The following is a 130,343-nucleotide window of genomic DNA, read 5'->3' as shown; positions in this document are numbered from 1 at the left end:
GGGGGCTGGTCACCGTCACAGCTTGGTATTAGCGGCACACTCCCCATCAACGGATCTTGATTTCTACCGGCAGGGAAGATGCAACCACTGTCGTGGAGTGATCCTGGAGGGAACCGGCATTGGGGACCAAGTAAGTGTGTGCAGAGTCGCAGGACTGGACATCCTAAAGGGGGTTATTCAAGCTTAGATAACCCCTTTTAAGCTTGATGATGATAACACTGTTGGTCATTTAATTTCCTGCTGCCTGCGCTATTAAGCCAGGGGTGGGCTGCAGAGAGCTGCGCAGACGGCGTGGGCAGTGGAGTGTGATACTATCTGCTTCCTTGTCATCCAGAAGTTGTATGGTTTGGGAGAAGTGGCCAGTGTTGTGGAGCAGTGGGAGACATTAGTGGAGACACTGGGATGAACCACAAGAGTAAAAAGCTGATCAAGAAGGTGTGGTGCAGCGCCTGGCTGCCGCTCAAAGACTCTCACGACTGGAGCCGGCGTAACTGCCAAGATTTAATGGCGGAGCCCCTGCGGGTGTGCGCTCTTCTGCCTCTGTCGGTGTGTACATGGCACCCATGTATTTACTATGAACCCAGAGCAAGAAGGTGCAACAGCTAGTGGACTGGAGGGACCTGTAGTAGTAACAGCTAGTGTACTTACCTGCCATAGGCCTCCTGCGCCCTGTGGCCTGCAAATTGCCCATTCACTTTAACGGATCCGCAAACAGATAGAACATGTCCTATCTTTGTGTGGAACAGAAGTACGAGACAAAACCCCACGGAAGCACTCCGTAGTGTTCCGTGCCGCATCTCCATATTTGTGGACCCACTGAAGTGAATGGGTCCGCATCCGTAATGGGGAATGCCCACAGAACGGCGCCCGTGTATTGCGGATCCGCAAATGCGGTCTGCAATACAGCAAGAGCAGCACAGTTCGTGTACAGGAGGCCATACTAATACCCAGTCTGTTTACCTGTATGGAGGACTGGAGGTGGTTTATATAGTATATCCTCTTCCAGTTCTCCCTCCCTCAAGATTAGTTTTTTGACATAATTGACCAGCCCTAAAAGAAATGAAAAAAAAAAAAAATGCTAAGACTACTTTCACACCAGCAGGGCTCAGCAAAAACGCTTCCGTTACTGATAATACAACCATCTGCATCTGTTAGGAACGGATCCGGTTGTATTATCTTTACCATAGCCGAGACGGATCCGTCATGAACACCATTGAAAGTCAATGGGGGGCGGATCCATTTTCTATTGTCAGAGAAAACTGATCTGTCCCCATTGACTTGCATTGGAGGTCATGACAGATCCGTCTGGCTCCGAATCCAAGCGGAACAGAATGCGTTTTTGTAGTGCTCTGTTCTGTTCAGTAACAGTTTGTCCCCATTGACAATGGAAGCGTTTTTTTTTTGTTTTTTTTTTTTGTTTTTTTTTTCTTCTTTCTTTCTTTTTTCCGATATTGAGACGCTATGATGGATCTGAATACCACAAAATAGAAATGCCAGTGTGAAAGTAGCCTATGGAGGACATGGGGTACCAGAAAACACTGGTATAAATAGTGGTTTCTCTGCACAGTCCCAAAGAAAATGACAGTACCATCATAAACACTAAAAAACAAAAGGGGAAACGCACAAAAGAAAAAGGATGAGTAAGTATTATAGTATCTCACAAAGGCACAAGAGCGGGTTCCAGCACTACCCAGCAGCATCTACCAGAGGACAATCCTAATCTAACTTCCCTGCAATGTCTGATAAGTATCCCACAGTGACCAGATGCTATCTAACACTTCATCTCCCTTTGATTTAAGAGCTCTGAGGCACTCCATGCCTCCTACATCTTCTACTGTGGCAATAGGACATCTGGCCCCTAGGAGGATATGTAAAAATCAGTCTGGAAACTTATTTATCCATCATATTGGGGAAAACATTCAATAAGGCCTCCTGCACACAACAGAATTTTTTTTAACGTCCCGCAAAACGTTCCGTGATCCGTTCCCTTTTTTTTTTTTATGCGGTCCGTCAGAAAAAATTGCCTGGTGAAAAAAAATAGAATTTTACTAACTCCACCCAGGATACTGGTATAAATGAAGAGCACCTGAGTATGCATTTGTGGCCATTTTCTGTAGTCTTTCCAGAGTACAGAGGTTATTTTGGCTGCTTCTCTTGCTGTATCACCATGTCAGATTCTGAGGAAGAGGTCTTACAGCATTGGCTCGTTTCTCGGCATTGGGGACAGCGCACTCCTTTGTTGACTGAGGAACCGAGTAGAAGGCGACGATTTTGGGTCCATCCTGTTGTTTCACAACGGTACCGGAAAGGACACTTTCATTCCCTCTATGAAGATCTGCGCCTGCATCCTGAGAAGTTCTATTCCTTCTGTCGGATGTCAGTGCCTACATTTGATCGCTTGCTGTCGTCTCTACGTACTGTCCTTACCTTTATGGACACCAATATGAGGCGCAGCATTACTCCTGAGGAAAGGCTCATCGTCACGTTGAGGTAAGCAGTATAGTACTTGTAATGTTTCACAAGTAATGTGCCGTGCTTGTGTCAGGAGTAACATGTGCTAGAAAATGGCTGCTGTGAGACATGTGCTACTGTTTGCTGAAGTAACCTTTCTTTCCCCCTTTTTTTTGTGGGTTGTTTGTGGATGTTTTTTTATCCTGTTAATCCCTGGCACATAACATCCCAATAATTTGTTTGGTATTTTCTTTTGTGCAAGTTTAAAACTTGTGTTCAGCTAACGGCCTCCAGACACTCCATGAATCCTCTGCACTCACCCGTAGTTTGTTTAAAATGTGGTTTAGTCAGTCAGTCAGCCATGTTACAGCAGGCTGTATCCTGCCTGTTTGAGTGGATAATTTAATATTTTTCGTGAATTACTGCCGAGTGCAGGTGATTTTTGGAGCGTCTGAACGAATTTGGTCCCTCTGTCAGGATCTCTATCTGCGTGCACCACCCTGTTAGAAGTCTATGTACCGGTCTGTACCCTATTTCGTAGGATTGTGCTGCTGCCAACTCCTGAGATTTCCAGCTAACGTCCTCATCATGCATAATGTTCACATAATTTTGAACCTGCACAACACTCTCAGCATTTAAAAGGGGCAAAACACAGTTTATGTAACTTAGTTGTGGTACTGCCCACACCCCAATAGCTGTTAGTGTTTTTCTCATATACTATTTTTTTTAAGTTTCCGGTTTAATCAACCAAGGACATAGGCCCGTGATGGCGAGTCGTTTTCAGACTGAGTTGCGAATGCTCTATCCAGATCAGTCTTTTTTTTGGGCAAAATTTCAACACAACAATTTCGCATGAATACTGTACTCCTATGTAGTGTAACGTCAGTGCATTTTTCAGGATTTTCTAGCTTTAAATTCAGTGCTGCCTGTCGTTTTAAGGGTGTGCCCTGTCTACACCATTTGAGAAAATGTGTAAGCTGACAGTTACCACACGGGGTCTCATTTCAGATATTTATCTTATTCTATCATCCTCCTCTGTTACTCACTCCTATATGACTAAATGGGAGACAATTCTTGGCTACCCTATAACACATACAGAGTGGAAACAGATATGGGAAAGGGCAGCGAAGTTGTCTTCATGTACTACGCATAGGGAAAACACTTCTAAAACACTTCAACCCGGATATCTCTGATAGATGTATGACAGGCGAGGGATCTCATATACATATCTTTTGGGAATGTCCTGTGATTGAGTCATTTTGGAGAATGGTGGGGTCGCTCCTCTTTCAACTCCTCGCAATCCAATTCCCTTTACACCTTTTTTCTACTTATTAAATATGCCAAAAATGTCATTAAAGAAACAATTCCTGCTTCTAGTCCTCCAGGTGTTGACGGCGGCTAGGCGCCTAATTGCGGGGTTTTGGTTGAGGACAGATGCGCCTACCCGACTGGACCTCATCCACAGTGTGATGGAGGTTAGGAAAAAGGAATACCTAACTGCATGCGTCACTAACTCAGTTGATAGATTTACAAAGGTTTGGCAGACATGGGATGATACTTTTGACCATTTACAATAAGGGTCCTCTGAACATCATTTTTTTTTCTTTTTATCTATCCTCCTCCTTCTCTTTTTCCCTCATGTGTCGTGTCTGTCATTATCCTATGTCTTTCAGGTACCAATTCTCACTGTGGCCATTGGCATTTGATGCAAAATGCATGTTTTTATTTCCCAATGTACACTTTCGATATTGATATGCAATATGACATTGTACCTGTATTATTTTCTATTGATGAAAACTAATAAAACAAACAATTATACAAAAAAAAAAAGTGTGCCCTGTGCTGATGATTGCTTTGTAAAGTCAAGGGTGTGTATTTTTAAACCTTAGAATTTTCAAAGGGTGTGGGTGCCGACAGCGAGGGCCTTGAGTGCCGCCTCTGGCACCCGTCCCATATGTTGCCCACCACTAGACATTGGGTGTTTACAATCATGTAGTGTATCCCACTTTATACTTCAATCTTGAATCTGTTGTTCCCTTTAATGTCCCGTTTAAATTTTTTTGTTTGTTTTTTATCCACAGATTCCTGGCAACTGGAAACTCTTTTGCATCCCTGCATTTTGAGTTTCTATTAGGAACCTCGACGATCTCGAGTATTGTACGACACACTTGCCATCTTATGTGGCAGCAACTTCGAGAGACGGGGATTCCGCAGCCCAAGGTGGACGATTGGCTTCGGATCGCTGAGGGCTTCCAAAATTCTGCGCAGTTTCCAAACTGCATCGGGGCAATGGATGGCAAGCACATCCGTGTGAAGAAGCCGCCACACTCAGGGAGCCGTTTCTTCAATTATAAACAATATTTTTCGGTAGTGCTGATGGCTGTTGCTGACAATAACTACCGGTTTATAATGGTTGATATCGGGGCCTATGGAAGCACTGCGGATGCTCGCATCTTTAGTGCTTCTAGAATGGGTGAGCGGCTTCGTGCCAACCAGCTTGCCTTGCCCGAGTCCAGAAGACTGCCCGGATATGCAGGTCCGCCGACTCAATTTGTCATAGTGGCGGATGAAGGGTTTGCATTGACTCCACAGGCCCTTTCCAAAGTGTGGTTTGGATGTCAGGAGGCGTATATTCAACTACCGGTTGACTCGTGCCCGTCGGTATGTTGAGCGCGCTTTCGGAATACTCTCTAGCAATTGGAGGGTGTTTTTGTCATCCATACAGATGGCTCCGGAGAATGCTAATATAACAAAACCATAGCAAAGACAGGTGCACTCTGTGGTCTTACTAAACCCTTAAACTGATTTTAAAATTGAGAGATTAGTCAACATGTCCTACGGTGTAGGACATGTCTAAGCCCGGGCACCACGCCAAGGTTTCTCAAGTAGTCTGGGACCTAACACTCTCCTACCTGAGCCGTATGGGCAATACCAGGAGCCAGTGGGCAAATTACAGGAGCATGAGGCCGACTCGCAAACAACTCACCAGTTACCTCCAGCATGTGGCCATGCTTGCAATGGGAGGAGGGAGGAGTCTGCGAGTAGATGGAAAACAGGCACATTTAAATAAAGTTTATACACCTCCAAGAAGTGGTGCAGGATTTGCTCCCCTATATTTATGCACGACTGCATGTGGGTTTGAGCACCTCCTGCTAATACCACGGCATTCTTTTCAGTTTGTATATATAGAGATTCTTGGAGGTGTATAAACTCCAATTTAAATGTGCCTGTTTTCCATCTACAGGCCACATTTAGGTGCACCTGTGAGGCCTGGGCCTTATCAGCCAGCCTTGAGTGGGACTCGCAGACTCCTCCCGTTGCAAGCATGGCCACATGCTGGAGGTAACTGGTGAGTTGTTTGTGAGTCGGCCTCATGCTCCTGTAATTTGCCCACTGGCTCCTGGTATTGCCCATACGGCTCAGGTAGGAGAGTGTTAGGTCCCGGGCTACTTGAGAAACCTTGGCGTGGTGCCCGGGCTTAGACATGTTCTACACCGTAGGACATGTTGACTAATCTCTCAATTTTAAAATCAGTTTGAGGGTTTAGTAAGACCGCAGAGTGCACCTGTCTTTGCTATTGTTTTGTTATATTGTTATATTGATTATCACATCCACATAATTGCTACCTTGTGTAGGATGTCTATTGTGGTACTTGTGGTTCGCTGCGGGCATCCTCCACCGTATGCATTTTTGCTGGAGATTGCCATTAGCTACGGGCCACAAGTGCTGGATTTGCTCCCCTATATATATGCACGCTTGCATGTTGGTTTGAGCACCTCCTGCTAATACCACGCCATTCTTTTCAGTTTGTATACTCCGGAGAATGCTACCCTGGTGATTTAAAGCATGTGTTGTTCTACACAACTTCACCAGGATTCACGAGGCTTCCTTTTCCGTTGACATGGAAGATCTTCCTACGTCTTCAGATTTGGGTTTGGAAAGGACCCTGCATAGACAACCTGGGACTGCAGGCATTGTAGTTCGGGAACTCTATGCAGACTACTTTTCCAGCCCAGAGGGGTCCTTGCTGTGGCAGAGGGACGCTATTCGTGGCAGTTTTTGAAATCTTCTGGGCTCTTTAGTTTTTTTTTTTTTTTCTAGAAAGATTACTGAAAAATATTGTTGTAGTTGAGTGTAGGGACTCGCAAGATTATGAGGACCCTTGATGTGGGCTTGCGGGCTGAGATTTTTTAGACATGACATATTTTAATCTGCATATAACTAAATTTTGACCAAATCATCATTTATATTTAAATTGACTTTAACATCTTTATATTTGTATTTTCTAGTCCCAAATTTTTTCTAATACCTCTTCATGAAAGTATCCCAAAATAAAGATGTGCTTTTTCAAAATAAAGTGTTGCTTTGTGAGTAAAAGTGAGTTAAAGTGGTTTCTTGAGTGTGCTTTAAAAACAGACCACTAGTTTTCTCCCGAATCACATTTATGTCAAATAATGGGAGCAACATTCTAATATGGAAGACAAAACGTACAACATTTCGGTACCAACCCATAAAGTGCACCATAAATAAACAATCAAAAAAACTATAAATTAAGTAGGTCCTGTGTGAATGAACCCGGGCCAAACGAGGACCGTGGCCTTACATGGGCCTGTTGTTGGGGCACAGTTGGCAAACTGCCCGGGTAAAGGGGCTGACCCGCCTGCTGCATTGGGACCTGGGGTAGGCCGTACTGGGGTTGTGGTGGGTAAGAAGGCCCTTGTGTAGTTGGGGGGGGGGGGACCTGAAAGGAGTCAGGCCTTTGCTGCTGTGCCACATTCTCCAATTCAACTTTCATTGTATTTAAACGCCCCAGAATGTCGCCATGGTTGGGGATGGCAAACATTTGAATAACGACCGCTAATGAAGCAATGCACTCGTGATTCTCCAAAGGAGTGACGTGCTTCATTAGCGTTCCTAATCCCCGGAGCATCTTCTCTTCCATGCCATCACTCCTCCTCCTCTGGGCAAGAAAATCAATGACACGGGCGTCAATAACTTCCCGACTCTCTTGCCCAGAGGTAGAGGGAGGGACGTGGCGGCGACGTCTGGGCTGGGGTTGGACAATCCGCGGTGGACTGGCTAGTGGTAGGGGGGGCCTGGCTCAGGGTGGATTCCTCTGGGTCCTCAGCCGGCGTGGGAGCAGGACTTGTTGCGGGGGAGAAAACCGCAGGGGCTTCAATCCCAGACGTTTCAGAATCTTGCGAGGGATCCAGACTGTCCACAGTACTGAAATGGAATAAAAAGAAATAAATAAAAAAAAATCATTTTATTTCTTTAGTAAAAAAGTACATAGACTATATTATTTTAAAACTGCCGTGTGTATCCAATTTAGATACAGAGTGGTAGCATACATCAGACATTTGTTTTAAATTACTGACTAATAGCCTTGAGGTGAATAGTGCCAATTCAAATTTAATAGCATTTCACATCTAACGGTAGGTCAAGTCTTGTAAAGGCCTAATGCAGTGCTTTTCTGCCCCCCTAGGAAGAAGAAAACATTTTGTGCCCCCCGCGCGACTGTAAATAGTATCATTTGTCTATAAAATTGTTATAGTACACCTTATTATTGGTATCCTCCTGTGGTGTGCTTTGTACCCCTTCCACTCCTGCATTCCTGCTATTATGCCCTTTTTTTTTTATCTAGGTTACCTTCAGGGCTTAGTTTACCTGCAGAGCGTCTTTTTGCACCTTCCCCCTCCTCCTTTTGATCCAGGGTACTGCCTTCTAGTTCGTATACTTTTTCCTCCTCCATCCCCTGGTTACTATTTCTTTTCCCCTTTTCAGTTATATTATCAGATTTTGTGTTTGTCCTACCTCCTCTCCTTGACCTCTGCTCTTTATGTTCTTTCTGTGCTTCAGCTCTTGTTTTCCCACCTGGTGATGCTGCGGATGTATCTTTGCGACTCTGCCTTGATGACATGCCGGCGTCCTGCTCTTTCTCCTCTGTGAGTGGCACTAGGAACCGGCGTATTGATTCCTGTATGTCTCCATGGGTCCTCTGCATGTGTAACGTGCGTCGGGCTGCGCTGGGACAATCTCCAGTGATCGCGCTGCGCTGCTCCCTCTCTCCAGCCATAGAGTTGCTAGGCAACCGACGCCATGTGGGATGCCGCTTGCGAGTGAGTCGGATAATCCGATCTGGACATCCAATATGACAGTGTTTGCCGAGGTCAAACGAGCCCCCCTTTACGGAGCCTTGCCCGTGCTGAAATTCACGCCATCTTGTCTGTATGTGACCCGCTACCACCATCCAAAGTTACAAGATGAAATTTGATCCGAGTAGAACATCATTTACTGAGAAAGAACATGTACCAGGCCACACTTGACCATGGTGAGAGTAGTACTTTTAATCCTGCTTGTCAACCGTAGTTGGAACATCATTATAATCCATTTTCTTTGGTTATGATTTTTGTCATTTTCTATGTGCAAGGTAAGGAATCAATGTTGTGTTTGGTTCAAATACATACCAAAGTAAGGTAATAGGTCTCTATGGTAAAAAAGTCACATTGTCCAAATTCAAAAATATGAAATAAATATTCAGGCCTCCTATTAAAACGGGAGGCTTTATGGAAGCTATGGTAAATAGTAAACCAATCCTTTGAATAGGTTCAAACAAATCGATTGGTGTGGGACTTATAGCCGGCAAACACGATGATCTACAATATGAGGAAATAATGCGTGCAGTGGGCACGTGTCAGCTCCCTTCTCCTATCTTGTTCAGATTGCAAACATCTATGTTCCAGCACGCACAATAAATTGATTGTACACGAACGAAACAGAGGGGAAGCGCAATCTGCACACTACATGTGTCATCTCATCATACAGCTCATAAGCGGTGGGCCCTGGTTTGACTACACCACAAAAAAGATGTAGACAACAAGGCATGTACAAACTGTTGCCCACCAGCTGATGCACAACTACAACTCCAAGCAGGACTGGTTAGCTTACAGCTATTCTGGCATGCTGGGAGTTTCAGTTGGTAAAGAGCTGAATGTAGTCAGTTATGACATGGCTGCCCTACAGAAAGTATAGGTCTTCAATACAAGAACACAACTGGATCCTTTAGTTTCTTGTTCAGTTTTACTCGTCTAGATACTAACGAAAGTGTGCACCGAAAATAAATTTTTATCAAAACATGAAAAATACTTACGGCCTCAATTCCATTACTGGCCTTAAAAACTGCAACTGGGCAGTATAAATGTAGGCCCGTTTCTTAGAGGTTCCCTCCCCACTCCAGCCTTTGCTGTTCACCTCCCGCCGGAATTGGTCTCGGCAACTAGCCCAGCGGGTTTTGGTTTGTTTAACTGTTTAAAAATAAAATAAAAGACAATTGTGAGGTTCTATATTTTTATCGGTTTATTAAAACTGGAAAAAATTAAATTAACACCAAAAAAAAGGCAAAAGGTGAAAGCGCAAAATATGCTAACATGGACATATTAAACAGCACATGGTACAGTCCAGCAGGTGTGCGGATACTAATGAAGAAGTACAAGATGGAGGAGACTAGTCGTACAAGCCATTAGGACTAAAATACTTTACAATATGTGAAGGTGACAACTGTAAGATGCGCAATTACAAGGACACATGTGTCACCCATAAAAAAGTACTCAGACATGTGATTAGACATGAGTACTGTATGCTGTAGCAAAGGGAGGGACAGCCATTTAAAGTTAGAAATGGTGGGGTATGGAATTTAATAGACGTCTCTTTAATAAACCAGGTACAGGGCTTTATGCAAAATGAGGCAGGACCACAAAGAAAACACTATTGTGACCTCAGGGAATTAAAAACTACATCTTTTAGCCACACAGAGGGCAAGGACAGCACAACTACATTGCTATCACTCACCTAATTCAGCCCGGCCTCGGCTATCAGCTTTGGCCCATTCATGTTTTCTCAGGCTCCGGGCCACTTGCTCCCACAAAGCATCCTTTTTTACCCTGTCACTGTAGGAATTGGCTCGGATGTCCCAAAGTTCGGGCCTCTCCTGGACCAGGGTAATTAGCTTTTCCACATTCCAACGTGGCATGGTTGCTGGCAAAATATGCTAAAATGGCTGCCTCACCACACACCAGCTTTTCGGCACAGATGGCTAGAAATTAGCATATCCTGTGACCTTAAACTTCCTGTATATATATAAATTTTTTAATTTTATTGCCACAAGTTTTGCCAGACAATTTGGCCATGTCTGAAGTATGAAATAAAATGGCCGCGGATGTCAATCGGGTGTGCAACCGTGTTTTTCACGGCCCTATCGACTTGAATGGGGCCGCAAACCGTTAGCCGTGATATAAATAGGACAGGTTATATTTTTTCACGGGCACGGGTGAAAAAACGGTGCAGTAGCAGAGTTTTCAACGGACCCATTAAAAGTCAATGGGACCGCAGAAAAACACGTTAAACGGAACAACGGCCACGGGTGCACACAACGGTCGTGTGCAGGAGGCCTGAGTAAGGGGTCATGCACCTCTTATAACATTTGTTAGGGTTATTCCTCATGCTCTATTTTGTGATACATTTTGTTCTCGCTGTAGTGAGATCTGCATACATTTGTGGCGTCCCACGTGGTGGTTAGGTTGGTAAGCTTACCTCGGTTGGTGTGGTGTAGAGAGCTGAGAAGAGAGGTTAGTAATTTCTTACATAGGTTAGTTGCTAAGAGAGTTCCGTAACTCGTGTCTCCAGTGAAGTAATATGCCGTCCATATATCTGCTGACAGGGCTGGCTGAGGATTGCTGAGTATGATCTGCGTGCGCTCGGCGTCTCGCGTGTCCCGGATCTTACAAACCCTCGTAGTAAGAATCAGCTGACTAGTGGGCTCTTATTATGCCGTTCCGGCATAATAAGAGCCACTGATGGAGTAAGCAGAGACTCTGAAACGTGTTTGTCATGCGTTATACACTTACAAACCTGTCATAGAAGCCCTGAACATTATGGAGAACACCTATTGATACGGTCCATTACCCGATTATGAAAAATTAGTGAAGCTCTTCACTGGAAAATACAGAGAAGATAGCGGTACCTTAGCCGGAACAGCATAATAAGAGCCGACTAATCAGCTGATTCTTACTAGGAGTGTTTGTAAGATCTGGGACACGTGGGACGCCGAGCGCAGACCATACTCGGCAATCCACAGTCAGCGGAGATATCGGGGCTGCCGCACACAATCAGCGCGGCATATTACTTCACTGGAGACACGAGTTGCAGAACTCTCTTAGCAACTAACCTATGTAAGAAATTACTAACACCTCTCCTCAGCACTCTACACTACACCAACCAAGGTAATCCTACCAACCTAACCACCACGTGGGATGCCACGAATGGATGCAGATCTCACAACAGTGAGAACAAAATAGAGCATGAGGAATATCCCTAACATGTTATAGAGGTTCATGGAGAACATTTTTAGAGTGATATATTTTTGGAGGATACTATTATATAAATCTCCATCTCTTTGGAATATATTATAACATCCTTATGGATAATAAGTAATTGTCACATTGCTCCATACTTCTCACTGTTTGATGGACATGAAATTACTATTCCAGAATAATTGACAATCCCAGGTACTCGGATACCATAGCGGTTGGCTCCTACAGAACACAGCGACATTGCTCTGTATTTTCGAGGTTTACTTTAACATATTGTTGATCCAGAGTTGTCTTATATATTGTACTGATCTTGCACACTGCCCAAATAGCTTATCGTTACCAGCCTGATACACCATCTTGGGTTGCCCAACACGAGGGTATACCGGCCAACTCAAGGGCAGCGCACTAAATCACTGTAAATCTATTGTTACAAATACGACTAGAGAATATTATATGAACATTTTATGATTATTTTTTATATATTTTTTTTTACATTTTTTGTATATTTTATCTAGTATTATTTATTGTATTCAGCACCAAATATATTGTCTTATTAATCCTATGTGATTCCTAATATATGAGTGCCCATTCACACATATACTACTCCAATTATCTATTTAATGTGACTAGGGTGCATCATTAGTTTGGAGCACCATTACATCACCAGGAAAAGGAGAGCCGTCCTTAACATTTATATACTTGATGAATAGGACATGTTCTATTTTTTTGCAGAACGGACTTGCGGATATACAGAATGCACACTGAGTCATTGCCATTTTTGGTGGCCCATTAAGATGAATGGTTCCACATACAGCCACAAAAAAACATAACAGACACAGAGAAACAATAAGTTTGTGTGCATGAGCCCTAAGACTGGGAATCTAAAGGATTGTTAATGTTCTTCACAGAAGTTCGGGCTTGATGTTCTGAAGATTGTATTATTTTCCCTTATAACATGGTTATAAGGGAAAATAATAGCATTCTGAATACAGAATGCATAGTACAATAGCGCTGGAGGGGTTAAAAATTTTTTTACAAAAAATTAACTCACCTTAGTCCACTTGATCGCGAAACCGGCATCTCCTTCTGTCTTCATCTTAGCTGTGTGGAGGAACAGGAGGACCTGTGGTGACGTCACTCCAGTCATTACATGATCCATCACCATGGTAAAAGATCATGTGATGACCGGAGTGACGTCACCACAGGTCCTGTTCCTCCACACAGCACAGAAGACAGACAGAAGAGATGCCGGGATGCGCGATCAAGTGGATTAAGGTGAGTTAAATAATTTATTTATTTATTTAACCCCTCCAGCACTATTGTACTATGCATTCTGTATTCAGAATGGTATTATTTTCCCTTATAACCAAGTTATAAGGGAAAATAATAATGATCGGGACTCCATCCCGATAGTCTCCTAGCAACCGTGCGTGAAAATCGCACCGCATCCACACTTGCTTGCGATTTTTACGCAACCCCATTCACTTCTATGGGGCCTGCGTTACGTGAAAAACGCACAAAATAGAGCATGCTGCGATTTTCACGCAACGCATAAGTGATGCGTGAAAATCACCGCTCATGTGAACAGCCCCATAGAAATGAATGGGTCGGGATTCACAGCGGGTGCAATGCGTTCAACTCACGCATTGTGCCCGTGTGAAAGGGGCTTTAGGGTAGCAGTAGAAAAAAATAGTCCAGCACTTCAGAGAAGGATATCAACGCTCAGTCTTTATTGGGTAAATTCAAATAACATGTAATGGACCCCACAACACACTTGCTCCTCCAAGTTGACGCGGTTCAAAACGCGTCAACTTGGAGGAGCAAGTGTGTTGTGGGGTCCACTACATGTTATTTGGATTTAACCAATAAAGACGGAGCGTTGATATCCTTCTCTGAAGTGCTGGACTATTTTTTCTACTGCTGCTGATTGGAGACTGCCTGCTGGATCAGTCAAAACGTATGCAAACTGATGGCATTTGTCAGACAGATCAGGATCCTGATCCGTATGACAAATGCATTGATATGCCGGATCCGTCTCTCCGGTGTAATCCGGTTAAAACGGATCCAGCGTTTATTTTTTTGCGGTCTGAGCATGCGCAGACCGCAATGCCGGATCCATTTTGCCGAAACACTCGGGCCCGGATCCGGCATTAATGCATTTCAATGGGATAAAATGCAGAATCCGGCATGTGTTCCAGAACTTTGGACGGAGATAAAAGCGGTATTATCTCTGTCCTGAAAAGTCAAAAAGACTGAACTGAAACCATCCTGAACGGGTTGCTCTACATTTAGAATGCATTAGGATAAAACTGATCAGTTCCTTTCCGGTATTGAGCACCTAGGCTACTTTCACATTAGCAGGGTCCAGCAGGGGAATAGCCTGCCGGATCCGCACTAACGCTAGCCCATGTTTGCCGCCGGAAGTATGTTTGCCGTGCTGCGGCCAGACTTCTGTCCCGTCGCCATTATAGTGAATGGGGCAAGAGCGGACCTCCGGCGGCAGACATGGGCTATCATTAGTACGGATCCGGCAGGCTGTTCCCCTGTCGGACGCTAATGTAAAAGTAGCCTTAGGCTTTTCGTGCACTACCGTTTCTGTATTTCGGTGTCAACTGCAGATAACATAAAAGGAAAACCCAAGGAATCACTTACCTTTTTGGCATCTAAACCCCATAGAAAAGCACTTTTACCTACTGAATACATCTAAGAGATCAGTCACCCTCCTAATATTATCTACGTGTCTGTAATTAGCATAGTTCAAGGAATCCTTCCTTTGTCTTGGGATAAAAGTAATATAAGAAAGCAAAAATAAGGTCCTTAATTTGGGTCGAGAATTGTCCAGTGTCTTGACGGACAGCCAATTGGATCTTCCGGCTCAGTGCTGATGAAATGTTTTTGGGTCTTCCACTTGACTTTTTTGTTCCATAACCCTCAGTATCATTTAGGAAATTCCAAATGACTGTCTTACTGAGTCCCACCTCAGCAGCGATGGCGCGCTGTGAGAGACCCTGCTTATGCAGTTCAACAACCCGACCACGTTCAAAAAGGGAGAGTTTTTTTTGCCTTTGCCATCACAACGTGTGACTACCTGACAGAAAATGACAATGAATCCACATCTTTGCACAGATTTGGCCTTTTAAAGGCATGTGGTCCTAAAATTTGGATCAGCTGAAAAAGAGCCTGTTTAAAGGGAGTCTGTCACCAACCTGACCGGTTTTAAACCGATCACATCGTTCAGTGGGACACAAATGTTACCTTTGTTTCGTTTTTCAGATCATCCAAATCGCGCAAAAAGTAGTTTTTATGATATGCAAGTGCCCAGGGGCGGAGAGTTTGCTGTAAGTGCCCAAGTTCCCCTGCCTCATTTGCGCCCTCAGTAAACTCCGGCCAGCCCTGTGACATCATATATCCCTATAGGCCGTTCACGCATCGCTGCCGGGCCCGCGAAGTGTTCTGCCCACAGTGGGAAGAGGCACAGAGATATGCAGTGCGCATGACGTAAAATCTGCACATGCGCACTGCATATCTCTGTGCCTCTGCGATGCACAAACGGCCTATAGGGAAATATGATGTCACAGAGCCACAGGGCTAGCCTGAGCTTACTGAGGGGCGGAGTTAGGCACGAGTGAGGCGGGGGAACTTAGGCACTTTCAGAAAACTCTCCGCCACTGGGCACAGCTCATTAGCATATCATAAAAACTACTTTTGGGGCGATTTGGAGGATCTGAAAAACGAAACAAAGGTACCATCTGTGTCATGTCTTTGTGTCCCACTAAACTATGTGATTGGTTTAAAACCGGTCTGGTTGGTGACAGACTCCCTTTAATCGTTATTTTCAATTAATTGAATGCTCAAAAAATGTTTTGTCTCACTCTCATTTCTTCTTGTTGCATGTTGAAGCTCTACTTGGAACCTTGTTAAGATCCAACAATGTAAAATGTTATTTTTTTTGCCATTTTTCAAGTGGTCTTAAACTTTTGATCAGGACTGTATATGTACATTCTAGGACACAACTCTGCCCTCAGCATGCTAATATCTAGCCCTGTCAATCAAGGGGAGAGGGAAGTGTGCAGAGCACAAGGGTGTTAGAAAAGCAGTGCTCTAAGGATTCAGCCCCTCTCTCCTGGTGCTCCAACTGCTCAATTGCAAATAAATAACAACTTGGATATCTCTGTAGCCGTTTTAACAGCAGACAAAAAAGGTATAATTTTAATCAGCATGATCAACCCTACCAGTATGCCTGGTTTAATAGGGTAGATCATGCTGACAGAGGCTCTTTAAAGTACTCATTACTAGGAATATGCCTTAAATAGATATTAATTTAAAGGGAACCTGTCACCTGGATTTTGGGTATAGAACTAAGGACATGGGCTGCTAGCACATCTGCAATATTCAGTCCCCATAGCTCTGCGTGCTTTTATTGTGTCAAAAAACGATTTTATATATATGTAAATTAACCTTAGATGAGTCCTGTCTCTTCCATGCTTGAGAGACAGCGTTCTGACTCTGAGCCCAGCGACGCCCACTGTGAAGGAGCCCAGTACCGCCCCACATTCTCCGAATCTCCTCGTTCCCCGACGTCACAAAGCTAGAGCGCCGTAATCTCACGATGCGCGAGCTAGCGCATGCGCAGTTCGTTCCCTGAGGCTGATGCCAGCACAGGGAAGGAACACTGTGCAGACACTGGGCATGCGCTAGCTTGCGCATCGCGAGATTACGGCACTCTAGCTTTGTGACGTCAGGGAACGAGGAGATTCGGAGGATGCGGGGCGGTGCTGGACTCCGGAAACGTTAGTAACCTCATTTACATATATATAAAATCTTTTTTTTTTTTATACAATAAAAGCACACAGAGCTATGGGGGAATGGATATTGCGGATGTGCTAGCAGCGATCTAGCAACCCATGTCCTCAGCTCCATATCCAAAATCCAGGTGACAGGTAGCCTTTAAAGAGCAAGAGGTGGTGCACCTGTAGTTTCAGCCTGAGAGGGAGACTAATGGGATGAAAAAAGAGAAAGATGATCCTAATGAGGCACCAGGAGGGTCATTCCAATTCAGCCGCTGTGGAAGAAGAGCAGAAGGGGGGAGTCTTTATATTTTTCAGTATTTTTTTTACCTGGCATATTGTCAGCATAAAGTGCACTGACCTGGGAACAAATTGCGTACTTCTGTCTTGCTACTGAACGCCTCTGGAATTAATTCTGCCGTAGTCAGGGGAAAAACTGCGGAAACAGCAAGGCAGGCTCAGTGCAGAGGGAGTAAGACGGGAGAGATCACCCACCCTCCCAGGAGGGCTGAAGCTGTGATCGCGGGAAGCCATGGAGGCCAAGTGTCACCTGGGACAGTGTGTGGATCAGGTTTCAGTCTGGGGTGTAGGTGTAGTGGGCAGATTGGTGGCTCTGGCAGGCTGTTCCCCCACCCTCCGGATCGCATATAATGTCTGACCCCTTATTGAAGTTGTAGACTGGAGCTGTGCCCAAGCTAAGTGGAACTAGGGGTGGGTGATATAGACGATATGCGATATAAATTTGGCTAACGATAGAGATTTCTATTATATCGCGGTAGAACATGGCATGCACCGCTCTCGGCACGCACCATGTTCTCCTGAGCCAACACAGTGGAGAAGGAGGGAGTCCCCCCCCCACCCACTGTGCACGGCTGCCGCTGACCACCAATGGGATCAGAGTAGGAGGAGGAGGGAAGGGACTGTGGTCACTCCACCACCAATAAGAACAGAGAGTAGGAGAAGGGACTGTGGCCACTGCGCCACCAATGAGAACAGAGAGGTCCTGAGGGGTTGATTGCAGATCACGGCACGCAGTAATAGAAGCCAGGTATGGGATATGGCCGCCACATGCAGGCTACGTTTGTATTCAGGCATATTAACTATATTCTACTCTCCCTCTTCTAAGTATTATATTAATTGCCCATGCATATCCCCATGCAGTCTGAATGGAGAGAATTCCGTTCAGGATGCATCAGTTCAGTCTTTTTGACTTTTCAGGACGAAGATAATACTGCAGCATGCCACGGTTTTATCTCAGTCCAAAATTCCAGAACACTCGCTGGAATGCCGGATCCGTAATTTTTTCCTATTGAAATGCGTTAAAGGGATTCTGTCATGAGATTTTACCCCTATAACCTAAACACATGCCCATGTCTGTACTAATAACATGAATCCTAAAACTGGCCTTATTAAACCTGCCTGTGGCTCTATTAGCCCAAAAAACAGGTTTTTATAACCTGTCGATCACCTACCTAAGGTGCCCAAGGGGACGTCCGTTAATACAGGTTGCCCGGCCGCACCCATCGCCGTCTGGTGCCTAGCGCCGCCTTCCCAGTCTTAATCGCCGCCCTCCCTGTCTACAGTGCCACCTCCGCAATCCTCCCGTCGCTCTGCCAGATCCCGTGCGTGCGCACTAGTCTCAACCTGATGCGCCCATGCTCATCAGCCCGGCGCATGCGATTAGTAAACCTAATGCATCAGAGGCCGACCTTGCAGATAGTGTGTACCTGCTGTCCCTCGCTTTACATGGATACAAGAATGCAATTCATCACTGCTAAGCTTGGCCAGGATACATGTGGAAACAATAGGTTACCATAGAATTTACAACTGCTTTGTATCAGAGTCTGACAGGCGGGATGCAGTACAAGATCTAGTGACAGGTGACATCAATGAGGCAGAAGTCCTGTATCAGTTTATGACAGGGATGTCCAACCTGTGGCCCTCCAGCTGTTGCAAAACTACAACTCCCAGCATGCCTGGACAGCCTACGGCTATCAGCCTACAGCAGGGCACAGTGGGAGTTGTAGTTTTACAACAGCAGGAGGGCCACAGGTTTGGCATCCCTGCCATAAACGGATACTGAGAGCCTAGCAGGTAGAGCTCAAGCTCAGTCAAACGTTCTGGACATAACATTCAGTCCATTAAACTGAGCAAACCCAGATAATACCATTTTTTTTAATTACAATTGCAGATTTATATATTCAACTTATTTTGGATAAAAACTTCCAATGAACCAGACATCCCTAATTACTGGGATTCCACGGTACAAATATCCAGGAAAAATGATGGAGCCGACACAAGACAAGGCATGAAATTCATTTTCTATATTGCAGTAAAATCTACTTGAATACACTTTGAAACAAGAGTACAACAAAATAGAATATACTTCAAATGTTGAATATACAAACTATTGTAGTTCATTCTGAACACTGGTACTTTATCCCCAACCCTCCCCCCTAGACCGCCCAGCCAGAACTTTAACTAAAAAAATAGCAGGCTTCAAAATGCTTGCACTCCAGAAAAAGGGCTCATGCGTGCAGTGACCTTTCAAATGGATAGCAGGAATTGAAATGTATGCATGGATGCCGTGTGACAAAAGCAAGTGGCAGTAGTTGGCCTATTTGCCCGCCGTGCCCCCAGTTTAACCCTTCTCTGAACGATAAGCTGGCAGCTCGGTATGCTTTTTAGACATTTCCAGCCATTTAAAGGTATTAAAAAAAACTCAAGACTTTAATCTACCATATAAAATATGTTACAAGTAATTCTATGCCAATACTGTGCTAGGTACAAGGTTTTTTTTTTCTCCGCCATATTTTCTATAATATATTTATATATAAAAAGATTGCTTTATACAAACAAGCTGTTAGCTTATTCCAAGGAAAAAAATACAATTGAAATCGGTCTAAGGCTTCCGTATGAAATCTGCTTCCTAACAACCCAAATCTCATCTGCACGTCGCGCTTCAAAAAAACAAAAACTTAAAGGGAGTCTCCTACGCGCCCCACGTACTCGTTCAGCAGAGTTGTCACATAGCACCGGTTAAATAAGGGCTATTTGTACACAGTGGTATAAACTGCTGGTATTAAAAAACAAACAAAAAAACTCATATATACTGTATATATAAAGAAATAAAAAAAAACATGATCATTTACAATTCCACTTTGACCTAATCTTTTCTTTTGGACTTCGGAGAACAAACAGCCACTCTGAAAAGTTATTTTAGTGTTCCACCTAATTTAGTGTAACCTAAAAACAGATCTGTGTGTGTATGTATGAATGAACACTTTGGTCCCTTTCAGTTTTAATTTTCTTTCCCCCCAATTGCAGTCACTTTTATTGGTGATCACAGAGGCATATTTTCCCATCAGCATGTGAACTATTTTCCAGGAAAATGTCTTTTTTGCCTTTGCGCTCCACATATACACATGGTCTCTGCTTTAAAGTCTCGTTGGACTGGAATCGCCTCCCTTTCTTCCGCAGAATAAGTTTATGGTCTGGACTCCACTCACTGTCAGTTTGACCTAAACCTCACGGCACGCTGGTGGAATGTTTCTCACTTTTCACAGACCACCGTCCCTTCTTGTTTGACAGTCACTGGCAAGGTAATTCCAGCGGGGGCACTGACAACCACAACATGAGTTACTGTTTTGCCCCCGTCTGCTGGGTTGTCCTCTTTCACCAGCTGAAATGTTTTCATTTCTCCATCCTGCCTGCTCACCATTATGTCCGATTTCATGTCAGGTCCTTTAATGAGGGTGCTTATGACCCGGGGTGGCGTCTGGCACCGAGCCTGTTGTGCAGGCATAGCTAGTCTCATAACAGGGGTTCCATGGGCGATTGATACAGGAGTAAGTGCTCTCACAGTCAGTGGAGTGCCCAACAGATTCAAGCCCCCAGCACCAGTTAAGTTGGACTTTGTCTGCAGCTGACACTGGGTGAGCTGAGAGGTTGGGATGGTTATTATTTTGGCAGGTTGCATTGTGTATTTGTCACTTTCTGAGGAAGCTGGCATCATAGTTGGTATTGTCTGGATTACAACCTTTGGAGCGGATCCAGTCGTGGGGCTGGTATTGGCTGCTAACAATTGGGACCCTGGGTTCATAGACTGGACGGCTAAAGTGGAAATCTTCTGGCCCAGGGAAGTCATCACAACAGGCACTTGCATTGCAACACGAACAGTCCTGTGAAGAAATAAAGGTCAAAATATTACTTTCAGCAAAAGGATCACAAAAAATAAATAAAAAAAGTTTTCGTTTTTCTAAGCTGGTGATGGACTCCTACTGTACAGGCTGGATTGAATACATGCGTAGTTAAAGCTTGATGGCATGGTTGGGATCTCAGTATGTGTGGCCTAAACGTTGGACTGTAGTAATATCGTAACACAGCCACTGAAATAGATTTCCAGCAGGGGGAGCACCTCGCGACTTAAGATCTGCAAGGCCTAAGGCTACATTCACACGAGACCAATAAAAAAAAAATAAAAAAAGTCAGTTTTCCATAGCCATTTTGCATTAGTGTGTGCATCCATTAAAAAGGTTGAAATATTTATATCTTTTTTAAACCCTGCAGCGCCCCCACTATCTACAGGGTGGCCCATGAAAAGTCGCCCGTCTCCAGCGATAGTATGACAAGATGAACAAGCAAGTGGATTTTATTTTTATTACCCATAAGTCACAAAAGATGCTGAAAGTGGTCCCTGTTCACATCTACGCATCTTTGGGCACGTCTGATTATGTTGGCTGATGCTGCAGATAGTGTCAGTTATGTTTTTCTTGAGTTTATCCAGGGTATGTGGATTGTTAGTGGACACTTTCTATGTTTTACATTTCCCCACAGATAAAAATCACATATGGACAAGTCTAGGGAACGTGGTGGCATAACATCTTGCTCACAGTTCGCTCTTCCGTAAACAGTTCATGAACCCGTGCCAGTGAGTTCCATGAGGTGCGGCATGTTGTCCCATCTTGTTGGAATTTTTTTCTTCTGCAACATCACTGGTGAAGAACTGCAGGCAGTATTAGCCGACATAGGCTACATGCACACGACCGTATGTGTTTTGCGGTTCGCAAAAAACAAAAACAAAAAAAAAACGGATGACATCCGTATGCCATCAGTTTTTTTTTTGAGGATCCGTTGTAACAATGCCTAAAACGGACAAGAATAGGACATGTATTTTTTTTGTGGAGATACGAAATGGACATACATTTTTTTGCGGACCCATTGAAATGAATGGGTCCGCATCCTATCCACAAAAAAAACGGAACGGAAACAAACAACGTTCGTGTGCATGTAGCCATAATCCAAGGCGCTCAAAGATGCAGACGTGAATGGGGACCACTTTCAGCATCTTTTGTGACTTGTGGGTATGGGTAATAAAAAAAAAAAAGAATCCACTTGCTCTTTCATCTTGTCATACTATCACTGGAGGTAGGCTACCCTAAATAATAGCCCCCATAGTGCCCCCCCCCCCCCCAGTATCTATAATAGCCTCCATGGTGTCCCCTGTATATACGTCCTCATGATAATGTCCGCCATTAATGTCCAATAATGCCCCCACCGCCCATTATTGCCAAGAAAAAAATAAAAACCGTTAGTAGTTGTTTTTTTAACAGCAAGCGAACAGTGGCTGCCAAAAAATAGGTAGTCTTAGGCTACTTTCACACTAGCAATCGGGTGTCCGCTTGTGAGCTCCGTTTGAAGGGGCTCACAAGTGGCCCCGAACGCATCCATCCAGCCCTAATGCATTCTGAGTAGACGCGGATCCGCTCAGAATGCATCAGTCTGGCAGCGTTCAGCCTCCGCTCCGCTCAGCAGGCGGAGGCAAGCAGATCCGTCCAGACTTACAATGTAAGTCAATGGGGACGGATCCGTTTAAAGATGACACAATATGGCTCAATCTTCAAACGGATCCGTCCCCCATTGACTTTCAATGTAAAGTCTGGACGGATCCGTTCAGGCTACTTTCATACTTACAATTTTTTTTAAACTATAATGCAGACGGATCCGCTCTGAACGCTAGTGTGAAAGTAGCCTTATTCTGTTTTTACGGCCAGATGGACCCCATTGAAATTAAACGGCCGTTTAGACGAGAGTGCACCGATCTAATAGACATCACAAAACGGGTGTTGCCTCTAGAAAGGAGCGAGTGTCCCTGAATGTGTAAATTAAAGTTTTTGTTAGTTTTTTTTACCCATTTTAATGTCCATTAGACGGATGCACACTCGTCTAAACAGCCGTTAAAAACAGGCCCACTGGTTTCAATGGGGTTCGTCTGGCCATGAAAATGGACAAAAATAACTGTTTCTGAGGTTGTCAATATCTTTCTACTAGACATCAGTTGTGTCATGAACATTATGTGAACAACCGCGGGCTGGGACACTTTTCAAGTTATTGTACTGTGCCTATACTGACAGTTTATGCAGTAGTATCAGACATGAATAGAAAAAAAAAAATAGGTTATTTGCATATTTGCTGGTGTGCACAGGTAGTCCGAAATACCTTGTTTGCTTTGGTGATCAGGGCAATTGACCAATGTGCAGTCTATCTGATAATACCCTAACAAAGCTTCTGCTTGGTGACCATTACCATATTTTTCGCTTTATAAGACACCCCCCCCCCCCCCCCCCAAAAAAAAAAAAAAAAAAAAAAGTGGGGGGGAAATGGTCGTGTGTCTTATAAAGCGAATACTAGCGAGTGCTAACTAGTATCCATTAGGTGCTGGGAGCGAAGCGCCACAAGCGCTTGTAATTCTCACCCTCCCGGTCTTCATTCCTGGGGCGGCGCTTCACTGTCCTGACCGCATACAGCATCAGGATGTAGTGCGCGTACTATAATCTGACGCTGCACACAGACAGAGCAGCGCAGGCCGTGAAGACGGAGAGCACGACTTCTGCCGGAGGTGGAGAGGAGCCGAGGCACAGGATTGGTAAGAAGAGATTTTTATTTTAACCTGAATTGAAGTCTGATGGGAGTCTGACAAGGTGGGCTAATCTGAGGTCTGACAAGGTGGGCTGATGTGATGTCCTGATGAGGATGTCAAATGTGATGTCCTGATATGGGGGCCTGATCTGATGTCCTGATATTTATGGGGGTCTGATGAAAAATATTTTTTTCTTATTTTCCTCCTCTTAAACCTGGGGTGCGTCTTATCATCGGGTGCACCTTAACAAAATACGGTACTTAACAAAAAAAAAAGAAAGAAAGAAAGCAAATTTGATACTGACCTCTGTGCTGGGTTTGGTGTGGTGCTGGTGGGCGAGTGAGGAGGTGCCTCACAGACAGGAGATGCCAAGCTTACTAGTCTAGGCCTTCTGGGTGAGGTTTGCTGCGTAGGACTTTTCTCTAGCCGAGCTGGCATGGCCATTTTAAGTATACCCTCTGTAGGAATAGAAACTCGCTCCAGAGACTTGTCATCAATTGGAGATACCATCTCTTCTGTGCAGGGCTCTGCTTTGTCATCTTCTATGACCACAATGTTCTTGGGCATCTCTTTGAACTGGTACACCAGCCTCTGACCCTCCACTTTTGCTAGAATTCCTCTTTGATAGTAATATCTGAAGAAAAAAAATAAATGTCATGTACAGCAAAGTATACAATGAAAAAAAATAATGAAAAAACCACTTGGGCATGTCTACAGATGTTACTAGTTACAGGGCCTTTTCTGGAAAAAGTCTAGATTCTGGGAAAACCCCTTCAAATAAGTTTTCCAACTTATTTAAAAAAAATTATAATAATTAAAAACTCTCACAAGCCTGCAATGCTTTTTATTAAATAAAAGAACGCAACTCACCCATTTTATCCCCTGCCACTCTTGGGTGTATGCAGTCACCTGGTGTGTACAGGCACAACACTGCAGCAGCCAAGCAAAGCTTGGCGGGGGGGATATCGGCATGGCATTGATGGACGTGGCGGGAAATGAAATTGGTAAGCATAAATTCCTTTATGAGAACGGCTGGCTTGGGGGAAACGCTTAATAAGTTGGACAACCCTTTTAAGCAATCTTCTGACTACTGGTTAAGCACAGAGCTACAGCTTGGAAACCACTAAAGAAATCAAAAGGCCTGTGCATGGTGTCTGACAACACGCAGCTAGGTAGAACAGATATCCTGCATCCATTTCTAACTAGAACATCTCAAGATATTCACACACCATTTTCTTGCTGGCACAAAACAAGTTATACTGAAATGAGAGCGGTCTGTAATACTTCTGGCTACCTTAAAGCTCTTCCCATAGTCTCATAGTTCATGTCTGGCTTGTTCTTGTGTTTCCCCCAAAGTTTGGAAACTGCTTTAGAATCCACCAGCTTGAAGATGCCCTTCTCCCTTTGTGTCCACTTGATGTATCTGGGGCATGTATTCTTATCCTGAAGCAAGTCTAAGAGGAACTCCCATAGGTAAGTTGTATTTCCTGGAGAGAAGCAAACACAAATAACTCCTGCAGCAGTCACATTTTTTTTTTCATCCTCGCCTTCCAAAAGTCATAACTTTACTTTCCCATCGACATGAGGGCTTGTATTCCGTGGAGCCATTTGTATTTTTTGGGGGAACACTTAATGTGCCATATAATGTACTGAAAAACTGTGCTGCCAAGTGTTTACGTCACAATTTATGGTGCACACTAAATCTGTGCAATTATTTGCGACTTTTCACTTGTCTCGTCACTTTTTAAAAGCGGCGGGAAAGTGGGTGTGGCTTAGCGGCCCACCGGATTTACTGTCTTTTACGCCAGAAACTGATGTAACCTACGCCAGCTATGATATTTGAAAGTCTGGAGCACAGACTGCCTATAAATGCGTCAAATTTTTTAAGAGGCCTGTACCTCTTAAAGGGAGTCTTTCACCTAATCTGAGCGTTTTAGACCGCTCAGATCAGGTTATAGACTCTTTGACCCTCATTACAATCGTACCTTTCTCTTCTGTGTCCCTCGTCCAGATAATGAAAATAACACTTTTTAAACTTATGCAAATGATCTTCTGAAAGTGCCCAGGGGCAGCGTTACTGGGCGATGTGCCCAGAAAAACACACCTCCAGCCGGCGGACGTCACGAGCGTCACCAGAGGACGGCGGGCTGGGAACTGGCCCGCACCTGCGCACTGCTCTGCCCATTATGGGCAGAGGAACAGCTTTTCATATTGCGCCGGCCAACTAAAGACAGCCGGCCGGCGCATGCGCAATATGAAAGGATGTTCCTCTGCCCATAATGGGCAGAGCAGTGCGCAGGTGCGGGCCAGTTCCCAGCCCGCCGTCCTCTGGTGCCGCTCGTGACGTCCATCAGCTGGAGGTGTGTTTTTCTGGGCACATCGCCCAGGAACGCCGCCCCTGGGCACCTTCAGAAGATCATTTGCATAAGTTTAAAAAGTGTTATTTTCATTATCTGGACGAGGGACACAGAAGAGAAAGGTACGATTGTAATGAGGGTCAAAGAGTCTATAACCTGATCTGAGCGGTCTAAAACGCTCAGATTAGGTGAAAGACTCCCTTTAATAAATTTGGTGCATTCTGTGCCGATATACTTTAGGGTCCATTCACACGTCCGCAATGTGTTTTGCGGATCCACGGATTTGGAAAACACGGACAGCGGCAATGTACACTCCGCATTTTGCGGACCGCACATTGCCGGCACTAATAGAATATGTCTGTTCTTGTCTGCAATTCCATGTTCGGGCAGCACATCTATAGGAATGAATGTGTCCGCAATTCCATTCACCAAAATGCGTAACGAAATTGCGGACGTGTGAATGGACCCTTATGGACAACTGGCGTTGGTATATCTCCTCCTATAACAATTTGATTTTTCAATGCAGCAAACTGAGGGCCAGCTTTAGTTTTTACTGGCACCATTTTGGGGTTCATAATGATAATTTCTTCCCACTGTTTACAGGGCAGGAGACATTACATGATACTTTAATGGTTTGAACATTTCTGGATGCAGCAATACCAAGTATAGTTCATATTTTTTTAGATCAATGGAAAAGTTTTTTTTAAGCTTTTAATACTGTTGCAGTGTCACAATCACTTGATGCCATAAATAAATTATTGGAAACCCTATCCATCTTAAAGGGGTTGTCCCATATGGCATATAATTTAGATCATAAATGTCAACAAGATGTGGATCCCAACTCTAGGACCAGCTCATATATGCAAAATGTGACTCCAAAGAGAAGGGAGAGCAGGCCGCACATTTCTGGCCAACCTCAATTCACCGCAATGGGCATTTCAAATATAGGCAAGCATGGCCACCACATAATGGGAAATGTAGGGGTTGCCATGCTTGCACGGCGTGCTCTCCATTCACTGCTATGGGGCTTTTGAAAATAACAGACTGTGGTGTGCTCTCTGTTTACTTTGGTGGCCCCATTCTGACGAGAAGAGCGGGTCCCCTCTTCTGCCATCAGGTGTGATATTCATAGCATATTCTAGCGATATACCATAAATGTCCCAGATGGGGCAACCACCTTTAATCTGCTAATTTTATTTTATTACCTTTTCCTTCCCGAGGTTTTTTCTTTATTCCCAAATCCGGTGAACCGTTGGCAAATGTGGGCTGCTGCATCTTTGGTTTACGACCAGCTGCAGGTTTGGATACAGGAAAGGCCATTAGACACCATGTACGTATAAACAAAGGAATATTACTTCTCCCCCTGTAGTACAGAACTGGATAAAAGTAGGCACAGCAGTAGTTATTACCTTTTTTCTTTTTCATAGGCTCTCCCAGCTCGAGAGAAATTGGGATGGGAGAGGAGTCCATGGGCTCAGAGTCCTCGGTAGACACTTCAACCACAGTCTCTGTGATCACGTCGGGCCTCATGGCAGCGTGGATAAACTCTGGGGTGGACACACATGATGGTACATACACTTCCACTGCAATAAAAGGCAGAGAATGTAACACAGGTGCTGTATGCTTCATACGGTATATTAAGTAACCATAACTACGGGGGCTATCCACAGAGCTCCGGGTCAGGTAGTAAGGAGAAGTTGTCATCTACACAGTATATTTATTGGCTGATAATACCACTAATGTGTTTGCTAAAGAAAAACAAATCAAGCTGGTGTTTTAGCGCTCTACTAGAGACCTACGTAGCTATATGAAAAGATGGTGACAGCTGCCCTGCCATCGTATACCATGTTGAGTACATGCATTTCATTGAGGCACAAGGAGTCCAAAAAAAACATCTAATCCTGCCTTTAATGATATCACCTCTGTGTAGAGATAAGACAGGATCCACCATTCACAATAGGCGAGTGTCAGAGCTCATCTATTCTTTCCTTGTACAATGACCTCACAGAGCATGCCTAGAAAACTCTCCCATAGAAGTCAATGAGGTCCCCTCCCATGGTCAATGGGGCTGCCGTAAAGCAATTATCTTAATGCTTTCTAAAGAGTTTCTGTCATCTGGCTGACCTTAGCGATGTGCTAATGTCAGCTGAACATAACTATATTAGTGCCATCTCACTGCCTGCCGCCGTTATTGGGAAAAACTAATTTTTATAATATGCTAATTAGCCTCTAGGAGCAGGGGAGGTGGCGTTTCTGCTTGTAGAGGCTCCGTTCTCCCGCCTCTGGCCACGCCCTGCTACACTAGATTGACCGGGCCAGGGCAGTGCTGCTCTCCTACCTCCGGCCCTGTCTGCGGCGTAAATCTCGCACCGTTCAGTATTCAGCGCAGGCGTAGTGAGGAAGCTGGCAGCCGGCGAGCGCCCTTCACTCACTGCGCCGAATACTGAACGGCACGAAATTTACACTGCGCAGCACTGCCCTGGCCCGGTCAATCTAGTGTAGCAGGGCGTGACCAGAGGTGGCAGAACGGAGCCTCTACGAGCAGGGGAAACGCTGCCCCCCCCCCCCCCCCCCCTGCTCCTAGAGGCTAATTAGCACATTATAAAAGTTAGTTTTTCTCAATAACGGTGGCAGGCAGTGAGATGGCACTAATATAGTTATGTTCAAATGACATTAGCACATCGCTAAGGTCAGCCAGCTTAATACCCATTTTTCAGGTGACAGAAACCCTTTAAGATCAGCTCAGGCAAGATGGCAGCCCACATAATCTTGTTCAGGAAATAAATAAAAAAAATCTAGAATCAGAAAATGAAAACAGATTAGAAAAAAGGAAATGTGTTGCCATCTGATTTTAACAGGTAAAATTTTTTTGGGGTGACATAGTTCTTTTTACAAAAAAATGGAAAGCTCCTTTCAGTCATGTTTTTGGTATTTTGGCAGAAATAAAAGTATAACAGACAGGACTTTTTCTCCTGTCAAAAAATATCTGAAGCCTGACAAAACTGACACAAGCTGATGATCAAAATAACTCAAACAAATGGGGATTAAAACGGCTCAATTTTTCCTGAAGGAACAGAATAACAGTAAAGTCTGTGCACATGTAAACTCAGACCTATGTACGTCAACACAGAAGGTGCAGTGTCTACCTGGACTCCTGGAATCCCGAAGGATGGTGGGAGACTCCATGTGTAGCAGCGCCTCTGCTGCCTCAATGGTCTTGTCCGTGCAGTGAACATTGCTGCCGTGTACAGACGCTTCAACTGCGAATAGAAATAAATCGCACCATTAGAAATTTTAAGAGTTTTTATTTTAATCATGGTTTTATTTTTCAAAGATAATTCTTTACGTATTTATTCAGCCAGAAGTGAGTTTATGTTCCTGAAATGCAGCATCTCCGCTCCCAAAATGATCCATTCACAATTCAGATGCAGTAAATATGAAGTTTAGCATTGGCTGCAGAGAACGTCCTACTGTAGCAGAGTCATAATATGGACGGTGACCCTACCAACACCCAGCTACTAAATGAGAGTAACCAGCTTTACTAATCACTGAGAAACTGCTCCTGATGAATAATGCAGCTCATCTCTACACAAGCCGGCAGTGCAAGTACATGGCCAGCCCAGTTATACATCACAATAGCCCGCAGCAACAAAGTTTCTTCTGTGTGAGGGTAGAGAGGACCTGTCAGCTCTGCTCCAGGAACTACGTACAATCCCGTCTGGAGCATCTATGTTGTGCAGTTACCATATTATTGCTACTAGAAATGTATAAATGAACTGCCAGCAGTCTGCAATAAAGGTACAACAGGACGTAACCGGTTGGGGGTGTGCCCCTGCTCAGTCTTAGGATCCATTCACACGTCCATAAGTGTTTTGCGGATCCGCAAAACACGGACACTGGCAATGTGCATTCCGTAATTTGCAGACCGCACATCGCTGGCACTAGAAAAGAAAATGCCTAATCTTGTCCGGACAAGAATAGGATATTTTTTTGCGGAAACGGAAGCACGGATGCGGAAGTGCGGATCCGCAAATGCGGACAGCACATTCCGGCCCCATTGAAAATGAATGGGTCTGCACCTGTTCCGCAAAATTGGAGGCATATCTGCAGCTTACTGAACTAATTGCATTTTGGAGCATTCCATTCAGTTACATTTTGTCCCAATGACAATGAATGGGGACAAAATGGAAGCGTTTTCCTCCGGTATTGCGATCCTCTGCCAGATCTCAATACCAGAAAAGCTAAACGCAAGTGTGAAAGTAGCCTAAGGACCTTTTACAGGACTGATATTAGCCCAATTATTGGGAAGGAGTGTTTGTAGAAATGCTCATTCCTGATAATTTCTCTGTATAAAAGGTACCACCAATCAATGAAGAAAAAAAAAAAATGCATCTTTGAGGTGGACACCAAAATGGCTGTTATGGGCAGCACCTTGTCCTGTGTAAATAGAGATCTGCAGTCCAGAAACAAGGAATCTTCATGGAGATGAGTGAATACTGGAGTGAGCTCTCGTCCCCATACAGTGGAGGTGACTGCTGCATGTAAATACAGCGCTCACCTCCTCTGACGAGCAGGCAATTATCAGGAACAAATGGTTTGTTCCCAATTGGTATAAGTAAAAGGACCATAAGGTTGAACTAACAGCTTATTTCTGACAAGTCATATACTAGGGGGATAAAAATCTAAAGAAATCAGAGGATAGCACAGTGTGTCATGGGGAGAAATGCTAAAGCAATACGGGGCAACAGGCTGTACAGAACTGGGGAGGATGTTCATTTTGTCAGAAAGGAACTAAAAAGTGTTTAAAGCGAGCATGCCAGCTAGCACCTGCTGCCCCCATCCACTCCCGATGCAAGGTGCCATCTCCAATTCCTCTGGCCATGTATGGACATGTGCACACAGCTGATCGCTTCCAAGCCAGCAGTGCCTGCGCCTATCTTTAGGTGACCCTTTCTTATGCCTCCTGCACAACAACCTCAAAAGCAGGCAACGTGGCGACCCACACCAACTGACAGAGATGGTGGAAGACCAGGCTGGATTCTGACAACATTTATACTGTGTGACAAGTGAAGTAGAGTATGACGAGAATACTGGCATGTCCCCAAACCTGCCAGCCTGTTCCTAAATAATAACCCCGACACACAGGATGAAAGATCAACTGCTGTGTGGTCACAAGCGGTAACAATCTAATATTTCCTTGTATTCAAGCCACTACACAAATGAGAGCAGCTGCCAAAAAATATGGTCAACGAGTATTTCTGACCCAGGTCTGAGGTTTCAGTTACTTTAAAAGGAACCTGTCACCATGAAAATATAGTGGAACTGACAGACACTGATATAGACAGGAGGAGCTAATCAGATTGATATATAGTTTCCAAGAGAAGGTTTAGTATATACTGTATTTCATTCATTTAAATATCTGCTCTTTTTATGTTTCAGACAACCCACTGGACTCCTGTCCGTGACTGGCAGCCTTCCCTAGATGCATACAGAGACGGCTGTCAGTCATTAATATGAAAGAGCAATGAACTCAAATCACAGGTCATACTGAATGGGGAATATAAAATGTATATATATATATATATATATATATATATATATATATATATATAGGCTCCTACTGTGTAAGCAGCTGGCAGCAGATCAGACTGCATGTTCAACATAGCAGGTTCCCTTTTAAAAGAGGACCTGTCACCACCCCTGACATGTCCAATTTAATAAATAATTGTATACCCCATAATATACCAATTCTGGGGCATCCTTTCTAAGAATTCTATGATTTATGCAGACATTACTAACTGGGTGTCCCCAATTGGGAGTGTGTCCCTGAAGACTGCACCGAGAACACATCACACCGCCGACAGTAAAGACTGGAGGACGCCTGCTGGAGACTGCACCGAGAACACATCACACCACCGACAGTAAAGACTGGAGGACTCCTGCTGGAGACTGCACCGAGAACACATCACAGCGCCGACAGTAATGACTGGAGGACGCCTGCTGGAGACTGCACCGAGAACACTAGAAGGAAGAAAGACCGGCACTCGCGATGATGATGAATTCATCATCATCGCGAGTGCCGGTCTTTCTTCCTTCTATTGCAAGTATTGGGATGTCTACCCACTGACTCGAGCACCGCGTCCATTCCAGCAGTGCCGACCCTTCTCTACAGAAGATGCACCGAGAACACATCACATCGCCGACAGTAAAGACTGGAGGACTCCTGCTGGAGACTGCACCGAGAACACATCACAGCGCCGACAGTAATGACTGGAGGACTCCTGCTGGAGACTGCACCGAGAACACATCACAGCGCCGACAGTAATGACTGGAGGACTCCTGCTGGAGACTGCACTGAGAACACATCACAGCGCCGACAGTAAAGACTAGAGGACGCCTGCTGGAGACTGCACCGAGAACACATCACACCACCGACAGTAAAGACTGGAGGACTCCTGCTGGAGACTGCACTGAGAACACATCACAGCGCCGACAGTAATGACTGGAGGACTCCTGCTGGAGACTGCACCGAGAACACTAGAAGGAAGAAAGACCGGCACTCGCGATGATGATGAATTCATCATCATCGCGAGTGCCGGTCTTTCTTCCTTCTATTGCAAGTATTGGGATGTCTACCCACTGACTCGAGCACCGCGTCCATTCCAGCAGTGCCGACCCTTCTCTACAGAAGATGCACCGAGAACACATCACATCGCCGACAGTAAAGACTGGAGGACTCCTGCTGGAGACTGCACCGAGAACACATCACACCACCGACAGTAATGACTGGAGGACGCCTGCTGGAGACTGCACCAAGAACACATCACACCGCCGACAGTAATGACTGGAGGACGCCTGCTGGAGACTGCACCAAGAACACATCACACCGCCGACAGTAATGACTGGAGGACTCCTGCTGGAGACTGCACCGAGAACACATCACAGCGCCGACAGTAATGACTGGAGGACTCCTGCGGGAGACTGCACTGAGAACACATCACACTGCCGACAGGATAACAAGCAGTTAAAGCCTTCACAAAAAAGCCGCCACATCTGGCAAGCAGCCAAGAATATTCAAGTCTGCTCCTAGTCACCAGTGGGCGTTTCTATGGATATCACAATGCCAAACGCAGGCTGAGGGAGGAGCCAGGAATGTGCCACTCCAGACACTGGCACAGCCCTCACCCATGGAGTAAACGTGACTTGTAATTCTAAACTGCATCTACAGCCAGAGAAGTAACACGAGGGCACAATGCTGCAGTATACAACTGTCCTGCACACATACCAGATAGCCTGGCAGCAGAACCATAGAGAAAAGTCAATGCCGGGCACACAAGCACCTGTAATAATGCCAGCCACCATTTATCAGCTAGTCAGTAAAATGTGACAGATCTCACCGAATCAGAGAGACGCTGAGGAACAGAACTTTGTCTTTTGTGAACCCTACTATAAGCCTTCAGGATAACCACAATCTCTAGCTCAGGGCACATGCAGGAACTGCGGGTTTATTTCTGGAAACACACAATATGAAGTGATAATCCTCCAACACGATTAGTGACAATGCCACTAACGGTTCTGGAGAGAGCGGCTAGACTGTCACATGCTAAGCAAAGCATTATGTCCAGCATCATTTCTGTGGTGAAATAAAAGAAAACGTATTCGCCTAATTTTGGAATTTACGACGCTCTGCACCGTAGAATTCTGGTTTAAAAAAGTCACAATACAGGTTTTTGCGACTTTTCGGGGTTACTTTTTTGCAACACTTACTCAAGATTTGAAAAGTCAGTGCGGTTGGCGGTGTTAATTAGTTTCATTCCAGATTTATCACAGAGTCAAAAAAATAAATAAATCACAAGCCGAGAAACCTGCCGGCAGCAGTGTCCTTTCTGCCTCCCATACATCTCAGTGGGAGGCAGCACTGAGGATTGTGGAGAAGCTGCGGCAAGAAGGGACATGGATTCCACTTCTGGGCACCACCGTGGCCACCGCTCCGCAATCCTCTGCTTCGCCTCCCGAAACAGAGTCCAAAAGGTGCAAATATTTCCAGTATAGTTTTATCTTTCTCTGTAGGTTCCTCTCCTGGATTCCGATTCCAGATATTGATCGTGTGAAAGCAGTCTGTACTTCCTGGACCGCCACCAAGCCCCATACAATGGCTACAGTAACCACGCTTTATAAGGGGTCGTTCACACTAAGTTTTGCAGTGTCTGTCCGTTGCATGTCAGATGGATTTCCCAACTAATCCCCCAAACGTATTCCACTGTAGAGGTACACATTCACCAATAGGGGCCAGTTACAAACGATACTTCTGCGTGCTAGATGGTTTTTCTTCACTGGATAGTAGCGCAGAAGACTACTATTCCATGCAAAGGACACTTGGCTTCCATCAAGTTACTCTGCAGTGTGAATACGCCCTTAGGAGCAGCATTCAGGACGGAAGTACCTCTGACACATGGAGCACATTTCTCATACTAAATATGCTCGGCCTAAGACATTACCCTCGGCATTATAATGATTTATAATGCTGTGTGTTCCTGCCTGACCTTTGCTCTAATGAACTGTACTCGCATAATGCCGTCAGCACAGGTCACCGGGGTCACGCAGTAAATCATTATAATGCCATGGGGGTCCGTGTCATCGGAGCAGCATTCAGGACGGAGAAGACCTGACATACTCAAACGTATTTCTCACACTGAATATGCTCACAATGATAGCATCCAATATCAGTTCAAGGGGTTGTCCGGTTCCTGGGAAAAAAATAAAACCCGCTACTTGCCGCTCCAGTCTGTTTACAAGATGCCAGTAATCCGTACTGTATCTGCACAAATAATGCAAACGCTTTTATCCGTTAATAACGGATCCGTTTGCATTCTTCATTCAAAAAAAGTCTAAGTCAAAACGGATCCGTCCTGACTTACATTGAAAGTCAATGGGGGACGGATCCGTTTTCAATTGCACCATATTGTGTCGGCGAAAAACTGATCTATTCCCATTGACTTGCATTGTAAGTCAGGACGGATCCGTTAGGCTCCACATAGCCAGATGGTCACCAAAACGCTGCAAGCTGCGTTTTAGTGACCATCTAAAAAACGTAACGGAGACCAAACGCAGCCAAAGTGATGCATTCTGATTGGATCCTTATCCATTCAGAATGCATTAAGGCTTTACTGACCTGCTTTGGGCCGCTTGCGAGAGCCCTGAAACGGATCTCACAAGCGGACCCAGAAACACCAGTGTGAAAGTAGCCTTAGATGCAGACCCATTCGTTGCAATGGGGCCACTAAAAACACAGACGGCCTAACATGTAGTGGGCAATTCTTGTCCGTTTTGTGGACAACAGGCATTGTGACAGTGGCAGGAGGCACACTGCCGGTATCCGTATTTGCGGAATACAAGTATGGCACATTATCGATGGGGACATGTAAATAAAGATTGTAGGAGGAGCCTCCCTGCAGGATCGGAAGCGGAGTTCAGCAGCGAGTAGTGTTTCTTTTACATTGCTTTTCAAGAACGGGACAAGCCCTTTAATAACATGTTATAGAGCACAGTCAATCGCACACAATACTGAATATGAGCACTAGGGGCCCCTGAAGAGCGGCACTGGGACCCAAGACCTCCCCTGCACCCTTACCAGACGTTCTATTACCACCATAGGAGACTCCAGCTCCCCACAAACAATCTACGTACTTGCATCACAAGGGGCAAATTAGCTTCACATTGATATCAATCACCTAACAATAAAAAGGGAAACTGTGTGTGGGCAATGGCTGCCTGGCCCGAGGCTATGGAAGACGAGCTGATCCTCTGCATGTCCTTCAGCAATGAAGAGCCACTTAGGGTCTATTCACACGTCCGTTTTTTCTTTCCTGATCTGTTCCGTTTTTTGCTGAACAGATCTGGACCAGATCTGGACCCATTCATTTTCAATGGGTCCTGAAAAAAAAAAAAAAAATCAGACATTGTGCTGTCCGTTTTTTTTCAGGACCCATTGAAAATGAATGGGTCCAGATCTGTTCAGCAAAAAACGGAACAGATCAGGAAAGAAAAAACGGACGTGTGAATAGACCCTTATCCTGATGATGTGCCATGATGGAGGTCCACAAAAGCTGGGAAGAAAAGCTGAAAAACCAGCGTTTCCAGGCTTCATGCACACGACCAGATTTTTCATCTGCATTTTTTGGCGGACAGCACACTGACCCATTCACTTCTACGGGGCCAGTCGCATACCTGTATGTTCTGCAGATACATGTGGCCATATTGCGGATGGATGGCAGTAAGGCCTCATGCACACGACCGTTGTTTTGGTGCGGCTTGGATGCGGACCCACTCACTCTGTGTGCTGTCCGCATTCGTTGCTCTGTTCCGTGGTCCGCAAAAAAATAATATAACCTGTTCTATTCTTGTCCATTTTGCGGACAAGAATAGGCAGTTATATCAATGGCTGTCCGTGGACGCCATCAGAGATTTGCGGATCCGTGCATGAGGCCTAAGAAGGATGTCACAGTGAAGGCTTACACTGAAATCACTTCAGCAAATGGCATTTATCGTGTAGACAAAGTTAAAGGGTCGTGCAGGGGTCTCCTAGTGAAGTCCTATCCGGATTGGCGAAGGTCTGACACCCGGAACCCCCACCAATCATCTGTTTGAAGAGGAGGCGGCTTCTCTTAATCGCCCGCCCGTCATCTCGGAAGCGAGTGTAATTACAAGTATTCACTGGAATGGAGCGAGTACTTGTCATCACACATCACCGCCGCTACAAGGGAGACCACGTGTACGTGACCAGGAAGGAGCGCCACCTCCTCATCCGATAGCTGGGTGTCAGACCCCCTCCTGAGGATAGGTTATCAACTGGGGTCAGCAAACTTGTGTTTCAAGTTCGGCGTACAAGGTTTGGGTTATCTAAGAATTCCGTTATGGATTCCGCCACCATGGATCATAAGTTATAGTCTGTGGTAGCGGAATCCATAACACACTAAGGGTACTTTTACACTAGAGTTTTTACTGGATCCGGCAGGGTTCAGCAAAACGCTTCCATTACTGATAATACAACCGTCTGCATCCGTTCAGAACCGATCCGGTTGTATTATCTTTAACATTGACAAGACGTATCCGTCATGAACTCCATTGAAAGTCAATGGGGGACGGATCCCTTTTCTATTGTGTCAGAGAAAATGGATCCATACCCACTGACTTGCAATGGGGGTCATGCCGGATCCGTCTTGCTTCGCATCCCAGGAAGGAAAGCAAACGACAACATGTTGCGCTTTGCTCTCCGGTGTGAGGACGGAACTGAATAAATTTTGCAGCATTCCATTCTGTTCAGTTTTGTCCCTATTGACAATGAATAGGGACAAAACGGAAGCGTTTTTTCCTGGTATCGAGAACCTATGACTGATCTCAATACCGGAAAACTAAAACGCTAGTGTGAAAGTAGCCCTAGATAACTTAAACCTTGTACGCTGAACTTGAAACACAAGTAGGCTCACCCCTAGTTATCAATATAAAACCCCTGCACAACCCCTTTAAAGCCGTATGAAACACCCCGTTATCTCCAGCTATACCATCCTGTGCACTCGACAACACAAAGTAGTGCACGGAGCATGCTTCAACACAGGCAGGCTCAGCCTGCGGCCCTCCATCTGTTGTAAAACTACAACTCCCACCATGCCCTGCTGTAGGCTGATGGCTGTCCAGGCATGGTGGGAGTTGTAGTTTTGCAACAGCTGGAGGGCCGCAGGTTGGGCATCACTGCTTTAACAGAAGCAACTAAAAGAAAATTAAACAACTGCTTAAAATCCTGTATACCCTACACGTCCTCTAACACAATGCACCCATTGACCTCCGAGTCTATGATTTACTGATGAGGCTCAGAGTGTTTGAGGTTTTCCTGAGTGTTTTCCACTGAAGACCTATCCTCAGGATAAGGCTACATGCACATGACCGTATGTGTTTTGCGGTCCGCAAAAAAAAAAAAAAAAAAACGGATGACGTTCCGTATGGCATTTTTTTGGGGTGGATCCATTGTAATAATGCCTATCCTTGTCCGCAAACTAGAAAAAAATTAGGACATGCACTATTTTTTTTGCGGGGCAACAGAACGGACATACCGATGCGGACAGCACACGGTGTGCTGTCCGCGTTTTTTGCAGACCCATTGAAATCAATGGGTCCGCATCCTATCCGCAAAAAAAAACAGAACGGACACAAACAATGTTCATGTGCATGAGGCCTAAGTCATCAGTATCTGATAGGTGGGGATCCGACTCCTGAAACCTCCGCCAATCAGCTGTTTGAAAAAGCTTGGGCACTCTGGTTAGCGCCACGGCCTTTTCCTAAGCCAATATGCCCATGTTCATGGGTGACATGGTCTAGGTGCAGCTTAGTCCTATTGAAATAAATAGTGCTGAGCTGCAATACCAAGCACATCCACAACCCAAAGGATGGCACTGTGGTTGGTAAACTATGAGAAGGCTGTGCCACTCACAGGCGGACTGGGTCCAACTCCCACCAATCAGACACCTCTCCTGACATGTCTATTTTAGTAACTACTTGTGTAATAATGATTGTAGAGCATCTATTCTTCGACTATGTTGTGCTATTCCTTTATTATTCCTCCTAGAAGTTATGAATGAAATGCTACCAGTTTGCAATGAAGCTACAGATGGGTGTCCTTGCACAGGCTCCAACCTGTGCTGTCAAAGGAGAGGACACACCCTTAACTGGTAACACCCATCTGGACCTTCATTGCAGACTGCTGAGCTCATTCGTAACTAGAAGGAATAATAAAGGACTGGCACAACATAGAGACATAAGAGCAGATTATTACATGGGGGATGCAAGTAGTTACTACAGACCTGTCAGGAGAGGCGTACCTTTCTACTTTCACTGATTCTTTATGGCGAGTTCACACAGCGTTTTTCCGCAGGTAAACCCGTGCGAATATCCGTGCAGATTTCACTTTGGAGTTTGGCTCCGATGGAGCCATGGATTTCTTACATCGATACTGTACTCTGCAATGGAATTTGAGTGCGGATTACAAAACCTGAAAAAGCTGGGGAACGAACGCTCGATGTGTGAGCACACCCTTAGGCCTCATGCACACGACCGTTGTTCACTTCAATGGGGCCGCACCACTCCGTGTGCTGTCTGCAAAAATATATATAACCTGTCCTATTCTTGTCAGTTTTGCGGTCAAGAATCGGCATGTCTACAATGGGCAGCCCGTTCCGCAAATTGCGGAAGGCACACGGGCGTCCTCCGTGTTTTGCGCATCCGCACAAAATGGAACAGTCGTGTGCATGAGGCCTTACACGGTTTCTTCACAAAACTGAACCACCACCACCAAACAATTGCGACACATTGCTTTATTATTTGACTCCATTTGTGGAATGCATTATTATCCTGCCTGAAGCGATTATAAATGGGGACCCTGCTGGAAACAGACACCAGACCTGCAGAGGAAGGTCGTGGGGGGACACAACAGAATACCCCACAACCATTTGTGACTTGCACTCGGTCACGTGACAGCAGCACACACCGCGCAGCCCTCACGTGTCTCACAGGCTGCAGTGTCCCAGGTGCTGAAGCCCCGCCCCTTACTTCCGTGTTTACATCTCTTCTCTTCCCTCCAATTCCATCCGCATTGTGAGCTCACACTCCGCTGCCAATCAAAGCCGTCCTAAGCGCCCATTGGCCCGCGGCCCGTCCTCTCGGCCGCCCGCCCATTGGCTAGCGCTCACATTTCGAACCATCCCTGGGAGCGGATTGGCAGGCGGCTGCTGTCCATCACCCGACCCTCCTGCCCGTTTGATCTCTGCGCTTCCGCTATGAACGGGTTTTTGTTTTTTTTAAGGTTACATATAAAAATGCAAAAATATTCCCGTCATCAACACGAAAAAGCCGCTCAGCGGCTGCCTGCGGTAACGCAGCTCCCACTAGCAAGGGTCCGTGCGTGACTTTCAGAGCTGTGTACGAGGTATGCAGCAGCCGGCCACCTGCGCTCAGCACCGGGAGGCAGCCCGCCATCTGTATGACAAGTGTCAGGCAGGCAGCGTGGCAGCACACAACAAGCACACACTTCCTGGCCTCCACGTCCTCACCCCCTCAGCAGTGTGCCCAGCCAAGGTGATCACTCCCTGCAACGTGCGCAGCTGGATCCCACCCCCTTCCATCCCAGCCAGTGCCCAGCACACTGGGCCGGGGCAGGCGGTGCATGCTCACCAGCGCTGCCCGCGATCCCCTGCAAACGCATGCATGCCCGATCATGGCTTTACCGGCTCTGATAAGCAGATCCAGCTGGTTGGTCGGTCCTTCGTGCAGCGACGTCGCCATGTTTATCCGGGAGCTTGTGCTTCACATTGAGTCACAGCAGCAGCATAGAGGAGGAAGCGGGGTTACAGACACACAGTGCGTGTGTGCAGGGGGCGGAGAGTCTGCAGATCCTTCCGCAGCCCACAGGAAGACTGGAGCTCCGCGCACGATCCTTCCGCCTCTCACACAGCCACACAGGAAGTGCTGCCCTCGCCGCCTCTGACACGGGGAAGCGGCCCGCGCACTGCCAGACGTCTACTACACCGGGCACTGTCTTCTCTCTCCGCTAAACCCAAGTCTGCCAATCCTGGCGTTTGTGAAAAGGAAAAAACCAAATGTAAAATGTACCATCTCCTACGTGTATCCATGGTTACAGACTACTAACAAACCACGTGTGTAGTCAGCTCCTGCCTCCACCAGAGAAAAGTAGTTCTACCGATCTCATTATGTCACTTCAGCAACTAGTATGCATCATGTAGAGAAAGTTACTACAAGGCACTTACTAATGTAATGTGATTGTCCATATTGCTTTCTTTGCTGGCTGGATTTATTTCTCCATCACATTATACACTGCTTGTTTCCATGGTTACAGACCACCCTGCAATCCAGCAGCGGTGGCCGTGTTTGCACACCAGAGAAAAAAGCGCCAGCCAGCGCTTTTTCCTAGAGTGAGTACGCACGACCACCGCTGCTGGATTGCAGGGTGGTCTGTAATCATGGAAACAAGCAGTGTATAATGTGATTACAATTTTGATTTAAAAAAAATTAACTTTTTTTTTTTTTTATAGTTCCCATAGGAAACTATAACAAGCAATCATTAGATTCACTAGAATTGGAGTCTATGAGAAAATTGCTAGTTTCCTATGGAGCCCTATTACAGGCAAGGGTTCTATAGGAAATACTATGCAGCAGCCTCCTGTCATTCACAAAGATCGGTGCACAGGGGAGCTGGAGCATCTCCGGAAGCACAGGGGTTTTTAACCCCTCCAGCACTATTGTACTATGCATTCTGTATTCAGAATGCTATTATTTTATAATACAATCTACAGAACACCGATCCCAAGCCCGAACGTCTGTGAAGAAGTTCGGGTTTGGGTGCCAAACATGCCGATTTTTCTCACGCGCGTGCAAAACGCATTACAATGTTTTGCACTCACGCGGAAAAATCGTGCATGTTCCCGCAACGCCCGTGTGAAAGAGGCCTTAGGGTATGTCCAGATGGTACTGAAGGGGTCTGCTGGGACTCCTGTACTGATGACCTATCCTCAGCATATGGGCTCATTTACACGAACGTTTTTTATGTTCCGTATACGGGCTGTTTTTTGCGTTCCTTATATGGAACCATTCATTTCAATGGTTCCGCAAAAAAAAAAAACAGAATGTACTCCGTATGCATTCCATTTCTGTATTTCCGTTCTGTTGAAAGATAGAACATTTCCTATTATTGCCCGCAAATCACGTTCCGTGGCTCCATTCAAGTCAATTGGTCCACAAAAAAACGGAACACATACGGAATGTACAGTTTTTGCAGAACCATCTATTGAAAATTTTATGCCCAGCCCAATTTTTTCTATTTAATTACTGTAAACGCAATACGGAATAACGGAACTGACTCGGAAACACTACTAGAAAGAAAAACATATCCGGGAAAAAAACGGCCTGAAAAACACTAAAAAAGACATACGGTCGTGTAAATTATCAATTCTGATCGGTGGGGCCGTTTGAAGCGCTGCAGCCTCCTCACATTATACAGCTCAGCCCCATTCACTTGAATGGAAGTAAACTGCACACAGACCATGTGATATCACTGGCCTCACAAGAGTGCTGTGACCTCTTCAAACAGCTCATCAGCAGGGGCTCCCACATTTGGATATCGATGACCTATCATGAGGATAGGTCATTAATATACGAATCCGTGAAAACTCCTTAAAACATCGCAGATGTTCCTCAGCAGAAAATCTCCAAAAAAAGGGTCTTTGTTGTGGAATTTGTAGTTAATTGCTGCGGTTTTACAGCAGAATTCCCACAGTTCACTGCAAAAGGGAGAAATCCGCAGTGTAAGGCATCATGCACACAAACGTATTTTGTTTCGGTGTCAGCTCCGTTTTTATTTGCGAAGAGGATGCAGACCCCTTAATTTCAATGGGTCCGCAAAAAATGTGCTATCCGCATCCGTATGTCCGTATATAACATGTCCTATTCTTGTCCGTTTTAGGGATTGTTACAATGGATCCGCAAAAAAATTAAAAACGGATGGCACACTACAGGTCAATTTATGTGTGGAATCCAATTGAGGATTTTTCTGCAGCCTGTGGCTAAATCCTGGTTATATACAGTCAGGTCCATAAATATTAGGACACCGACACAATTCTAACATTTTTGGCTCTAAACACCACCACACTGGATTTGACATGAAACGAACAAGATGTACTTTAACTCCTTAAGGACACGGCCTTATTTCACCTTAAGGACAGGCCATTTTTTCTAGAAATCTGACTAGTGTCACTTTAAGTGGTGATAACTTTAAAACGCTTTGACTTAGGCTACTTTCACACCTGCGTTCAGGTGTCCGCTCGTGAGCTCCGTTTGAAGGCGCTCACAAGCGGCCCTGAACGCAGCCGTCTGGCCCTAATGCATTCTCAGTGGAGGCGGATCCACTGAGAATGCATCCGTCTGCCAGCGCTCAGCCTCCGCTCTGCTCAGTGAGCGGACACCTGAACGCTGCAAGCAGCGTTCGGGTGTCCGCCTGGCCGTGTGGAGGCGAGCGGATCCGTGATGAAACATCAGACGGACCCGCTCCGAACCCCTGCTGAGGGGGTGAGGACGTGGAGGCCAGGAAGTGTGTAGGAGATGGTACAGTATCCAGGCCATTCTGAGATTGTACTATATGACACTGGTAAAATAAAGTCCAAAAAATTTATTTTTATTTATAAAAAACCCCCCCAAATTTACAAAAGAAATTGAAAAAATTGCAAATTTCCCAGTTTCAATCTTTCTACTTCTATAAGGCCTCATGCACACGACCGTTGTGTGCATCCGTGGCCATTGTGCCGTTTTCCGTTTTTTTTCGCGGACCCATTGACTTTCAATGGGTCCGTGGAAAAATCGGAAAATGCACCGTTTTGCAGCCGAGGCCGTGATCCGTGTATCCTGTCCGTCAAAAAAATATGACCTGTCCTATTTTTTTGACGGACAACGGTTCACGGACCCATTCAAGTCAATGGGTCCGTGAAAGAACACGGATGCACACAAGATTGGCATCCGTGTCCGTGATCCGTGGCCATAGGTTGCTTTCATACAGACGGATCCGAAGATCCGTCTGCATAAAAGCTTTTTCTGATCTAAGTTTTCACTTCGTGAAAACTCATTTCCGACAGTATATTCTAACACAGAAGCGTTCCCATGGTGATGGGGACGCTTCTAGTTAGAATACACTGCAAACTTTGTACAAGACTGCCCCCTGCTGCCTGGCACCACCCGATCTCTTACAGGGGGATATGATAGCACAATTAACCCCTTCAGGTGCGGCACCTAAAGGGGTTAATTGTACTATCATATTCCCCTGTAAGAGATCAGGGCTGCCAGGCAGCAGGGGGCAGACCCCCCCCCCTCCCCAGTTTGAATATCGTTGGTGGCACAGTGTGCGCCCACCATCGCCCCCCCCTCCCTCCCTCTATTGTAATAAATCGTTGGTGGCACAGTGTGCGCCCACCATCGCCCCCCCCCCCCCCTTCCTCCCTCTATAGTTAAAAATCGTTGGTGGCACAGTGTGCGCCCACCATCGGCCCCCCTCTCTCTATAGTAGTAACAACATTGGTGGCAGTGTGCGGCCTCCCATCTCCCCCTTCCCCCCCCCCCCCCATCATTGGTGGCAGCGGAATTCCGATCGGAGTCCCAGTTTAATCGCTGGGGCTCCGATCTGTAACCATGGCAACCAGGAAGCTACTGCAGCCCTGGTTGCCATGGTTACTTAGCAATAGTACAATTGTAGAAGATTCATACTTACCTGCTTGCTGCTGCGATGTCTGTGACCGGCCGGGAGCTCCTCCTACTGGTAAGTGACAGTTCTATAGCAATGCGCCGCACAGACCTTTCACTTACCAGTAGGCGGAGGCAAGCGGATCCGTCCAGACTTATAATGTAAGTCAATGGGGACGGATCCGTTTGAAGATGACACACTGTGGCTCAATTTTCAAACGGATCCGTCCCCCATTGACTTTCAATGTTAAGTCTGGACGGATCCGTCTGAGGCTATTTTCACACTTAGAAATGTTTTAACAATATAATGCAGACGGATCCGCTCTGAACAGAGCCACCGTCTGCATTATGAACACAAGTGTGAAAGTAAAGGGACTCCTGACTTTACATTGAAAGTCAATGGGGACGGATCCGTTTGCAATTGCACCATATTGTGTCAACGTCAAACGGATCCGTCCCCATTGACTTGCATTGTAATTCAGAACGGATCCGTTTGGCTCCGCACGGCCAGGCGGACGCCAAAACGACTTTTTTTTCATGTCCGTGGATCCTCCAAAAATCAAGGAAGACCCACGGACGAAAAAACGGTCACGGATCACGGACCCCGTTTTTGCGGACCATGAAAAAAAACTGTCGTGTGCATGAGGCCTAATACATAGTAATACCTCCAAAAATAGTTATTACTTTACATTTCCCATATGTCTACTTCATGTTTGGATCATTTCGGGAATTATATTTTATTTTTTAGGGATGTTACAAGGCTTAGAAGATTAAAAGCAAATCTTGAAATTTTTCTGAAATTTTCAAAAACCCAATTTTAAGGGACCAGTTCAGGTCTGAAGTCACTGTGAGCCTTGCATAATAGAAACCACCCAAAAATTACCCAATTCTAGAAACTACACCCAACTACTACATCAAGGTATTCAAAACTGATTTTTACAAATGTCGTTAACCCTTTAGGTGTTGCACAAGAGTTATTGGCAAATGGAGATTAAAAATTTGCCAATAACAAATTTCATTTTAATCCATTTTTTCCAGTAACAAAGCAAGGGTTAGGCTACTTTCACACTAGCGTTCGTCGGTCCGCTCGTGAGCTCCGTTTGAAGGGGCTCACGAGCGGACCCGAACGCAGCCGTCCAGCCCTGATGCAGTCTGAATGGAGCGGATCCGCTCAGACTGCATCAGTCTGGCGGCGTTCAGCCTCCGCTCCGCTCGCCTCCGCACGGACAGGCGGACAGCCTGGCCGTGCGGAGGCGTGCGGATCCGTCCAGACTTACAATGTAATAAATATAGCATTTTGTTTGGCTGTTAAGGCTACTTTCACACTAGCGTTCGATCGGATCCGTTCTGAACGGATCCGCTCATAATAATGCAGACGGAGGCTCCGTTCAGAACGGATCCGTCTGCATTAAAATGGAAAAAAAAAAGCTAAGTGTGAAAATAGCCTCGGACGGATCCGTCCAGACTTACAATGTAAGTCAATGGGGACGGATCCGTTTGAAGATGCCACAATGTGGCTCAATCTTCAAGCGGATCCGTCCCCCATTGACTTTACATTGAAAGTCTGGACGGATCCGTCCGAGGCTATTTTCACACTTAGCTTTTTTTTTTCCATTTTAATGCAGACGGATCCGTTCTGAACGGAGCCTCCGTCTGCATTATTATGAGCGGATCCGTTCAGAACGGATCCGATCGAACGCTAGTGTGAAAGTAGCCTTAACAGCCAAACAAAATGCTATATTTATTGCCCCGATTCTGTAGTTTGCAGAAACACCCCATATGTGGCCGTAAACTACTGTACGGGCACACAGTAGGGCGTAGAGCGAAAGGTGCGCCGTATGGTTTTTGGAAGGCAGATTTTGCTGGACTGGTTTATTTACACAATGTCCCATTTGAAGCCCCCCTGATGCACCCCTAGTAGAAACTCCATAAAAGTGACCCCATTTTGGAAAATACTGGATAAGGTGGCAGTGTTGGGACTATTTATAGGGTACATATGATTTTTGGTTTATCTATATCAAATTTTTTTGAGGCAAGGTTACCAGAAATAGAAATTTTGAAATTTCATCTCCATTTGCCAATTACTCTTCTAGAACACCTAAAGGGTTAACAACGTTTGTAAAATCTGTTTTGGATACCTTGAGGGGTGTAGTTTCTTAGATTGGGTCGCTTTTATGGAGTTTTTACTCTAGGGGTGCATCAGGGGGGCTTCAAATAGGACATGGTGGCAAAAAAAAAAAAAAAGGGCTATCAAAATCTGCCTTCCAGAAGCCATACGGTGTTCCTTTCCTTCTGCGCCCTGCCGTTTGGTCTTTACGACCACATATGGGGTGTTTCTGTAAACTGCAGTATGAGGGTAATAAATGTCAAGTTTTGTTTGGCTGTTAACCCTCGCTTTGTTATTGGAAAAAAACAAATAAAATGGAAAATTTAGCAAAAAATTGCTTTTTTGGCACCGGTTTTTTTTACACTTCATCTGAGAGGAGGGGTTGGGGGGGTATTTCTATAGAGCAGATTCTTATGGACACGGCGATACCTAATATGTCTACTTTTTAAAATGTATTTAATGTTTTACACTATACTATCTTTTTATTAAAAAAAAAAAAAACATTTTAGCATCTCCATAGTCTGAGTAATTTTTATTTATTTTTTTAGCCGATTATCTTAGGTTGGGGCTTATTTTTGCCGGGATGAGAAGACAGTTTTATTGGCACTATTTTGAGCGGCATATGACTTTTTGATCAATTGCCATTACAATTTTTGTGATGTAAGGTGACAAAAAACGTGTTTATTATATTTTTTTTGGACCGTGTGAATCTGAGGGGTTGGGGGGTATTGTTATAGATCAGATTCTTACGGACGCTGCGATACCTAATAGGTCTACTTTTTTTTATTTATTTTAGTTTTACTAAATAATATTTTTGAAAATTTTTTGTTTTTGTTTGTTTAGGTACCTCGCACAGGGACAGGGGTGATGCCGTTACCATGAATTGTGGCCAGTACAAGGACATCCCTCTTGTCCTTATATGTGACCAGAAACAGGTTTTCACTGGTAAGGGCACGGGTCTCACCCCTGGGATAGGTACCTGGAGGGGGTGGATAGGGAGGCAGCGTTGATTTTTCTGCACAGTCCCACAAGCGGACGTGGGTCTGGCAGCGAGGGACTGGAACAAGGGGATACTAGTATAAAAGTTATCCACATACACGTGGTAACCCTTATCTAGCAGTGGGTGTATAAGGTCCCATACAAGTTTCCAGCTAACACCCAGAGTAGGGGGACATTCTGGGGGTTGAATACGGGAATCTCGCCCCTCGTACACACAAAACTTGTAAGTGTACCCTGAGGTACTCTCACAAAGTTTGTACAGCTTCACGCCATACCTCGCCCGCTTAGAGCGAACATAGTGGCGGAAAAGGAGTCTCCCCTTGAGCGCAATGAGAAACTCATCAACCGCGACCTCCCTTCCAGGTACATAGGCCTGTACAAATTTGGCCCCAAAGTAATCGATGACCGGGGGGGGGGGGGACATGCTGCATTATCTAAATAATGCAGGCATTTCCGGATGGCCTCAAACCGGGAGCGTGTCATGGCCGTACTGTAAAGTGGGGTCTGGTAGAGGACGTCCCCACTCCAGTAATGCCTGACACTAGGTTTCTTGACTAGGCCCATGTGCAGCACGAGGCCCCAAAACGTCCTCATCTCGGCTGCACTGACCGGGGTCCAGCCACTGGGCCTAGCCAAAAAGGAGCCCGGGTGTTGAGCAACGAACTTTTGGGCATACAGGTTTGTTTGCTCCACCATTAAATTTACAAAGTGGTCACTAAAAAAGTCATATTCAGTGAAGCCCACTGTGGAAATCTGGATTCCTGGTTGGCCTTCAAAATCAGGAATCACGGGCTCATAACGTTCTGGGGTACCGCAGGGGAGAGGAGCAGACAAGTTCACCGGCAGGGGGCTCTGGTGGATTTAACTGGTGGGCCGGAAAACTAGTACGAGCCCCAGAGCTGCTCGTACTAGGGTGGGCCACAGGGTCCCTAGAATGGTGGTCCCCTTGCTCCGCCTGGCGGAGTCTCCACCGCCTTGGGGGCTTATCATCATCGCTAGATGATGAGGAAGACGTGGATGACAAACGGAAAGTGGGGTCATCCTCGTCCTCACTGGGACTCTCTGAGTCGGAGGCAAGCAGGGCGTATGCCTCCTCGGCCGAGAAAGTCTGGCGGGCCATAGGGGAATGTGTGTCTGCGTGTGTATGTGCGTGCGTGTAAATCTTTATTTGGTGTGCGTGTGTGTGGGGGCACCAGTGTTCGCAAACTCACCCTAAACCTAACAGACAAAAAAAAAAGAATGACTAAAAAAAGGTAAAAAAAATAGAAAAAAAAAAATAAACATTTCAAAATCACTGATCAACCGTCCAAAGTTGATCAGCGGTGGGGTGTGCGATGCGCTAAAAGTGGCCGGACGCTAAGAGTGCCGGCCACAGCTGTGCTGTGGACGCCAGACACCCGATTTAGGGTGATGCAATCAGTAATGTTTTTTTTTTCTTCTCACTAACTTTCCCTAAAATATCCCTGCCTAATCTAACTTGTCCCTAGCCTTTCCCTAATTACCTGGGTGCTGGGGCACAGATGGGGGTGCTGGCTCTGATGATCCTTGCGGCGATCCGATGTGCAGTGCTCCTTGGCTCCCGGACACAAAAGGAGGAGGAGAGGAGCACTGCGGTAATTTGAACCTCCCGCCCCTGCAGCCGGCCAATGAGAGCGATCCTGAGAGGTGATGTTACCATCACCACTCAGGATCTAAGGATGGTGACTGGTGGTGTATTATCACACCACCGATCACCATCCTGTTCCGGGTTATCGGGTCCCCAGAGACCCGAATAACCCGGAAACGCAGCAAACCGCAGGTCTGAATTGACCTGCGGTTTGCTGCGATCGCCGACACGGAGGGGTCACAGGACCCCCCAGCGCATTTAGCCAAGGTGTCTGCTCAATGATTTGAGCAGGTACCGAGTTCCGATCACCGCCCACCGAGCATTTCACTTGCTGAAGACAAAACTGAAGGGAAAATGCCCCAAGAACAAGCAGGAACTGAAGACAGTGGCAGTAGAGGCCTGGCAGAGCATCACCAGGGATGAAACCCAGCGTCTGGTGATGTCAACGCGTTCCAGACTTCAGGCTGTAATTGACTGCAAAGGATTTGCAACCAAGTATTAAAAAGTGAAAGTTTGATTTATGATTATTATTCTGTCCCATTACTTTTGGTCTCTTAACAAGTGGGAGGCACATATGCAAACTGCTGTAATTCCTACACCGGTCACCTGATTTGGATATAAATACCCTCAAATTAAAGCTGACAGTCTGCAGTTAGAGCACATCTTGTTTGTTTCATTTCAAATCCATTGTGGTGGTGTATAGAGCCAAAAATGTTAGAATTGTGTTGATATCCCAATATTTATGGACCTGATTGTATATTTTCGGCTTGTAAGAACATGGCAAAAATCCGCAGCAGATATGTCCTATGAGGATCTCCCTCATCAAAATGATGGGGAAAAATGGGGAGGGGTTTGTGGGAGTTAGTTTTTAACAAATTTATGACGGTTTAAGCCAGAAAATGACACAATAATTGTTGCAAATTTACCTAATAAGAAGAGTACATATCAGTTTCTGGAGAACCCAAGATGCACAAAATGTATTAAGCATTTGTACTACAACGCACTTAGGGGGACAATTATGAAGACCGGCGATTTAGGCTGCGCTGCGGCAGCCTCTACATAACTTAGGCTAACTTTACAGTTGTCTAAATCTACAGCAGCTCCCTTGCTGGCGTAGATTTAGACCATTTTGTACACTTAAAACAGGTGTAGAAAATGATAAATGAGACAGGCCTATTGGCCCGCCCTTTTTCCCACCCACACCACGGCCCCTTTTTTAGAACTGGCGTGAGTGTCAGAAAAGGGGGGGGATTGAAGATTGCAGCGCAATTAACCTTTGTGCCGTAATCTGCAACAGATATACGCCAAAAAGTAGCGCATATCTGTTCGTAAATGACCCCTTAATTTTAAAACTAGCTTATTAACCCCTTCCCAACCTATGAAGTACTACTACGTCACAGGGGACTAGTAGTCCGTGGTAGCCGGGCCCCTGCTGTATCCACCGGCATCGCTGTAAAAGCCGATGGCGGCAGATTAACCCCTTCTATGCCGCGGTCCGCGCTGACCACGACATAAAAGGGGTTTGCTCAGTGTAGGTACCTAGGCACTGACTGTATCTAGGATGCTCCTCCTTTCATACGGAGTCGAGTTGCGCACCTGAAATGTGTATTCAAGCTACGCTTGTCTAGATTTCTGGCCTTTTCAGATCCTTGTAAACGGAAACTGTACGCTATAAATTCTTGTCTTGTCCATATCCATATAAAATGTTTAAATAAAACAGTTTAAACATAAGAGGAGTTTGTGTCGGGTGAGTGATCGCATCGAGTCCCCGCGCTGCTGTGGCGGGGACCCGATGCGACACAAGGCAGTCCGATGCCGTGCAGAGGCTGCCCAATGCCTTGCATGACATCGGGAACTGCCTTCTACAGGTGCCAAGGAGATCCAGCCTCAGGCTGGGTCTCCTAGGCAACCTGTTAGTGTATGACTCAGTGTCATGCACTAACAGGCAATGCATTACAATACAGATGTACTGTAATGCATTTCAGAGGGGATCAGACCCCCAAAAGTGATCATCATAAATAAAGTTTTCCTTTTATTTCATAATAAAAAACAGGAAAAAACCCAAAAACCACACATATTAGATATCGCCGCGTCCGTAACGACCGGCTCTATAAATCTATTACATTATTTACCCTGTCCGATAAATACCATAAAAAATAAAAATGAAAACGGTGAAAAAAAATGAAATTTTTGTCACCTTACATCACAAGAAGTGCAACACCAAGCGATCAAAAAGGTGTATGTCCCACAAAATGGTATAAATAAAACAGTCACCTCATCCCGCAAAAAATGAGCCCTTAACTAAGACAATCGCCCGAACAAAAAAAAAACCTCTAGCTCTCAGAACATGGAGACACTAAAACATCATTTTTTTTGTTTCAAAACTGCTATTATTGTGCTAAAGTGAAATACATAAAAAAATATACATATTAGGTATCGCCACATCCGTAACAACCAGCTCTATAAAAATATCACATGACCTAACCCCTCAGATGAACACCGTGAAAAAAAAAGGTGTAAAAAAAATAATTCAATTTTTGTCACATTACATCACAAAAATTGCAACAGCAAGTGATCAAAGAGGCGTATGCCCCCCAAAATATTACCAATCAGACTTTCACCTCATCGCGCAAAAAATTAGACCCTACCTAAGAGAATCGGTAAAGAAATAAAAAAGCTATGGCTCTCAGACTATGGTAACACTAAAATATCATTATTTCGGTTTCAAAAATGCTATTATTGTGTAAAACTTAAATAAATAAGAAAAAGTAGACATATTAGGTATTGCACGTGCGTAACGATCTGCTCTATCTAAAAAAAGTCACATGATCTAATCCCTCAGGTAAACGCAGTAAAAATAAAAACGGTGCCAAAACATCCATTTTTTGGTTACCTTGCCTCACCAAAAACGTAATAGAAAGCAATTAAAAATCATATGTACCCCAAAATAGTACCAATAAAACTGGCCCCTTATCCCGTAGTTTCCAAAATGTGGTCACTTTTTTGAGTTTCTACTGTAGGGGTGCATCAGGGGGACTTCAAATGGGACATGGCATCTAAAAACCAGTTCAGCTAAATTTGCCTTCCAAAAACCATATGGCGTTCCTTTCCTACTGCGCCCTGCCGTGTGCCCATACAGCAGTTTACGATCACATGTGGGGTGTTTCTGTAAACCGCAGAATCGGGGTAAATATTTAGTTTTATTTGGCTGTTAACCCTTGCTTTGCTACTTGAAAAAATGGATTAAAATGTAAAATCTGCCAAAAAAGTGAAATTCTGAAATTTTATCTCCATTTTCCATTAATTCTTGTGAAACACCTAAAGGGTTAAGTTTGTAAAATCAGTTTTGTATACCTTGAGGGGTGTAGTTTCTAAAATGGGGTCATTTTTGGGTGGTTTCTATTATGTAAGCCTCACAAAGTGACTGCAGACCTGAACTGGTCCTTAACCACTTCAACCCCGCTAGCTGAAACCCCCTTAACCACCTCCGGACCGCCTAACGCAGATGTGCGGTCCGGAGGTGGCAGCGCTGCGCACAGCCACGCATATACGCGTCATCTCGCGAGACGCGAGATGACGCGAGTATGCGCCCGCGCGTGCGCGGTTCGCGCCGGCATTTCATCGAGAAGTATTTCGTCAGCAACCTGCCAGCCAATGATCGTGGCTGGCAGGTTGCTGATTTTTAAAAAAGCCAATCAAAGTGCCAGATAGCAGATCATATTAGTAAATATGATCTGTTATATGGCTGCCTGCTCCTCTGCTGGTTCTTTTCGTCGGTTGGATCCAGCAGAGGAGCAGGCTTCACAGTGAGTACACCAAACACTACACTATAGCCCCTGATCACCCCCCTGAACCCCAATTAACCCTTTGATCACCCCTTTGATCACCCCTGTCAATCACAAGTGAAAAGAAAAAAGTGATCAGTGCAAACTGTCACTTTTTTTTTTCACTGTTATTGACCGTTAGGTTTTAGGTATAGTTTAGGTCCCTTGGTTAGGTAGTTAGCGATCAGTTAGCGCCCAGCCCACCGCACCGCAGTCCGTTATTCGCTGATTAGCGTATCGCTAATCAGCATTTGTACTTTTATAGTATCTGGAAGTGATCAAAACTGATCACGGTCAGATCTATAATAGTAACTAGTGTCACTTTAGTTCGCCCTCCACCCAAAACGCAGTGTTTGCCCGATCAGGCCTGATCGGTCGCCCACACGTGCGTTCGCCCACACCCGCCCCACCGCAGTGACAAAAAAAAAAATTTTTTTTGATCACTGCACATTCACTTTACACGCACTGCGGCGATAAAAAAATCAGTTTTGATATTTTTTATCAACCGCAGCGGCCTCCGGTACTTCGCTAGCCTCCCCTTTGTAAGACAGGCTTGCTTTTTTTTTTCTTGGGTAGTCTCACGGAATACCCCTAAATTTAGTTGCCCACATGTCTAACAGGGGGTATTCTTCTGAAGAGGCCTACAGGCTTCTGACCCAGTCGGATGAGGAGTGGGAACCCTCATCTGATGAATCCAGCGGGTCAGAATACGAACCTGTAGAAAGCAGTGGCTCTCTGACCCAAAGTTCGGACGAGAAGGCTGAGGTCCCTGATACCACCAGGCGTACCCGGCCCCGTGTCGCTAGACCGCAGGTTGCGCAGGATCCGCTTCAAGAGCAGCAGAGTGGGGCTGGTGCTGTCGGATTACGTGGTGAGGCATACACCAGCAGCCCAGCCCTCCCTGGACCTAGTACCAGCACTGCCGTACAACCTGGTGAAGTAGCGAGCACCAGAAGGGCAGTTGAAGCTGGTACGGTGGCACGTGCAGTAGTGACCCCGTCGCAGCCACCGCAAAGACGTGCCCGTAGAGCCCCTAGAATCCCAGAGGTGCTGGCAAACCCTGATTGGCAGTCCCCAACTTCAGCCGCACCTGTAGTTTTCCCTTTCACTGCCCAGTCTGGAGTTCGGGTTGAGACGGCTCAGATCGGTTCGGCCCTGGGATTTTTTGAGCTGTTCTTGACTGCGGAGCTTTTAGACATAGTTGTGGCCGAAACAAACAGGTATGCCACACAATTTATCACCGCTAACCCGGGAAGCTTTTATGCCCAGCCCAGTCCAAGTTTCCGAACTTAAAACTTTTCTGGGCCTCCTCCTCAACATGGGCCTGACAAAAAAGCATGAATTGCGGTCATATTGGTCCACGAACCCGATTCATCACATGCCCATGTTCTCTGCTGCCATGTCCAGGGCACGTTTTGAGGCCATCCTGCGGTTCCTGCACTTTAGTGACAACACCGCCTCCCGTCCCAGGGGCCACCCTGCTTTTGACCGGCTCCACAAAATTCGGCCCCTCATAGACCATTTCAACCAGAAATTTGCAGATATTTATACCCCAGAGCAAAACATCTGCATAGACGAGTCCCTGATACATTTTACCGGGCGCCTTGGCTTCAAACAATACATCCCAAGCAAGCGCGCCCGGTATGGGGTCAAATTGTATAAGCTCTGTGAAAGGGCCACAGGCTATACCCACAAATTTCGGGTCTATGAGGGAAAAGATCAGACCCTGGAGCCGGTCGGTTGCCCTGACTACCTGGGGAGCAGTGGGAAGACAGTTTGGGACTTGGTGTCACCCTTATTTGGCAAGGGGTACCATCTTTATGTGGACAATTTTTACACAAGTGTGGCCCTCTTTAGGCATTTGTTTCTAGAACGGATTGGCGCCTGTGGTACCGCGCGAAATAGTCGCGCGGGCTTCCCCCAACGGCTCGTTACCACCCGTCTTGCAAGGGGGCAGAGGGCCGCACTGTGTAACGAAGAACTGCTCGCGGTGAAATGGAGAGACAAGCGTGACGTTTACATGCTCTCCTCCATTCACGCAGACACGACAATACAAATTGAGCGAGCAACCCGTGTCATTGAAAAGCCCCTCTCAGTCCACGACTATAACCTCCACATGGGAGGGGTGGACTTCAATGACCAGATGTTGTCTCCGTATTTAGTTTCCCGACGCACCAGACGCTGGTATAAGAAGGTGTCTGTATATTTAATTCAATTGGCTCTGTACAATAGTTTTGTTCTCTACAGGAGGTTCCGTGGCCCCAACCACCAGTGTAGTTAGCCGTCTACACGAGCGACATTTCCCCAATGTCGTTCCTGGTACCTCAACCCAACAGTCACCCCGAAAAAGATGTCGTGTCTGTAGCAGGAGTGGAATAAGGCGTGACACCCGCTATTTCTGTCCTGACTGTCCGGACCACCCTGCCCTATGCTTTGGAGAGTGTTTCCGGAAGTACCACTCGCAGGTACACTATTAGCATAGGGATCATCTCACCAGGATAGGCATACAGGGCTATTAGGGCCCATTCACGCACTGCTGCTGCAAACGTCTCCTTTCACATGGGACAAAGTGCATAACGCACTTCGCCACATCTTTGGGCGATTTGCGCTTTGCACATTGACCCATGGGGAAGGAGAGGTTTGTTCTATAAAGGTAAAAAAACAAAAAAAACACACCAGTAAGCAAACACGTTAATGTTCAGTTAAAAAAGTTAAAGTTTATATGTTCTGTTGCAAAGTTAATAAAATTATTGCGTTGCGGCCTGGTTTTTTCTTTTTTTTTTTCTTTTTTTACCTTCCAGGTGGACCAACCGATTGACTAGCTGCAGCACCGATGTGCATTCTGACAGAAGCATTGCGCTGCTGTCAGATTACACGCAAGTCGGTGTATGCGGCGCTGCAAGACGGGATTTTCTCCTCTGCAGTGACAGATACGTTTGCCGAGGCATACGAGCTGAGGAGGAGGCGGCGTTCCTATGCTTTGGCAAGCACTTTGTATATATATATATAAAAAAATATAAAAAAATCCCGGCAATGATTTATTCATCCACATCGATTGATGTGAATGGAGAAATCTGGTTTGCCAGGGCATACGAGCTAAGTGGGTATGGATGTAGGGCGGAGCTCCTATGTCCTGGCAGAAGCCTTTCCCCTCCATTTTTTTTTTTTGGCAGAGATTTTTTCATCCACATTGATCGATGCGAATGAAGAAATCTGTGCCGTTCATTTTTTTCTTTCAGCCCGGAGGCTGAACGGAAAAAAAAATCTCATTACCTGTATGCTCAATATAAGGAGAATAGCAGAAACTCCTAATGCTGGCCATACATGTAATGATTGCGGAGACCCTCAAATGCCAGGGCAGTACAAACACCCCACAACTGACCCCATTTTGGAAAGAAGACACCCCAAGGTATTTGCTGAGGGGCATATTGAGTCCATGAAAGATTGAAATTTTTGTCCTAAGTTAGCGGAAAGTGAGACTTTGTGAGAAAAAATAAATAAATCAATTTCCGCTAACTTATGCAAAAAAAATAAAAATTCTATGAACTTGCCAGGCCCCTCATTGGATACCTTGGGGTGTCTTCTTTCCAAAGTGGGGTCACATGTGGGGTATTTATACTGCCCTGGCTTTTTAGGGGCCCTAAAGCGTGAGAAGAAGTCTGGGATCCAAATGTCTAAAAATGCCCTCCTAAAAGGAATTTGGGCCCCTTTGTGCATCTAGGCTGCAAAAAAGTGTCACACATCTGGTATCGCCGTACTCAGGAGAAGTTGGGGAATGTGTTTCGGGGTGTCATTTTACATATACCCATGCTGGGTGAGAAAAATATCTTGGTCAAATGCCAACTTTGTATAAAAAAATGGGAAAAGTTGTCTTTTGCCAAGATATTTCTCTCACCCAGCATGGGTATATGTAAAATGACACCCCAAAACACATTCCCCAACTTCTCCTGAGTACGGCGATACCAGATGTGTGACACTTTTTTGATGCCAAGGTGGGCAAAGGGGCACATATTCCAAAGTGCACCTTTCGGATTTCACCGGTCATTTTTTCCAGATTTTGATTGCAAAGTACTTCTCACACATATGGGCCCCTAAATTGCCAGGGCAGTATAACTACGCCACAAGTGACCCCATTTTGGAAAGAAGACACCCCAAGGTATTCCGTGAGGGGCATGGCGAGTTCCTAGAATTTTTTATTTTTTGTCGCAAGTTAGTGGAATATGAGACTTTGTAAGGAAAAAAGAGAAAAAAAAAAATCATCATTTTCCGCTAACTTGTGACAAAAAATAAAAAATTCTAGGAACTCGCAGTGCCCCTCACGGAATACCTTGGGGTGTCTTCTTTCCAAAATGGGGTCACTTGTGGCGTAGTTATACTGCCCTGGCAATTTAGGGGCCCAAATGTGTGAGAAGTACCTTGCAATCAAAATGTGTAAAAAATGGCCTGCAAAATCTGAAAGGTGCACTTTGGAATATGTGCCCCTTTGCCCACCTTGGCAGCAAAAAAGTGTGACACATCTGGTATCGCCGTACTCAGGAGAAGTTGGGGAATGTGTTTTGGGGTGTCATTTTACATATACCCATGCTGGATGAGAGAAATATCTTGGCAAAAGACAACTTTTCCCATTTTTTTATACAAAGTTGGCATTTGACCAAGATATTTTTCTCACCCAGCATGGGTATATGTAAAATGACACCCCAAAACACATTCCCCAACTTCTCCTGAGTACGGCGATCCCAGATGTGTCACACCTTTTTGCTGCCAAGGTGGGCAAAGGGGCACATATTCCAAAGTGCACCTTTTGGATTTCACCGGTCATTTTTTACACATTTTGATTGCAAAGTTCTTCTCACACATTTGGGCCCCTAAATTGCCAGGGCAGTATAACTACCCCACAAGTGACCCCATTTTGGAAAGAAGACACCCCAAGGTATTCTGTGAGGGGCATGGTGAGTTCCTAGAATTTTTTATTTTTTGTCGCAAGTTAGTGGAATATGAGACTTTGTAAGAAAAAATAAAAAAATAAAATCATCATCATTTTCCGCTAACTTGTGACAAAAAATAAAAAGTTCTATGAACTCACTATGCCCATCAGCGAATACCTTAGGGTGTCTACTTTCCGAAATGGGGTCATTTGTGGGGGTTTTCTACTGTTTGGGCATTGTAGAACCTCAGGAATCATGACAGGTGCTCAGAAAGTCAGAGCTGCTTCAAAAAGCGGAAATTCACATTTTTGTACCATAGTTTGTAAATGCTATAACTTTTACCCAAACCATTTTTTTTTTTTGCCCAAACATTTTTTTTTTATCAAAGACATGTAGAACAATAAATTTGGCGAAAAATTTATATATGGATGTCGTTTTTTTTGCAAAATTTTACAGCTGAAAGTGAAAAATGTCATTTTTTTGCAAAAAAATCGTTAAATTTCGATTAATAACAAAAAAAGTAAAAATGCCAGCAGCAATGAAATACCACCAAATGAAAGCTCTATTAGTGAGAAGAAAAGGAGGTAAAATTCATTTGTATGGTAAGTTGCATGACCGAGCGATAAACGGTGAAAGTAATGTAGTGCCGAAGTGTAAAAAGTGCTCATGAAGGGGGTTTCACCTAGCGGGGCTGAAGTGGTTAATGACCAGGCCACTTTTTACACTTCGGCACTACACTACTTTCACCGTTTATTGCTCGGTCATGCAACTTACCACCCAAATGAATTTTACCTCCTTTTCTTCTCACTAATAGAGCTTTCATTTGGTGGTATTTCATTGCTGCTGATATTTTTACATTTTTTGTTATTAATTGAAATTTAACGATTTTTTTGCAAAAAAAATGAAATTTTTCACTTTCAGTTGTAAAATTTAGCAAAAAAAACGACATCCATATATAAATTTTTCGCTAAATTTATTGTTCTACATGTCTTTGATAAAAAAAAAAAATGGTTTGGGTCAAAAAAAATGGTTTGGGTAAAAGTTATAGCGTTTACAAACTATGGTACAAAAATGTGAATTTCCGCTTTTTGAAACAGCTCTGACTTTCTGAGCACCTGTCATGTTTCCTGAGGTTCTACAATGGCCAGACAGTAGAAACACCCCACAAATGACCCCATTTCGGAAAGTAGACACCCTAAGGTATTCACTGATGGGCATAGTGAGTTCATAGAACTTTTTATTTTTTGTCACAAGTTAGCAGAAAATGATGATTTTTATTTTTTTTCTTACAAAGTCTCATATTCCACTAACTTGTGACAAAAAATAAAAACATGAACTCGTCTGAATGGAGCCTTACAGGGGGGTGATCAATGACAGGGGGGTGATCAGGGAATCTATATGGGTGATCACCTCCCTGTCATTGATCACCCCCCTGTAAGGCTCCATTCAGACGTCCGTACGTGTTTTGCGGATCCGATCCATGTATCCGTGGATCCGTAAAAATCATACGGACGTCTGAATGGAGCCTTACAGGGGGGTGATCAATGACAGGGGGGTGATCAAGGAATCTATATGGGTGATCACCTCCCTGTCATTGATCACCCCCCTGTAAGGCTCCATTCAGACGTCCGTACGTGTTTTGCGGATCCGATACATGTATCCGTGGATCCGTAAAAATCAGACGGACGTCTGAATGGAGCCTTACAGGGGGGTGATCAATGACAGGGGGGTGATCAGGGAATCTATATGGGTGATCACCTCCCTGTCATTGATCACCCCCCTGTAAGGCTCCATTCAGACGTCCGTACGTGTTTTGCGGATCCGATCCATGTATCCGTGGATCCGTAAAAATCATACGGACGTCTGAATGGAGCCTTACAGGGGGGTGATCAATGACAGGGGGTGATCAGGGAATCTATATGGGTGATCACCTCCCTGTCATTGATCACCCCCCTGTAAGGCTCCATTCAGACGTCCGTACGTGTTTTGCGGATCCGATCCATGTATCCGTGGATCCGTAAAAATCATACGGACTTCTGAATGGAGCCTTAGGCCTCTTTCACACTTGCGTTGTCCGGATCCGGCGTGTACTCCACTTGCCGGAATTACACGCCGGATCTGGAAAAACGCAAGTGTACTGAAAGCATTTGAAGACGGATCCGTCTTCAAAATGCTTTCAGTGTTACTATGGCACCCAGGACGCTATTAAAGTCCTGGTTGCCATAGTAGGAGCGGGGGAGCGGCATACTTACTAGGGCTGAAACGATTATTCGAATAACTCGATTAAATCGAGTCAAAAAATTCATCGATGCAGTTTCCCTGCATCGAGGAATCGTTTACATCACGTGATCGGAGCGGGAGTGAAATTAAGCGTCTCACTCACCGCTTCCGTGTCCTCCGGAGGCCAGAGAGGCAGGACTGAGCCGGCCATGGTATGTTAGTGAGCAGAGAGCAGCGCATTATACTCACGTGCGCTGTGGCCGCCGGTCGCTCCTTCTTCTGTCTGTGCGGCGGATTGCTAATGCTTACAGCATTAGCAATGCGCCGCACAGACCTATGAGAAGGAGCGACCGTCGGCCACAGCGCACGTGAGTATAATGCGCTGCTCTCTGCTCACTAACATACCATGGCAGCCAGGACTTCAGTAGCGTGACTCCTGGCTGCCATGGTAACCGATCGGAGCCCCAGCATTACACTGCTGGGGCTCCGATCGGAACTGACACTGCCACCAATGATGGGGGGGAGGAGGGGGACCCTGTGGCCACTGCCACCAATGATTAATACTGGGGAGAGGGGGGGGGGTTGCGTTACCAGAGGGGGCAGGCAGATCAGAGGCTGGGGGGAGGGGGGGGGCAGATCAGAGGCTGGGGGGAGGCAGATCAGAGGCTGGGGGGAGGCAGATCAGAGGCTGGGGGCAGGCAGATCAGAGGCTGGGGGGAGGCAGATCAGAGGCTGGGGGGGAGGCAGATCAGAGGCTCGGGGGGGAGGCAGATCAGAGGCTGGGGGGAGGCAGATCAGAGGCTGGGGGGGAGGCAGATCAGAGGCTGGGGGGGGAGGCAGATCAGAGGCTGGGGGGGGAGGCAGATCAGAGGCTGGGGGGGAGGCAGATCAGAGGCTGGGGGGGAGGCAGATCAGAGGCTGGGGGGGAGGCAGATCAGAGGCTGGGGGGGCAGATCAGAGGCTGGGGGGGAGGCAGATCAGAGGCTGGGGAGGCAGATCAGAGGCTCGGGGGGGAGGCAGATCAGAGGCTGGGGGGAGGCAGATCAGAGGCTGGGGGGGAGGCAGATCAGAGGCTGGGGGGGAGGCAGATCAGAGGCTGGGGGGGAGGCAGATCAGAGGCTGGGGGGGAGGCAGATCAGAGGCTGGGGGGAGGCAGATCAGAGGCTGGGGGGGCAGATCAGAGGCTGGGGGGGAGGCAGATCAGAGGCTGGGGGGGCAGATCAGAGGCTGGGGGGGGAGGCAGATCAGAGGCTGGGGGGAGGCAGATGGAGAGAGAGTGGTTAATGGAGGCTGCAGGCACCACCTTGGCATGTATAAAGTTATTGGTTTAGAGAGGGGTTAATGAAGGCACCTCCAAGGTGCTTTCATTAACCTCTTCAAACCAATAACTTTATACATGCCTAATGCCAAGGTGCTTCCATTAACCCCTCAAAACCCAATGGGCATGTATAAAGTTATTGGTTTGGAGGGGTTAATGGAAGCACCTTGGCATTAGGCATGTATAAAGTTATTAACCCCTTCAAACCAATAACTTTATACATACCTAATTACGTACGTTATTTTAAGTAGCTTTTTCTTATTAGATTACTCGATGAATCGAGAAATATAAATCGATAGAATACTCGATTACAAAAATATTCGTTTACTGCAGCCCTAATACTTACCATCCGTGCGGCTCCCGGGGCCCTCCAGAATGACGTCAGAGCGCCCCATGCGCATGGATGACGTGCCATGTGATCACGTCATCCATGCGCCTGGGGCGCCCTGACGTCACTCTGGAGCGCCCCGGGAGCCGCACGGACGGTAAGTATGCTGCTCCCCCGCTCCCCGCTACACTTTACTATGGCTGCCAGGACCTTAGCGTCCCAGCAGCCATGGTAACCACTCTAAAAAAGCTAAACGTCGGATCCGGCAATGCGCCGAAACGACGTTTAGCTTAAGGCCGGATCCGGATCAATGCCTTTCAATGGGCATTCATTCCGGATCCGGCCTTGCGGCAAGGCTTCAGTTTTTTGGGCCGGAGCAAAAAGCGCAGCATGCTGCGGTATTTTCTCCGGCCAAAAAACGTTCCGTTCCGGAACTGAAGACATCCTGATGCATCCTGAACGGATTTCACTCCATTCAGAATGCATTAGGATAAAACTGATCAGGATTCTTCCGGCATAGAGCCCCGACGACGGAACTCTATGCCGGAAGACAATAACGCAGGTGTGAAAGAGCCCTTACAGGGGGGTGATCAATGACAGGGGGGTGATCAGGGAGTCTATATGGGGTGATCAGGGGTTCATAAGGGGTTAATAAGTGACAGGGGGGGGGTGTAGTGTAGTGTAGTGTAGTGGTGTTTTGTGGTACTTTACTGAGCTACCTGTGTCCTCTGGTGGTCGATCCAAACAAAAGGGACCACCAGAGGACCAGGTAGTAGGTATATTAGACGCTGTTATCAAAACAGCGTCTAATATACCTGTTAGGGGTTAAAAAAAATCACATCTCCAGCCTGCCAGCGAACGATCGCCGCTGGCAGGCTGGAGATCCACTCGCTTACCTTCCGATCCTGTGAACGCGTGCGCCTGTGTACGCGCGTTCACAGGAAATCACGGCTCTCACGAGATGACGCATATATGCGTGACTCTGTGCAGAGCTGCCACCTCCGGACCCCAGATCTGCGTTAGGCGGTCCGGAGGTGGTTAAAAAGTGGGTTTTTCAAGATTTGCTTCCAAATTTCTAAGCCTTCTAACGTCCCCAAAAAATAAAATGTCATTTTCAAAATAATCCAAATATGAAGTAGACATATGGGGAAAGTAAAGTAATTACTATTTTTGGAGGTATTATAATTTTTGATAAATTTGGTATGTTTTTAATAAATAAAATAGATTATTTTATTTTTTTACAAATTTTTACCACTGTCATGAAGTACAATATGTGACGAGAAAAAAGAATCTCAGAATAGCCTGTATAAGTAAAAGCGTTTTAAAGTTATCACCACATAATAAAATGGCACGTCAGATTTACAAAAAATGGCCTAGGCAGGAAGGTGAAAACAGGCCCGGGGTTGAAGGGGTTAAATTCCAGTCTTAATAAATCTCCCTTATTAAAGTCTATTGGAGAATTTTCTACCCATGCTGCATAATCCGTGCAGAGGACACTGTGCAGGGAGGAGGTGGTGATATCTGTCCATAGCGTAGTATTAATGGTGGATCCTGTGTTTGCGGCTACTAAAACAAATTGTCACAATGTTTTAATCAGTGATTAGTTGGTCATTCAGCTGCTTAGAAGTCCCCTGATATTCATTTTATAACCTGCTCCTAGTTTCAGACTTTTAACTTATTGATGTGTCCCTCCTAATAATACATGCTGTATGTCTGTGTGTCTAGGATGCTGCTGCCTTCACTAACGCTCATGCATCAGAATAGCTTCATCTTGGTCTTTTTTTTTTTTTCTGTACAGTAATCAAACCGTACTAGAAAAGTCTAGATGTAGCCCTAGCCTAGGGGCTTATGCACACGACCGTTGCCTGTCTTGCGGTCCGCAAACTGCGGATCCATAAAACACAGATACCGGCGGTGTGCAATCAGCATTTAGCGAAACTGAACATCTGGCCCATTATAGAGTAATCCTATCCTTGTCTGTAATGTGGACAATAATAGAACTTGTTCTATTTTTTTTTTGCGGCACAGTCATGCGGAAATGCGGACATGGAAAGCACACAGTCATTTCTGTTGTTTTTCGCAGCCCCACTAAAATGAATGGTTCCGCGTAAAAAAAAAGGGAACTAATTTGAGTTAAAATGTGTTTGTGTGCATGAGCCCTAACAGTGTGCTAGTTAGGCCTCATGCACACGACAGTATTTTTTCACTGTCCGCAAAACGGGGTTCCTTTGGTCCGTGATCTGTGACTGTTTTTTCGTCCGTGGGTCTTCCTTGATTTTTGGAGGATCCACGGACATGCGGAGCCAAACGGCCGTGCGGAGCCAAACGGATCCGTCCTGAATTACAATGCAAGTCAATGGGGACGGATCCGTTTGACGTTGACACAATATGGTGCAATTGCAAACGGATCCGTCCCCATTGACTTTCAATGTAAAAGTCTGGAGTCCCTTTATACCATCTGTTTTCTCCAATCCGATGGTATATTTTAACTTGAAGCGTCCCCATCACCATGGGAACGCCTCTATGTTAGAATATACTGTCGGATATGAGTTACATCGTGAAAACTCATATCCGACAGTATATTCTAACACAGAGGCGTTCCCATGGTGATGGGGACCCTTCTAGCTAGAATATACTACAAACTGTGTACATGACTGCCCCCTGCTGCCTGGCAGCACCCGATCTCTTCCAGGGGGCCGTGATCAGCACAATTAACCCCTCAGGTGCCACTCCTGAAGGGGTTAATTGTGCGTATCATAGCCCCCTGTAAGAGATCAGGGGCTGACAGGCAGCAGGGGGCAGACCCCCCCCCTCCCCAGTTTGAATATCATTGGTGGCCAGTGCGGCCCCCCCCTGCCCCCCCTCCCTCCATTGTAATAATAGCATTTGGTGGCCAGTGTGCGCCCCCCCCCCCGCCCCCCTCCCTCTATTGTAATAATAGCATTGGTGGCACAGTGTGCGCCCCCCTCCCTCTATTGCATTAACATTGGTGGCAGTGTGCGCCCCTCCCCTTCCTCCCTCTATTGTTTTAATACATTGGTGGCAGTGTGCGCTCCCCCTTCCTCCCTCTATTGTTTTAATACATTGGTGGCAGTGTGCGCTCCCCCGCCCCTCCCCTCCCCTTCCTCCCTCTATTATTTTAATACATTGGTGGCCGTGTGCGGCCTCCCCCCCCCCCCCCCCCCCCAGCGGAGTAGAAGCATCATACTTACCTGGCTGCTGGGATGTCTGTGTCCGGCCGGGAGCTCCTCCTACTGGTAAGTGACAGGTCTGTGCGGCGCACTGGCCACCAATGCTATTATTACAATAGAGGGGGGTGCGCACTGGTCACCAATGAAATTTAAACTGGGGAGGGAGGGGGGTCTTGCCCCCTGCTGCCTGGCAGCCCCGGATCTCTTACAGGGGGCTATGATAAGCACAATTAACCCCTTCAGGTGCAGCACCTGAGGGGTTAATTGTACGGATCACGGCCCCCTGTAAGAGATCGGGTGCTGCCAGGCAGCAGGGGGCAGTCATGTACACAGTTTGTTGTATATTCTAACTAGAAGCGTCCCCATCACCATGGGAACGCCTCTGTGTTAGAATATACTGTCGGATCTGAGTTTTCATGAAGTGAAAACTCAGCTCTGAAAAAGCTTTTATGCAGACGGATCTTCGGATCCGTCTGTATAAAAGTAACCTACGGCCACGGATCACGGACACGGATGCCAATCTTGTGTGCATCCACGTTCTTTCACGGACCCATTGACTTGAATGGGTCCGTGAACCGTTGTCCGTCAAAAAAATAGGACAGGTCATATTTTTTTGACGGACAGGATACACGGATCACGGTCTCGGCTACAAAATGGTGCATTTTCCGATTTTTCCACTGACCCATTGAAAGTCAATGGGTCCGCGAAAAAAAACGGAAAACGGCACAACGGCCACGGATGCATACAACGGTCGTGTGTATGAGGCCTTAGACTAGGGAAAGGTAGAACAGAGAGAGTTCACTGGACAGCAGTACAATGTCCCATCCAGCAGAAGGAGCAGCACAGTCACTTATGTGAAATAGGTGCACAGACTCTACAGCAGCAAAAAAAAAAAAAAAAAATATATATATATATATATATATATATTGTGAGGTAGTGACGGGCCTCATGGCTGCTAGGGGAGAGTCATGGCAGGAGTTTCCATGTCTTCTCCATCAGTCATCAATTCTGAGGCATCACCAGGTGCCACAATCAGTCTAGGATAAGAGCCCAGCCCAGACTGTCAGTCAAGTGAGAGTCTTTGTGCGACAGAGTCCTGCTGGAGGCTCTGGATAAGTGGTCTCAGCCAGGCTGGCTGAGGGGCCACGGGGCTAGGTGTTAGCCTGAACTTTGAGGGGACTCTGTGAGGTCTGGGGAACGACGGTTGCAAGGTCAGAGTCGGCAGGACTGCTAGACCTATACCCCCAAAGGTACTGGACTTGATACTACCTGAGAGGTTGGAAAAGCCGCATGTTACCGTGTTTGAATGGCACTTTAAGTGAGGAAGGGATATTTCCTGTTTAGTTAGAGCCCAGACGGGCAAGGTGTTATTTTATGTTTTGTTGGTATGAAAATAAACCTCACGTTTGGACCTGAAATCCGGCTGTTGTGGAGATAATTGTGAGAATGACACCCGAAAAAGAGATAATCCCTTACTTATTTTATATATATATATATATATATATATATATATACAGTACAGACCAAAAGTTTGGACACACCTTCTCATTCAAAAAGTTTTCTTTATTTTCATGACTATGAAAATTGTAGATTCACACTGAAGGCATCAAAACTATGAATTAACACATGTGGAATTATATACATAACAAAAAAGTGTGAAACTGTCACGAGGGTGTCAAGAACCACGCCTGACTCCGTTATACCCGGGGTCAGGAAGTCGCAGCGGTTGGCTGCGCGCTCTATGTAAGATAGGGCTGTTTCCTTATGGTAGCTTTCTGGGTTTGCTTTGCAACCCTTTTTGGCTCACTCAGGGATCTGTAGCTCCTTCTCCTCAGCTGTTCCTCGTCCAGCACTCCCAACCTCCTTATAGTCCCCTCTCACACTTCTCTGGTTGCCAGATATCTGTATTGTCTGTCCTCTCCCTGGCGTTTCCCTCTTAGTGTCAGTGGTGCGGACTAGCGATCCCACCGGCCCTTTCACTATCTAGGGCTCATTTTAGGGAAAGCCAGGGTTTAGGCACGTGATCGCCGCACGGGTGAGGAACCAGTCTAGGGACGTCAGGGCATTTTGGGCAGGGCTTTCCCTTTTCCCTCCCTGTGCGTGACGCCGGTCATTACGTTATATCTGGCCCTTATTTTGTGTAGGTGAAAAAAATAAAAAAATAAATATATATATATATATATATATATATATTTTTTTTTTACCTACTTAGAATCTAGTATGGATCCAATTGCTGCTCTGTCCAAACAATTTCATGGCCTGTCTTTGGAGGTGGCAGGATTGAAGGCGTCGGTCCTCCAGCAACAGCAGCAATTACAACTGACCGCAAGCCCAGCAGTTGCTACTGGTAACCAGGTTGTTGCAGAACCCAAGGTCCCTCTCCCTGACAGATTTTCTGGGGGAAGGGACAAGTTTTTGACATTCCGTGAGGCCTGTAAATTATATTTTAAACTGCGCCCTTACTCCTCTGGTAATGAAGAACAGCGGGTGGGGGTTGTTATTTCCCTGCTGCAGGGGGACCCGCAGTCCTGGGCGTTCTCTTTACCCACTGATTCCCAGGCTCTTCGGTCAGTGAATGAGTTTTTCGGGGCCTTGGGTCTCATATATCACGACCCTGACCGAGTCGCACTGGCGGAATCAAGATTACGGAGACTCCTACAAGGAGAGCGGCCGGTAGAGGAGTATTGCTCTGACTTCCGTAGGTGGGCTACGGATACCCAATGGAACGACCCGGCTCTCAGGAGTCAGTTCTGCTCTGGGTTATCCGAAAGGGTTAAGGATGCGCTTGCATTATATGAGACCCCCTTTTCCCTTGATGCGGTTATGTCCCTTTCTATCCGAATAGATAGACGCCTTAGGGACAGGTTGAAAAAACCGGAGCAATTGGTAACCCCTCCCAAGCAGCAGTTAGTCTGTACGGACTTAGACGAGCCTATGCAGCTAGGAGGAACCACTCGTCAGGTCCGTCCTCCTGAGGCTCGCCGTAGGCGTGGGGTTTGTTTTTTTTGTGGGGAGAGGGGTCATTTCATTCATGTCTGTTCTTCTTTCCTCAGAAACAAAAGACCGTCGGAAAACTACTAACCCCAGGCTGTGTGGAGGATGTCAGCCGGTGGGTATATGTTTCCTCCATACGTACATCGCAATTTGTGTTGCCAGCGGTTTTTGGTGTTAAGACGGAGACTATTTCCTTCTTTCTAGACAGTGGAGCAGGGGTAAATTTTAATAGATGCCCATTTTGCCCGCACTATGGGTTTGTCTCTATGTACGCTACAGAGACCTATTCCCATATTCGCTATTGATTCTGCTCCTCTGTCTCAGAGAAACCTCACCCACATTGTTCATAATTTACACCTTCGGGTAGGGGACCACAATAACAAGATGCTTTCATGTTATGTTCTGGAGGGGCTTCCCACTCCGGTAGTGCTGGGCCTTCCCTGGTTGGTAGCGCACAATCCAGTGGTGGATTGGCAGGCCAGGGAGATATCGGAGTGGAGTGAGCATTGCAGAGAAAATTGCTTAAATACCAATTGCTTAGTCGCCTCCATAACTACCTTACCTACATTTATTTCAGGTTTTGAGGAAGTTTTTTCTGAAAAGGGTTGTCAGAAGTTACCACCTCACCGTCCTTATGATTGCCCGGTTAACCTTATTCCCGGCACAAAGTTACCCAAGACCAGGTTATATAATATTTCGGGTCCAGAGAGACAAGCCATGAAAGATTATATCTCCGAGAGCTTGGCTAAGGGACACATCAGACCCTCTTCTTCACCCGTGGCTGCAGGGTTTTTCTTTGTTAAAAAGAAAGATGGAGGTCTGCGTCCTTGCCTAGATTTTCGCGAATTAAATCGGATAACCATCAGAGACCCATACCCTCTTCCTCTCATTCCTGACCTGTTTAACCAGATTGCGGGTGCTAGGTGGTTCTCCAAACTTGATCTTAGGGGGGCCTACAATCTGATTCGTATCAAGGAGGGGGATGAGTGGAAGACAGCTTTTAACACCCCTGAGGGGCATTATGAAAATCTAGTTATGCCTTTCGGTCTGACCAATGCTCCTGCCGTCTTTCAACATTTCGTTAATGACATTTTTAGTCATCTAATCGTCAGGTTTGTGGTAATATACCTAGATGATATTTTAATTTATTCGTCTGATCTGAGAACACATGAGGTGCATGTCAGACAAGTACTGCAGGTCCTACGGACGAATAAATTATATGCTAAAATTGAAAAATGTGTCTTCGCCGTTCAGGAGATACAATTCCTAGGTTATTTTTTATCTGCTTCAGGTTTCCGTATGGATCCTAGGAAGGTCCAGGCAATTTTAGATTGGGATGTTCCTGAGAACCTCAAAGCACTGCAACGGTTCTTGGGCTTCGCGAATTTCTATAGGAAATTCATTAAAAATTATTCAGTTATTGTAAAACCCCTTACTGACATGACTAGGAAGGGGACTGATTTTTCTAAATGGTCTGACGCCGCTAAAGTTGCTTTTTCCTCTCTAAAAGAGAGGTTTACCTCGGCACCTGTACTAGTCCAACCTGATGTCTCTCAGCCTTTTATTGTTTAAGTCGATACGTCAGAGGTGGGAGTGGGGGCGGTGCTGTCTCAGGGTCCGTCTCCTGGCAAATGGCATCCTTGTGCTTTCTTTTCTAAAAAACTATCTAAAGCAGAAAAGAACTACGATATTGGCAATAGGTAACTATTAGCTATTAAACTAGCATTTGAAGAATGGCGTCACTTTTTAGAGGGGGCAGTCCACCCAGTCACTGTAATTACGGACCACAAAAATCTTCTGTACCTCGAATCAGCTAAGCTAGGTGGTCGCTATTTTTTACCAGGTTTAACTTTGTTATTACCTATCGTCCTGGGGCAAAAAATACCAAGGCTGATACACTATCTCGTTGTTTCCCTGGAGGGGGTAATGTGAGTGATCCGGTACCCATTCTTCAAAGAGGAGTGGTTGTTTCTGCGGTACACTCTGCTCTGGAGGGGAAGGTGTTAGAGGCCCAGGGGGACGCCCCGGTTTCTTTCCCCTCAGATCAATTGTTTGTACCGTTGAACCTGCGTTTCGAATTATTAAAGGAACATCATAATTCGGCACTTGCTGGGCACCCGGGTAGTAAAGCAACCTTGGAGCTATGGTCTCGTTGTTTTTGGTGGCCAAGGTTGCGTCAGGATGTATTGGATTTTGTGTCTTCTTGTTCTACCTGTGCGCGCAAAAGTTTCGCATACACGTCCTGCAGGGTCTCTATTACCACTCGTCATTCCCAATAGACCATGGACACATCTGTCAATGGATTTTATCACTGACTTACCTTTGTCTGCGGGTAAAACAGTTATTTTGGTAGTAGTGGACAGGTTTAGCAAAATGGTACACTTCATTGTGTTACCCGCACTACCTAATGCTAAGACTTGCTCAGGTATTCATCAGTGAAATCGTGAAGCTTCACGGGGTCCCTTCCGATGTTGTTTCGGATCGGTGTACCCAGTTTATTTCTAAATTTTGGAAAGCTTTTTGTTCCCGTTTGGGGGTACACTTGTCGTTTTCCTCAGCTTTCCATCCTCAGTCGAATGGACAGACTGAGCGTACCAACCAAAACCTTGAGACATATCTAAGATGTTTTGTGTCTGAAAACCAAGAGTTGTGGTCATCATATTTACCGTTAGCTGAGTTTGCCATAAATAATCGTCGTCAGGAATCCACTGGCAAGTCACCATTTCTTGGTGCATATGGTTTTCATCCCCAATTCTGTACTTTCAAAGAGGGGGGGGTCTTCTGGGGTTTCCGAAGAGGAACGGTTTTCGACATCTCTTTCATCGGTATGGCAGAAGGTGCAAGCTAACTTGAAAAATATGGGAGGTAAATACAAATGCTAAAGGTTCCCTCTTGGAAACTGGGTCCTAGGTTCATTGGCCCTTACAAAATTGTAGCCATCATCAACCCCATGGCTTTTCGCCTGGAGCTACCTCAGACTTTTAAAATCCATAACGTCTTTCATAAGTCGTTACTCAAAAAATATGTTCCACCTCAAGAACAGTCACCGCTGCCACCCCCTCCTGTTGTTGTGGATGGTAATCTAGAGTTTCAGATATCCAAAATTGTTAATTCTCGTCGGGTCCGCCGCTCTCTTCAATATCTGGTGCATTGGAGAGGTTACGGTCCCGAGGAAAGAATGTGGGTTCCTGCATCTGAGGTAAACGCCGACAGGCTAGTTCGGGCTTTTCATGTCTCTCATCCTGAGACCTGGTCCTGAGTGTCTGGAGGCCCCTCGTAGAGAGGGGGGTACTGTCACGAGGGTGTCAAGAACCACGCCTGACTCCGTTATACCCGGGGTCAGGAAGTCGCAGCGGTTGGCTGCGCGCTCTATGTAAGATAGGGCTGTTTCCTTATGGTAGCTTTCTGGGTTTGCTTTGCAACCCTTTTTGGCTCAGGGATCCGTAGCTCCTTCTCCTCAGCTGTTCCTTGTCCAGCACTCCCAACCTCCTTATATTCCCCTCTCACACTTCTCTGGTTGCCAGATATAGAGCTTCCTGCCTGGACTTCTATACTGACCCACTGGAGCTGTGTTGCTGTGTTCTCTGGTTGTTGGTCCAGAACGTTTCCCTCCGTATCCCTGTTGGACCGCTGTGGTCTGCTGTGGTCGCCCACCTGGGTTTATGTGTTTGTCTGTATTGTCTGTCTTCTCCTTGGTGTTTCCCTGTTAGTGTCAGTGGTGCGGACTAGCGATCCCACCGGCCCGTTCACTATCTAGGGCTCATTTTAGGGAAAGCCAGGGTTTAGGCACGGGTGAGGAACCCGTCTAGGGACGTCAGGGCAGTCAGGTGCCAGCCGCAAGGTGAGTCAGGGGTCACCTTTCCCTCTCCCTTGGGCAGGGCTTTCCCTTTTCCCTCCCTGTGTGTGACGCCGGTCATTACAGAAACAACTGAAAATACGTCATATTCTAGGTTCTTCAAAGTAGCCACCTTCTGCTTTGATTACTGCTTTGCACACTCTTGGCATTCTCTTGATGAGCTTCAAGAGGTAGTCACCTAAAATGGTCTTCCAACAGTCTTGAAGGAGTTCCCAGAGATGCTTAGCATTTGTTGGCCCTTTTGCCTTCACTCTGCGGTCCAGCTTACCCCAAACCATCTCGATTGGGTTCAGGTCCGGTGACTGTGGAGGCCAGATCATCTGGCGCAGCACCCCATCACTCATATTCATGGTCAAATAGCCCTTACACAGCCTGGAGGTGTGTTTGGGGTCTGTCCTGTTAAAAAATAAATGATGATCCAACTAAACGCAAACCAGATGGAATAGCATGCCGCTGCAAGATGCTGTGGTAGCCATGCTGGTTCAGTATGCCTTCAATTTTGAATAAATCCCCAACAGTTTCACCAACAAAGCACCCCCACACCATCACACCTCCTCCTCCATGCTTCACGGTGGGAACCAGGCATGTAGAGTCCATCCGTTCACATTTTCTGCGTCGCACAAAGACACAGTGGTTGGAACCAAAGATCTCAAATTTGGACTAATCAGACCAAAGCACAGATTTCCACTGGTCTAATGTCCATTCCTTGTGATCTTTAGCCCAAACAAGTCTCTTCTGCTTGTTGCCAGTCCTTAGCAGTGGTTTCCTAGCAGATATTCTACCATGAAGGCCTGATTCACACAGTCTCCTCTTAACAGTTGTTCTAGAGGTGTGTCTGCTGCTAGAACTCTGTGTGGCATTGACCTGGTCTCTAATCTGAGCTGCTGTTAACCTGCGATTTCAGAGGCTGGTGACTCGGATGAACTTCTCCTCCGCAGCAGAGGTGACTCTTGGTCTTCCTTTCCTGGGGCGGTCCGCATGTGAGACAGTTTCTTTGTAGCGCTTGATGGTTTTTGTGACTGCACTTGGGGACACTTTCAAAGTTTTCCCAATTTTACGGACTGACTGACCTTCATTTTTTAAAGTAATGATGGGCACTCGTTTTTCTTTACTTAGCTGCTCTTGCCATAATACAAATTCTAACAGTCTATTCAGTAGGACTATCAGCTGTGTATCCACCTGACTTCTCCACAACGCAACTGATGGTCCCAAACCCATTTATAAGGCAAGAAATCCCACTTATTAAACCTGACAGGGCACACCTGTGAAGTGAAAACCATTTTGACTACCTCTTGAAGCTCATCAAGAGAATGCCAAGAGTGTGCAAAGCAGTAATCAAAGCAAAAGGTGGCTACTTTGAAGAACCTAGAATATGACATATTTTCAGTTGTTTCACACTTTTTTGTTATGTATATAATTCCACATGTGTTAATTCATAGTTTTGATTCCTTCAGTGTGAATCTACAATTTTCCTAGTCATGAAAATAAAGAAAACTCTTTGAATGAGAAGGTGTGTCCAATCTTTTGGTCTGTACTGTGTGTATATATATATATATATATATATATATACACACACACACACACACAAATAATGAAGACTATTTAGAAAGTTGCTATATTTCATTTAACCTCTTGTTGATAAATTCCATTTAACCTTAACCTACATGTACGCCCTGTGTAGTTCCGATCACCGCCGTGCGGCAGTCGGTGATCGGAACTGGGTGCCTGCTGAAATCAATCAGCAGGCACCCTGGGTCAATGCCAAGGGGGGTCCTGTGACCCCCCCCCATATCGGCGATTGCTGCGGATTTATGTTTGAGGGAGCCCATCAAGTCCCCGCGCTGCTGTGGTGGAGACTCGATGTCTCAGAAGGCAGCCCGATGCTTTGCAGAGGCTGCCCAATGCCTTGCACGTCATCGGGAACGTCCATCTACTGAAGCAAAGGAGATCCAGTCTCAGGCTGGGTCGCCTAGGCAACCTGTAGGCAATGCATTACAATACAGATGTACTGTAATGCATTGCAGAGGGGATCAGACCCCCAAAAGTGAACATCAGAAATAAAGTAAAGGAAAAAAAAGTAAAAAAAAAAAAGTTTTTAATAAAGTTAATAAAGTAATAAACTAATAAAGTAAAAAAAAAAAAAAAAAGCCCCTTTCCCCTTATTTAATAATAGAAAACAGAAGAAGAAAAAAACATATTAGGCATCGCTGTGTCCGTTATATCACATGATCCACCCTGTCCGATAAATACCATTAAAAAAATAATAATTAAAAACGGTGTAAAAATAAAAAAGCCATTTCTGTCACCTTACATCACAAAAAGTGCAACACCAAGTGATCAAAAAGGCGTATTTTTTGTTAAAAAAAAATGCTGGTATTGTGTAAAACTTAAGTAAATAAAAAAAGTATACATATTAGGTATTGCCTTTATAGAGCCGTAACGACCGGCTCTATAAACATATAACTTGACCTAACCCCTCAGGTGAACACCCTAAAAAAATTTAAATAAAAACTGTGCTAAAAAAAACAAATTTTTTTGTCCCCATTTACATCACTAAAAATGCAACATCAAGCGATCAAAAAGGCATATGCCCCCCAAAATAGTACCAATCAAACCGTCATCTTATCCCGCAAAAATCATACCCTACCTAAGATTATCACCCAAAAACTGAAAAAACTATGGCTCTCAGACTATGGAGACACTAAAACATGATTTTTTTTTGTTTCAAAAATGAAAATCATTGTGTAAAACTTATATAAATAAAAAAAAAGCAGACATATTCAGTATCACCACGTCCGTAATAACCTGCTCTATAAAAATATCACATGACCTAATAACCCCTCAGGTGAATACCGTAGAAAAAAAAAAGTGTAAAAAAAAAAGCAATTTTTGTCACCTTACATCACAAAAAGTGTAATAGCAAGCGATCAAAAAGTCATACGTACCCCAAAATAGTGCCAATCAAACCGTCATCTAATCCCGAAAAAAAATGAGCCCCTACACAAGATAGTCGCCCCAAAAAAAAAAATATTGGCTTTCAGAATGTGGAGACACTATAGAATCATTTAAAAAAATAATAATGCTTTGTTATGTAAAACAAACAAAGAACTCATAAAAGTTGTCATATTTGGTATTGTCATGTCAGTGACAACCTGCTCCATAAAAATACCACATGATCTAACCTGTCAGTTGAATGTTGTAAATAACAAAAAATAAAACGGTGCCAAAACAGCTATTTCTTGTTACCTTTCCTCACAAAAAGTGTAATATAGAGCAACCAAAAATCATATGTACCCTAAAATAGTACGAACAAAACTGCCACCCTATCCAGTAGTTTCCAAAATCTGGTCACTTTTTTTTTACTTTTCATCTTATGCTATGTGTCATCCACAGATCCCCTCCATAAGTGTCCCTGTGGTGAATGACCCTCAATACAGGGGGTGGGGGTCGCATCTGCTTTTATAATGACAGCAGGGCCCGTGCAGTGACTGCATTCTACTACACGGGCCCTGCTCACTGTATAATCATATACAGTATATACCGTAATCGCATAATCAGCGCCTGTATACTTACAAGCGCTCAGTATGTAGCAGAGAGGAGAGAGGAGGGAGGAGGCAGGCCGGGAGGACGGTCGCTGGCAGCGTGAGTCATACGTCATGCGCCCACGCCGCCTGCTTCATTCATAAAGTTGGCGGCGCAGGCCAGCGCCCGTCCTCCCGGCCTGCCTCCTCCCTCCTCTCTGCTACCTACCGAGCGATTGTAAGTATACAGGCGCTGATTATGCGATTATGGTATATACATAACAGTTAACTATTAGAGATACGATTATACAGTGAGCGGGGCCCGTGTAGTAGAATACAGTCACTGCACGGGCCCCGCTGTCATTATAAAAGCAGATGCCGGCACCCAGCCCCTCCTCCCTCACAGCTGATACACCCGCCGCACAGCATCGCGGCGGGTGTATCATTGAAAACTCTGCAAAATCAGCAGCATTCGCCCCATAAGACGCACTGCTATTTTCCCCCCACTTTTGGGGGGGGGGAAAGTGTGTCTAAGGCCCCATGCACACGGCCGTGTGCGGGCCGTGGAACCGCGGCCTGGATCCCTCCTGAGAGCGGGAGCGCACGGCGTCACTGGTTGCTATGACGCCGTGCGCTCCCTGCTGCCGCCGCAATACAGTAATACACTGGTATGATCTATACAAGTGTATTACTGTACTGTGCCGGCAGCAGGGAGCGCACGGCGTCATAGCAACCAGTGACGCCGTGCGCTCCTGCTCTCAGGAGGGATCCAGGCCGCGGTTCCACGGCCCGCACACGGCCGTGAAACACGGCCGTGTGCATTGGGCCTTATAGGGCGAAAACGGTATACCTTATCTCTTTGGAGGCTCCATTCCTGGTCTTGGATCACAATCACGGATTAAAATCACTGAACCAAAACACTGAGTATGGCCGTTTTTTGGGTTCCGCATCCGAGCCGCTGTTTTGACGGCTCGGATGCGGACCTATTCATTTCAATGGAGCCGCAAAAGATGCGGACAGCACCTTGTGTCCATTTAACATCTGAAAAAAACTGTCCATGTTTCATCAGGGAAGATGTCTGTGTTTGGTCCATATTGTACTTTGTATTCCAAGGACACTGCTAGCTTGAAAATTAACTTCCAAAGCATCTCCTCAGTGGTCCGTGAAGAATGGACCAAATACGGATGCAACCTGGATGAGTTTCAAGTGAAAACAACTCTTTTCCCTATCAAGCCTTTTACTATTGTAAAAAAAAATAGGCCGGGTTCACATCAGCATTTTGTTTTCTGTTCTTCTGATCTGTCAGAAGAACAGAAAAATCAAAAAACGGATCCTGTATTTTGAGCATCTGTTAGGGCTCATGCACACGACTATTGTTGTTCCGCATCTGAGTTTTTTTTTTTCACTTCCACAAAACATAACATTACGGTCTGTTTTTCATGGATCCGTTGTTCCGTATCTGAGGTTTTTTTTTTTCTCTTCCACAAAACATATCCGTATGGTTTCCGTATTCGATCCATATTTTTTTTTTGTGGATCGGAAACAGTAACTTATTAATCAGCAAAAACATCAGAAATATGGGCTGGGCATAGCATTTCTACGGTATGGATCAGCAAAACACGGATAAAATATGGATGATATATGCATGTGTTCCGTGTGCGTTCCACATTTTTTGCGGATCCATTGACTTGAATGGGGCCACGGACCATGATTTGCGGACAATAATAGGACATGCACTACTTTTTTGCGGAACGGAAATACGGAAACGGAATTCACACAAAGTACCTTCCGTTGTTTTTGCGGACCCATTGAAGTGAATGGTTCCGCATACGGTCCCCCAAAAAAACGGAACGGAAGCGGACAGAAAATATGTTCGTGTGCATGAACCCTTATGCTCATTTTGCATCCATTTTTGTCAATTCAGAGATCCGTTATTTTATTTATATCCCAAAAATCTAAAAGTCGTGTGTACTCAAACATGGTACCAATGAAAACATGACCTCATCCCCTAAAAAATGAGGCCTCACACAAGACCATCTCTAGAAAAATAAAAAATATATGGCTCACAAATGACAACACAAAAACTAGATATTTTTTTTTTCAAACAATGCTTTTATTGTGCAATACTGAAAAAAAATTGTTGAAAAATAGACATTTGGAATCTCTTCATCCATCCATAAAGACTGGCTCTATAAAAATATCACATGATCTACACTATCAGGTGAAAACCGAAAAAATAAACATGCCACAACATGCCACATTTTTCAGTCACCTTGCCACCCGAAAAATATAATCTCAAGCAATCCAAAATTTTTATGTACCAATGAAAATGTCACCTCATCCTGCAAAAAATTAGCTGACATATAAGACATTTGGCAGAAGAAAAAAAATATGGCTTTCAGAAAATGGCGACACAAAAACATGATTTTTTTTCAAAAATGTTTCGCACCCAAACAGCAGTTTTTGTCCACATTTATGGCAGTTCCATACCCAGTAGAACCTGCCTAACAATTTAAGGGATGCAATGTGTCTCAGCACCAGCTGGGCACAACATATTGGGCATGGAAATTCTATATCTGTGGAAAAATTGCAACTTTCATTTTGCATAGCCCCTTTCTGCAAAATACCTGTGGTGCAAAAAAGCTCACTCCACCCCCTTATACCTTGAGGGGTGGAGTTTCCAAAATGGGGTCACTTCTCAGAGGTTCCATTTATTATTTCACCCCAGAACATCTACAGTGTCAGCACAAAATGTGTAAATCACCACATTTGACCACAAAATGTGCTTGATGCTCTTTTACTCCTGAGCCCTCTCAATCATTCAGGAAAAAGATTACAGTTACATGTAGGGGGTTTCTAAAACCAGAAAGCACTGCATAATAATAAGGACTTGCTTTTCATACTGGCATATTGGTCACTGAAATGGTGCATCTGTAAAAACTACAATTTTCAATTTTCAATGATCATGGCTGGCAGGCTGGCGATTTTTAAAAAATCTAATCAGAAGCCAGTTAACACTTTATATTTATAAATATAAGGTGTTAAATGGCTTCTCTGCTCCTCTGCTGGTCCTTTTGGTCGGTTGGTCTCAGCAGAGGAGGAGGCATCACAGTGAGTAGCCACCAAACACTACACTTAGCCCCAGATCACCCCCCAGCACCCCAATTAACCCCTTGATCGCCCCTGTCAATCACCTAGTGAAAGGGAAAAAAGTGATCAGTGTAAACTGTCACTTTTTTTTTTCACTGGTATAGACTGATAGTTTTAGGATAGTTTAGGCCCCTTGGTTAGGTAGTTTAGGGATCGGTTAGCGCCCAGCCCACCGCACCGCAGTCCGTTATTCGCTGATTAGCGTATCGCTAATCAGCATTTGTACTTTTATAGTATCTGTAAGTGATCAGAACTGATCACAGTCAGATCTATAATAGTATTAGTGTCACCTTAGCTCACCCTCCACCCAAAACGCAGTGTTTGCCCGATCAGGCCTGATCGGTTGCCCACACGTGCGTTCACCCACACCCGCCCCGCCGCAGTGACAACATTTTTTTATTTTTTTTGATCATTGCACAATCACTTTACAAGCGCTGCGGCGATAAAAAAAATCTGTTTTGATATTTTTTAACAATCGCAGCGGCCTCCGGTACTTCGCTAGCCTCCCATTTGTAAGACAGGCTTGCTTTTTTTCTTGGGTAGTCTCAGGGTATACCCCCTAAATTTTGTTGACCAAATGGCAAACAAGGGGTATTCTTCTGAAGAGGCCTACAGGCTTCTGACCCAGTCGGATGAGGAATGGGAACCCTCATCTGATGAATCCAGCGGGTCAGAATACGAACCTGTAGAAAGCAGTGGCTCTCTGACCCAAAGTTCGGACAAGGAGGCTGAGGTCCCCGATAGCACCAGGCATACCCGGCCCGTGTTGCTAGACTACAGGTTGCGCAGGATCCGCTTCAAGGGCAGCAGAGTGGGGCTGGCGCTGTCAGATTACGTGGTGAGGCATACACCAGCAGTGCAGCCCATCCTGGACCTAGTACTGCAGTACAACATGGTGAAGTGGCGAGCACCAGAAGGGCAGTTGAAGCTGGTACGGTGGCACGTGCAATAGTTACCCCGTCGCAGCCACCGCACAGACAGGCCCGTAGACCCCCTAGAGTCCCTGAGGTGCTGGCAAACCCTGATTGGCAGTCCCCAACTTCAGCCGCACCATTAGTTCCCCCTTTCACCGCCCAGTCTGGAGTTCGGGTTGAGACAGCTCAGATCGGTTCGGCCCTGGGATTTTCTGAGCTGTTCTTGAATGCGGAGCTCTTGGACTTAGTTGTGGGAAAAGTTGTCTTTTGCCGAGATATTTATCTCACCCAGCATGGGTATATGTAAAATGACACCCCAAAACACATTCCCCAACTTCTCCTGAGTACGGCGATACCACACGTGTGACACTTTTTTGCAGCCTAGGTGGGCAAAGGGGCCCACATTCCAAAGAGCACCTTTCGGATTTCACCGGTCATTTTTTACAGATTTTGATTTCAAACTACTTCGCACGCATTTGGGCCCCTAAAATGCCAGGGCAGTATAACTACGGCACAAGTGACCCCATTTTGGAAAGAAGACACCCCAAGGTATTTCATGATGGGCATAGTGAGTTCATGGAAGTTTTTATTTTTTGTTAGAATATGAGACTTTGTAAGGAAAAAAAAAAAAGAAAAAAATTCATCATTTTCCGCTAACTTGTGACAAAAAATAAAAAGTTCTATGAACTCACTATGCCCATCAGCGAATACCTTAGGGTGTCTTCTTTCCGAAATGGGGTAATTTGTGGGGTTTTTCCACTGTCTGGGCATTGTAGAACCTCAGGAAACATGACAGGTGCTCAGAAAGTCAGAGCTGCTTCAAAAAGCGGAAATTCACATTTTTGTACCATAGTTTGTAAACGCTATAAACTTTTACCCAAACATATTTTTTTAATCAAAGACATGTAGAACTATAAATTTAGCGAAAAACGTATATATGGCTGTCGTTAAAAAAAATAAAAATTACAACTGAAAGTGAAAAATGTCATTTTTTTGCAAAAATTTCGTTAAATTTTGATTAATAACAAAAAAAAGTTAAAATGTCAGCAGCAATGAAATTCCACCAAATGTAAGCTCTATTAATGAGAAGAAAAGGAGGTAAAATTCATTTGGGTGGTAAGTTGCATGACCGAGCAATAAACGGTGAAAGTAGTGTAGTGCCGAAGTGTAAAAAGTGGTAAAAGATATTGACTCAGTTTTTTCTTTAAATCTATTTCAAAATCGCTTGAATAAGGGTACTTTCACACTTGCGTTAAACTTTTCCAGTATTGAGTTCCGTCCTAGGGGCTCAATGCCGAAAAATAACTGACCAGTTTTATCCTAATGCATTCTGAATGGAGAGCAATCCATTCAGTATGCATCAGGATGTCTTCAGTTCAGTCACTACGTTTTTTGGACGGAGAAAATACAGCCGGCATGCTGCGGTATTTTCTTCATCCAAAATTCCGGAATACTTGCCGAAATGCCGGATCCTACATATCCTGTCTTCTGCGCAGGCGCAGTGAGTGAAGGCCGCTCTCCTGATGGCGGCTTCCTCATTGTGACGTAGTCGGCGCAGGCGCAGTGAGGAATCCGGCACCAGGAGCGCATCATTCACTCACTGCGCCTGCGCCGAAAACAGAAGTGAACGGTGCAGGCGCAGGATTTCGTCAACGATGCGTTGGACCGTGGCATCAATCAAGAGGAGCGGGGCGGGATAAAGGGTGAGTGGACTGAGCCTCTAGGTGCTGAGTTTACACCCACATAGCACCTAGAGGCTCATTAGCATATTATAAAAGTGCTTTTTTTGCAAAAACGGCTGCAGGGAGAAATGTTAGAAACACACTGTTATGTAGTGCTGACATGGGTGCATCGCTGATGTCAGTCAGCTACATAATATTATTTCTGGTGGTAGAAGCCCTTTAAGGGTGTTCATATTTATGAAACATTATATTAGTTTGTTTTTCAGTTGAATTGTATAGGTGACATTAAAAGGGCTGTCTCCATTCAGCAAATGGCATTTATCATGTAGACAAAGTTAAAAGGATGCACAGGGGTTTTATATTAATGACCTATCCTCTGGATAGGTCATCAATATCTGATTGGCGGAGGTCCAACACCTGGCTCCCTCTCTGATCAGCTGTTTGAAGAGGAGGCGGCACACCACGCATGCGAGCGCTGCTTCCTGTACATTACACTGCCCATTTTCTCAGAAGTGCAATGTATTTACAAGTACTCGCTCCATTCACTGAAACAGTTGATCACCAGGGGTGCCGGGTGTCGGACCTCCGCCAATCAGACAATGATGAGCTATCCAGAAAATAGGTAATGAATATAAAACCCCCACATAACCCCTTTAATACAAGGTATTTATACATTGCTCATATCCAGTGGTTAGGACCACCCTGCAATCCAGCAGCTGTGGCTGTGCTTACACAATATAGGAAAAAAGGCTGGCCTCTCTGGTGGAGGCACGCATGCGCAGCAGCATCTGTCCACCTAGTATCTGGAAAGAAGTGGCCAAAGGAGCAAAAAGGCGCTCATAGGGTGAGTAGGTTCAGAACAGGCTTCCAATTCAGGAAGAATGGTGTTGCTCACCTGCTGTCGTTGCACCTAATGTTCAGTGCAACTGTACTGGAGGCGAGTAGGAGTGGTTTAAGTGTTGCTGGTTGGTGCTGCCGGTTACGTCCGTGTTCACCTTTGGCGGGGGCCAGGCCGCCGTCTGGGTCAGTGTATCCACTGGACTCTGGGGTCGAGTGGAGGGTGGACCATAGGCGCAAAACACAACCAGAGTTGGTTTCAAACCAATAGTTTTTTTTTTAATAGTTTTCTTTTTATTTATTTTTAAACAAATAACAAAAAAAAAAAAAAAAAAAACTATTGGTTTGAAACAAACTCTGGTTGTGTTTTGCGCCTATGGTCCACCCTCCACTCGACCCCAGAGTCCAGTGGATACATACTTCATACACCTAGTATCTGCACTGTAGCCGTAACCGCTGGAAACAAGCAGTGTATAATAGAAAAATGAATCAAGCCAGCAAAGGAGGCAATATGGATAACAACAATACATTAGAAAGTACTTTATCTGCATAATAAATGCCATTTGCTGGGGTGAGACAACCCCTTTAATGTTCTTGGTCTAATTTTTTTACATGACAGAAGGGATGTGTAGACTTTTGGTCTAGTTCACCAGTACCACACAAAACTATACATATGTTTGTACATATTTACATTGTTTAGTTCCTTCCTTTCCTCGGTTTTTATAGTGAAAACATGTGGTTCTGCATACAAATACTGCACATGTGGTTTTCACAAGTGATTTTCTCAAAGCAAAAAAGAACACATTGCATTTTTATTAAATTGCAGTTTTGTAAAAAAAAAAAAAAGCAGTATCTTGTAAAATGAACACAAAATTGCAACGGTAAATAATGCATATTAAAGAGACAGGTATGTGCTATTAGCCCAAATGGTGCAGCGTAAAGGGGTGTGGCTTAACCCCTTAAGGACTCAGCCCTATTTCACCTTAAGGACTTGGCCATTTTTTGCAAATCTGACCAGTGTCCCTTTAAGTGCTGATAACTTTAAAACACTTTGACTTATCCAGGCCATTCTGAGATTGTTTTTTCGTCACATATTGTACTTCATGACACTGGTAAAATAAGTTAAAAAAATTATTTTTTTTGCATAAAAAAATACCTAATTTACAAAAAATTTGGAAAAATTTGCAAATTTCAAAGTTTCAGTTTCTCTACTTCTGTAATACATAGTAATACCCCCAAAAATTGTGATGACTTTACATTCCCCATATGTCTACTTCAGGTTGGAATTATTTTGGGAATGATATTTTATTTTTTGGGGATGTTACAAGGTTTAGAACTTTAGAAGCAAATATTGAAATTTTTCAGAAATTTACAAAAACCAAATTTTTAGGGACCACTACAGCTCTGAAGTCACTTTGCGAGGCTTACATAATAGAAACCACCCAAAAATGACCCCATTCTATAAACTACACCCCTCAAGGTATTCAAAACTGATTTTACAAACTTTGTTAACCCTTTAGGTGTTGCACAAGAGTTATTGGCAAATGGGGATGAAATTTGAGAATTTCATTTTTTTGCCTAATTTTCCATTTTAACCCATTTTTTCCACTAACAAAGCAAGGGTTAACAGCCAAACAAGACTGTATCTTTATTGCCCTGACTCTGCCGTTTACAGAAACACCCCATATGTGGCCGTAAACTACTGTACGGCCACACAGCAGGGCGTAGAGTGAAAGGTGCGCCATTTGGTTTTTGGAAGCCAAATTTTGCTGGACTGGTTTTTTGACACTATGTCCCATTTGAAGCCCCCTGATGCACCCCTAGAGTAGAAACTCCATAAAAGTGACCCCATCTAAGAAACTACACCCCTCAAGGTATTCAAAACTGATTTTAAAAACTTTGTTAACCCTTTAGGTGTTGCACAAGATATAATGGAAAATAGAGATACAATTTCAAAATTTCACTTTTTTGGCAGATTTTCCATTTTAATATATTTTTTCAAGTAACAAAGCAAGGGTTAACAGCCAAACAAAACTCATTATTTATGGCCCTAATTCTGTAGTTTACAGAAACACCCCATATGTGGTCGTAAACTGCTGTACGGGCACACGGCAGGGCGCAGAAGGAAAGGAATGCCATACGGTTTTTGGAAGGCAGATTTTGCTGGACTGTTTTTTTTACACCATGTCCCATTTGAAGCCCCCCTGATGCACCCCTAGAGTAGAAACTCCAAAAAAGTGACCCCATTTTAGAAACTACGGGATAAGGTGGCAGTTTTCTTGGTACTAGTTTAGGGTACATATGATTTTTGGTTGCTCTATATTACACTTTTTGTGCGGCAAGGTAACAAGAAATAGCTTTTTTGGCACCGTTTTTTTTTTTGTTATTTACAACATTCATCTGAAAGGTTAGATCATGTGGTAATTTTATAGAGCAGGTTCTCACGGACGCGGCGATACCTAATATGTATACTTTTTTTTTATTTATGTAAGTTTTACACAATGATTTCATTGTTAAAACAAAAAAAGTTTTAGTTTCTCCATAGTCTAAGAGCCATAGTTTTTTCAGTTTTTGGGCGATTATCTTATGTAGGGTCTCATTTTTTGCGGGATGAGATGGCTGTCTTATTGGCACTATTTTGGGGTGCATACGACTTTTTGATCGCTTGCTATTGCACTTTTTGTGACGTAAGATGACAAAAAATTGCTTTTTTTAAACCGTTTTTATTTTTATTTTTTTACGGTGGTCACCTGAGGGGTTAACTCATGTGATATTTTTATAGAGCCGGTCGACACGGACGCGGAGATACCTAATATGTATACATTTTTTTATTTATGTAAGTTTTACACAATGATTTAATTTTTGAAACAAAAAAAATGATGTTTTAGTGTTTCCATAGTCTAAGAGCCATAGTTTTTTTAGTTTTTGGGCGATAATCTTGGGTAGGGTCTCATTTTTTGCGGGATGAGATGCCGGTTTGATTGGCACTATTTTGGCGTACATGCGACTTTTTTGATCACTTTTATTACCTTTTTTGGGAAGTAAGGTGGGCAAAATTTAAATTTTCTTATAGTTTTTATTTTTTTATTTTTATGGCGTTCACCGTGCGGGGAAAGTAACATGACCGTTTTATAGATCAGGGCGTTACGGACGCGGCGATACCAAACATGTGTAGGGAATTTTATTTGTTTCATTTTTAATTAGTGATAAATGTGTTTTTTGATTTTCACTTTTTTTTTACTTTTTCTTACTTTTTTTTTGACCCAGACCCACTTGGTTCTTGAAGATCCAGTGGGTCTGGTGTCTGCATAATACAGTACAGAACCTATATATGTTTCTGTACTGTATTTTACTTACACTGAACAGATCTATGCTTTCAGCACAGATCTGTTCAGCACCATGGACAGCAGGACGCCTGAGCAGGCGTCCTGTTGCCATGGGAACCTTCCCCGTCTGCCACAACTTCGCAGACGGGGAAGGGTAAGGACTGGGGTGTCGGGGGGCTGTCTGGGGGCTCTCTCCCTCTCCCATCGGGGGGCTGCAAAGGCACAGCAGCCCCCCGATGGGAGAGGGAGGGAGCCGCATCTTACTGTTAACTCTTTACATACAGCGGTCCGTACGGACCGCTGTATGGAAAGGGTTAAACGGCTGTCATCCATTCACAGATGTCAGCCGTTTATACCAGGGTGCCAGCAATGTGCTGGCACCCTGGTATACCCACTAGAAGCCAACGATTATTCGGCGGGAGGCGGGCGGGGGATCGCGATCCCGCCTGCCGCACCGCCGGCCTCCCGCACCGCCCACACCACCCGCAACACCCCCCCTGCACCTCCCACCAGGCTAAAATCATGCAGGGGTGCAGGGGGGGTGATCACTATAGATTTGTGCCACACTAAAGTTTCTGATCGCCGCGGTCAGGGACCGCGGCGATCAGAAACAGCAGAAATAGCAACAAACCGCAGGTCTGAATTGACCTGCGGTTTGCTGCGATCGCCGATACGGGGGGGTCATATGACCCCCCCAGGCGTTGTGACAGGATGCCGGCTGAATGATTTCAGCCGGCATCCTGTGCGGATTAACCCCTGGGGCGCCACAATCTCAATTTAAACTCATGACGTACCGGTACGTCATGGGTCCTTAAGGACTCGGGAAACATGCCGTACCGGTACGTCATGGGTCCCTAAGGGGTTAAAGGGAACCTGTCACCGGGATTTTGTGTATAGAGCTGAGGACATGGGTTGCTAGATTGCCCCTAGCACATCCCCAATATGAAGTCCCCATAGCTCTGTGTGCTTTTATTGTGTAAAAAACAATGATTTGATACATATGCAAATTACCTGAGATGAGTCCTGTCCCTGACTCATCTCACATACAGGACTCATCTCAGGTTAATTTGCATATGTATCAAACCTTTTTTTACACAATAAAAGCACACAGAGCTATGGGGACTGGGTATTGCGGACGTGCTAGCGGCCATCTAGCAACCCATGTCCTCAGCTCTATACACAAAATCCCAGTGACAGGTTCCCTTTAAATGAGCTGGCGTGCGCCAAAAAATGCTCCAAAATTTTGATGCATTTTTGGAGTAAAACTACTCCAACTATATTTGCAGGATTAGTGAACTTTCAATGTCACTGCTACTTTTCTAGTCTCAATTGGCATTTTATGCACTTTCGATTTTACCAAAAAATTGGGTATGGTGAGGTTGGAGTTATTTATGCCAGAAACTAGTGTAAGTAATGAGCTGCCGTAGATTTTATTCCGGCACATGGTCTGCCAGAGCAGACAGGTAGCTAAAGATTGGGTCCATACCTCGTCATGAATCAGGGCCTATCACAGTCCTGGAACCAGTGCACCGACCAAGCCATTTGACTTTGGGCTAGACATTAGGACGTTATCCTGGCAGTCTCCTGGTTTTCACCCTTTAAAGGGAGCCTGTTTCAATGAAATGCATTACAATCTGCAGGCAGCATGTTATACAGCAGGAGGAGCTGAATATGTAGTTTTGTGGGAAAAGATTTAAGAAAACTTGTAATTTATGCATTTAAACCAGTGTTCCTTTTATGGTTAGGAGTCATGTGGTTGGTCCTACATACAGGCCTTCCCTGTATCCTTAGTCATGCAGCGTTAGCGGTCAATCACTAAGTGGGACCGTCCACATGACTCCTAACCATAAAAGGAACACTGGTTTAAATGCATAAATTACAAGCTTTCCTGAACCTTTTCCTGCAAAACTGTATCTTAATCTGCTCACCTACTCCTGCTCTATATCATGTTACCTGCAGCCTGTACTACATTTCGTGGTGACAGGTTCCCTTTAAGCCCTATACAAGGATCTGGCCTTCGCTGCAGGGCAGCCACCAAGCCACTATCTCTTGGAATAGTCCCAGTGTGGTTGGCAGCTGACCCACAGGCAATACTCGTATTCAGGACACAGGCAGAGGTCAATGCAGGCAGAGCATGTGCATATCTGGGCAGGCAACAAAGAATCAATACAGTAAACAGGCATGTCAGGCAACAAAGGGTCAGAATTGGTAAATGAGCAGAGGTTGGTATACAGGCAAGGTGACCTATTTTGGACAGGGACCTACACTAAATGCTACCTCTTTTGGTGCCAACCGGCCTCCAATGAATTTAGGGAAGGCAGGCTCCACATATATACTAAACCCATTCTGTATGGTACCTGTCCTGGTATAAACCAGGCTCCAATGAATATAGGGAGAGCAGGCTTCATGGTAGCATTAAAGGGCTTGTCCGGGACTGAAATACTGATGAACTATCCTTGGACTACTACTGCAGCCTTTTTATTTTATATCAAGCGCAGCGCCGTCCATTAAACAGCACTTATGCTTGATACTGCAGCTCAACTGCATTCACCTTAGAAGAGGCTGCAGCACTTGCCTGAATGCCACAGTCTCTTCCAACAGCTGATTGGCTGGGCTGTCAGGAGTCAGACCCTCAGAACCCCCACCCATCAGATATGGATGAAGTACCCCAAGGACAGTTCATCAGTATTTCAGTCCTGAAAAAGCCTTTAATCCCTCCTCTACCCAAGACTACCAAGTATGGTGGCTCTATTTACCTTCAATACTCTAGCCCACCAGGGAATCATGCTTTAACTCCTCCGCTACACACCAGGAATTAACCCCTTTACTACCCTAAACCACTAGGAATCCATGCATGCATATAGCCCAGGGGTGTCCAAACTTTTTTTTCGAAGAGTGCCAGATTTGATGAAGTGAACATGTGCGAGGGCCGACCATTTTACCTGACATTCTTTAAACCATTAAAGGGCTTCTGTCACCCCACTAAAGTCATTTCTTTTTTTGGGCTAGTTACATTCCTTATAGTGCGATATATGCAAATAGAATGGTGTTACTTACTTTCATTCAGCCGTTTCTTATAAAAACGAAGTTTTATAATATGTAAATCAGGTCTCTACCATTAAGTAGGGAGTCTACTTGCTGGTAGTTGCCGCAAAAAACCGCCCCCTCGTCGTGTTGATTGACAGGGCCAGCCGCGATCTCCTCCTCCGGCCGGCCCTGTCAGCATTTTAAAAATCGCGCGCCTCTGTTCATTCGGCGCAGGCGCTCTGAGATGAGGAGGCTCGTCTCCTCAGAACTCCCTCAGTGCGCCTGCGCCGATGACATCACCGAAAGAGAAGACGTCATCGGCGCAGGCGCACTGAGGGAGTTCTGAGGAGACGAGCCTCCTTATCTCAGAGCGCCTGCGCCGAATGAACAGAGGCGCGCGATTTTTAAAATGCTGACAGGGCTGGCCGGAGGAGGAGATCGCGGCTGGCCCTGTCAATCAACACGACGAGGGGGCGTTTTTTTGCGGCGGCTACCAGCAAGTAGACGCCCTACTTGCTGGTAGAGACCGGATTTACATATTATAAAACTTCGTTTTTATAAGAAACGGCTGAATGAAAGTAAGTAACACCATTCTATTTGCATATATCGCGCTATAAGGAATGTAACTAGCCCAAAAAAAAAAAAAAATGATCGTCAACATGCGGAGGGGGCGTCTATATGATAGGGGGATGCGGCTGCTACCAGCAAGTGAACACAGACTGACTTTATTCTGAAAATGGCCATGTGACGGCCTGTAGAAAATGGCCATTTTTCATTATCATGTGAATGTAAAATAATGGCAATATGGCATGTGCAAGTAAAATAATTGCAACACTTTCTATACTGTTTCTAATTTGCCAAGGCCAATTTCTTAGTATTATGTGGCTTGGATAACTATAGAATAGTCCTGTGAAGTAGGTGACACCAACCTATTTCCACGGTTTCAGTCTCTACCTCCTGTTCTTCTGCCACATCTTGCATCATGAAGGTCTCATCATCGTACACCAAAACCTGAGCAGCGTACCCTTCTTCCAGTATGGCACAGGGAACTGGCTCCACAATGACAGCAGGGTATTCAGTTTCCTGAACCTCTCCCTGCAGGACGAAAACAGTCACAGAAGAGAATGAAGAAGAGAAAATAATGAATGACGTGATAAGTGGTGAAGAGCTTAGGGTAAAGGCATATTAACACACGCAGATGTCAGGCTAATCATCGAGGACCAGCGTTACTACGAATGATCCTTCAAGATAATCCACCATTCATCGGGTGAAATGATCTCAATCATCGTTTCTGGGCAGCAGATTATCGTGTGTGAACAACAATCTGTATGAGGACAAGCAATGACAGTAACCATTGCTCATCCCTACACTGTGGAAGTGACTGCTGCATGTAAATACAGCTCTTTCCCCCACTGATGGAAGGAAGTAATGGTACCTTCCCCATAACTGCCAGCTCTATTGGCACATGTAAATACGCCTTAGGGCCCATTCAGACGGCCGTATGAACGGACCGCACATAGCCGGCATCTGTGTTTGCGGATCCGCAAAATACTACGGCCGTCTGAATGAGCCCTTAAAGGGGTATTCTCACTTCAGCAAATAGCATTTATCATTTCTTCCTTGCTGGCTGGATTCATTTTTCCATTACATAATACACTGCTCATTTCCATGGTTATGACAGCCTGCAATCCAGCAGCGGTGGCCGTGCTTGCACACTATACGAAAAAGCACCAGCCTATGTGCACTTCCATGGTCCCAGCCAGTGCTTTTTTCTATAGTGTGCAAGCTTGACCACCACTGGTGGATTTCAGGGTGGTCATAACCATGGAAACTAGCGGTGTATAATGTGATGGGAAAATGAATTCAAGCCAGCAAAGGAAACAATATGGAGAATCACAATACATTAGTAAGTGCCTTGTAGTAACTTTCTCTACATGATAAATACCACTTGCTGAAGTGAGACAACCCCTTTAAGGCTGCACGAGGTGTCACTGATGCAATGCGATGTGGCCAAAAACATGCGGGCACGCTGTGAGTATATTGATTTGCCAGGAAATAACGGTTTCACAAGCAAAACTGCGCGGCCATTACAATCGGCTACAGTTTTGCAGGTGAAACATGTTCCCTTCCAAAATCACATTTCGACTTAATTTGAAGACCACAGCAGCCATACGCCACTGCAGTTTTGGCAAATTTTCCATTTTTATCCATTTTTTCCAGTAACAAAGCAAGGGTTAAAAGCCAAACAAACCTCAATATTTATTGCCCTGATTCTGTAGTTTTCAGAAACCCCCCATATGTGGTCGTAAACCGCTGTAGGGTCACAGAGCAGGGCGCAGAAGGAAAGGAACTGCCATTTGGTTTTTGGAAGGAAGATTTTGCTGGATTGGTTTTTAGACACCATGTCCCATTTGAAGACCCCCTGATGCACCCCTAGAGTAGAAACTCCCAAAAAAGTGACCCCATTTTGGAAACTAAGGGATAAGGTGGCAGTTTTATTGGTACTATTTTAGGGTACATATGATTTTTGGTTGCTCTACATTACACTTTTTGTGAGGCAAAGTAACAAAAAAAATAGAAATTCTAAAATTTCATCTACATTTGCCATTAACACTATATAGTGTACTGTATCTTCACTTTACTTAGGCTACTTTCACACTAGCGTTCGGGGCTCCGCTTGTGAGTTCCGTTTGAAGGCTCTCACTAGCGGCCCCGAACGCATCCGTACGGCCCCAATGCATTCTGAGTGGATGCGGATCCGCTCAGAATGCATCAGTCTGGCACCGTTTGTCCTCCGCTCAGCAGGCGGACACCCGAACGCTGCTTGCAGCGTTCGGGTGTCCACCTGGCCGTGCAGAGGCAAACGGATCCGTCCAGACTTACAATGTAAGTCAATGGGGATGGATCTGTTTGAAGTTGACACAATATGGTGCATTTTTCAAATGGATCCGTCCCCCATTGACTTTCAATGTAAAGTCTGGACGGATCCGTCTGAGCAACTTTCACACTTAGAATTTTTTCTAAACTATAATGCAGACGGATCCGTTCTGAACGGATCCCATCGTCTGCATTATAGGAGCGGATCCGTCTGTGCAGACACCAGACGGATCCGCTCTGAACGCAAGTGTGAAAGTAGCCTTAGTCTGATCAGACTTCTGCCTTTAGCAGAAGTCTGATCAGCACCATGGACAGCCGGAAGACTGTGAAGGCGTCCGGTTGCCATTGTAACCATCACTCGCTGCCACAACAGAGCAGCAGGTGATGGGAAGGGAGCCCCCTCTGTGATCCCATCAAGAATCGGGGGCTAAAAAGGCACAGCAGCCCCCGATGGGAGAGGGAGGGAGCTCCCTCTCTGTTAACCTCTTCCATACAACGGTCCCTACGGACTGCGGCATGGAAGGGGTTAAACGGCTGACATCTGTGTGATGATGTCAGCCGTTTCAAGCAGAGTGTCAGCAATGTGCTGACACTCTGCTTTACAAGCTCGGCCATCCTGAGAGAGGGGGTGGGCGGATGATCGCGTGCCTGGCCGCCTCCCCAGCACCGCCCGTACCTTTCCCCCGCACAGCCCGTCTGCACATCACAAAGAGGGCTGCAGGAAAGGGGGGGGGGGGTTAAACATAAAAAATAGCATTTTGAAGTTTCTGATCCCCGCGGTCAGAAACTTCTGAAAGCGCTGCAAACCGCAGGTCTGAATTGACCTGCGGTTTGCAGCGATCGCCACATTCTAATCAGTAAAATAAGAACAGTTATAAAGAGTGTTTAGAAGCTCAGAGATAAGAAGCCCCATCACATTAGCTGGCTGACAAAAGAGAGAGAAAATTCACATCCCTATATTAGAGCATTTCAGCCCAATGTACGCATAGCGATCCTGACATTGCCCCTCCATCATGTTGGGACAGGATCGCTATGCGTCCATCAGCCGCCTTTAATGGGTAACACTGAGCATGCACTGGTCACCCGTCAGCTGCCGTGTGGGGACAGGATCACTATGCTTACACCAGAGCCACCTACACTACACAAGGGGCTGGTGAAGCCGCGACAACAAAATATAAGTAAGTTAAGCCTCATACTCATGACAGTCCGCAAAATACGGATGACATCCGTGTAGCATGCGTTTTAGTTTTTTCTTTTTTTGTGTACCTATTGACTTCAATGTATCCATGGTCCACATTTTGTTGTCAAGAATAGAACACGTTCTATCTTTTGTGGAAAGTACATATGGATGCCAAAAACACAATGATCATCCATGCGCTTTTGGCATCCATGTCTGTTCTGCAAAAAGACAGACAACCTGAAAGGTCCTCAAGCTGCAGTCACAGTGTTCATCATCTTCCCTGCAGCTTGAGGACCTTCAGGATGCAGAGGATTGTTTTTTTTCCGCTGAGCCTCCCCTCCTGCCTGCACCGTTCACACAGATTGGTGTTGGACATGGAGAGAAGTGTGCAGGCACATAGCTCTGTCATTGATTCAGTGAAGCGCTGTATAAGCACGCTGCAAGATCATTAAGGAAGCGGGTCAGGGGGTCTTCCCCCTACTGGAGCACCCCGACTGCAGACTATAAGACACAGGCACTTTTTAGCAAGATTTTCTTTTGCTAAAAAGTGCATCTTATAGTCCAAAAAATACAGTATATCTACACACCGGTATATATACGGTAAACATAATTGTTATCACTGCATCCGCAACAACCCGATTTATTATATCATTCCATTATTTAAAGGGATAGTCCGCTTTTGCTATATTGATGACCTAGCCTCAGGATAGGTCAACAATATCAGATCAGTGGGGGCTCGGCTAATGCCACCCACACCCATCAGCTGTTTGTGGACAGGACAGAGCCACCCCATTGAAGTGAATGGGACAGAAGAGCTGTAATTACACCTGCTCGCCACTGCAATGTTGACAGGTAAACAGGAAAACACAGCGCTCGTACCAGTACTGTGGTCTCTTCAAAAAGCTGGTCAGTGGGGGTGTTGGCGGTCGGACCCCTGCCAATCTGATGTTGATGACCTATCCTGAGGATAGGTCATCAATATAGCAAAGGTTGAGAACCCATAAAAAAAATTAAAAAAATGCAAGAACTGTTGTTTTTGGTCACCTTGCAAAAAAGATCCCTCACACAGCTCCGTCGTCTGAAAACTAAAAAAATTAATGGGTGTCAGAATGTGGTGACACAAAACAATCTTTTTCTTAAAAAAAAAAATACATTTTTCAAACTAGTAAAATAAATTTGGTATCTTCACAGTTGTACTGATCCATTGAGGTTTTATTTTTTACAATGCAGTGAACACCATAAAAACTAAACCCTAAAACAATGGCAAATTTGTGTTGATTTTCCACACTTGTTCCATAAGATTTTTTTTTAAAGTTAAACAATTCATCTAATGTACACCACACTGGTACCACTAAAAAATACAAAACAAGCCCAATTTTTTAATCTAAGGGTTAAAAGATGGAAAACTGGAGAATTTTCATGCAGACCCAGGTCATTACAGACCTCTCAGTTTTTGAAAAGGCAGTGTGATCCTAGGGTGATAACTGACCGACCAGAACAATGGCATGGCAGGGGGGCAGGGGAATTAGAAATAATGGGGGGCCCATTTTAAGTTGAGGGGATCTAGAATCAGTTACACAATGGATCCATCATAACGGTCATAGCTCCATTACTATTGGAAGACATACCGCTAGTAGGAGCAGCTTGCAAACTCACCAGTTCCTCTCACTTTTTGTTTCGTAGTGGACACGACCACGGCCTCCTCTGCCATAAACTGTTCTCTGAATAATCACTTCCATGATTTTTACCTTGCTGTATATTTTATTCTCTCTCACCTGTTCTGGGTTTTCCACTCCATTGCTGACATAGCTCTCCACCGCTCCGCCACCATCCACCACAGCGGAGGTCATGTTGCATCCCCTGACTGGTTAGCCGGTCGCCCCAAGAACCACTTCACTCAAATCCTGTCAAAAGGAGAAGCAGTTATTAATCTTCCCACAATCGAGTTGTTCCCTGAAAAAATAGGGGGAGTAAAAGGACGACAGCGGATGTAAATCTGACAATACCACTTACCTTTAGGCAGCAGGATTCTAAGAATTTACAAGCGTATACAAGAGAAGTACCATCACGAAATAATCTACGTACAGGCTACAACTAGCATCTAGTATTAGGGCAATAAGACAATGCTTTATATCTAGTGTATATGACCTGCCATGTTGGTAAGTCAGGAGTCCTCCTGTACACAGCTGCATGCACCTAATAATAAGAATAGTCTTATTATCTCACGATTGATGTAAAAAATATAGTACATGGCAATCTCTTTCCCTGTACATCACATGGATCCAGAGATCTCCACATTCATTGTTCCAATTGCTCTCCTAGATGTATTTCCGGCTGGCAGCTCAGTGGGAGTTTCCTTTCTCGAACATATGGCTGATGACAGTTGAAGATTTAAGCTGAGCGTGTGCGACCATCTCAGTGAGGTGGACGGAGACATAAGAAAAAGAAAAAACTGCAGGTGGCGCTATACAGATACATTTTATTAAATAGCTCAGTGGCTATAATACATTTTTAATTACATGCAATTACAGAAAGTATCAGATTCAGGTGCTGGTTTGAAAAACCCCTTTAATTGTAAAAACATCTAGGATTTTTGTCTCTTCAGCTCTGATCATGTGGCTTATTTGTTAACCATCTAAGTAAATACGAGCAAAGTGCAGAACTCTGTTCACCATTAACAAATAAAAAAACGGTTTACCTGATAAGCAGAAATATCAGGAAAGAGATCGAATCCATAATTAAATTTTCCCACCTTACAATGTAAAAGTTAAGTACAATTCTTATATACTATAGGCTAGTATGTATTGTTTTTGTCCGACACCCCCGCCGATCAGCTGTTAGGGAGTAGCTCCAGTGCTGCAACGACACAGCCCCGTCCACTGAAGCGCTGATCAGTGGGGATGCAGGGTAGAGGACCACTGACAATCCGTGGTCTGGAAGCTTAAAGTGGCCCTGGGGAAAAAGCTAGAAAGGGTCCCTTGTTGTAGGCGGGCCCAAGTTAACAGAAGGCGGGGCAACGCAAGTAGGCAAGGACCACAAAAGTAGGCGGGGCCAGAAATGCCACAGTGCAGGACAAAATACTGCCCCCCTGCTGTGGCCACCTATACTTGCCCTCTCTTTATACTCCACTCTTGTCTGGGGCTTTAAAAAAAATCCTCTAAATGCCAAAAAAGTGGAGCAAGTAGGAAGAAAATGTCATATGTAACAATTTTTCTCCAGCGTCCCTTTGATCCCAGTTTGGCCTATGTATTCACCAGCTCTACCACTCAACATGTCACTAAGGACAAAACCTCATTGAGGCCTAGTGAATACCCCCCTTGGGGAGGGGAGGAGGATTTTACCAGTAGGTATTTTCCACCACTCGTATTCTCGTCATTGGACATGGTCCACCATTCAGGCAAGGATTCTTCTCTTTGGTGACTTTTGAATCCCTGTTTCATCTACGGTCCCCTCAGGTTCTGAACTAGAAATAACACAGTGCTGCTCAAAAGTCAAACTTAACCCTTTAAGGACATAACTTTTTTGTTTTCCGACTACACAGCCGTATAAGGGGTTGTATTTTGCAGGACAAATTAACCTAGAATGCATTGTTTTGAGTTTATGGATATGGATGACCTATCCTCACGATAGGTCATCAACATCAGACCGGAATCCCCACCAATCAGTTGTAGTCAACCGGTTCAGGAAATATCACAGACAGCTCCATCCTCCATAAGGCGAGCTGGGTTACTGCAGATCAGCTTCCACAGCAATATCAGCGGTTTTATTTTTTTACCAGCATTCGCTGTGCATGATAAATAATTTATTCATTATATTGCGCCTGTCAGTGCTAAACAGGCAGCTAACCTATTTGGCAAGGGGCAATATGGTTCTGTACATGGCCGACCTTGAGGTCATTGTTAAAGGGGTTGTCCCACAGAAAATACTGCACAGTTTTGAAACCAGCACCTGGATCAGAATACCTTTATAATTGCATGTAATTAAAGATTTAGTATAGCCACTGAGTGATTCAATAAAATGTATCTGTATAGCGCCACCTGCTTTTTTTTTCCTAATTCTTTGGCTCACTAACATGGCCGCACACGCTCAGTTCCATCCTTCAACTGCCTCCTGAGCTGTGATAGGGAGAACTGAGACACGCCCCCTGAGCTGTAGCAGAAAAGACCCTCCCCTTGAGCTGGCAGATTGATATAGATCTAGCAGAGCAATGAATGGGGAGATCTCTGGATCCATGAGAGGTACAGGGCTGGTTCTAGCTTAATTAGAAAGAGACTGGTCATGTACCATATGATCTCTGATTTACATTAGTCATGGCATAACCCCTTTAAAGGGAACCTGTCACCAGGATTTAGGGTATAGAGCTGAGGACATTGGTTGCTAGATGGCCGCTAGCACATCTGCAATAACCAGTCCCCATAGCTCTATGTGCCTTTATTGTATAAAATTTTTTTATACATATGCAAATTAACCTGAGAGGAGTCCTGTCCCTGACACATCTCACATACAGGACTCCTCTCAGGTTAATTTGCATATGTATCAAATCGTGTTTTTTCCACAATAAAAGCACACAGAGCTATGGGGACTGGATATTGCGGATGTGCTAGCGGCGATCTAGCAACCCATGTCCTCAGTTCTATACACAAAATCCAGGTGACAGGATCCCTTTAAGCCCTGGGCTGCCACATCAACTCAATGAGATCCCAGGGCTCATAGGGTACAACCACTTAGATATAGTAGTTGTCCAATAATTTTTTTTATATATATATATATATATATATATATATATATATATATGTATAAATTAAAAACAGATACTGAAACATATTTTGTCTTCTAATCAGTTTTTATTCTCAGTGTATATTTCTGTACATGATTATAGGAGAAGTCATGTGTTGCCCGAGTTGCAGCTCAGATTAATGAATGCACTGCAGATTCAATCATATTTGCCAGAAATACGTAAGGGCTCATGCACGGGAATGTGTACCGACTGTGCCCATATTGCGGCCTGCAAACAACGGGTCCACAGTATCCTGGCACAGGCCGAGTGTGGCCCAATTCACGGATGCGGACCCATTCCCTTGAATAGATCTGCAACCCGGAGATACTGTGTGGAGTACTTCTGTGGCATTTCGGTCCATGTCTACGCACCGCAAAAAAATAGAACATGCCTTTTTTTTTTGCAGTGTGGACAGATCGCAGACCCATCTGTCAGCCCTGGCCACATGGTTGGTGCACGGATGGGACCACAATTGGCGGTCCCCAAAGCACAACACAGGTGGCACACGTTTTTGTGCATGAGCCCTTAGAGAGTGGGTCGTCTGTCTCCATCCTGCAACAGATCAGTCACATACCAGGCACAAAAAAAAAAAGAGGACGTAACGGAAACTGGGAAAAAATATGTTTGTGTGCATGAGCCCCTAGTATAGGCAAATGTTCACACAAGGAAAATTTGCTGTGGAAAGATGTACAATGCAAATCCTGAAGATTTTGGTGCTTACGGATTCTGTCTGCAGAAAAGAGCTTAGTACCAAAAATAAAAAAACAGACTCCTCTGGCGCTCCCCATGACAACCCATCTCTAATCCCCGGCATTCCTCTGTGCACCTAGCCCCCTGTGAAGACGCCTCGCACATGGTAACGTGACGACAACCAGGCAAGGGAGCTACAGAAGAGCCAGGAGAGGAGAGTATATCATTTCCTTGAGGAAAAAGTTTTGGTTATTTCTATTTAGTACTTGCAGATTTCCCTGCGGATCCACTGGTAATCCACTGTAAAACCCTTTGCAGATTTTGACTTCTCCATTGAACGCTCAAACTCAAAATCCGCAATAAACCTGCGACAATTCTGCATCAGAAGTTCACAAACCGCAATTTTAACATCGGCATTGCAGGTCATTTTCAGCACTAAAAATGTATGCAGCGTGTAGATGAGATTTTTATAATAATCTCACTCACTTTGCTAGTACTGTAATCTGCAGCAATTCTGTTACGTGTGGATGAGCCCTAAGGCTGGGTTCACACAGGTCATAACTGAAGTCGCACTGCAACCACAACTGTCCTATGCTTAGAATATGACTTTAGTCGCTGTGTAATCCAATGACAGATTCAGGAACAGGTGCTCCAGCTGCAGTAATGGTCCAGTCCTCAGTGCCCAGGACCGCAGATCTGAGAACCAGGCTTTTTCTGCCACAGATGAGGAGATTCACAGCAGTAATTTTTAAAATTTAAATTTTTCTGCTTTTAAAACAGAAAGTGATACCTCAAAATATTTATTACTTAACATTCCCCATATGTCTACTTTATGTTGGCATCATTTTGTAAATGTCATTTTATTTTTTTAGGACGTTGGAAGGCTTAGAATTTTAGAAGCAACGATATCAAATATGTCTACTTTCTTTGTTTGTTTCAGTTTTAATAAAGAATTTTTGAATTTTTTTTTGTGTGTCTCTATTTTCTGAACGCCATATTTTAGAAATTTTTCCACTGATCATCTTATGCAGGAGCTCTTTTTTTGCAGGAAGAGTCAACGTTTTTATTGGTACCATTTTTGGGTACATATGATTTTTTGATCATTCATTATTACACTTTATGGGACAAGGTGACCAAAAAAATGGTTGTTTTGGCACAGTGTTTATTTATTTTTACAGGGTTCACCTGAGGGGTTAGGTCATGTGACATTTTTATAGAGAAAATAGTTACGGACGCGGCGATACCTAATATGTATACTTTTTCTTATTTATTTAAGTTTTACACAATAATAGCATTTTTTAAACATGAGTGCCATAGCTTTTTTTATTTTTTGACCGATTTTCTTAGGTAGGGGCTAATTTTTTGCAGGATGAGGTGAAGGTTTGATTGGTACTATTTTGGGGGACATACGCCTTAGGTCTAGAGTTGTTTCGGGTATCGAAATTTCGATACCCAATCGATACTTTTAGCCCGGTATCGATACGATACCGGGATTTGCCTTTTATCAATACTAGGCTGTGCTACTGCACAGCCTAGTATCAGAGAACATGGATCGCGCTGCTCTCAGCGTGCGCCATGTTCCCTCAGCAACACAGGGAAGAAGGAAGCAGTCCCTCCCCCCTGTGCTGCTGCTGCTTCCAATGAGAGTGCGGAGGAGGGGAGGGGCTGCGCCACGCCACCAATGATAACTAACGTTTAAAACATTACAAATGCAGGTGGCGGCAGAAACACATTGCCGACACCCTGCCTCTGACAAGGCGCTGCGATCCGCGGCAATTAACCCCCCCCCGCATTTGTATATTAAATGTTAATTATCATTGGTGGCGCAGTGCGCCCCCCCCCATGTATTAACAACATTGGTGCCGCAGTACCCCCTCCCCAGTATTAAAATCATTGGTGGCAGTGGCCACAGAGTCCTCTCACCTCCTCTCATTGGTGGCAGTGGCAGCTTCTGATCAGAGCCCCAGCAGTGTAATCGTGTGTAAACACACCAAAATAAAACCCCTTTCCCAATTTTACAATATATAAACAATAAATAAATAAAAATATTTCATATCGCCACGTCCAAAAAGTCCAAACTATTAAAATGCGGTGAACGCCGTAAAAGAAAAAAAAAGAAAAAAAAACTGTGATTCAACTTTTTTTTTTTTTTTTTTGTCACCTTGTACCCCCAAAAAATAGGATAGGACTGTTCGATTATGGGCCGGATGTTCCATAAAATGCAGAATGCACGTGGCTTTTTTTGGTGTTTTATTTTTTTCGCATGGTATCTACTATCGCAATACTTTTTTATGGTTTCGAAACCGAATCAAAATTTTGGTATCGAAACAACCCTACTTAGGTCATGTGATATATCTAATATGTATACTTATTTTTTATTTATTTCACTTTAACACAATAATAGCATTTCTGAAACAAAAAAAAATATGTTTTAATGTCTCCATTTTTTTTTCATTTTTAGAACCATTTTCTTATGTAGGGGCTCATTTTTTGTGGGATGAGGTGACTGTTTTATTGGTACCATTTTGTGGGACATACGCCTTTTTGATCACTTGGTGTTGCACTTTTTTTATGTAAGATGACACTTTATTTTTATTTTTTTATGGTGTTTATTGGACAGGGTGGATCATGTGATATATTTATAGAGCTGGTCGTTACGGACACAGTGATACCTAATATGTTTGTTTTATCCTTTTTTCTATTTTTTATTATAAAAATCAAGGGAAAGGGGCTTTTTTTCTTTTTTTAATTGAAACTTTATTAAAAGTTTTTTTTATTAAAAACACTTTTTTTGCTTTTTTTTTAAACTTTATTTCTGTCCCACTCTGGGACTTCAACTTTTGGGGGTCTGATCCCCTCTGCAATGCATTACAATACATCTGTATTGTAATGCACTGCCTGTTAGTGGATTACCCAGCATAAAGGAAAACTGGCCTTGTTGCCCACAGCAACCAATCAGATTCCACCTTTCATTTTTCAGAGCTCATTTGGAAAATTAAAAGTGGGATTTGATTGGTTGCTATGGACAACTAAACCAGTTTCCCTTTAGACCAGTTTTGATAAATCTTCCCCAATGAGATTTGACAAATCTCATGTACACTTAGCTTTTTTCCTTAGGTGCGGCAATTGACCTGTTGTGCAGATTGTAATCTATTTATTGTGGTAATGTGTATGGTAAAGTAGTGGAGGGAGTGTATATCTCACCCAGGTTCCTTAGCTGAACTCCAGAAAAATGCTCTTACTTCAGCAGGGCATAGTCTGCTGGAGCGCTTTGTTCTAGGGCTCATGCACACAAACATATTTTCTTTCCGTGTCCGTTCGGTTTTTTTGCGGACTGTATGCGGAACCATTCATTTCAATAGGTCCTCAAAAAAAATGAAAGTTATTCAGTTTCCGTATTTCGGTTCTGCAAAAAAATAGAAATGTCCTATTATTGTCCGCATTACAGACAAGGATAGGACTGTTCTATTAGGGGCCAGCTGTTCCGTTCTGCAAAGTATGGAATGCATGCGGACGTCATGCGTATTTTTTGCAGGCCTAAAAATACATACGTTCGTGTGCATTAGCGCCAAGTTTATATGGGCTGGATTTCTTTGGACTGGGAGACAGTAGAGATGAGAGAATTTCCGCATATGAAATTTGGTCACACTTCGTTTGGTGGTAAAATGTGAATTGCGTTATGGATTCCGTTACCACAGACCACAACGCAATTCTATGACTGAATGCATAACGGAATGTCTTTAGAGGCATTCCGTTATTCATTCCGTCATAATAGAAGTCTATGGGCTGCATAACTAATCTGTCCCGTTTCCGTTATGCAGGGGAGTCCTCTCCTGCATAACAGAAACGGGACCGATCCGTTATGCAGCCCATAGACTTCTATTATGACGGAATAAATAACGGAATGCCTCTAAAGACATTCCGTTATGCATTCAGTCATAGAACTGCATTATGGTCCATGGTAACGGAATCCATAACGCAATTCTGCTTTTACCACTAAACGAAGCGTGAACGAATTTCATACCATGAAATTTGCTCATCTCTAGACACAATGGTCTAGAGGGGACCTCATTGACTTCTATGGGAGAGTTTTGTAGAAATGCTCTGTGACCTGTGCTCAGGAGGGAGTAGGTAAGCTTTTTTTATTTTTAATATTTTATTAGTTATAGTACAAAAAAATCATATCACTGTTACATCTATAGAATTATAAAATCCCTAAGTCTGTCAATTCTGATTTGTAAGCATAATTAACAAACATTTCATACGAATACCCATAATTATGTGGATATTAAAAATCAAATAGAGATCTCACAAATGTGGGAGAGGGCAGGGTTCACCCAGCATCCAGAGCTTAATAAAACGGATGCACAAAGCATCACATGTGACCTAATATCATCTGTAGAGGGCAGGGTTCAGAGGCCCGCAGCCCAGGCGGCCGCCAGGCAGAGAACGCGCGCCCTCCCCCAGACACGGGTGAGCACATTCGGCAGGGTGAACATTCACCTAGTAGTCACATAGACCATACGTAGCGGGCTTACAGTGATCTTTGATCACAGACATTTCATAAAGCAAAAGAGGGGGTACAGCAGTCTGATATTGCAGCGGTGAAATAACACAGCTCGTGTATTTTACTGCCTCATCCCCAGATGATTAAGATTGAGTATAATGCCCTGCTTATCCGTATCTCACATGGATTCACATTGGTATCTCATATGCCAAAGGACTCAGATCGAGTATCACTCGGCAGTCACCGGCATTAAAAAAGCATCCTATTAGCATCCGTACCACACATGTGTCAAATCACTGCCCGCAGTCAAACCTCGTGTCTGACAGGAAGAAGCGCGTCTCCCCCCAAAGTCCCGAGCCCCGAAAGAAAACCGCACAGTATTATAGATAGGTCAAAAAAAAAAATTGCCCATTATTTAATGCCAGTAGGTCCTGCCGTCCCTCAGTATTCCTAGAGATTCTCTAATGCTCAAGTATAACTTCACGTTTTTCAACAATTACAATTCATATAGAAAAGACCAGACTAATGAGATCTACCCCCATTAGAGGGGAGTAGGTAAGCTTTGACAATCACCTATTGTGAACGGTGGATCCTGTGTTATCTGTATATATAGGCGATATCTGTCATTCTAATCATTTTCTGATGACACATTTCCTTTAAACGGTATCATATCTACAAGACTCTTATTTTGTTTCTCTCAATGACAGCAATAAAGGCTAACACGGTACCAGACTCTTTTCTTTTCACAAGGTTGGATTTCACACCATAAGCCAAATAGGCCTAGCAGTATGATAAAGAAGAACGAGAGTCCGCGCTGCCAGCCACAACTACTGCCTGCTAGATAAAGCAAAGGGCATATTGCTGGAACCTGCACAGGAATAATAAAGCACTGCCATCAGAACTCAAGGTTGTGAAAATGACAGCCATTAGAGCACATACTGTTCTTGCTCTGTTGCCTATAGCTATCAAAAGATTTACAATAAAAAAGATATTACCCGCAGCAGTTTAAACCCAGCTTTGCCTTAGGCCTCATTCACACAACCATAGGTTGTCCGTGCTGCGGATTGTAAATTGCAGTCCCCAATGCACGGACACTGGCCATGTGAATTCTATATTGCGGCATGGACCCAATGACTTGAATGGGTCTGTGATCTGCATTATACGGCAAAAGACAGGACATGGCCTATCGTTTGCGGTGCAGAGGCATGGACCCAAAAGCCCACGGAAGCAATTCATAGTGCTTCTGTAAGGCTTCCGATCTGTGCCTCCGCTCTGCACCACGCCATATCTTGCAGATTGTGGAACCAGTCAAGTCATCCGCGATTCGCGCAGCCGGTGCCCAGATGTTGCGGACCTGCCGTTTGCGCTGTGCAATACGGGCACAGACTGCCTACCGTCATGTGAATGAGCCCTTAGTGTGCTCAGGTCCCTGAGTTATTGGTAAGCACCATTAGGCCAGAGACGGAGCGAAGATGATCAGTGCGCACGCGCCGATGACATTACTGAACCCGGAAGTGGAGATGACTGTAGATGAGGCCAATGGCATCAGCGATGTCAATGGCGCATGCGCACTGATCACTACTGTTCCTACTCTGGAAGGCAAAATGGTGGCTTCCTAACAAGACTAACAATGTTTAAAAAGAGAAAAATGAGGTTAATTAAGCAAAATAATTCTACAAATATAAAATGGAAAATAATAAACCAACACTTTCTCTTTAAATAAGCATTATCATAGCTTCACAATAGTCACACAAATAAGAGTTCTGCTTTGACTTAATCATTTAGTTTGTTTAAAAGAGAATTTTTTACCATCCGATCATACATAAAAGCCATAAATAAAGCACGAGTGGCAGTTCGTCTTACCATGTAGTTATTATACTCCGTTCTAACGTAGGCTTAATAGAAAGAATACATCTGCCCTCCTAAACACTGTCTGGATTCTTTGTCGTTACAATACGGGGTATTGTTAGCGGCTGGCCGAGATCCAGCGCTCGGGCAGACAGATGTGCAGAATGAATGTACTAACTAGGGAGTGAGGGATGAGTAATAGAAAGGCTGCATGGAGGGAGCAGGCCGCGCCGATCTTCTACATATCCCTCCACGCCCTACCTCTGCTATTGCCAGGCAACCTGTAATCTTCCTGTTTGTCTCACCACTTCCTACATTACACTACAAGCAAGTATAAACAGGATAAGATAATCTAATAAACTGGTTTTCAGTGCAGACACACAAGTAAGCATACTGCTGCCTGTGCCACAATTCGGATCCATCATCAACACCGCAGGCGCAAGATCTGACCTTTTTTTTTACTAAAATATCCAGCACTAAGATAGCATTCAAAGCGTCGCACAAATCATGATAAATGCCTCTAACATTAGACCTGCTGTACTTAGTCTTTATAGGCAGTCATGCAGAACATGGTGTCTGATGGGCAGGTAGCGTGTTACAGAGCAGAAGTAGCAGAGAAGATGAATGTATAATTTTATGGGAAAAGATTCTGCATAACCTGTAACTTATTGATTGAAATAAGTTGATTGAGCAGACTGATGTACAGTTTTGTGGGACAAGATTCAGCAAAACTTAAACTCTCTGCTCCCTCTATGGATAGGAGTTCAGTGGGTTGTCCTACTCAGTGATTGTCAGCTATCCCTGTATGCACAGTTATACAAGGAAGGCTGTCAATCACTGATAGGACCGCCCACTGGACTCCCAACCATAGAAAGAGCAGAGAGTTTAAGTTTTGCTGAATCTTGTCCCACAAAACTGTACATCAGTCTGCTCAGCTCCTCCTGCTCTAAAAGCTGCTGCCTGCAGATCGAATACAAATGTAGTACAACCGGGACTACCAAAGCGGGCAGCTCCCAAAAATTGGTCCTATTGTTTTTTTTTAAAACACACTCTTCAGCCTGATTTCACCAATTTGTTATATGCCCCAAACCCCTTTTAACTTGGCAACCACAGTCTGCTATAGGCCCAATACTATGACTCCTTTGGTTTCTTCATCTGGGCTCCATTCACACGTCCGTAATAACGGGTCCGCATCCTTTCCGATGCGGACCCATTCATTCTCTATGGGGACAGAATGGATGCGGATAGCACACAGTGTGCTGTCTGTATCCACATTTCTAGAGCGCGCCGCCGATCTTCCCGTCTGCGGCTCCGGATAAAAAATAGAGCAATTGCGAACAAGAATGGGCATTTCTATGGGGGTGCCGGCCGGGTGTATTGTGGATCCGTAATTTGAGAATCCGCAATGCACTACGGATGTGTGAATGGACCCTTAGGCCTCTTTTACACCGGCGTGATTTCTGCGCGGGCGCAATGCACGAGGTGAACGCATTGCACCCGCACTGAATCCGGACCCATTCATTTCTATGGGGCTGTGCACATAAGCAGTGATTTTCACGCATTACTTGTGCGTTGCGTGAAAATCGCAGCATGCTCTATTTTGTGCGTTTTTCACGCAAAGGATGGGGACCCGATTATTATTATTTTCCCTTATAACATGGCTATAAGGGAAAATAATAGCATTCTTAATACAGAATGCTTAGTAAAATAGCGCTGGAGGGGAAAAGGACCTGTGGTGACGTCACTGTGTTCATCACATGGTCCATCACAAGATCCATCACCATGGTGATAGATCATGTGACGGACCATGTGATGAGCGCAGTGACATCACCACAGGTCCTTTGCTTCCTGCACAGCAAAGAAGAAGACAGAAGAGAAGGCGGGCTGCTTGAACAAAGGGGATGAGATGAGTTAAATTATTGTTTATTTTATTTTAGTAAGCATTCTGTATTAAGAATGCTATTATTTTTCCTTATAACCATTTTATAAGGGAAAATAATCAAATCTACACAACACCTAGCCCAAACCCGAACTTCTGTGAAGAAGTACAGGTTTGGGTACCAAACATGTCGACTTTTCTCACGCGCGTGCAAAACGCATTAAAATGTTTTGGACTCACGCTGAAAAATCAGGCATTTTGCTGCGACGCACCCGCATCTTATCCGGCCCAAATCCATGACGTCCGTGTGAAAGAGGCCTTAAACTTGTGATGTTTTAAACTTGGGAAAACATTACAACATGTAGCATCACGTGCTGCACTACTTCTAGGAGAGAATACAGTATATGCATTACACTGGCCATACATTAGGCATTTTCTGAACAGGTTCGTGGTCACAGTTGGTGTGTGAAGTTTGTTGTCTTGCAAGACCAGGCCATAAGTTAATGGGCATCTGTCAGCAGATTTGTACCTATGATACTGGATGACCCGTTACATGTGCGCTTGGCAGCTGAAGCATCTGTGTTGGTCCCATGTTTATATGTGCCCGCATTGCTGAAAAACATGATGTTTTACTGTATGCATATGAGCCTCTAGAAGCAACGGGGGTGTTGCCATTACTCCTAGAGGCTCTGCTCTTTCTGCAACTGCCGCACCCTCTGCACTTTGATCGACAGGCTACTCATGGTGAGGTTTTCACTGTCTGACCCTGTAAAGGTGGAGAGGGCGTGGCAATTGCAGAGAACAGAGCCTTTAGGTGAAACGGCAACGCCCCCTTTGCTCCTAGAGGCTAATTTGCATATATTTAAACATCATTTTTTTTTCAGCAATACGGGCACATATGAACATGGGATTAGGGTTGCACTGGGTATCGAACTATCGATACTTTTAGACCCGGATCAATTTGCTATTTCCCAATATTAGGCTGCACTACTGCACAGCCTGGTATCAGTTAGAGAACATGGCAAGTGCCGCTCATGATCTACTCACAGTGGAAAAGGAGAGAGTCCCCCCCCCCACTATGACCCGCCACCACTGCCACCAATGAAAAGAGCAGTGCGGAGTAGGGGAGGGGCTGTGGCCACTGAGCCACCAATGAATGTAATTCATCCCTAAATACAAATGTAGGCTGTGGGTGCCGGCCGTATCACATACCCAGCACCCGGCCTCTATGACAGGGCACAGCAATCCGCCGATCCGCAGCAATTAACCCCTCAGGTGCTGCAATAACATTCTCCTCTCTGTCTTACAGTTCTATGAATTGCTACCAGGGCTGTGACTGTGATGACAACTCTTACCATTGCTCCTCTGAGAATTACTTGTGCTCTAAAATACATGAGCGCTACCACCTCCTAACAATTACTCAGAAACCGACCGACCCCTGTGACAAGTGCCAGAGCCGCCAGATAGACAGTCTACTCATGAAGCTCTTGTATATCCAGTGTCCTGCCAAATGTCAGATTGTGGATCTGGAAAGTATACCCAGGTCTGGAAGGGCAGCTCATGGCACAACGCCAACAGGAAAGCCAGAGCTCTCCTACGCTGCCCCCGGAAGTACAGCTGCCATAGGCGACAGTTCGGCGGCTCACATAATGACTCAAATATCCGCGGACATCAGCCTATATGTTACAGCTCATTGTATTCTAATCCCTGTTAATCTGAGAAAGTTACCAAGCAATGGCTCTCCCCGCTAAACACATTACATAAGCACGAAACACATTAAAACACAATGCAAACAGAAAGCACAAAGCGCCATTCACAGATCACAGCAAACCTGTATAAATGACACCGGAGCCTGGTCTGGCTCAGATCATCAGTAGCTCAGAAGATGGATTCGGAACGGATTCTTTTCCCTTATCCAGACATCACTTACCCCTTATAACTAGCTTTCCAGAGACCCATATGGTTTTCATTTCCACCTGACAAGTATGATAGGAAACAGCTACAGATCTGGTAATAAATGACAGCATTTGGTAGACACTGTCTGCAGGCAGTCACATCGTGTGACACCCCTGCATCCTATCATTTTCAGAGCAAAGGCCCCCCATACACTGGAGACTGTAATCATCCTGAGTAGCATGGGGATCGTGGACCCATACACTTGAGTCCGCGATCCCTCCATTCCGCAAAAAGATAGAGCATGTTCTATCTTTTTGCGGTGCGGAGGCATGGAACGGAACCTCAGGAAGCACTCCGTAGTGCTTCCGTAGTGTTCCGTTCCGCATCTCCGGATTTACAGATCCATTGAAGTGAATGGGTCCGCATCCGTGATGTGGAATGCACACGGAATGGTGCCCGTGTATTGCAGATCCACAAATGCGGTCCACAATACGGAAACGGGCAGCACACGTTTGTGTGAACGAACCCTAAGGCCTCATTGTATTTTGCGGTCCGCAAAAAAACGGATCGGCAAAAAATACGGATGACGTCAGTGTGCAAATCCGGAACGGAACAGCTGGCCCCTAATAGAACAGTACTATCCTTGTCCGTAATGCGGACAATAATAGCACATATTCTATTTTTTTGCGGAACGGACATACGGAAATGGAATAACTTCCTTTTTTTTTTTGCGGACCCATTATACGGTCCGCAAAAAAGCAAAAACGGAACGGACACGGAAATAAAATACGTTTGTGTGCATGAGCCCTAAATCTCTGCTCTGAGCTCGGCTGTACACAGGGTAAGCCTATATGATCTATAGGGTCATAGACAGGTTTTCACTAAGGCTTACATTTAGAACACATTCAGTTACATGAAACAATAATTGCTACGTATTTTTCTTTGTTTGCTCGTTATGTCGCTCGTTGTTCGGTCGCCCATGCAGCATTCACATTGCTACGAAATGGTAGATTTCTGACTACATGAGGGCACGTGGCAGCGACTAATGATAATCTTTCAATAAGGACTCATGCACACGACTGTGACATTTTTTGCTGTCCGCAAACTGCAGATCCGCAAAAAACGGAAGCCGCCCGTGTTGCCTTCCGCAATTTGTGGAACGGAACAAGCGCCGGCAATATAAATGCCTATTCTGGTCCGCAAAGCACGGCCAAGAATAGGACATGTTATATATTTTTAGCGGGGCCGCGGTACGGAGCCACGGATGCGGACAGCACACGGAGTGCTATCCGCATCTTTTGTGGCCCCATTGAAGTGAATAGGTCTGCATCCGAGCCGTCAAAACGGTGGCTCGGATGCGGACCCAAACAACGGCCATGTGCATGAGGCCTAAGGCAGATTTGTCTGATCCATGGAAAATGATCGATTGATCATGCAATGATAATATCTGAAATAAACGATTATAAGAGAATTCAAGAAATAATCGCTGCATCTAGTGGGCCCCTTCCACAGAAAGCTATCAAACACTGATAAGAGGGGCCCTGTGTACAACCAAACTCAGAATGAGCGGAATTTAAATGTATAAATTACAAGTTTTACTGAATCTTTTCCCATAAACTATACATCAGTCTGCTCAGCTCCTCCTGCTCTATAACATGCTGCCCGCTGACTGCACTGCATTTCACGGTGACAGGTTCTCTAACACCTTCACATAGGGAAAATTAGGGTTGAGATGGGGATATTCCTTTAGGGCCACTTTCACACAGTCAGTGTTTGATCAGTGAATTCCATCAATTATTATGAGCCAAAACCAGAAGTGGAGCTTACATAGAGATAAGGTATAATGGAAAGATTTGCTCCTGTTCCGTGTTTCTGAGCCACTCCTGGTTTTGGCGCACACCTACGTGTGAAAGTAATTGCTCAGTTCTTTCAAATTTGGTTTTTTGGCAGGGAAGTCTCAAGGAAGAAACTCATTCGGGGGAATTCCTCAAGTCCCGCGCTCCAGAATTCCTTCTTGAATAAGTCACAGAACAGGGCCTGTTTGGCAATCTTACTTTTTTTTTTTTTTTTTGCATTTTTTTTTTTGCATTTTTACACTACTCACTACAGTTTTGAAAAGTAGCTGGAAAATTGGGTGTGGTTAGCCGTGTTAAAGAGTTTCACTCCAGATTTAAATTTTTTTTTTTTTTTTAAGTCACTCCAGCTGGGGGGGGTGGGGTGCGGAAAACTGGAGTAGCATTTCTAGACAAAACTGTCATGTTTAAAGATGAACCAAACGTAACAAATAACATGCTGTTTGATAACTTGGGCGCAAAGTACGCCAATGCAGACTCAAGGAAAACTGACTTCAAATATTCCCCTCATGATATTTCTTTGCACTAAAGATCTTTCGTCCTACTATCGGACAAAAATATTAAACACGGCCAACTTCTTTTCAGGCCATCGGGTCTGTCATCGGTCGGCTAAAACTACTGTTCGTTGTTACATTTCAACTGGTGAACATTCATTTTGGTTAAAAGAGTTTGTTCTGATCAACTTTAGACTATTGTGTGTGGGCACCTTAAGGGCTTATGCACACAAACATATTTTCTTTCCGTGCCCATTCAGGTTTTTTTTTGTTTGCGGACCGCATGTGGAACCATTCATTTGAACGGGTCCGCAAAAGAAACGCAAGTTACTCCATGAGCATTCTGTTTCCGTATGTTTGAATTTCGTTCCGCAAAAAAATAGAACATGTCCTATTATTGTTCGCATTATGGACAAGGATAGGACTGTTCCATTAGGGGCCAGCTGTTCCGTTCCATACCGTTCCATACGGAATGCAAACGGACGTCATCAGTATTTTTTGCGGATCAGTTTTTTTTGTGGACCGCAAAATACATACGGTCGTGTGCATGAGCCCTACGACTACTATTCCCACAGGCACAATAAAACATAAAGGGCTATTCCCTTCTGAGACTTATCAACAGTACAGTATATGCCATGAATATATGATCAGAGGGGGTTAGCTATCCAGACCGTTCACTTATACTGAGAATGGGGGTCCTCTACTGCCCCTAGTTTCCGATAGGAGAGGGTTCTAGACGTGGGACCTGTACCTATCTCCAGAACGGGACCCCAAAGTGAACAGAAAGAAGCAGCACATGTATGGGCATCCTCTGTTCACAGCTACGAAAGTCTCATAGAAGTGAATGGAGTGGTGGCGGTGCTCGCACAGTGCGCTCTCCATTTACCACTATGGGTACTTTCACACTTGTGTTTTTCTTTTCCGGCATAGAGTTCCGTCACAGGGGCTCTATACTGGAAAAGAACTGATCAGGCATATCCCCATGCATTCTGAATGGAGAGTATTCTGTTCAGGATGCATCAGGATGTCTTCAGTTCAGTCGTTTTGAATGATAAGTAAAAAGACTTGCCATAGGAATGTATTAGTGCCATTAGTTCAAAATACCGGAATGCTGGATCCGTCCTTCCGGTCTGCGCATGCGCAGACCAAAAAAAAAGGTGAAGAAAAATGCCGGATCCGTTTTTCTGGATGACACTGTAAAGACGGATCCGGCATTTCAATGCATTTTTCTGACTAATCAGGTATTTTTCAGACTGATCAGGATCCTGATCCGTCTTACAAATGCCATCAGTTGGCATACGTTTTGCATTTTCCGGCAACCAAACTGCTTGCCGGATCCCTCTGCCGCAAGTGTGAAAGCAGCCTTAGGGACTCTCAAAAATAGCCGGTTATTTTCAGAACTCCCATAGCAATGACTGTAGAGCATGCTGTGGTGTGCTCGCCTTGACTTTGGGGGTCCCATTCTCCAGGTATGAGCCAGTCCCAGAAACTATCTGACATTGATGGCATATCCTAGCAGTATGCCATCAATGTCCGAGATGAAAATACCCCTTTAAAGCCTAGGTCCATTGTAGTTTACAAGAGTTAAAAAGTTTCACATCTCCCATAAACTACAATGGCGATACTAAATGCAATACTAAAAAGAGAGGAGTTTCATATATGGGGGTGCCAGAGGTGGCTGGGGGCCGCACTGCATGGCATTATGGGCCCTATGTGGCCCCTGGCGGGCAGATTGTGCGCCGCTGTCCTAAGGACACAAATAAAGGAATAAAGCACTCCTGCAACCAAAGGGTCTCAACACCAGCAATGTCCTCGATCCCTACACCGAAACACACAGCCCGTGGACAGATGTTACAGACAGGATGAAAGACATAATAAGCCAGTGCTTTTCAGCTTACCAGGGCTGTGTCGGTGTGTTCTGGGGAAGTCTTCAAGCTGACACTAATGATACCTTCCAAAAAGTCCATAAAAGGATACCTAATGAGAGAGACGAAAAGCTGTCATTTCTAGATTTCTATCAAGTAATAAAAAAAAAAGTATATCATCACTGCGACTGAATTCAGACGAATGGCCGAGCAGCAATGATTGCAGATATATATCTGTGTAGATGTGGGAGAACTGTTTCCATCACTGTGACCCCGAGGTCCGATCCCACAATCCTAGCCATATACCATCACTTTACAAGGTACGGTAGGGCGACCTGCACACATGGATTCTCATGTGGGAAAACCGCCCCATAATGCGGTACCAGCAAAGTGTATGAGATAAGACAAATGTTATGTACACTGTGCTTCTTTATTCCATGCGGAAATTCACCCGTGTGCAGGTAACCTTAAAGGGGTGTTCCGGTTAGATTAGTTATCCTCTATCCAAAGCATAGGAGATAACTATCTGATCAGTGGGGGTCCTACCACTGTGACCCCCCCCCCCCCCCATAGATCACAAGAATGGGGGCCCTGTACCCCCTCTGAAATTAACAGCGCATGCGTGTGGCGGCTCAATTAATTTCTCTGGGAGTGCCGGAGTTAGCTGAGTACAGCGCTCCGATATCTCCAGAATTCTTATGGAAAATAATAGAGTGGCCGAACGCATGGACATCATAGAGAGGAGCCCTCCGCTCTACACCTCGTCTAAGAGCCAGAATGGAGAGCTACTACGTAAGGCTCTATTCACCTTTATATACGGTAATGACATCTCCTAAATCGACACTGACTGTAATGGCCCGACATATCTCGTTATACGCTATACAGTGGTATTTGTCATCCAATTTTTGTGGTCGTTCACTGTATGGGAAATTGCAGCAGACTTTGCTTTCCTATACAGTAAAGTAAAAGGCATACCCTTGTATGAGTACAGTTACGGCACTTTACAGTGACATATCAAAGGTTTGGATCGTGGGCGTCCGGATGCCTCAAAAGAAAGCCTAGGAGGCCGTCTTTAGAAAGTTTCTTTTAGGCCGCATGCACACGACCGTTGTGCGGTCGTTCCGTGCATTAGGGAGTGCAATTACGGTCAAATATGACCTATTCAACATGTCATATTTTTCTTTCAGTTGTTTCGCACCGCAAAAAACACCACGGAAGCACTCCGTAGTGCTTCTGGCGTTCCGTTATGTGACTCCGTTCCGCATCTCCGGAATTGCGGACCCATTCAAGTGAATGGGTCCGCATCTATTTGCGAAATTTGCACCAGCCTTTTTTTGGGCTGTAAAAAATGCCAGTAAGGCTCCATTCACACATCTGTAATAATGGGTCCGCATCCGTTCCGCAAATTGAAGAACGGGTGCGGACTCATTCATTCTATATGGGCTCTCCGCAACCACATTTCCGGAGCGCGGCCTTCATCTTCCGGTCTACGGCTCCAGAAAAAAAAATAGTACATGTCCTATTCTTGTCCGCAGTTTCGGACAAGAATAGGCATTTCTATGGGGGTGGCGGCCGGGTGTATTGCGGATCCGCAATACACTACGGACGTGTGAATGGACCCTAAAGCCACATGTGGGGGGGTTTGGCCACCTGCGTTTTTTTGCACATAGTAGGGGACATTTATCAGGACTGGCGTTCCCATACACCAGTCTTGATCGACCTGCACAGGGGTAAGATGCAGATGTCTTGATAAATTAGTCACATCTCTCGCACTCTGAAGCTAAAATCTATGCCAGCCAGGAGCCGGTGTAGACTAGAGCTATAACTGACGCCAGTTTCTGGCACAAGTTATAGTAAATCAGTTGAGAGCCGGCAAGCCCCCCTGCTCAACACTTCAGAAAAGTGGTGAGCTGAAAAAAATTACAAAATGTGGTGCGAGCCATAATTTTCGCCCTTTTGTACATCAAAATAGTAGCATAAAAGCTTTAATAAATGTCTCCGATTGTGTGTCTTACCATTGGGATTTTATTCATGGCGTATTTTCCCCTATAGAGACGCTGACATTAAAACACCAAAAAGCTCCAGCTTGCTGCATTTTTTTTAAAAGAAGTCAGAAAGACAAAAATCGCCACCTAAATAACAAAAATGTCAGGAGCAAAAAAAAAAAACATCTGGAGCTGGTGTTTTTATTAAAAATAAAATAAAATAAAAAGAAGGTGCGTAACACCAGTTAAAGGCCTCATGCACACGACCGTTGTGTGCATCCGTGGCCGTTGTGCCGTTTTCCGTTTTTTTTCACGGACCCATTGACTTTCAATGGGTCCGTGGAAAAATCGGAAAATGCACCGTTTGGCAGCCGCATCCGTGAGCCGTGTTTCCTGGCCGTGAAAAAAATATGACCTGTCCTATTTTTTTCACGGCCAACGGTTCACGGGCCCATTCAAGTCAATGGGTCCGTGAAAGAACACGGATGCACACAAGATTGGCATCCGTGTCCGTGATCCGTGGCCGTAGGTTGCTTTCATACAGACGGATCCGAAGATCCGTCTGCATAAAAGCTTTTTCTGATCTAAGTTTTCACTTCGTGAAAACTCAGATCCGACAGTATATTCTAACACAGAAGCGTTCCCATGGTGATGGGGACGCTTCTAGTTAGAATACACTGCAAACTTTGTACAAGACTGCCCCCTGCTGCCTGGCAGCACCCGATCTCTTACAGGGGGATATGATAGTACAATTGACCCCATCATATCCCCCTGTAAGAGATCAGGGCTGCCAGGCAGCAGGGGGCAGACCCCCCCCCCCTCCCCAGTTTGAATATCATTGTGCGGCCCCCCCCCCCCTGTTGTTAACTCGTTGGTGGCCAGTGTGCGCACCCCCCTCCCTCCCTCCCTCTATTGTTTTAATACATTGGGGCCAGTGTGCGCGCGCCCACCCAACCCCCCCTCCCTCCCTCTATTGTTTTAATACATTGGGGCCAGTGTGCGCACCCCCCCCCCAACCCCCTCCCTCCCTCTATTGTAATCATCATCGGTGGCAGCGGAGTAGAAGATTTTCATACTTACCTGGCTGCTGGCTGCTGCGATGTCTGCGTCCGGCCGGGAGCTCCTCCTACTGGTAAGTGACAGCAATGCGCCGCACAGACCTGTCACTTACCAGTAGGAGGAGCTCCCGGCCGGACACAGAGATCGCAGCAGCCAGCAGCCAGGTAAGTATGAAAATCTTCTACTCCGCTGCCACCGATGATGATTACAATAGAGGGAGGGAGGGGGGGGGGTTGGGGTTGGGGGGGTGCGCACACTGGCCCCAATGTATTAAAACAATAGAGGGAGGGAGGGGGGGTTGGGGGGGCCCGCGCACACTGGCCCCAATGTATTAAAACAATAGAGGGAGGGAGGGGGGGTTGGGGGGGCGCGCGCACACTGGCCCCAATGTATTAAAACAATAGAGGGAGGGAGGGAGGGGGGTGCGCACACTGGCCACCAACGAGTTAACAACAGGGGAGGGGGGGCCCACTGGCCACCAATGAGTTAAAAACAGGGGGGGGGGGGGTCTGCCCCCTGCTGCCTGGCAGCACCTGCCAGGCAGCAGGGGACAGTCATGTACACAGTTTTTTTGTATATTCTAACCTGAAGCGTCTCCATCACCATGGGAACGCCTCTGTGTTAGAATATACTGTCGGAAATGAGTTTCACGATGTAGCTCATATCCGACAGTATATTCTAACATAGAGGCGTTCCCATGGTGATGGGGACGCTACAAGTTAAAATATACCACTCCACTGGATGGTAAACTCCAATCCGATGGTATAACAGAACTCCAGACTTTACATTGAAAGTCAATGGGGACGGATCCGTTTGAAATGGCACCATATTGTGTCAACATCAAACGGATCCGTCCCCATTGACTTGCATTGTAATTCAGGACGGATCCGTTTGGCTCCGCACGGCCAGGCGGACACCAAAATGACTTTTTTTTCATGTCCGTGGATCCTCCAAAAATCAAGGAAGACCCACGGACGGAAAAACGGTCACGGATCACGGACCAACGGAACCCCGTTTTGCGGACCGTGAAAAAAAACGTCCGTGTGCATGAGGCCAAAGGCTACTTTCACACTTGCGCAGTCATCCGGCAAAACGTATGCCAACTGATGGATCAGGATCCTGATCAGTCTTAGGCCCCTTTCACACGGGCGAGTTTTCCATGCGGGTGCGATCCGTGCGGCGAACGTATGGCACCCGCACTAAATCCTGACCCATTCATTTCTATGGGGCTGTGCACATAAGCGTTGTTTTTAACGCATCACTTGTGCGTTCAGTTGAAATCGCAGCATGCTCTATATTGTCCGATTTCGACGTGACGCAGGCCCCATAGAAATGAATGGGGTGTGTGAAAATCGGATGGCATCCGCAAGCAAGTACGGATGCCGTGCGATTTGCACGCACGGTTGCTAGGAGACGATCGGGATGGAGACCCGATCATTATTATTTTCCCTTATAACATGGTTATAAGGGAAAATAATAGCATTCTGAATACAGAATGCATAGTAAACCAGCGCTAGAGGGGTTAAAAAAATAATAATAATAATTTAACTCACCTTAGTCCACTTGATCGCGAAGCCCGGCATCTCCTTGTGTCTCCTCTGCTGATGAACAGGACCTGGGGTGAGCTGCTCCATTAAATATCGGTTAAGGACCTTCGATGACGTCACTCCGGTCATCACATGGTCTTTTACCATGGTGAATCACCACGGTAAAAGATCATGTGACGTACCATGTGATGACCGGAGTGACGTCATCGAAGGTCCTTAACCTGTATTTAATGGAGCAGCTCATCCCAGGTCCTGTTCAGCCGCTCAGCGCAGAGGAGACACAAGGAAATGCCGGGCTTCGCGATCAAGTGGACTAAGGTAAGTTAAATTATTTTTATTTATTTTTTAACCCCTCTAGCGCTGGTTTACTATGCATTCTGTATTCAGAATGCTATTATTTTCCCTTATAACCATGTTATAAGGAAAAATAATACAATCTTCAGAGCATCAATCCCAAGCCCGAACTTCTATGAAGAAGTTCGGGTTTGGGTACCAAACATGCGCGATTTTTCTCACGCAAGTGCAACGCATGACAATGTTTTGCACTCGCGCGGGAAAATCGCGCATTTTCCCGCAACGCACCCGGCTCTTATCCGGGCAAAAAAACTGACGCCCGTGTGAAAGAGGCCTTAAAGGGATTCTGTCACCTCGTTTTCGGTTATAGAGATGCGGACATGCACGGCTAGATCGCCGCTAGCATGTCCGCAATATACCTGTCCTTTAGGGCTGTGTGGTTTTATTTTGTTTAAAAAATGATTTTATAGATATGTAAATGAGCTTTGTAAAGGAGCCCAAGGGGCTGTACTAACCTTCCTAGTGCCCAGCCACGCCCCCTGTGAAGGAGCCCAGCCCCTCCTGTGTCCTCCTAATCTCCTCCTTTTGTCACAGTTAGATTGCCGTAATCTTGCGATGCGCGATCTCGCGCATGCGCAGTGCCGGTATAGTGTTCCTTCCCTGTGCTGGCATCAGCCTCAGGGAAGGAACTGCACATCGCGAGATTACGGCAATCTAACGGTGACGAAAGGAGTAGATTCGGAGGACGCAGGCGGTGCTGAGCTCCTTTACAGGGGGCGTGGCTGGGCACCAGGAAGGTTAGTACAGCCCCTTGGGCTCCTTACCAGGCTCATTTACATATCTCTAAAATCATTTTTTAAACACAATAAAAGGACACAGCTTTATGGGACCGGTATAATGCGGACATGCTAGCGGTGATTCCTTTAAGACTGATCAGGATCCTGATCAGTCTTACAAATGCCATGAGTTGGCATACGTTTTGCCGGATGACTGCGCAAGTGTAAAAAGGAGCCTTTAATTAGCATGCTGCCGTTTTATCTTTTGCCTGATCATTTAAAATGACTGAACTGAAGACATCCTGATGCATCCTGAACGGATTACTCTCCATTCAGAATGCATGGGGATAAACCTGATCAGTTCTTTTCCGGCATAGAGCCCTTTTGACGGAACTCAGTGCCGGAAAAGAAAAACGCTAGTGTGAAAGTACGCTAAGGCCTCTTTCACACTTGCGTTGTCCGGATCCGGCGTGTAGTCCACTTGCCGGAATTACACGCCGGATCCGGAAAAACGCAAGTGTACTGAAAGCATTTGAAGACGGATCCGTCTTCAAAATGCTTTAAGTGTTACTATGGCAGCCAGGACGCTATTAAAGTCCTGGTTGCCATAGTAGTAGTGGGGAGCGGGGGAGCAGCATACTTACCATCCGTGCGGCTCCCGGGGCGCTCCAGAATGACGTCAGAGCGCCCCATGCGCATGGATGACGTGTCCATGCGATCACGTGATCCATGCGCTTGGGGCGCCCTGACGTCACTCTGGAGCGCCCCGGGAGCCGCACGGATGGTAAGTATGCTGCTCCCCGCTCCCCACTGCACTTTACCATGGCTGTCAGGACTTTAGCGTCCCGGCAGCCATGGTAACCATTGAGAAAAAGCTAAACGTCGCATCCGGCAATGCGCCGAAACGACGTTTAGCTTAAGGCCGGATCCGGATCAATGCCTTTCAATGGGCATTCATTCCGGATCCGGGCTTGCGGCAAGTGTTCCGGATTTTTGGCCGGAGCAAAAAGCGCAGCATGCTGCGCTATTTGCTGCGGCCAAAAAACGTTCCGTTCCGGAACGGAAGACATCCTGATGCATCCTGAAGGACGGACTGTCCATTCAGAATGCATTAGGAAAATCCTGATCAGTATTCTTCCGGCATAGAGCCCCGACGACGGAACTCTATGCCGGAAGACTATAACGCAGATGTGAAAGAGCCCTAAAATATATATATATATATATATTTTAGACCACCGTAAGGCCTCGTCCACATTGTCAGTATGACCTATGTGAATTAAAATATTCTTATATAATCCGTGAAGGATCCGTGGTTGGGCCATCTATCAGCTTTTGCTCTCCGTGTGTCATCCGTAATCCACGGACGTTGCACAGATGAAAATTAATTTCATGAGCATTTTCTATCTGGCTTTCATGAAAAAACGGACACACCACGGATGCCTTCCATGTTGTGTCTGTGATTTTCACGGACTTATAGACTTCAATGGACGTGTGCAGTCTGGGGCACGGATTAAATTAGTGCATACATCAATGGATTTTTTGCGGACACGCGTACTGCAGAAAATCACAGAAATGTGGACAAACATAGTGAAATAAATGGGTCAGTATGCTGTCCGTAAAAAAAAAAGGGGACAGCATGTATCCTTGAAAAACGGAAGTGTGGATGAAGTTTACGTTCCGTTTTTTGCGTTCCATATATGGAACCATTCATTTCAATGGATCCGCAAAAAAAACGGAAGGTACTCTGTATGCTTTCCGTATTTCCGTTCAGTTCAAAGATAGAACATGTCCTATTATTGTCCGCATAACGGACAAGGATAGTACTGTTCTATCAGGGGCCAGCTGTTCCGTATTTTTTGCGGATCCGTTTTTTGCAGACCGCAAAATACTGAAAAAGCCATACGGTCGTGTGCAAGAGGCCGAAAGCTCCACCAATTTAGTAAAAGCAGTTCAGGTGTCTGACAGGCAACGGGGGGGGGGGGGCTCAGAGAAGACAGAATTACCGCTTTCTCTTTTCCAGCATACGCAGAACTCAATGACTACCACAACTATATATGAAAAGGACCGGCACGAATTAGGGAACCCATTCAAATAATTTATTATAGCGTCACTATGAAATTTTGAAGAATAGAGAGCTATAAGTTGATTTCTTTTTTGCAGTGTTCTCCAAATAAAACAAAAAAAAATAATTATAAAAAAAATAAAAAATCAGCCCTATACGTTACGTAAAAAGCATAAAAAATAAATAAATGAAAAAGTTAGGCCATTAAACCACGAAATGCGCTACATATACAGTGCCAGGTAATTTTGAGTGTCCCAGCATCATGCTGCGGGATCTGCATGCAGGTTGGCACTAGTTGTCTGGCCGCACCTGTAATTTCTCGTTCCAAATGGCAAGTATAGGTCTGGCCCGGAAAATAGTGGTAATGGGCTTGTGGATCCTGCAGCTGAACCACACGGTGTACAGGCACCCAAAGGGTCGACCACAGTTGTGGCGCGGCCGTGCTGCGTTTGACTAGAACAGGCTGCTCAGTGGGTCTGTATTGTTAATGGTCGCCCGGCACCTTCAATACCATACAGCCATTAACAATACAGACCCACTGAACAGTGCGGCCTTCATTAACTGAATTAGAGCCCGCTGCGACCCTTTTGGCCGTGCGTACCTGAACGCAGCACGGCGTCGTCACCCCATGGCTTGTTTAGGCCTGGTCATTTAGGGGGCCACTCACTGTCATTTCTGGCTAGTATCAATTATCATTATAACGAAATTAGGAATTATACAAAATGCAAAGTCATAAATTAGAGTTGAATTTATATATTTATTTTTTCGTCACCCTAAACGTGGGTGAATAATAAGCTAATATATGATGCAACTACCGGAAACACATTAGAATGCGTTTTTTATTCTGTAGTGAATACTACAAGTTCATAAAAGGCCATCATCCCCTAATAAGCTGCTCCACGTACTCCAGGGTTTCTTCACCTTTGGCCTCTTTAACCCACAAGGGTAAGGCCTCATGCACACGACCGTTGTGTGCACCCGTGGCCGTTGTGCCGTTTTCCGTTTTTTTCTGCGGCTCCATTGACTTTCAATGGGGCCGTAGAAAACTCGGCTTGTGCACCGTTTTTACACCGCGCCCGTGACCCGTGTTTCGAGGCCGTGAAAAAAATATAACCTGTCCTATTTTTTTCACGGCCAACGGTTCACGGGCCCATTCAAGTCAATGGGTCCGTGAAAATCACGGATGCACACAAGATTGTCATCCGTGTCCGTGATCCGTGTCCGTGATCCGTGTCCGTTTTTTCCTATCATTTCAATGGCAAACTTGACTTAGATTTTTTTTTCATCTTTCATGTCCGTGGATCCTCCAAAAATCACGGCAGACCCACGGACGAAAAAACGGGCACGGATCACGGTACAACGGAACCACGTTTTGCGGGACGTTAAAAAATACGTTCGTGTGCATGAGGCCTAAAACTAACTAAAACAACATTTGGCAGGAGGCACAACTGTGAATGGTTTACATATAAACTGACATAAGACAGCAGGGATCTGATATAATGTAGACGCAGAGAAACGTGGCAGTTGGTGGGACATCATCTGAATGGTGGCTGGACCACAGAAAGACTGGTTACGGCTACATGGTGATTTGTAGGCAAGTAAGGGTCCAGTCACACGTCCATAGTGTATTGCGGATCCGCAATACACCCGGCCGGCACCCCCGTAGAACTGCCTATTCTTGTCCACAATTGCGGACAAAAATACGACATGGTCTATTTTTTTCCGGAGCCGCGGACCGGAAGTTCGAGGCCTCGCTCTGGAAATGCGGATGCAGACAGCACACTGTGTGCTGTCCGCATCCATTCCTACCCCATAGAAAATGAATAGGTCTGCACACGTTCCGGATAATTGCGGAACGGGTACGGACACATTCTACGGGACGTGTGAATGGACCCTAAGGCCTCATGCCCATGTACGTTTTTTTTTTTTCCGTTTACGTTCCGTTTTTTGCATTCCGTATACAGAATCATTAATTTCAATGGGTCCGGGAAAAAAAAACTAATGCACTCTGTATGTTTCAGTATTTCCGTTCAAAGATAGAACATGTCCTATTATTGTCCGCATTACGGACAAGGATAGTACTGTTCTATTAGGGGCCAGATGTTCCATTCCGCAAAAAACTGAAAAAGCCATACAGTCGTGTGCAAGAGGCCTAAGACTGCAATGTGCTGCTACATCCCAAATAAATGCCCTTTTAAAGGCCATCTGTCAGCAGATTTGTTCCTATGAAACTGGCTGACCTGTTAGGGTCCATTCACACATCCGTGGTGTATTGAGGATCCGCAAAACACCGGGCCACACATGGCTGGCACTATATAGAGAAGTCCTATTCTTGTCCGCAGCTGTGGACAAGAATAGGACATGCTCTATTTTCTTGCGGAGCTGCGGACCGGAAGATCAGGGCAGCGCTCAGGAAATGCGGATGCGGAGAGCACATAGTGTGCTCTCTGCATCCATTCAGTCTCCATAGAGAATGAATGGGTCCGCGCCCATTCCGCACAATTGCGGAACGGATGCGGACCACACTTACGGATGTGTGAATGGAGCCTTACATGTGTGCTTGGCAGCTGAAGGCATCTATGTTGGTCCCATCTTCACATGTGCCTACATTGCTGGGAAAACTGATATGCAAATGAGCCTTTAGGAGCAATAAGGGCGTAGCCGTTACTCCTAGAGACTCACCTCTCTGCACTTTAGAAGTCAGGGCCAGGCAGTAAAAAGGTCATCACATCCCGGCCCCGTCAAAGTGGAGATGGCGTGGCAGTTACAGAGAGAGCAGAGCCTCTGTGTAATGGCAACGCATACAGTAAAACATACGTTTTCTCAGCAACGCGGGCACATATGAACATGGGACCAACACAGATGCCTCAGCTGCCAAGCGCACATGTAGCAGGTCAGCCAATGTCATAGGTACAAATCTGCTGACACATGCCCTTTAAGTCAGCTTTAGGCCCCTTGCAGACGAGCGAGTATTCCGCACGGGTGCAATGCGTGATGCGAGCGCATTGCGCCTGTACGGAATCCGGACCGATTCATTTCAATGGGCTGTGTACATGTGCGTTGGTTTTCACGCATCACTTGTGCGTTGCGTGAAAATAGCATCATGTTCTATATTCTGTCATTTTCATGCAATGCTGGCCCCATAGAAGTGAATGGGTCTGCATGAAAATTGCATCGCATCCGCAAGCAAGTGCTGATGCGATACGTTTTTCAAAGATGGTTGCTAAGAGATGTTTGTAAACCATCATTTTTTTTAATCACGCGCGTAAAAAACGCATTAAATCGCATTGCACCCGCGCGGAAAAAACTGAACTGAATGCGATGCTGCGGTATTATCTCTGTCCTGAACAGTCAAAAAACCGAACTGAATGCGATGCTGCGGTATTATCTCTGTCCTGAACAGTCAAAAAACCGAACTGAATGCGATGCTGCGGTATTATCTCTGTCCTGAACAGTCAAAAAACCGAACTGAATGCGATGCTGCGGTATTATCTCTGTCCTGAACAGTCAAAAAACCGAACTGAAGCCATCCTGAACAGATTGCTCTCCATTCAGAATGCATGGGGATAAGACTAATCCGTTTTTTTCCGGAACTCAGTGCCGGAAAAGAATAACGCTAGTGTAAAAGTACCCTTACACCGGCATATAAATGGAGCGATTTCCTCCACTGACAAGCAGGAGATTGAAGGAAAGGAACGCTTCCTTCCTGCTGAATTGGTTGGATTGGGATTCGCACACAACAGTCGGCAGAAGTCCAAACCTGCTAGACTTTAGTCGGATCACATTTACGAACAATGCAACATTGTGATCTATCGCTCAGCCACTAATCGCCATGTAGCCCCATAGTATTCAGTATATTGGGCAGACTAGATGGGCCAAATGGTTCTCATCTGCCGACACATTCTAGGTTTCTATGTAGCTCCAGCCTAAACGGCACTCAGACCAACAAAACCTGACCTACTGCATCTAGAAAATGAATCGATTGACCCATGGGCGTTTAATAAAAATTCTGCCCCCGTCCGCAGCCACGAAAATGCCATCCCCATAGAACTTACATTTACGTCACTGATCTGCTGAATGGCTCAATAATGCATTCGTACATCCGTGCAGGTGTTGGGGGGTTTTCATGCCATGTCTGAACGGTGTCTGTAAACCCCCCTCTTTAGCATTGCATTGTGCTCTGTTGCAGAAGCCCCGCTGAAAAACTGCGGCAAATCTACAGGATCTGAACACGGCCTAAGCCAATGTGGCTGAACAAGGGACCCCAGCACAGGAACAGGCCTGAAGGGACCGCTTTATGCCCACCTCATTCTACAGATAAGCGTCACGCTTGTAGATGCCCGAGAAAATTCAGCTTTGCTTTGGGGCTAGGTACCTCGCCATGGAGCTGTCCAGGCTTCTGTGCAGTACATCTCTCCTAAAGAGCCCAAGAACCCTTTTCAGGGAGTCTGACAGCCTGGCATGTATGAGGGCATCTCAACTAATACCTGGCAGTCCTTTTCCTATAGCAATAGACATGCATGCTTGGCCAATCTAAGCATACAGGTTTACGGAGGAGACTGTGGAGACATACAAGGCACCCTAGTGCAAACTCCCAGGATGGCACATGATAGTGCCACTCATAAGTAACAGACTAGATATGCTGCAACGGGCGTGATCAGAGAAGTGTGTCCTTCCTATTGTAGTCAGAACCGTGGATTTTTTAAATGGACCATGCAGAACTATTGCAGGGGAAAGCAGGACAAAGTGAATATGAACTTTTATTCTGCTCTTACAAGTGTCCAGGAGGCGGAGCTTCACTGTGACGTACTCTGTGCTGTCTCACAGCCCCTTCCCTCTGCCCTGACTGGGGGTTGTAGTTGTCTCCTGGTTGGATGCTACACCTATCACTAAGAGCAGCGGGGCTATGAACAACACAATGCAGAGAGCACTTCACAGAGAGTTCTGCCTCCTGGGCAGGGCCGGTGCTACCATAAGGCAGACCAAGGGGCCGCCTTAGGGCGCACCCTGGGGGAGGGCGGAAAAATGTGACATGGAGGGGGAGAAATGTGACATTGGGGGCTGATGGCTGGGATGGCTGGGGGATGGTGTCTGACATGGGGTCTGATCAACATTGGGGGTCTGATTGGGGCTGTGAGCTGAGATCTGATTAACATTGGGGGTCTGATTGCTGGTCTGACCTGAGGTGTAATGGAAAATATTTTTTTCTTATTATCCTCCTCTAAAACCTAGGTGCGTCTTAGAGGGCAAAAAATATGGTCCTTAAAGCAGTAATTGTCTGAAGCAGAGAGAAGATACCAGGACCACAGAGAGGAGAAGCGTGGGGGAGGGGCGCCAAAATGTAGCTTCGCTTGTGTTGGCAAAAATCCTTGCACCGGCCCTGCTCCTGGGCACTTGCAGAAGAACCTGGCAGAATAAACATTCATATTCACACTACTCCCGATGATAAAAGCTCCATACAAAGTATGTTTGTCTTGCTGTCCTTTCCGTCAGCAGCTTCGCGTGCTCAACACTACTGAAAGATTCCTTTAAAACTTTCATCTTTAGACACAGCATACTCAGCATTCCTTATTATCCCTTTTATGTCACAGCAGCGTCCCCTCCCCTTAATAGTCACAGCAGGGCCTTAAGTTCCCTTCAAATGTAAGAATACTTTCAAACTTGTGGCTGGGCGTCAGGCATTGTCGGGAAACGGCCAAACAAAAACCACTGCAGTGTTTTTTTCCGGCCAATTCTTGGCATATTTTCCAGCTGGCAGTCGGATCTCTGCTGGACCCGATTATAGCCAATGGGATCCGGCGATAGTATCTAGCAATGCCGGATCTGGAGAACTCTCTACCGGAACAGCATGTCAGAGGTCTCTGCAGCAGATGTGAAACTAGCCTGTTATTTCAGTTTATTATTAATATAGTGTAGGGACTAGAGTTGTTGCGATACCAAATTTTTGATTCGGTTTCGATACCATGAAAAAGTATTGCGATACTCGATACCATGCGAAAAAAATAAACAAAAAAAGCCACGTGCATTCCGCATTTTTAAAAATAGCGAATCGCGCAGTTTTTATTTATTTTTTTCTGTTCCGGCATTCACGCCCTAGTTTTTTTTTTATATTTTAATAGTTTGGACTTTTCTGACGTGGCGATGTAATATGTTTATTATTTGTGTTAGGCCCCATGCACACGGCCGTGATCTATACCAGTGTATTACTGTACTGTGCCGGCAGCAGGGAGCGCACGGCGTCATAGCAACCAATGACGCCGTGCGCTCCTGCTCTCAGGAGGGATCCAGGCCGCGGTTCCACGGCCCGCACACGGCTGTGAAACACGGCCGTGTGCATGGGGCCTTAAGCAAAGAACTTTGCTGAGATTGTGGGAGGAGAGGCTGATTACAAGGCTACTTACATGCACCTGTGAGCCCAGGCTGGCTGGTTACTAGGCTATTTATAGGCACCTGTGGGTCCAGACTGACGCCGATTCAGCTGATTTCACCCACCCACACCATCTTACAGTCACTTCATATTAGGGTGGCCCCCTTTAGGCTGCCCTATCGCAGCAGTTATGGCACAATTCTACTGCTTGTTGTAGATGGGTGTACCCAACCTATCTAACCCTTTCTGATAGCCGATCCGACCACAAATATATTTTATATGTGAAATTGGGAAAAGGGGGTGATTTATACTTCATATTTTGGTGGGAGTTTTTTTTACTCTTTTTATTTAATAACTATTTCCCCCTTAGGGGCTAGAACCTGGGATCTTTCATCCCTTGTCCTATTCAGCCTGATAGATCTCTATCAGGGTGAATAGGACTTCACACTGTCCCTGCTGCTCTGTGCCTTGTGCACACAGCATCAGGGATGTTACCATGGCAACCAGGGCTTCTGTAGCGTCCTGGCTGCCATGGTAACTGATCGGAGCCCCAGGCTTACACAGCTGAGGCTCCAATCAGAAGCTGCCACTGCACCACCAATGAGGGGGAGGGGAGAGGTCCCTGTGGCCACTGCCACCAATGATTTTAATACTGGGGGGTTGAGAGGGGCCGGCGCACTGTGCCACCAATGATTTTAATGGGATGGGGGGTTGAGGGGGGGGGGGGCACACTGCACCACTAATGATAATTACCCCTTTATACAGGAGGCGGGTACTGGCAGATCAGCGGCAGTTAACCCCTTAGGTGCCACACCTGAGGGGTTAACTGCCGCTGATCGCAGCTCCCTGTCAGGGGCAGGGTGCTGGCAATGCGATTCTGCTGCTGGCACCCGCCTCCTGTATTATGTGTTAAAGACTGACTACTGTATACGAGTCCAGACTTTCACTATTAGGCTACACAGAGCGGCGCCCAGCGGTGTCCCAGCACTCACCATTAGTCCTGGGCGCCGCTCCATTCGCCCGCAGTGCCCCATTACTGTCTCCTCTCCTGCTCCACATGCTGCTGATTACTATCGGAGCGATGGGAGGAGACATCAGCTTCACTAGTGGGCGTTCCTTCTCCCTGGCAGTAGCGCTGTCCAAACGCAGCGCAGGGAGAAGGAACGCCCACTAGAGAAGCTGATGTCTCCTCCCATCGCTCCGATAGTAATCAGCAGCATGTGGAGCAGGAGAGGAGACAGTAATGGGGCACTGCAGGCGAACGGAGCGGCGCCGAGGAATAATGGTGAGTGCTGGGACATCGCTGGGCACCGCTCTGTGTGGGAATAATCCTATCATTAGTGGCGCAGTGCGCCTGCCCCTCCTCCACCCCTCTAATCTCATTGGTGGCAGCGGCAGCAGCACAGGGAGAGGGAGGACAGCTTCCTTCTCCCCGTGCTGCTGAGAGAACATGAGCGCGCCGATAGCAGCACGCTCATGTTCAGAGATACTAGACTGCGCAGAAGCGCAGCCCAGTATCGAAAAAACGGAAATCCCGGTATCGTATCGATACCGGGACAAAAGTATCGATTGGGTATCGAAATTTCGATACCCGCAACAACCATAGTAGGGACAGGGATGTCAAGCAAGTTTGTAATATACTTCATTAGGGAAAACAGAGGGTAAAGAGTCTTCTTACCAATACTGCAACTGGGCATTGCTATGGCTAACCCATCATCAGCATCTAGCGAGCGCTCAAGATGACTATGTGTACATACAAAGACTTCCGGCCTGCCGCTTATCTCACTGCTCTCGTCCCTGCCCCTCTAGATGTGCCCTCCTTGCCTGTGCCCCTGCCTAACTGACTTGCTACCAGTGCTAACCACTGGCACTCTGCTAGTTTAGCTCTCTTCCCTTTGCTCCTCTCTTAGGCCTCTTGCACACAAACGTTTTTTTTCCCTGTTTACGTTCTGTTTTTTGCATTCCGTATACGGAACCATTCATTTCAATGGATCTGCAAAAAAAAAGTAGGTAATCCATATGCCTTCTGTTTCCGTATTTCCGTTCCAAGATAGAACATGTCATATTATTGTCGGCATAACGGACAAGGATAGTACTGTTCTATCAGTGGCCAGCTGTTCCGTTCCGCAAAAAAACTGAATGCACACAGACGTCATCCGTTTTTTTTTTGCGGCCCACAAAATACTGAAAAAGCCATACGGTCGTGTGCAAGAGGCCTTAGTTAGTGCAGAATGAGTGCAGCGATTGGGACTGCCAGTGTTTAGCAATGACACTAAGTCAACAGGAATACGCTGCAGCCCCCTCATCTCCCTAAGAGACACACTGGGAAGCTATGAAGAGTGGCTGCAGCGTCATTAAGTGTTCTTCATCACTGTACACTCAGCGCTAAGTGGTCCCATCGCCACGCTCTGCCCTGGGCAAAGAAGGAAGCTCAACCAGCAGAGCTGCCAGTGGTTAGAAGTCAGATAGGCAGGGGCACAGCAGAGAGCACATATAGTGAGGCAGGGTCTGGGCTAGTGAGATAAGAGGCAGGCTGGCAGTCTCTGTATGTTACACACCGACGTCCTCAGCGTCAGTAATGCTCTACACAGACTCAGGGTCATTTACTAAGGCTCCTTGCGCCTGTTTCTGGATTTAAAAAAATCATAAGACCCCTTTTTGCAACTAAATGTAGGCGCACACAACATTTTTGCGCAGTCCTTGCCACTAGGGAGTGGCAGGGTCGGGATGGGGGCTGGGCCATCAACCCAAGAAAATGCACCCACATTTACAGCGGGAAACTGGCATCAATGAGGATTGAAAACTACTCCTGACAGATTTCAATCTAGATCAGGGATCAGCAACCTCCGGCACTCCAGCTGTGGTGAAACTACGACTCCCAGCATGCTCCATTCACTTCTCTGGGAGTTCTGAGAACAGCCAAGAAGGTGTGCATGCTGGGAGTTGTAGTTTCACCACAGCTGGAGTGCCGAAGGTTGCTGATCCCTGATCTAGATGCACAGACTGCAGGAGGAGGCCTGTGCCTCCTCATAACTTATGTGCATCCACTGGCAACCCAGGGTGTAAAATGAAAGTCTTGATAAATGACCCCCAATGCTCAGAGCGTTGATAAGGAGACTCTTTACCCCCTATTTTCTAGTTAAAAAAAAAACTAAAAACAAATTTCCGTAATAAAGTATATTACACAATTGCTTCCCATCCCTGTCCCTGCACTGAAGCGATGGCTCCATCAGTAGTCACAGTGTCCTCTACCCCCAGGGATCCCAATTGCTGTCACTTATCTGACAGCAGGACATGGAGCCTAATGCAATGACAGGCAATGGCTGACCCCAGGGTGATCCTGCAGTGGTATGTGCTGCCCCACCAGCCTGGCACTGCCCCCTATACTGATGGGAAAAGCGAAAGTAGAAGAAAGCCTAAAAAGGAGGCAGAAGCAGAAGTGACAGTAAACTTCACGGTGTCACATGATGACCTAGGTGAGAGTCCGGCCTTCTCCGCAGTGCCCACCTCCTGCCAGGCACACTGGGGGCACCCTCTGACACGGGGAGGGATCCGCACCTCTCCCAGGCTCTCCCCTCCCATGCACACTGGACTGGGTTTCACAACAAACATGTAGGCCCCAATGCCACCAGGGAGGGCTGCCCACCCCCACCTGCCTGGACTGGCTCTCCCAGCGCACAGGATGGCAGGGGGCGACGGTCTGCCACAGCGGGAGACGGACCCCCGGCCTGTTAACCCTTTCCGTGCGGCCGGAGGTCGCCATGCACCAGGGGGGAGGTTAAAGGGCAAGGGCAACACAGCACCCGGGAGAAGCAGGGCTGAGGCGTGCCAGGCACAGGGGCAGAAGCCTCATCCTCCTCACCCGCTGACGGGAGCTGCCATCATGTCCGCTGGCGATCCCCCGTGCGCCCTGTCTGCATCACACAGGCGTGTACGGGCGCAGCGCCGCGCTGCATGCCGTGTTAGGGCACCCTTACCTGGCACGGAATGAGGTCCCGGGGCACGGAGCCGCCGCCGCTGGAGAGTGGGGGTGGCAGCGGTGACAACACAGAGAGTGTGTGAGAGGCAGGGAGGAGGGGATGGCACGGAATGGAGATACACACTGTGTCACAGGCAGGAGGAGGGACTATGGCAGCGGAGCCCAGGCTGGAGGGAAACCGACTCCCAGCTTTCCACCACACCACGACTTGTGGGCGACCACCACCTCTGTCGTCGGTGGGCACTTTGCACTTTCACAAAACTTCACGTAAATGACGTTTTCAGGATTTCATTTGCTACAAAACTTCACTTTCTCTGGTATAACATGAAGAAAAGCAAAAAAGTGCAATTATAACGTCCTACTTGGCCCCAATGCTATCCATGGTGGCACCTACAAGATAGACACAGATGGCA

At 45.5% G+C, this 130,343-nt stretch overlaps 1 protein-coding gene across 4 annotated transcripts; it reads right to left on the bottom strand.

The window, feature by feature from the left end:
* Positions 1-18,915: 18,915 nt before the first annotated feature.
* ELF2 (E74 like ETS transcription factor 2) lies at positions 18,916-130,064 on the bottom strand. Of its 4 annotated transcripts, XM_044300895.1 has the most exons (10): positions 129,929-130,064; positions 111,895-111,973; positions 93,828-93,956; positions 88,925-89,090; positions 29,029-29,142; positions 27,292-27,465; positions 27,088-27,174; positions 24,820-25,012; positions 23,830-24,159; positions 18,916-20,787 (listed from the first exon to the last, which is right to left on the bottom strand). In XM_044300895.1, the coding sequence occupies exons 3-10, from the start codon at positions 93,900-93,902 to the stop codon at positions 20,160-20,162; spliced, it is 1,767 nt and encodes a 588-aa protein (XP_044156830.1). In that variant the 5' UTR covers positions 93,903-93,956; positions 111,895-111,973; positions 129,929-130,064; the 3' UTR covers positions 18,916-20,159. The 4 variants fall into 4 exon arrangements, with proteins under 4 accessions (XP_044156830.1, XP_044156838.1, XP_044156848.1 ...); XM_044300903.1 differs by lacking the exon at positions 111,895-111,973 and having other exon boundaries at positions 129,929-130,033; XM_044300913.1 differs by lacking the exons at positions 111,895-111,973; positions 129,929-130,064 and adding an exon at positions 103,890-104,032.
* Positions 130,065-130,343: the final 279 nt, after the last annotated feature.

The sequence above is a fragment of the Bufo gargarizans genome, chromosome 1, assembly GCF_014858855.1.
Source record: "Bufo gargarizans isolate SCDJY-AF-19 chromosome 1, ASM1485885v1, whole genome shotgun sequence".
NCBI lineage: Eukaryota > Metazoa > Chordata > Amphibia > Anura > Bufonidae > Bufo > Bufo gargarizans.
This window is presented reverse-complemented; position numbering and strand designations above follow the sequence as displayed.

Excerpts from the sequence above, each read along its gene's own strand:
- ELF2 (XM_044300895.1), bottom strand. The coding sequence starts at position 93,902 with ATGACCTCCGCTGTGGTGGATGGTGGCGGAGCGGTGGAGAGCTATGTC. Across the intron at positions 29,143-88,924 it reads GACTGAAACCGTGGAAATAG|TTGAAGCGTCTGTACACGGC; the intron begins GTTGGTGTCACC and ends TTCTATTCGCAG. Across the intron at positions 25,013-27,087 it reads AAAACCTCGGGAAGGAAAAG|GAAATACAACTTACCTATGG; the intron begins GTAATAAAATAA and ends GCTTCTCTCCAG.